General features: G+C 43.2%; 3 protein-coding genes across 8 annotated transcripts; 2 read left to right on the top strand and 1 right to left on the bottom strand.

The window, feature by feature from the left end:
- The first annotated feature begins 20,759 nt into the window (after positions 1–20,759).
- LOC142183307 (hexokinase-1) lies at positions 20,760–59,606 on the top strand. The gene is made up of 18 exons (XM_075258339.1): positions 20,760–20,995; positions 31,650–31,812; positions 39,409–39,557; positions 45,802–45,921; positions 46,304–46,399; positions 47,206–47,305; positions 47,382–47,565; positions 49,182–49,337; positions 49,688–49,921; positions 50,659–50,963; positions 51,569–51,717; positions 51,810–51,929; positions 53,760–53,855; positions 54,300–54,399; positions 55,366–55,549; positions 55,653–55,808; positions 56,678–56,911; positions 58,598–59,606. Exons 1-18 carry the CDS (start codon positions 20,933–20,935, stop codon positions 58,740–58,742), a joined length of 2,754 nt encoding a protein of 917 aa, XP_075114440.1. The 5' UTR covers positions 20,760–20,932; the 3' UTR covers positions 58,743–59,606.
- A 13,695-nt stretch (positions 59,607–73,301) lies between these two features.
- RUFY2 (RUN and FYVE domain containing 2) lies at positions 73,302–112,140 on the top strand. 3 transcript variants are annotated; one of them, XM_075258353.1, is made up of 13 exons: positions 73,302–73,377; positions 77,687–77,860; positions 81,998–82,115; positions 82,479–82,580; positions 87,358–87,481; positions 89,287–89,351; positions 91,411–91,476; positions 96,851–96,920; positions 102,464–102,562; positions 104,396–104,509; positions 108,183–108,358; positions 109,593–109,677; positions 112,017–112,140. In XM_075258353.1, exons 1-13 carry the CDS (start codon positions 73,302–73,304, stop codon positions 112,017–112,019), a joined length of 1,272 nt encoding a protein of 423 aa, XP_075114454.1. In that variant the 3' UTR covers positions 112,020–112,140. The 3 variants fall into 3 exon arrangements, with proteins under 3 accessions (XP_075114454.1, XP_075114453.1, XP_075114452.1); XM_075258352.1 differs by having other exon boundaries at positions 77,690–77,860; positions 108,183–108,347; positions 109,583–109,677; positions 112,017–112,135; XM_075258351.1 differs by having other exon boundaries at positions 108,183–108,347; positions 109,583–109,677; positions 112,017–112,135.
- Positions 112,141–114,914: 2,774 nt separating this feature from the next.
- HNRNPH3 (heterogeneous nuclear ribonucleoprotein H3) lies at positions 114,915–125,820 on the bottom strand. Of its 4 annotated transcripts, none has more exons than XM_075258005.1 (12): positions 125,709–125,820; positions 124,458–124,546; positions 123,253–123,408; positions 123,005–123,148; positions 122,376–122,514; positions 121,827–122,008; positions 120,263–120,349; positions 119,065–119,177; positions 118,565–118,700; positions 118,362–118,466; positions 118,190–118,284; positions 114,915–115,191 (listed from the first exon to the last, which is right to left on the bottom strand). In XM_075258005.1, exons 2-12 carry the CDS (start codon positions 124,534–124,536, stop codon positions 115,138–115,140), a joined length of 1,290 nt encoding a protein of 429 aa, XP_075114106.1. In that variant the 5' UTR covers positions 124,537–124,546; positions 125,709–125,820; the 3' UTR covers positions 114,915–115,137. The 4 variants fall into 4 exon arrangements, with proteins under 4 accessions (XP_075114106.1, XP_075114107.1, XP_075114105.1 ...); XM_075258006.1 differs by having other exon boundaries at positions 118,195–118,284; XM_075258004.1 differs by having other exon boundaries at positions 118,195–118,284; positions 124,458–124,537; positions 125,701–125,789.
- Between the last annotated feature and the right edge of the window lie 12,297 nt (positions 125,821–138,117).

Here is a 138,117-nt window from a genome sequence, read left to right as displayed (position 1 = left end):
ATCCAGATTCCGCTTGAAGATTTCCATTGATGGAGCACCCACCACCTCCCGTGGCAGCCTATTCCACTCTCTCACTACCCTCACTGTCAGAAAGTTTTTCCTAATGTCTAATCTGTAGGAAAAACTTTCTGACAGTGAGGGTACTACTTTTGAATGCCCTTTAGCTATACCCTTGGTCTCCATGTCACTTGTCTATATTAAAATAAATAAGGTCTCCAAGGGTAGGACTCAGCAGACCCTGGAGCAGAGTGGTCACTAATGAATGCAGCTTACCTGTCGCTTCTTGATCATCACTGAGTGTGGGGGCTGTAATATTTTGTATGGGTGCAAATTGGAGGCCATTATATTATATGTGGGGTCACTATATTACATGGAGAGGCAATTATATTACCTGTGGGGACACTGACGGGGGCATTACATGACTATTGATGTAAGGTCCCAACAAAGGAGAAACAGTTAACATGGTGGAACAGCAGGTGGAGCTACTAAATTCATATTTTGTATCCGTCTTCTCCCAAGAAACTAATGGAAATATCGACATTAATGGTGATGGAGATGAGGGGAAGGAGGACTCCAAGCTGACTATAAGCGAATGTCTGGTAAGAGAGCACTTAGCCAAGTTACAGGAAACCAAGTCCCCAGGACCAGATGATTTACACCCTAGAGTCCTGAAAGAGATAGCAGGGGAAATAACAGAACCCCTTGCTATAATCTTCGGTAAGTCATGGGAAACAGGAGTGGTCCCTTTAGATTGGAAAAGGGCAAATGTTGTCCCCATCTACAAAAAGGGGAAAAGGGACGATCCAGGAAATTACAGGCCGGCAAGTCTGACCTTGATAGCAGGAAAAATCTTTGAGCAAATTGTCAAGGAAAATTTACTTCGGTACCTGGATGGGAAGGCATTAATTAACCAGAGCCAGCACGGCTTTATGACCAATAAATCTTGTCAGACTAACCTGATTTCCTTCTACAACAAAATCACTGAATGGTTGGACCAAGGGAATGCCGTGGACATAGTATATCTTGACTTCAGTAAGGCATTTGATAAAGTATCACATAACCTTCTTATTGAAAAAATGATTAAGTATGGCTTTGACAAAAAATCAGTTAGGTGGATTCACAACTGGCTTAATGATCGGGCACAACGAGTAATACTAAATGGCTACACATCAAACTGGAAGAAAGTCAAAAGCGGGGTGCCGCAGGGCTCTGTTCTGGGCCCAGTACTTTTTAATATCTTTATAAATGATCTGGACGATGGAATTATTGGGGAACTCATAAAATTTGCAGATGATACGAAGATAGGAGGAATAGCCAACACTAGAGAGGAGAGAGAGTGTATTCAAAAGGACTTAGACACACTGGAACAATGGGCTGAGGTGAACAAAATGGTATTTAACAGGGACAAATGCAAAGTTCTACATCTGGGTAACAGAAATGTTAAAAACATATATAGTATGGGAGGAATAGAACTAAGTGATAGCATAGGGGAAAAGGACTTGGGCATAATAGTAGATCACAAATTCAACATGAGCCAACAGTGCGGTGCTGCTGCAAAAAAGGCTAATAAAATTCTGGGATGTATTAAGACAAGCATTGAATCTAGATCAAGAGAGGTCATTATTCCGCTGTACTCTTCCCTGGTCAGACCACACCTGGAATACTGTGTACAGTTCTGGGCGCCTCAATTCAAGAAAGACATCGATATATTGGAGCAAGTCCAGAGAAGAGCAACCAAAATGGTGGAAGGTCTGCAAACCATGTCCTATGAGGAGCGGCTAAAAGAACTGGGATTGTTTAGTTTGCAGAAGAGAAGGCTGAGGGGAGATTTAATAGCAGTCTACAAATATCTGAAAGGTAGTCACAGTGCAGAGGGATCTACCCTATTCTCATTAGCACAAGGAAGTACAAGAAGCAATGGGATGAAACTAAAGGGAAAGAGATACAGATTAGACATTAGGAAAAACTTTCTGACAGTGAGGGTAGTGAGAGAGTGGAATAGGCTGCCACGGGAGGTGGTGGGCGCTCCATCAATGGAAATCTTCAAGCGGAATCTGGATAAACATATAGCTGGGATGATTTAGGAAAACCTGCACTCGCAGGGGGTTGGACCCGATGGCCCTTGAGGTCCCTTCCAACTCTACCATAAGAATAAGTCTTATTCTATTAACATTTATAAGTGATTGCTACTTTGGATTGAGAAACTCTGCCCTAAAGTAGGACGATCTGGATCCTTTATTCGTATTGCCCATGTTTAATATTGTCCAACAACTTGATTGCATGAGATTTAATTGGACCAAACCATCAACCAACTTTGAAGGGCAAACCAAGGTTAGATCAAAAGTTCTGCATTTCATCTGCCTATATACTGTTTCCTTAAAGTGTTGTGTACAGTTCTTAGCTTATCATCACATGTACTTCTAAGTGTTGCCCCAGATGCACACAAGGGGCACACTGGGGATATACAATCAGAATCTTGGAAAGAACTTTTAGGGGATTTCGAGGATGACTGCATAAAGATGGGTGGGCATGATTTATTGCAGGATTCAAATAACACGGAGGGCATTATTGTCCCTTCAATGGTTTTTTACTGTAAATGCCCATAAGCCTGATAGATTGTTCTCACAGCGCTAAACCTACATGCATGTTAAGGGTGGGCCCTTATTCAAATGGGGCATTTTTTTGTAGCATTATTCATTTAAAGGATTGGAATAACAGGGAGGATGCTGCCTTCCCCTTAACGGTTGTTTACTGAAAGTATTCAGACGCAGGATAGCCTGCTTTTCTAGCGTGAAAAACGCACATATATGGTTTGGCCCCCGTCTAAATGGGGCATTTTGGATAGCGGTGTGCCAAGTATGCTGTGGTGCTGGCGTCCCTAGGGGTTTTAATACTTTATGCCCCAGTTCTGTGCCTTGTTATTTACAATGTCCCCTGATTTTTCACAGTACTAGATATATACTCACCGTTTATATTTTATACTTTTCTTTGAGACGGACTGTCTCCACTCCAAGGCCGTGCTTAAACTGTACCTGCCCATGGCACGCCCTCGAAATGAAAGTAGGTTACGTCATGACTTTGGACGGCCTCGGATGGGGCAATTTCCGTGAGGGGGCGGGGTTGTTAGTCCGCTTTGGCACTATATATGAGCGGCTTGCACTGAACGCAGTGTCGGCCCTTATGAAGTATCGGGACCCACCATCTGGGTCCCGAGAACTGCGGTTTTGACCACACACCGCTATATTGTTTAGGGTGTAGTGCAGCCTTAGCCTGGAATCATAGGTAGGGTTTTTTGAGTCTCCTGATGAGTTTAAATTAACGAAGCGCGTAGAGACAAGCTTTTAACAGTTTTACTTTGAATGTAGCAGTTATGTAGCAGTGATGAAACCCTGTCAGTATGCATTGATTTATGAGGCATAGACAAGCCCCTAACAAGCTGTAGTGGGAGGGCAACGGCTACATAGCATCCAATAGACTTAGTCAGTATGGGTATGTGGGTGTGTTATTTTATTTGTCCTACACTGGGTGCAGCATTAGAGACTCAGTATTGAAGTTAAATAGTTACCATCAGACTGGGAATACTTAATAAATGAGTCCAGTCCTCATCCATAGATAACATATGATGGCACTGGTGACATTATTACCCAGGTGAAACATTGTATCAGCGCTGGGAGTGAACAATAAATTACATATTATCGAAACATCTTATAGGTTCAAGAATGTCCATAATTATGCAGCCGTGAACTTTAGAGTGGCAAGTAGGGTCTCCAGACAGTGCCTGCTAGCAGGAGTGAACGGGCGAATTACACTCACATTTGTGCCCTTTATTGTACATATAGGGGCTGAACATTGTGTTTGTGCACTTAAATTTTAATTGGTAACCAATAAAGGTTAAGTTTTAATGTTACTAGTGGGGGGTGCCCCTTTATGTCGTTTATATATATATATATATATTAGGTAACCCTAGAGCCATAGTTTTCTTCTCTTTTCTTGTTTCGAGGCACTGAAAGAGCAATTATATTACCTGTGGGGACACTGAGGGGGCGTTACATGACTATTGATGTAAGCTCCCAACAAAGTCTTATTCTATTAACATTTATAAGTGATTGCTACTTTGGATTGAGAAACTCTGCCCTAAAGTAGGACGATCTGGATCCTTTATTCTTATTGCCCATGTTTAATATTGTCCAACAACTTGATTGCATGAGATTTAATTGGACCAAACCATCACCCAACTTTGTAGGGCAAACCAAGGTTAAATCAAAAGTTCTGCATTTCATCTGCCTATATACTGTTTCCTAAGAGTGTTGTGTACAGTTCTTCGCTTATTGTCATGTGTACTTCTAAGTGTTGCCCCAGAGATCTGCCTGAAAAGCTGAGGTTAGATGAATAGAACCACAAAACAGATTTCTCATTGAGCACCAGTATTATCACTGAGGAGGAAACTAATGTGCAGGACTTGGCAGTGCTGATCATGGATGTGACCCAGCTGGCACAGGTTAATACTAAACTCCATCATCCTTAATGTCATCCCATACATACAGCAGATATAACCATTCATACCACTATGTGCTTGGCCACCAGAATTGTTCAATGATTTAACCACAAAATAATACATAGAAACCCGTAGACTCAGGCGAGATCCTCAGCACTGGGCATGAATCTTGTTGTTATAAAATGTATTCACAGCGAGGCTGAAATTTGGATAATTTGCAAGGTCATTTATTTTATACAAAAAGCAAAATGCCATTCCGAGCAGAGGGCTGAACAGTGGAATTGTTAAAGAATAGACTCTGCTTATTCAATAAGGTCACTTCAAGGCAGCGCACAGGACCAAAACAAAAAGTTATTTCCAGTAGACTACTGTAGTGGCAAAGCTGGGAGTCCCTGACCTGTGTACGTGAGCAGCTCTGTACACGAAGTTGTATCACATGACAGAGGAGGTAAGTGTTTTATCATATACCATTACTAGTAATAAGTATAGAAGATGCCCAATAATCCTAATGCCTATACTTGTGTGCAGTGCAATATTCTGTTACATTTAACTGTCACATATTCAGCATCTACAATAGACCAATAATGAATAATACATTATTGGCATTTAATGGGAAGTGGTTACTTAGTTAGAGCACGGCAACCCCTTCATCCAGAGGATCGACAGCCGTAGCAGAAGGTGCCCCCTACTGATAACTTCAAATACGCCTTTGCTATTAAATTTTAGGAAAACCAAACCAAAAAGTACATGAGGGAGTCTGAAAAGTAAAATTACTATGTATTACTGGAAGGAGGTATTTTCTCTATCATATAATTGGTCTCTATTGATTCTAATTATTTATTAATTGCATATGTGGGAATGAAAATCCTCAAAGAATACATCAGATCATCACTATGCATCAATAGAGGTCTGGCTGTGCTATTATTATATCACTGGCTGCCATGCCTTCATTAAGTTACTATTAAACATGATTAGAATTATTATCCTCCACCCAAACAAATGAATTATTTATAGCATACAGCCAGATATACAAGTACTGGCGAAGGCACCATCGCTCACCGCAGACACAAACAAGCCTCATAAATCTATTGGATGTGGTATAAACAATATAAAATTATAATACTTATGGGTCTGAACAATTAGCACAATCTGTATAATCTTAGTATTTCACGTGACCATTGAAGTCTGTGTGCAGTCATTTGTGACAAAGCAAATGCTCTATAGAGGTGTAGGAGCCACTTATGGTATGTGCTCTATAGAGGTGTAGGAGCCTCTTACAGTACCTGCTCTATAGAGGTGTAGGAGCCTCTTACAGTACCTGCTCTATAGAGGTCTACGAGCCTCTTATGGTACGTGCTCTATAGAGGTGTAGGAGCCTCTTATGGTATGTGCTCTATAGAGGTGTAGGAGCCTCTTACGGTACCTGCTCTATAGAGGTGTACGAGCCTCATACGGTACGTGCTCTCTAGAGGTGTAGGAGTCTCTTATGTTATGTGCTCTATAGATGTGTAGGAGCCTCTTACGGTACCTGCTCTATAGAGGTGTAGGAGCCACTTATGGTATGTGCTCTATAGAGGTGTAGGAGCCTCTTATGGTACCTGCTCTATAGAGGTGTACGAGCCTCTTACGGTACATGCTCTGTAGAGGTGTAGGAGCCTCTTATGGTATGTGCTCTATAGAGGTGTAGGAGCCTCTTACGGTACCTGCTCTATAGAGGTGTAGGAGCCTCTTATGGTATGCGCTCTATAGAGGTGTAGGAGCCTCTTATGGTATGAGCTCTATAGAGGTGTAGGAGCCTCATATGGTATGCGCTCTATAGAGGTGTAGGAGCCTCATATGGTATGCACTCTATAGAGGTGTAGGAGCCTCTTATGGTATGTGCTCTACAGAGGTGTAGGAGCCTCTTACGGTACGTGCTCTATAGAGGTGTAGGAGGCTCTTACGGTACGTGCTCTGTAGAGGTGTAGGAGCCTCTTATGGTATGTGCTCTATAGAGGTGTAGGAGCCTCTTATGGTATGTGCTCTACAGAGGTGTAGGAGCCTCTTATGGTACGTGCTCTATAGAATGTAGGAGGCTCTTACGGTATGTGCTCTGTAGAGGTATAGGAGCCTCTTATGGTATATGCTCTATAGAGGTGTAGGAGCCTCTTACGGTTTCTTTACATGCCTACAATTTCATACAAAGACATGGGAGATGGGGATATCAAATGTGTTACGCCATGTGGTGGTGTAAAACAGATTTGCAATTATTTAACAGAACTTGTGACTAACATATGGCATTTTGGCACCAGCCTTGCCAGTTTTCCAAAAGCACTTGTGGCAAAGTTAGCTTGGTAGAAGCAGTGGTGTGGACCCAAACAGTCAAGGCAGGAACACAAAATGTGCAGCAAACTGGTTTATTTAGAAAAGAAACAGGAAAATAAATAAACCTGGACTTCAGGCACAAATGAGCAAAAACAAAATACAGCCTTAACTTCAGGCAAAAACAAAATAAAATCCTGCTCATATGAGCAACTAACTAAACAGTAGGTTAAAGGGGTTGGACACTTTCAGACTAATATTGACAAACAAATGTACAATAAAAAGATACAATTTTCCAATATACTTTCTGTATCAATTCCTCACGGTTTTCTAGATCTCTGCTTGCTGTCATTCATTCTGTTACTTCTAGAGAATAAAATTCTGACCATGGTCATGTGATTTACGGTCCATGGTCGTGTGATGAACACACAGGTGCCTCTTGTTACAGTCAGAGCACAGTATTCAGACAGCTGCCTGGTAATCAGCCGTGCACCTGTGTGCTCATCACATGACCATGGACCGTAAATCACATGACCATGGTCAGAGTTTTATCCTCTAGAAGTAACAAAATGAATGGCAGAAAGCAGAAATCTAGAAAACTGTGAGGTACTGATACAGAAAGTACGGTATATTGCAAAATTGTATATCTTTCTATTGTACATTTGTTTGTCAATATTCGTCTGAAAGTGGCCAACCCCTTTAACCTAACTATACGTGTGGCTTACTTCCAGCCACATGAACAAAACAGGAGCAATAAGATATCATAAGATGAGATAATCCTTTAATAGTGTTGTACAGCAGCATGGTAATACAGATACAGGATAATAAACATTAATATATTACAGAAGGAGACACATAAGCTGTGAAAAATACTAGGAATCCATAGCAGCTAGGAAGAAAAGAAATAAAGAAGGCTTCGGATCATTTAGCTCTCTGTGCGGAGTGATCTTCACTTTGTCTGATGTAGATTATGTAGCCTGACTGCGGATGGTAGGAAGGACCTCCGATAGTGACCGACTGCTTCACCCCAATACACTTCTGAAAACTTGCCATGGTTTTTTTTTCTTTTTCCAGTAAAAAACTCTATGTGAGCATACCCTAAGGCTAGGTTCACATGGAGGAATCTGCTGTTCATTGCTTTCAATGGCAGCAGAGATTGCAGCCGGACTTGGTTAATCAGCAGAAGAAAGACATGATGTATTGTTTTGTTGCGGCAATCCCATGGCAGAAAGCGTAGAGAAATTTCTCTTTATTTTCCGCCATGTGAACCTAGCCTAAATGTTATGTCAGCCTGGACCTGTGCGGTTAAAGAGGGTTCCATACAGTTCCTGTAACATTTTCCATTATTTAACCTCTGTCATCACATCATTATATAAGTTTTCTGTTATTGATTTAGACAAGTGTCACTAAATCAATATCCCAATCATGAATAATTTACCAACAATTATTAGTGTCATGTGACATTGGCAATAAGAAAGCATTGAGATGCACTTTGTCATGTGCAAGTCTTGTTACCAGTAGCATACCTAGGAATGGCGGGGCCCCATGGCAAACTTTTGACATGGTCTCCCCTCCCCTTCCCTGACCAACCGCCCTCTCCCCCTACATTCCTGCACACAGTATTATTCCCCATAGTGGCCCCCAGGGGTGAACCATTTGTTTCTGCCGCCTGAGGCAGACGTCAGAAAGCCGCTCCCCCCCCCCTCCGGAGGGGGCGGAGCCGAGCGGAATGGGGTGGGGCCGAATGGAAGGGGCGGGGCTGAGCTGAGGTTGCGGGGCCGAGCGGAGCGAGCATCTTAACAGGCAGAGAGCAGGCAGGGAGAGGACCTGCTCTCTGCCTGAGCGTGAGGGGCGGCCGCTGGAGCAGCGCTGCTCCAGTGGCCTCCCCAATCCACCGCTCGGTGACACTAAGCCAGTCCAGGACAGCTTATCCTGGACTGGCTTAGGTCAGCAAAAATACCGCCCTCCCCGGGGCCCTGGCATAGCCACGCCTGAAGCGGTCGGCCTCATGGGAGGTGCGACACTGGTGGCCCCTGGACACCGTATTATGACCCATAGTTGCCCCCTGCACAGTATAATACCTCATAGTGGACCACCCATGAACAATTATTACATTCCAGGGTCTTTTCAGACCCAGGGGACGATACAGACATAAAAAACAATGTTACTTAGCTCTCCCTGGCTCTGATGCACTCTCTGCTGATGTCGGCCATCTTCAATGATGGACCAGACATCACGTGAGCCCAGCTTGCGTTGAGACTCATAATGACGCCAGTCCCAGCCCACATGACGTCTGGGACATCACCAAGTAGGCTCGAAGCCTTCCGGAGCGTAGGTGAGGTAAATAACTGTGTTGTTTTTTTTTTTATGTTCCCTCACTTCTCCTAGCCCTCCGATCATTATACTTGTGGGTCTGAAAAGGGGGGTTGTGGGCCCACGGCCTCACTTACGAATCCTGGCGCCTGCTCAGGAGCCAGGATCGGTAAGTAGATAGGGCCTGTTACCTGCTGGACTTACTCCATCAGGTAAAGGCCTATAAAAAAAAAAATAAATAAATCCCGCAGCGGTAGTGGCTGCCGCTGGGTCCCCTAACGTTACGGGCCTTGTGGCAGCTGCTACCGCTGCTACCCTGGTAGTTAACGCCCCTGCTTGTTATAATATGTATTTTCAGTTGTCATCAAAGGAGATGTCCAGATTCAGATAGTCAATGTTATTGTTTGTGTAATAAAAAGGTTGTACAATTTTCCAATATATGTTCTGTATATTCTTCACACTTTTCTAGATCTCTGCTTGCTGTCATTCATTCTGCTTATTTCCAGTGAATAAAATCTGCCCATGGTCATGTGATGTACAGACGGGTGTATGGCTTGTTACAGTAACAGTCAGTTCTGCCTGTTCTGGACACCTGTGTGCATCACATGACCATGGACTGGTTTTATATGCACTGGCAGCAAGCAGAATGAATGACAGCAAGCAGAAAACTGAGAGGAATTGATACACAAAGTATATTAGAAAATTGTATAATTTTTTATTATTTAAACAACTACAATTATTTGCTGAAACTGAACTAGCCCTTTAATATCCTACAAAACTGTATGTAGGTGGCTTTGTATTATGTGCTTTCCCTGTCGGTGCAATATTTATGCCACTAGGGGGCGCTCAGTGTTCCTTAAAAGTACATTATATTTACATAAATGTCAGTCATTTTTAAATATAAGAAGGGATTTCTGAAATGTATGTGAGTAATACTGTAGATAGTTTTCCAATGTATTTATTTGCTATCAGTGGATGAGTACACCGTTATGTTCAGAGGCTGCAAACTGATACTTGCCTAGTCTTATTCTTAGGCCTTATTCACATGACTGAAAAATGACTGTTTTTGTAACAGCCATCACATGCCTGTATGGCATTGCATAGATTCTGTATGGCCCCTTAGCAGCTCTCATGTATGGGCTACATTTGATTGTGTGTATGAAGGTATACGGTCACTGAACACAAGGTATACCACACCACCCTTATACATAACAATAACGAAACCCTGCACAATCTATATCTGAAATGAATGAGAGTTGCAAGACCGCTTTTTGGAGCTGGATTATATCTGCAAAAAAACTCAGTGTGAACATACACTAACAAGTTTTAATTTTTGCATAATGAAGAAACTTTCAATAGTTCTATCAGACTACAATCTCACATTATGGACTCCATTGACTATAATGGGATCAGCCAGGTGTCTGTTCTTTTAAACTGAAACCGCCAGCCGAAAAAGTTGGATTTGCAGTATTTGACAATTTTCGACAGTCACTCTGATGCAGATGTGAACCTAGTCTTACTATCTTGTATACCTTACGGGCCTAGATGTTTTCAGTTAATAGGATGGGCTATTACCTTTTCTTTTTCTAGAATCTCGAAAGGAAGGAAGGAATGAAGCTATGGCCCAGTTGACATCTGCGTCTGGTAATCCGTTCGGAGAGTCTGCTTGGGGACCCACCAAACGGAATACCGAATGCATTAAAAAGCGGTGAGCAATGAAAGCACATGGACCCCATAGACTATAATAGGGTCAGTGTATTTTCTGTGTGGTGTCCGCACGAGTCATATGGAGAGAAAAGTACTGCAAGAAATACTTTCAACTCCGCATGACTCGCACAGAAAACACATGAACCCCATGGACTATGATGGGGTCCATGTGCTTTCATCGCTCACCGCTTGACAATGCGTTCAGTATTCCGTTCAGGGGGACCCTAAGCAGACTCTCCGACCGGAATACTGAACGCAAATGTGAACCGAGCTTAACTAAAGGAAAAAAAAAATAGCAACATTTGTTACCAGTCAACAGTATACAAAACTAAAATATGCTACATGGAGAAGTAATAATAGACATAAAGTTATAGTAGTAATAGAGACTCTTAACTCAGACTTGTAGAGATGAGCGAATGGCGTTCGATTGAATTGGTATTCAATCGAATATCAGGCTGCTCAAGATATTCGATTCCAATCGAATACATGCGGTAAACGCACTAAAAATTTGTATCCCAGATAAAGAAGGTGATGGTGTGTGTAGAATTTCCTCAACTACTCACAAAGAAAGAGAAAGCGGCTTGGCACAGTTTTCTTGAAGTGGTGCGAGATTTCCTTGGTAAGCATAAGGCAGAAAATTATGTAGAGCTGGTCCAAACTTGTGTGCAAGTACCACGAAATGGGCTGCAGGATGTCACTTAAAGTTCATATTCTTGATGCTCACCTCGACAAGTTTAAGGAGAATATGGGGGCATTCTATGAGGAGCAAGGAGAACGCTTTCATCAAGATATACTGGATTTTGAACATCGCTACCAAGGACAGTACAACGAAAACATGATGGGAGGTTACATTTGGGGACTTGTTCAAGAAAGTTACTTACAGTATAATCGTACATCTAGAAAGCAAACACACTTTTAAGTTTAATATCTCGAATCTTACAGTACTGTATAATGACATAATTTTTCTATGACATTTTGTTATTGTATATGAAGCTAGACAGCTGAATATAGTTGTTATTTTTACTAATATCTGACATTTGTATTGTTTTCGATGCCCTGGTCATAAAAACAAAGTTGATCAATAATAATTAGAGATGAGCAAACGGCGTTCGTTCGAATTGATATCAAATATCAGGCCGTTCGAGGTGTTCGATTCCAATCGAACACCAGGTGGCAAACTCACTAAAAATTCAATTCCCCTCCCACCTTCCCTGGTGCCTTTTTTGCACCGATAACTGCGCAGGGGAGGTGGGACAGGAACTATGACAATGGAGGCAGTGAAAAAAATAGAAAAAACCCATTGGCTGCCGAAAACATGTGACCTCCAATTTAGACGAATGGTGAATTTACCATTCGTTTAATTTGGAGCAGTGAACTATGTGACTGTGAGGCAGAGACAGATCTACAGGCAGGGTTAGCTAGGAATAACCTTTATTTAGGGGGGAATGTTACTCACCCAGCTCTGTGGGGCTCTATCTGGTCAGGATCCCTGTCTGCTTGCGATATGCGCGAGCTGACTTTTTCCCATAGGGATGCATTGACCAGTGTTGATTGGCCGAATGCCCTTACAGTGGCCAATCAACGCTGGTCAATGCATTCCTATGGCTTGGAACTACTAAAGGAATAGCTGAGCTGAGCGTGTTAGTACTATTAAGGAATAGCCAGCTGAGTGTGCAGTGTGGGAGATTATCCTATTCACTACACAGCATGTACCCCACACTGTGTAGTGATTAACCCCCTCCCCCCCACTCCCCGGTGTCCACTTACCTGCAGCTCTTTGCTCTTGGTCCACTTCGGTCCATGGTCCCGGTTTCACAGCGCCCTGCCCCCCTCTCCCCGACTATTATTATAGAGAAGGCGGGGCTTAGGAGAGTGTGGGCGGGTACTGGGCGGGGAGACTCCCTGCCCACACTCTCATAAGCCCCACCTTCTCTATAAAACTAGACGGGAGAGGGGCGTGGCTTATGAGAGTGTGGGCGGGGAGTCTCCACGCCAAGTACCCGCCCACACTCTCCTAAGCCCCACCTTCTCTATAATAATAGTCAAGGAGAGGGGGGCAGGCCGTTCTGAAACCGGGACCATGGATCGAAGTGGACCAAGAGCAAAGAGCTGCAGGTAAGCAGACACTGGTGGGGTGGGGGGGAAGGGGTTAATCACTACACAGCGTGGGGTACATGCTGTGTAGTGATTAGGATAGTCGTTACAATCCCAGCTCTGCTTAATCAACAAACAGTAGTGTCCGATACTACAAACTCAGCTCAGCTATACCGATAAACTGAGCGTGTAGTGTCCGATGTAGGTGAGCTGAGTGTGTAGGAGATGTAGATGTAGGAGAGCTGGCAGATATGCAGCAGACTAACACACTTAGCTCTGCTAACATCGGCCAGCTCTGCTACATCTCTGGTGTAGCAGCTCTGCACTACACCCAACCAACCCTCCATCTACTCCTCCTGTCACACACATCTCGTGTGTAGCAGAGCTCAGCACACACTCAGCTCTATTACATGTCTACAACAGAGTGTAGAGATGTAGCAGATCTGACTGTGTGCTGAGCTATGTTACACCAGAGATGTGTGTGACAGGAGGAATAGCCAAGCTGAGCGCACGGCTGGCTCTGCTTCATTTCGCCATAGGTATGCATTGACCAGCGTTGATTGGCCAGTCTTACAGCATTCGGCCAATCAACGCTGGTTGTGTCGGAGGAGGCGGAGGTCTAAAATCGGACCAGAATGGAAACTGCTGTGGACGACTCTTAGACTCCGCCTCCTCAGGCAGAACCAGCGTTGATTGGCCAATCAACGCTGGTCAATGCATTCCTATGGGAAAAAGTCTGCTCCGGCATATCGCAAGCTGACAGGGGATCCCGACATAATAACGGTACTTGATGCCCCCAGGCATGCTTCCCCTGCTGTCCCAGTTGCTTTCCAGGGTGTTGGCATCATTTCCTGGGGTGTCATAGTGGACTTGGTGAGTCTCCTGAGTCGAATGGTAGGATCCCCTGTAGCAAAGCATTTTCTCCCATAGACTATAATGGGGTTCGATATTCGTTCGAATAGTTGAATATTGAGATGCTATTCGTAACGAATATCGAATCTCGAACATTTTACTGTTCGCTCATCTCTAATAATAATTATTTTCTGTAATGCCATCCTATGCACTGTTAGGAAATAACATTTGATAAACAAGGACAAAAAATCTGTTACATAGTGTTATGGTATGGTATTATGTGGTATTATCTATAGAGGTGTTATCTTGTATTATCTCATGTCTTGTTCATGATGCAAATAAGGTGACTGCTGCAAAGAAAACCTTGGCAGAATTGTCTATTATTAAGCTTAATTGTCAGAGTGAAAATTGTAGAATATAGTACATTTTTAAATATAGATATTGGCATGGAAAATTAAAAATTATAAAAAATTCATAAAGTATCTTCAACGTAAAACTTTGTTTAAAACAAATTAGCAATTTTGGTGACGCGTTCGCTATGAGCGCCTTTATCTGCAAAGTTGTCTCTGACATAATACAGAGGCAAGGCATAAAATAGTATTGGCAGGGATTGACCTCTAGAAATAATACAGATAGGTGTACAGCATTGTGCACAGCCTATGCCCCTATATAATAAATGCTGTTGAATATTTAACAAACTACCCAATTAATTTACCCAATTAATTATATGCAGACACAATGGGTGGCCCTGATGACTATTTTTGAGATTGGTCACAGAAGTAGGATCTACTTCTGTAAGATATTTATTTTTGGTGGAGGATGCCGGCATACAGCGGTTGATTGGGGCAATGACACGTCCACTCCTTGCTGGAGAAATTTTTTTTTAATGTCCTCGGTGAAGGCTGCTGCCGCTATACAGACCCAGACAATGGAGGAGATCCTGAAGCATCTTGTACAGTCTAATGTGCAGCAACAACAAACAAATCGTTTGCTGATGGAGCAAATTGCGCTCCTTAAAGAGACTGGTGTCACTAGCCCGCAAAGACCTGTGGAGCACAGAGATGAGAAGTGGGCTGTGCAAACAGCTTTGCAAAAGATGACCCCAGATGATGACATGGAGGCCTTCCTGACTGTGTTTGAGAGAGTGGATGAATGGGAGAAACTGCCAGCTGCTGACTGGGCAGACCCTATTTCACCGGAAGGCCTATTATGACCTCTGCCAGCAAAATGTCCAGGACTATGACAAATTAAAGGTGGAAATTCTTGCTCGGCTGGGGGTAACCACTGCTGTCTGTGCACAGCGGGTACATATCTGGAGCTACCAGATGGACAAGCTTGCCAGATCCCAGATGTATGACCTGATTCACCTGGTGAAAAAGTGGCTGGAACCAGACACCTGTACTCCTGCAAAGATGGTGGAGAAGGAGGTCCTAGACCGGTTTACCAGAGCTCTTCCTCCTGCGTTGCAGCGCTGGGTTGGACGTGGAGAATCCAAAGATGCCAACCAGCTCGTCAGCCTTCTGGAGAGGTACCTGGCTACTGAGGCTGAACTCCGTGATGACCTTACAGCGCAACCATCCCCCAGGAACACCCGGCGGAGGGCACCTTCCAGTAAGACTGTTCCGTTATTTGAGAGTGGTGGGAAAAGAGCTTGAGATATGTTTTCTAGGCTGTCCACCAGCCCAAGAAGGGACTCTGTGCTGGAGAAACCAGGGCTGGTTCAGTGTTGGAGATGCCATGAGCGGGGACATATTGCTGCCCAGTGCCCATTCACCTCTGAGCCAATGGACTGTGACGCTGGTAGGCGTCAGTCATTATTTGCCAGACCTGTCTGTGCTGAGGCACTGAGACTAGAAACTGGGCCTCAGGTCTGCCAAGTTGTGGTGAATGGCCATTCTGCCCAGGTGTTGTTGGTTGTTGTTGGTAGCCTTGTCACTCTGGTGCATGCCAGCTTGATAGCTGGGGACTTTATCCCGGACAAACATATGAGTGTTTGTTGCATCCATAGGGATATCAAGAACTACCCCATGTCCAAGGTCACAATAGAGACTATAGTAGGATCTGTTTATTATGAAGTGGGTCATGTAAAAAGACTTATGCATAATGTGATTTTGGGATGTGAGTTCCCTTTGTTCTGGGATTTGTGGGGGAAAAGGTACAACCACACAGCCAAATGTGGAAACCCCGTCTATGCCCAAATGCATGAGGAGGGTGATACCTTTCCGTTACAGGTCCTAGCTGGAGAGGAAGATGATGCCTCTTCCCCAGCTCCTGAGCCTAACATACCTGAATTAGAGGTCTCACGGTATAATTTTGGTACTGCACAGTTGAGAGATCCCACTCTTGCTAACGCTCATAATAATGTGACCGTTGTTAACAATGTGCCTCAGGAACCTGATGCTGACCACCAATTCCCACATTTTGCTATGAATAATGACCTCTTGTATCGGGTTGCAAAAAGTAATGGGGAAATTGTGGAGCAGCTTCTTGTACCAAAGCCATACCGCCGTATGGTACATAATATGGCCCATAATCATGTGCTTGGTGGACACCTAGGGGCGGAGAAAACACAGGAGAGGATTCTCCAAAGATTTTATTGGCCAGGCGTGTACAGGGAAGTGAAGGACTACTGTGCGTCCTGTCCTACGTGTCAGGTACATGTCCCAGCCCCACATTTCTGTAGTCCCTTGGTTCCCCTGCCCATCAATGAAGTGCCTTTTGAAAGGATTGGTATGGACTTGGTCGGTCCAATAGTCAAGTCAGCTAGAGGTCACCAATATATTCTGGTTGTCTTAGATTACGCTACTCGCTATCCTGAGGTGGTTCCCTTGTGTAATACGACATCAAAGAGTATTGCCTGTGAGTTATTCTATATGTTTTCAAGGACAGGCATACTTAAAGAGATATTGACTGACCAAGGCACGCCCTTCATGTCAAAGGTGATGAAAGAGCTATGCAAGCTGTTTAAAATTACCCACATACGGACCTCTGTGTATCACCCCCAGACAGATGGGTTAGTGGAGCGCTTTAATAAGACTCTCAAGCATATGCTTAAAAAGGTGGTAGAAAAAGATGGTCGTGACTGGGATTGCCTGTTGCTATACCTGATGTTCTCTATTAGAGAGGTTCCACAAGTGTCTACAGGGTTTCCCCTTTTGAATTAGTCTATGGTAGACACCCCAGGGGCTTACTTGATATAGCCAAAGAAACCTGGGAAACGGAGGCTTCCCCATACCGTAGTGTCATAGAGCATGTGGCCCAAATGCAGGACCAAATTTCAACAGTCATGCCAATTGTAAAAGAACATCTGCAAAGAGCACAAGAGGCCCAAAGCAGAATTTACAATTGTTCTGCCAGAGTCCGAAAGTTTAACCCAGGGGACAGAGTCCTTATTTTGGTGCCTACTGTGGAGAGCAAGTTCTTAGCGAAATGGCAAGACCCATATAAGGTTCACCAACCAGGAAAAAGGAAGCCTTCTCAAATCTACCATGTGAACTTGATTAAGCCCTGGAACCAGAGGGAATCCTTGGTAGCCTCAAATACAGAGGTGGGTGATTTGTTGCCACCAATCCCTCCAGTCCGTGTGAATGAGACCCTCTCAGTGCTCCAGCAACAGGAGGCAAGAGAGTTCCTGCAGAAGAATAGACACACGTTCTCTGGCCTACCAGGGTGTAAACACCTAATAGAGCTCCCAGAACCTGAGAGGAAAGTAAACCTCAAACCCTACAGAATACTGGAGGCATGTAGGGAGGTAGTGTCAGCTGAGGTTAAACACATGCTTGAGTTGGGAGTGATTGAGGAATCCAAAAGTGAGTGGTCTAACCCAATTGTATTGATACGAAAGCCCAATGGTATTTGGAGGATCTGCAATGACTTTAGAAAATTAAATGAGATTTCAAAGGGGTAATAAAGCCCCAAATCAATAAGGAGGAGGCAATACAAAACTAGCCAAGACCACTGACCAAGAAGCAAGTCAGGGTATTTCTTAGCATTGCGGGCTACTATCGGAGGTTTGTGCCAAACTTTGCCTCTATTGCAGATCCTCTCACTGACCTGTTGAAAGGTGGGAAGCCAGTGATGAACCACTGGACACCAGAGGTAGAGGAGGCATTCCAGATGTTAAAGCAAGCTCTATGCCAGCAGCCAGTGCTGATAGCCCCTGACTGTAGGAAGGAGTTCTTGGTGCAGACATATGCCTCAAATGCAGGTCTAGGAGCAGTGCTGTCCCAGGTGGTAAATAGTGAGGAGCATCCAGTGATGTACCTGAGCAGGAAGCTGTCCCCTGCAGAGAAAAACTATTCCATTGTGGAAAGGGAATGCTTGGCCATTAAGTGGGCACTGGATGCTCTGAGGTATACCTCCTGGGCAGAAAATTTAAGTTAATAACTGACCATGCTCCTCTTACATGGATGAAAATGAATAAGGACAGAAATGCTAGTGTTACCAGATGGTTCCTATACTTGCAAAGTTTTTCTTTCAGTGTCGAGCATAGACCCGGGAAATTATTGGGAAATACTGATGCCCTGTCACGGGTCCATTGTATGATGGCCACAAATGCCCAGCCCTCCGGTCTGGAGAAGAGGGGGGGGGGGGATATGTAAGCCAATGGCTGGTCAGGCAATGGAGGGGGTGTACATCTCACCCAGACTACTCAGGTGGGTGAGATGAGAAAACTCCAGGAATATTTGTTCTCAGCAGATAACTTTCATCTGCTGAGCATTTTGGTAAATGCTCAGTATTGGGCTGGATTTTTAGGAATGGCAGGTAGGTTGGTAGTGGGACCTGTCATTCCACCCCCCTCCAGTCCACGCTTCTATCTTCGGCTGGATCCTCCCCTTCTCTGTTGTCTTCCTCCTGCGTCACCTCCGACGTCTGCGCAGTTGGCTCTGCCAGTGAGACACTAGTAGAGCCGATTGCGCATGCCGGCTGGCGGCCATTTTTGGGAGGCCGCTCTTGCTCTTGTAGTTCAATGCAGGAGCGGCCTCCCAAAAATAGCCGCTGGCCGGCACTCGGCTCTGCTGGTGTCTCACTGGCAGAGCCAACTGCGCAGGCGTCAGAGGTGATGCAGGAGGAAGACGACAGAAAAGGGGAGGATCCAGCCAAAGATAGAGGCGTCGCAGGATCATGTTCTTGAGCTGCAGTGAGGACACCCCCATCGCATTTTCAACGCTGGGGCCCGCCCCCATCGCTGTGAGAGAACTAATTTGCATACTGGTAAAAACCGGTATTTCTAAGGAACGGCGTGGAGGAGATCATATCTAAAGGTAAGAGACGAATAGCCTTTCTAAAGGCTATTTCGACGTCTTATCCACAAATAAAGAGGTTTTAATGGTAGAATCCCTTTAAGAAGCCAGCTCCAGCAGCAGACTTTGGCTGGAGAGCCAAACAGAGAGGTCATATTTTTGGAGCTGTGTCCTGAATGATTCTACTGGCTTTTGATTTCTGTTATTCTAGGTGAGGTAACCTATTCTATGTTTAGTTAGAGCCTAGCCGGGCAGGTATTTATTTTTGTATTGTTTCCTTTTGCTGTTGCACTATATTTCTGAGTGAAAATAAAACTCTACCTTTGTTCTGGACTAAAGAAACTGGACTTGTGTGTCTATGCCACCCAGCGCTGCACCTCCCATGAGGCGACCTGAAGCGACTGCTTCAGGCGGCGCTATGCCAGGGCCCCGGGGAGGGCGGCATTTTTGCTTACCTAAGCCAGTCCAGGACAAGCTGTCCTGGACTGGCTTAGCGTCACCGAGCGGTGGATTGGGGAGGCCGCTGGAGCAGCGCTGCTCCAGCGGCCTCTCCTCATGCTCAGGCAGAGAGCAGGTCCTCTCCCTGCCTGCTCTCTGCTTGCTAACGCTGCTCCGCCATGCCCCCTTCGCTCTGCCCCGCCCCCTCCTCCGGGGGAGGGGTGGGCGGCTTTCTGGCGGCGACAAACGTAGGTTCACCCCTGATGCCACCCCACCTAGCAACCCCAGACCCTGACTATATATATATATATATATATATATATATATATATATATATATATATATTATAATATTCTATTATGTATGTGTGTGTATGGGTGGTCATTTTCACTTATTTTTATATCTTCACCATCAGTGGTTGTTCTACCTTGTAGCACATGTGGCATGACGCAGGATTTCTCCAGTTACAATGTCTGTTCTCCTGGTATCTAGTGTACTTACAACTGCTCCTGGGGCTATTGAAGGAAAATGTTGGTAGCCCAGCAAATACATGGGGGAAGGGTTGCTGTGTCATCACAGTCTGCAAAAACGTCACCATGACTAAGTAATACATGAGGAATGTCGTCCTCTTGCCTTAAGCAATTAATCCCCCCTGTGATCTGTATACTGAATGCAGAACACACTATCCTGAACTAGGTCTGTATTAATACCAAAGCCTTTCAATGTCATCAGGGTCACATGTCCTACTAGCAAAGTACTTATCTAGACCATTATATATATGGCTTTATATGGGCTGAATCTAGTAGCCAATGCCTTTGGTCCATGCACAGGAAGTGATGGGGAGTAGGCGGTTGGCACTGCAGCCGCAGTACGTGATGAACGTGCTATATAATTAGATATTTAGTAGATGGAGTAGACCTCCCCTTCTTACAAGAAGTTACATCCTCTTCACCCTTTCCTACTATACAGGAGCCTGTTACTCCCTCCCTTTGCAAAGTAGACTGTTGTCTGTACACCCTTCCCCCTACCCATTATTATGTGCACACCCTTAAACACCATCACACTAACACCTTGTACACACCCAAGAAATTAAACCGCTAAAGAACATTCTATGCATATGTCTGCCCTGAATAATAATATCTACTTATACAATCGGCAGCATTTTTGGATTTTTTTAACTCCATCATTTCCAGAGCAGCAGAGACTGCTTACACACCCCCAGCCCTACAGTCAGCCCCTACTGAGGATCAAGCTGCAGCAAGTCCACATGTTACAGCCAATCCGAGGGCAGGAAGTGGGTTGGATCTAACATGTCACTGTAGGAGAGGAAAGAAAAAAACCATCTACATCTCTGAGCTTGTAAGGCAGCGAGAAGGAGAGAGAGCTCTGCTGCTATCTGGGAATTTCTATACAGCACACTGAGAATACTCATTTGGGACATTTCGCAGGAAAACAGGGGCCCAAGACTCGACTGAAGCCAGTCTGCAGGATGATAGCTGCCCAGCTCCTGGCCTATTACTTCACAGAGCTCAAAGATGATCAGGTCAAAAAGGTGAGACCTAACCCACTATACCCCTATGTGACACCTAGCATGTGGACGCCGCTTAGCAGAGCACACAATCCATGCATATTTATTCATTCATTACATATTTTGCCTGTAAAGTTCAATAGGATGGATACAGGTACAGGAAGAAGGCTGTAGGCTGCAATGTCCTTGAAAGCAGGATGTGGAAGACATGTCATGTCTGTTATTCTCAGATTAGGCCTTTCTGCACATCCTGAGCATGGTGGCAATGGCCTGATCCATTACATTACAAATGACTTGTAGTAATGTTACCTGCAACAACAATGTGTGTAACTGTGCAACAGCGAACGTGACACCTGATACACAATCATATTAGAAATGCATGATCCAACCTTCAACATAATGATGTCTGATCCTGGTTTGTTTTGTCTTCCTCTAATATGCATATATGTGCAAGGATTATGACTATACACACACACACACACTATATATATATATATATATATATATATATATATATATATATATACTGTATATATTATATCTGTCTATCTTATCCTGGTCAAAATAAGAGGGGATATTTGGGAGACATTTCACGATATCCAGTTTTCCATCTATCTAATCCAACCATCTCATTGTTTAGGTCTATCTTGTACATATTTATCTATATTGTGTCTGTCTTGTATCTATATTGTATCCATCTATCATATACTTATGATACGCTTCTCATTATGCTCTTCATAGATTGAAATAGAAGCAACATGTGCAGTAGCCCAGTACAATACTTGTCATTACTTAATATTAATAATTCACATGATGGCTGTATACAGCCGGCTGGAGGTAACATGTCAGTATAATAGCAGCTGGTGATTTCCTTAGTTAACTGTGTTGCTGCTAATCCTCAGCCTGACTATATACAGAAGGCTGGATTTATCTACGAGGATACACCTTAGGGTTGATGTCTTCATTACAAGACAGGTCACCTCTCCTCATTCAGCATCACTCACTAGCATTAAACTAAGCCATACCACTGCATTGTCACCAGCACCCAGGAATTGACATGGTTCATGTGACCTCTTCTGCCCTGTACACGTCCAATATCCTGAGGGAAGGTCAAACCACTTGGATTGTTTACCAGGAGCCTGCCATAACTGGAATTCTTTTTAGGCTATTGGTTTCTGTTCCCATTTTGCATATCTTCTAGTTCTAGTGTGGGAGACATGTCACAGTGTGCTAGGCAGTGACTGGTGTGAAATACTGTATGTCAGGTTACTGGATGTATATGGCAAAGGATATTATAGACCTCTCATTACTAGGCCAATTATGGTGCCACGTAGAAGTCCTTTTACAAGGAACCTTTAATGGATTTGTATGGACGTGCATTACAGGGATAGGCGTGGAATGTAAAGTGGCTGAGCGCATTGGCATCATATCTGTTCTCCTTGTGACCTTGTATATGTCAGGGTATCTGCTCACTAAAGGGTTATGTCCTCTGAAAAAGAAACACCGGAATAAGAAATCCACTATGGTGGATGAGATGACATCTATGGCACAAAAATAAACATTGGAAAAGATTCAATGACACAAGGTGGCGGCGGCGGCATAGAAATGACATTAAATATGGCAGTATTAGTTATAATCCGTATAGGTTTTAGATCATAATTGCTGTGTATAATAATAGCTATATGAACCATACAAGTCTTTGAGTTTTCCCCTTCAAACTATGAATAATTTATTCCGCCATAACTTTTTGGAAGTATTGTTTAGTAACTGATAATGATGCCTTACAGATTCCCCAGGGGTTATTGCCTTGCTTTCCTAGAAGCCTTGACAGATGTAAAAACAAAACATCTAGCAGAGATCCATCCATTAAGTACCATTTATAGTTCTGATGTGTTCTTATGTGGCCTATTTCTCCTAAGGAAACAGGACACAAAGGTCATTGTAACCTTGGCACCTCCACTGGTTATTCCCGTGGGCCTCAGTGGGAATCTACATTGAGGGTAGAAGATGTATCACTGCATAACTAAGCAAACTGAGGGTCAGTGTTCACAGCCATCGCATGTATGCATGTTGTATAGATATGGTGCAAATAATCTGCTATGGGCCTATACATCTACATACATGTCCCTCGTTTTATGGACGGAGCGTCTATTGGTTTAACATAATGGCCAAACCATATTGTTGTCAAATCTCTCACTACTGCTGATCATTAGAGAAGGACATACATGCAAAGATATCTTATTGGATAATGTTGCTTTTCTGGTGGTATTGTTACCAGTTATTGTTATGCTTATGACTATTACAGAACACGACCGCTCACTAGAAGGCTTCCTGAATTGTGCTGTAACCATGGCAACACCCAGAAGGTGTGACAGGAAGAAGTGCTATGCTGTGCACTCATGGGAGCCTGCATATAATGTATTGTCTAGCAGCTGACTGCTTGGTGACACTGCTGTGCCGATTGTATTATTTTTTATCACGGACTCATCAAATTATAGGGATTTATTTAAAGGGGGTTTCTTCTTTTATGCAAATAAACGGATGTTCCCATATATACCAAGTCTGATCGATGGAGGCCTAGAGATATAATTCTTACTGTTGTCCAGAAGGAAGGAGCTATTGTACTGTACAGCCTGTAGAAAATCTTGTTAACACTGAAATGAACATATACGGATGTAGCAAATGTTAACTTGACTTATAACACGTTAACAACACTGCGGCACAGAGTACGTAATTTAAATTTTGCATCATAGATGTCCTTGTCCAGTTGGTGATTGGATAGTGAAAGTTATTAGAATCCTTAATAATTAATAAAATCTGTAATTGTGCATTAAGTTGAGTCTGATCAATAAGAACATGTCACCACCTCCATCAGATCCAGCCTCCACCCTTTGATAGGTGCTGCTCCACTGATTTTGAAATAGTCAAAATGAGTAATCAGTGCAGTTAATTTTGGTGTCTCATAGGACAATGAGGCTCTGTACTGTCAACTGGGCTGTCCCAGGCAGGAGCAGAAAAGAGGGTGTGATTCTGAATGTTGACACTGTCTGCCTCTGACTGTATAGTATCAGAGTACAGAATCATATCCTCCTGTTTGCTCCTGCCTGAGACCGCCCATTTGACAGTACAGAGCTTAACTGTTATCAGGCACCAAAGCTAACAGCACTGATTGCTCAGGAACGGCTAATGAAAAAATTCCAGCTGTGCCAGAATCAGTGGAACAAAGCCTATTAAAGACTGCAATGAGTTGGAGTTGGTGGAGGTGGTGAAATGTTCTCTTTAAAAATATTACTTGTCTTCCTTTGTGTTTCCATAAAGAATCCATGGGGGTTAGGATACAGTGTTCCCTATATGCACACATATGTCGCCATCTCTGTCTTTTCAGCCATTAAAAGCATAAAGAATGGTCACGTCACAAGCCTCAGAACTCCTTTCAAATTTACGGCGGATTCAGAGAATCGCCACCATGACTATAATTGTATACACTAACATACTATGTTGACGCAGTACAGGTTTATGTCCTAGATTCCCATTCAGCTCGTGGTTACAGGCCTGGGAAGCTTCATCCTAATCGCTGGGAATGCTGCTGAAGTTTGGCACTCCTCTGGTTATTTACCTCTTGCCCGGAGTTAACGCCTCCTGATCCATAGCAATAATCAGATTCCTGATTCTCATTACATCCTGCACTTTACTAATCATATATCTATAAATCTTTATCTATCTATCTATCTATCTATCTATCTATCTATCTATCTATCTATCTATCTATCTCAACATCGTTCAGTCCATGTTTTATAGTTCACCTTTCAGTTACCAGTAATAGCCACTTTCTGGACCACACCTATGTATACAGTGCAGTCCACCTGTTCATACACTCCCATACTGTTGTTATATTGCTGACCGATGACATCATCAGAGCATCAGGATTACTGAATAGCAGGGAGATAATCTTATCTGGAAAGACTTCCAGCTTTTCAGAGCTTCCTCAAATATTATATATTCACACACACATATACTGTATATGGCAGTTGTAACCTTTGCATCCCTATAGCTCTATTGCTGTTAGAGCCCTTAAATCTAAAGTAGTATTGAGTATGTAAAAGAGAACCTTTGGCTAGCCATACACATAAGATAGCTGACAAGTTAATGCTGGATCATCTTTTTTTCCCCCTGACGAAGCCACGGTAGTGGCGAAACGCGCGTCGGGGCGCGTTCATTACATGAAGGTCCACCCATAGGTAATTTACCACTTGGTATCATGTTATTTCACAGAATATTTGCACTTTAAAAAACTATATGTTATATATGCACTTTAGAAACCATGGATGTTTCACATATCCTTATATATATGTAATGTAAGTGTCATTTATTCATCATCAACCATTAGTATTCCATCTTGGGCCTTCATTGTTCTGTTTGGTTGTATCACCCCATTCATTATTTCTGTCTTATATATGTTTTAAAATGTATTTAAATAAAGCTTTATATATTTTTTGCTAAACATTTTCTGTGGCAGTGCGCTTTTTTAGCATAGTGTTCTATTTATATTGCTTTGCCAATTTTTTGCCCTATATTTAGTTGTGTAAGTTAATGCTGGTACGGTCTCTCCAGACTTATTCAAGCACATACACGTTCATATGAGTCCCTATGTTCTATGTGAGGAGAGGGAAGGAAGTAATTGCCAAAGACTTGCTGTGGTTTATCTTCTCAAGAAAAAAAAAAGGATTATTAGGCTGCTTGTATTCCAACATCCCAGTCCTCATTTCCACCAACATCCACTCTTTGGGGGGGGGGGGGGGGACACGAGGTTCCCATTAGATGTTGACACCCCTATTATGTATAGCCGGCTTTAGAAATAGACTTCCGACTGTTGATATTATTCACATTTATTAACACTTCTGGTCAGTAATCCCACAGTGTGCTTAGACTGTATTGAACTGTAGCACATCTATAGTATAGACTATAGATGTATTATGGCTGGGACCCGGTTTATACAGATATGTAACATAAACTATTAAAGTTTACAGATCTTCCATTATTCTTGTCCAGAAGAAACATTATCATGAGCGTCACAGTAAAGATTACATAGCACATAAATATATGCAAAGAATGGCTGCCAGCTTTACAGCATTCTTTCTTACAATGACTGGAATTTCTACCTGGCGACTTAAAAATCTCCAGGGTTTCATATTACTGGCTAACCCAAGTGTGTTTCTGAATTTCTTCAGCCAATATGTCTGCGTGGAAATGTCTGAATCAGTAACATCTAGGCAATATACCAGCACAGTAATAACATAATATCCAGGGTAAAGGTTTTGTTGTAACAGCTTTGAGAAATGTACAAATAGCTTGAATTTATTTTTATAGATTGATTCAATTTTGCAGCGATAATGTTATTACACAATGAAAAAGACAAGCAGTGTAAATAGCTTAATAAAATTCAGAGCGCTGGTTATATAGGTTGTGAGATTCTGAACTTGTGTGCAATCCAGTGTCTGTGTCCCTGTTTTCTGCACTGCTACAAGCTTCTACCTGAGCGATTCCCCACAAGGTCTAAGATCCAGAATGTGCATGATGGCCCAGTGGTTAGTATTATGGCCTTGTAGCACTGGGGTACAGGTCTTAATCCATTTATGCTGAAGTGTATATATTTTTGAGTTCCAATAATGGAACTTTAGGCATAAACAGGTTAATGCGGTATCCAGGTTTATTCATTGATGGTCTATTCTTAGTATAGGTCATCAATTACAGATCGGTGGGGCTAAGACAGCAGCACTGCTCCTTTAAACTGCTGACCTTTGGGAGTCCTGAGTCTCAGAACTGAGGATAGGTCATCAATTAATACTCAGTCCAGTCATATTAATGTGACCACCGCCTACTTTTGACGTCAACGTTGACTAACCAATTACAGAAGGCACGTGTCATCAGCCATCTGGGTGCACTCATCATTGTGGAAGGCACAATGGATCAACACAAGTATGCATCTATCCTTGCGGAACATGTTCACCCCTACATGCAAATAGTTTTTCCTCAGGATGATGGCATCTACCAGCAGGACAATGCGACTTGTCATAAAGCTCGCAGTATACATGCGTGGTTTGAGGAGCACCAGGATGAATTTATCGTACTCCCTTGGAGCTCGTACTCCAGCAAATTCCCCAGACTTGAACCCAATCGAGAATCTGTGGGACCACCTCGAACGGGTTGTTCGCGCTATGGATGCTCAACTGTGTAACCTAGCACAGCTGGCCACGGCACTGGAATCGGCATGGCTCAACATCCCAGTGAACATCATCACAACATCCCCTCTCTTCCTGCACGTCTCGCAGCGGTCGCTCTGCCAAAGGTGGTTATTCTGGATTTTGACCGGTGGTCACATTAATGTGACTGGACTGTGTAAGTCCTGGAAAAGACCTTTAGGTTGAAGCCTCATATGGTGTAAATGCTGTTACAGTACCTGCGAAGTGAATGAGCTTCTAGCAAATCCCATCCACACATTGCAGAAAAACTGCGTTTTTTCCTGCAGCGCTTTTTGGTTGCGGTCTGTTACGTGGGACCTTATCCTTAAGGCCAAGGCCCTACATTATGGAAGAGCAGCTTTTTTGTTGCAGATTTTGTTCAGTTTTGTTTTTTTATATGTAGATTATGAACCCCATAAAGGGATCATAATGTACTTTTCTTTTCCCTATCAGTATGTCTTTGTAGAATGGGAGAGATTTTGTTCAGTTTTGTGAGTCAGAGTCAAGAGTGGCAAGAAATGGAATTGGAAGATCCGCTGTGGAAAAGCCGTGTTTTTAAAAATACCCGTGTTTTTGAAAAAACCAGCATGTCAGTTATACCAGCAGAAATGGTGGCGTTTTCCCTAAAGGTTTATAATAAGGGAAGAAAATCCACAGAGAAAAACTCAGCAAAAACGCAATGAAAAACACTGCAGATAAAAATATGATGCGTAATGCAGAGTTTTTTTTAGCTGCATTTCACTACGTGGGGCCTTAGCCTTACAGTACCAGCAAAGTGAATTAGATTTTGGTTAATCTCATCTATAGATTGTGGAAAACAAAAGCTGCGGAAAAGCTGTTTTTTGAAAAATACATCATGTTAATTTTAGCTGTTGAACCTTAAAGGGATTCTACCATTAAAACCTTTATTTTTGTGGATAAGATGTCGGAATAGCCTTTAGAAAGGCTATTCGTCTCTTACCTTTAGACATGGTCTTCACTGCGCCGTTCCTTAGAAATACCGTTTTTTACCGGTATGCAAATGAGTTCTCTCGCAGCGATGGGGGCGGGCCCCAGCGCTCAAACAGCGATAGGGGCGTCCCCACTGCTGCCAGAGAAGTGTCTCCAGCTATGCCTCCTTCTTTGTCCGCAGCGTCATCTTCAATGTCTACAAGCGCAGGCTCGGAACTTTTAGGCCTCGGGCCTTGAGCAGAGCAGACTGCACAGGCCATGGGAAAATGGCCGCTTGCACAGTATTGTTAGTGTAACATTCTCCTGTGACCTGTGCCCCTGCGCAGTCTGCTCTACTCAAGGCCCAAGGCCTAGAAGTTACGAGCCTGCGCCGGAAGAAGACATTGAAGATGACGCTGCGGACGAAGAAGGAGGCGTTGCTGGAGACACTTCTCTGGCAGCGGTGGGGACGCCCCCATCGCTGTTTGAGCGCTGTGGCCCGCCCCCATCGCTGCGAGAGAACTCATTTGCATACCGGTAAAAAACAGTATTTCTAAGGAACGGTGCAGCGGAGACCACATCTAAAGGTAAGAGACGAATAGCCTTTCTAAAGGCTATTCCTACGTCTTATCCACAGAAAAAAAAAAAAAAGGTTTTAATGGTAGAATCCCTTTAAGCATTTTCTCTATAGATTTAATAGGAGGAATGAAAAAAGCAGAGAAAAATCCAGCAAAAATTTATGAAAACATTGTGGAAAAAATTGCATTGCTTCTTTGCTGTGTTTTAGTTTGTGGGGCCTTAGCCTAAAAGAAGAGCAGGGTGGGTGTTCTCTAGGTACTCTGGATTTTTCCCACATTTCTCAAAGACGTACTGATTGAGAATTTAGTTTACTGGGGACAGTCAGGGATGAAGTTCAATGTAAGTACAATATGTACATAGACATATGTAGACTAGAGATGAGCAAGTATATTCGATCGAATACTTTCCCTCCATAGACATTGGTGTTAAAAAAAAAAAAAAAAAGCGCCAGGGGAGGTTGGAGGGGAAACGAATAATTGCCGCCTTTCCGCATGGTATTCAACTGAGTATACCAATAACTATGCAAATGGTGGTTTTTGATAAAATACTACTATTCGATCGAATAGTAGTATTTGATCGAATACTATTCGCTCATCTCTAATGTAGACATCACTGCTTGGCTTGTCATGGTCGGAATAATCTGCATTCAGGGACATAGTATAAATATGGAATATTGAGAATCCATTTAAACTTTTATGATATGGTGAGTATTGAACTGTATTGAAAGCTTCTGAAAATATGAGCATATATATATATATATATATATATATATATACGGTATATATTATCCTCCAACATGGATGCATTACATATCCTTATACATACAAATCATTACAAGATCAGTCATTCAATAACCTGTTTTGGCTATGCATTTCTATACTGAATTCAGGATGCATGTATTTTTTTTTTCAAGCAATGGTACCTGGGAAAAAATATGCCACTTATATTTTTACCTTTTGGAAGGGAGATGTTTCCTAACAACTAAACCAGAGACATGGCAGGCCTTGAGATGGCGGAGCTTATGGTTTGACAAGCTTGGCTTTCCTCCAGAAGAAATAAAACTAATTTTGTATACTGAATTCTGGCAGCTAATGCTCTCTAGTAATTATTTGAGAAAGTAAAAGTTTCTAGTAAGACAGCCATGTAGTGAGAGGAAAAAAAAAGCTTTCAAATGGCTATGGAGTGCAGAAGTAGCAGTTACATCCAAGTTCTGGTGCCCAAGTGCCCTTATATCACATAAGATGACACTAATATTATGAATGGTATAGGCCATATTACAATGAAAGGTCAAACCTTTATTTTAAAGCTGATAACACAGGATCCACCATTGACAACAGGGGATGAACAAATCGCACCTCCCTTCACAGTACGGTAGAAATTTTGTAAGGGGGTCCTCCTCTGCTAGCCCTTCCTGGTGATTTAATAGGAACACTAATTTGCACAGTGACACCGGGTGCTCAGAACCAGGTTGCCTCTACGTCACTAAACCTTGCCCTGTTTCTTATATTTCCTAGTGCAATGGTAACCACTTCCCGATGCAGCATTGCTAACTGCCAGACTTTGATGATGATGATGATGATGGGTGGGTGAGTGGCAGAGGGGAAGGGGACAATTTTAACCATGTAACTGCCCCATTGTGTACATCACATGTCATAGAGCGTGCAGAGAACCTTTTCTCACAGAGGCCAATGAATCATCTCCACCACGCATTTTGTTTGACTATGTCGCTGCTGTAAAGCAAATCTATGAAATGCTATTTAAAGAGCAGCTACTCAGGCAGAATAGCCGCCCCCAGAATCCTGAACAGAAACTATAATACACAAATCTACAATCAGAAAATATTGTTCACACGACCGAGCCATTTTGGACAGATGGTTTAAAAATAATATTTAAAAAAATGCAAAAAACCATGTCCCTTCAATAACCTTAATCAATATAAAATTCATGAGCCAGTGGTGGTTCCCATTCGCCATCTTCCTCTATGGTCAGTTGTGAATGAAAATTTTGATATCATGTGTGACTTCAGCGTAGTTTCTTAAAAGGTGAATCTTTATACAATCGAGCTGACAGACTCCACATAAACCAGTTCTAATATTACATGTTGGTTCTCGCTTATCAGACTCGTCCAGTCTTGCATGTTACTTCTGTAAAAATTCCTTTATCTATGAAATATCTTAGCTGTAAATAAGTCGGGGCCCTGGTTGGGGAACACACAGTTTGCCAATAACCCTCAATGTCTTACAATCATATTGTTTCTACTTTGTTTTTGATTTATAGTTTGAGTCTCCTTAAAGCGTTATTCACTTGGGAGAGGAGAGTAAGATGCTGCCAGATATCTTTTCTTACAGAGGAACGGGCATAATAAAAATTAAACATGCCTGATCCTTTTTTTTCACCCATCATCATCTTTTGGGGGAGAGTCAGAAGAACCCCATACACATAATACAGTCAGCCAGTCCTACTGAAATTGACAGATTTGGACTACTTGTAAGGAGACAATTCCATGCCGGGCCCACCCCTCAGGCCCTGCCCCTGATGTATCCGTTTTGTCCAAAGTGTTCATTTATTATCAGCCCTATAAGCTGTGTCACACTTACCAAACACTTGTATGTGTCTGTGGATCAAATAAAAAGAAAATTCCATTCTTGGGAATATAAAGTTAAAGAAGTCATAAGTTAAACAGGTCTTGACACTGAGGGCAAGTTAAGATGTAGCTTTGCAATGACTTTATGCCCCATCAAAAAGAAATTTATTGCATGGTCTGCAGGGTCAGGACCCTCTTAGTGTTGTGGCAGTATGATAATGTTAATGTCCTCTATATACACAATATATACAGTTGTCATGTTCTTCCAAACACCATGTTACCAATACTGACATGTGCCAGCTGATTCTGAACCTTACTGACGAAGATAATATGTTCTTCTTTACAGATTGATAAGTACCTGTACGCAATGCGACTTTCAGATGAAACATTATTGGACATTATGTCCCGCTTCAAAAAAGAGATGGAAAATGGTCTCTCGAGGGACACAAACCCAACAGCAATTGTGAAAATGCTTCCAACATTTGTGAGATCGATTCCTGATGGATCAGGTAGGTTTCTTGATATTATGTTTTCCTAGGGCTGCACTAAATGCTGCTCAGGTTTTGTCCAGATTATATGACTAAGCAGATTTATGAGAGATTATTTTTCTTTTTTTGAACAGTTAGGTATTGTCACATTGAGATTATTCATAAAGAAAAACCTTTCCTCTTTATATTCGGATAAGGTTATAGTTATGCAATAGGAAATTCCAGGAACAAAAATACCATTGGTACAAACTGTGCAGCTGAATGGGGGCCCACAAGGTCAAGGGGCCTGATCAGAACAGCAGCAGATTATGGGGAAATGCCCAAGTTGAAGAACCTCAAAGCTAATCATTACTGGTGGATTGTAAGAGAGACATAAGGGGCTGCCCTATGCTGAGATTTTGGAAAACAAGGGGCCCCTGACAAATTGAACGATTATATAATTTTATTATGTGAATATCAGCAAGAAATTGTCTGCTAAATGGTGTATTGTATGTGTAGTTAAGTCAGAGCTGTACACTAGGGCTTGTTACACCTTTTCTACCTAATCCTTACCAATCTATGGCGATTATGGGGTCAACGAAAAAAAACAACATGCATTGTACAAAATGCTCCCAACAGCGCCAAATAACAGAATGTAACACAACATACCTCTCTATCAGTGCCAAATAAAGCACCACAGTGCATGACACAATAGCTCCTGAATAGCACAATACAACACATTTTCCCTGTAGATGCCCCACATACCACCCCCTTGGTAGTAGCATTTGACTCTTGACCAGCCCCTTCTCATAATGGCAACTGTGCTTTCTCCAGAACCTCATCCTACCAGAATGGGAATTTAATGATGAAGTAGGAGGGAGGGAGAGTGTCAGGAGAGTTTTCTAGGCTGTTACCTCCGCTGAAGTCTCCAGGTTCCCCGGCTGCAGGACCTGAGCATTCATGGCCATGTGACCATGTTGTCGCTGTAGTTGCTTCCCCTTCTACCCTCAGAGACCATGTTTTACCATGTACTTTAACAAGCCATACACTTGTGTGGGTATCACATAGCTAGGACAGATTTATCTGCAAAGCAAACAAATGGTTTCCATGAAATTTCTGCAGAAAGATCTGCAGAAAGTAGATTAGACAATTGCATACAGAGGTGTAAATTAATACTACTGGATCTCAATGCAAAACTTGTAAATGAGGTCATTGCCTACCGTATACCCTTTATAATACTGGTGCCTTCTTGTAAGGTAGAGGGTCCTTTGGGCCACATCAAGGCTATTTGCAATTTGCAGATCCCAGATGTGCCTTTAAACATTTATGACATATCCACAGGCACATCCACCTCTGGGGGGTAGATAGTGGTCAAGACAGCAAGTTGAAAAGGGAGTATAGAAGTATCTTTCCATGTACACAGCTCTGTGTACATTCACTTTTATGGAAGTCACAGCTCAGCTGTTTTCTCTGGCAAGGTGTCCTTAGAGATGGGACCCATAACTATTAGAAATGTCAACATATCCTATGAATCTGCTGTAAATGTCTAAAATGGAAGTACCCTTTTGAGTTTTTCCTCTATAGTCTAGGTGACGACTGAATGCTTTTGTAATATAATGTGTGTAAGAAGATGCAGCTTTGTATGTAGCAGCTGTATTCTGGACTGTATCTCTGCTTCCCGTTACTTGCCATGTATTGGAATTGCAGCATTCTCTGACCTTATCTGGGTAGGAATGACCCACTTTCTCCTTTACGCCTAAGTAGCTAGAGCAAGGCCTCTAAAACAGTAGCTAATCTCCTTTTCAAGGTGCATTGGCCTAGTGCTATTACTGTATATGTTGCCTGACTACAGCTTTTTAGACTCTTACAGTACATTGGAGGTAATTCATGTCTCCAAATCTATTGGTGGTAGAAAAATAATATAATGTTTTTAAAGTTGCTCATAAATATTTGGAGGACCAGCTATATGCCTGGTTTTTAGGATTTACCTTACAGACTGAGATAGCCCCCTATCGTTTCACATTACCTTGTGGTGAGCACAAATGTGAACTTTCCTATCTGTTAAATACATGCAGAGTTCTTACAGAATTACAGTCAGGGTAATGTCCCAGTCTTGGGCAATGTTCCAGTCCTCCCTCCTCCACCTTTCCTAGTACCAATGTAATGTCATGAGTTATTCCAAGAGTGGTTGCAACGTATTCTGGTCTTTTCTACAGTTGTTATAAAACACTGCTTCCAATAGAGCGGTGCCGCAGATCCGCACACCACAACCAAACAGTTGTCTACAGTTTTCTTGTGGTCGCATTTTTCCCAGTTTAAGCATATGCGTAAAAGATACAAAACTCTGCAATAAATCCACATTGTAAAACCTGCAAGGAATAATTCCACAACATGTAAATGGTGATCCTTATAAACAGGGGTGTAACTACCAGGGTAGCAGCTGCCACAGGACCCGGGATATTAGGGGGTTCGGCGACAGCCACTACCGCTGCGTTTTTGTTTTGTTTTTTTTTTTATAGGCAATTACCTGCTGGAGTAACTCCAGCAGGTAACGGGCCCTATTTACTTACTGATCCTGTCTCCTGCTCTCGGCCGCAGGCTTCGAACTGCAGGCTTCAGACCCCCCCCCCCCCCCCCCCCCAAGTATAATGATCGGAGGGCTACAAGAGGTAAGGGAACATGAACACTGTTACTTACCTCTCCTGGCTCCGGAAAGCTTTGGGCCTACTAGGGTGACGTGACGTGGGCCAGAGCTTGTGTCCTTATGCGTCGCGACGCAAGCCCCGACTCAAGTGACATCTGGTCCATCACTGAAGATGGCCGACATCAGCAGGGTGAGATCCAGGGAGAGGTAAGCAACAGTGTTTTTTTATGTTTGTATCCCTTCTGGGTCTCCGTTTATTATATTCTGGGGTCTGAAAAGACCCTGAAGTATAATAATTGTTCATAGGCGCCCACAATCCAGGTCCTTCTTGCGGTGTGCTGCTCAAGTGGTAAAGTGCTGGAATATTTCCTTAGGGGAGACAACAATGAGGTGTGGTATGAATTTTGTCTGGGATCACAAGGAGGTATTTCCAGCAGCGTATTCTATGTTTGTAGCTCTGACATCTCACATTAGAGAGGGGAATGGCATGCTTATAGACTACAAGGTTCCCTTGGCTACAAGCTTGTGGTAGGGAAACAAAACACTTGGACATTGGGAACAGATTACCCTGACTCTTCACAGACTATGAAAGGTGACACTTTAAGAACCTAGGAAGAATGGAGGAGATTGCCGTAATAAGCAGTTATATTACTGCACATGGAAATTGCCTGAACCCGTTTGCTATGTATAACCTTTTCTTGCCAGCTAAATTTGGTTATGACGCCCATCATGCCTGATCCATGTTTTCTTTAATGGTGGACGCTAGAGACAGTCGATCTGCACCTATAGATGTTATATTATCAAATTTAATGTGTCTGGTGAACTTTAGAGCGGAGAGTAGGATAAGACCTCATCAATTTTAGCCGGGACCAATGTATATTATAGAATTATCGGGGGCGTTTTGGAAAAAGTGGATTACCTTAGTGAAGCCTGAAAGACAAGTCCTTGTGAGGTTTTTGCTCATACATCATAGCATTACAGTAGAACATTACAGATTCCAGTATCTGACACTGTAGTAGCTCTTATAAACTATGTGGCTTGCCAGGACTATGATATGACTATCACTACTGGGCCTTCAGTATTAGCTCTGTAACGTCTGACACCTGGGAGAGCCCTGGCAATGTTGGTTAAAGTGCTTGCAGCAATTGGGTGAGCTCTATCACTTCTTCTCAGGAAAGTGACATCTATTCTATTGGTCACATGGCCATGCTGCAGCTAAGTTCCAGTTCAAATGAATGGGGCTGAGCTGCAATACCAAGCACATCCACTATATAATGTATGGCACTGTTCTGTGTAAGGAGTGAAGAGGCTACAGTGATCAATATAATTCCCGAAGGCTTCAGCGGTGAATGTCTTCTTTCCCTGTGCTTTGGCTAAGAGGGTTTGCTGTCAGACTGCCGGCAGAGAAATAACTGGCAGCAGATGCCTCATTCATTTAGGTCTGTTCATCTTGTATGGGAGATCCAGAAAACCTTTCATGCAATAGGTTTGTATGTTTGTGTGTCAGCTAGCTGTCAGATGTTGGGGAACAACCACTAGTGTTACATGGCAAATCTTAGAGAAGTGACCATGTATGACATGTCACTTCACCTTCAACACAGGCCCATGCACCCCAATTTTTGAGACTATTGTAAATTCAATGACAGAACTCCCAATGATCAGCTCATACCTATACCAATAGCTTTGTGAATAGTAGGACAACAGCCATTCCAGTTCTTCTATTGCTTTACTATCCCATGACAAGGAGCTATCCTTATCTATTGCAAATAGACAGACAATACTCCTGGGGCCATCATGTAGTGAGGCAGAGCTACGATTTAACCCATGGAGCCATTTTAACCTTTTTGGATGGTTTGCTAATGGAAGCGGTTTGATGATATTTACCCTGTGACATTTCAAAGGCGGCATTTCTGGCCAGTGTTGTCTGTGTCTCCGGTTTCTTCTATTCCTATAATTAGCCTGGAGGCAATGACAGCTGAGCAACAGGCGGGTTATAAATACAGGGCGCTATCAAAATGAGAAGGACAGAGTGGTTGAGATTGAAGGTTTGTCTGTGACACCTGAGTATCTGCTCTCCTTTGTTATAGGTTACCTATCTTTCCACATTAACTACATATAATACACATGTTTTACCAGCTTTTATACCTATTGGTGTGCAAATAGTGATAAGAATGATATAGCTTTTATAAATTACATTTTTTCAGGGGTCATACTCTCATACCATGTTTATAGCCAGAAGTGTAACTTTAATCCCCTATGCCAGTGATGGCAAACTTTTTTGAGACCGAGTGCCCAAACTGCAACCCAAAACCCAATAAATTATTGCGGAGTGCCAACATGGCAATTTAACCTTAAAACTCTGTGGATCCACAATTGCGGAGAATCATGGACCCACAAATTACAGTCGTGTGAATGGGGCTTTACAGAGATTGTACTGAAAGGTAAAGGTCTCTGTATTTGGTACTTTTGAACAATTAATGTTCACTACTTACACCGCACAGGATCTGTTTTATAGTGACTGTGCAATGTTATTACAGCCTGTCTGCTATAAAACAGATACTGTGCGATATAAATAGTGAAGGGATCCCACATAGTACAATCTGCCCCGCAGTGGCCCCCACACACAGTACAATCTGCCCCTCAGTGGCCCCCACACACAGTACAATCTGCCCCGCAATGGCCCACAACACTGTACAATCTACCCCACAATGGCTCACACACACAGTACAATCTGCCCCGCATTGGCCCCCCACACTGGAGTACACTTTTATACTCCACAGTAGCCCCCTCCCCACACAGCACGAAATGGTTCACAGTAACCCCCTCCCACATAACATCAAATGATCCACAGGAGCCTCATCCCACACAACATCAAATGGTCCACAGGAGCCTCCTCCCACACAACATGAAATGGTCCACAGTAGCCCCCTCCACACAACATGAAATGGTCCACAGTAGCCCCCTCCACACAACATGAAATGGTACACAGTAGCCCCCTCCCACACAGCATCAAATGGTCCACAGTAGCCCCCTTTCCCAGACAGTACACAAACATAAATATATTTACCTGAAGAGCTGCCGGGCGTCCTCTCTTCTGTCATCACACCCGCGCCGGTGCAGAGGTAACACTCTACACATTTGCATTTGCACAACAAGCTGAAGGCAGCGATCGCTCACTAATAGGGAATCCTGTACCGGAGTCCCCGTTAGTGAGCAATCAGGGAGATCGCACGCGTGCCGGCATAGAGGGCTCTGCGTGCCCTCTCTGGCATGCGTGCCATAGGTTCGCCATCACTGCCCTATGCTATATCTGTAACAGGGCCCTCTGTTTTCATGGGCCATTTATAGTACTGGTGTCTTCCTTTCGGCCCCTAGATCTAGGCTTTCTGGATGCGACCACCTATAGCTGTAACTCCGTTTTGGCCATTAAGTTAAAGTATACATTTTCCTATCTGCATCACTTATAGTGTAATTCTCCTGCTGTTGAGTGTCCTACACAATCTGAATGGCTGCTGTGTCTTTTAACAAGCATTGTTTCCACTGTAGGCTAAATTTACACTTGTGCAGGGCTCTCTGTTGTTCAGGTCCACTGGGGTACATGAACAATGAAGGGCCCGTCCACTAAAACAGCAGTTATCCATGGACCCCATAGACCATACTGAAACCAGCAGAGAGAAAAGTCCTCCATGCAGGACTTTTCTCTCCACTGTATGTTGGCAGAATCTGTGGAGGTACGGAGAGTCCGGCACAGAAGTGAACCTAGCCTTAACCTATGATCCTGGGCATATCTGTTTTTATTTGGTAGTGCACATCATTGTCCGTCAGCATAGGTTCTCTTACTGAGAGTTAGCTTGTATACATCAGCCTTAGAGGTGAACAAGTCATATCTTTAAACTTGCTATACCTCAACCGTGTAGTAATTTATAGGAGCTAGAATATATTTCTGCACAGTGATACAACACGTTTTAATGGTATGATATACCATAATAGCTTCAACTACCAATCTATAGTATTTCTTTACTTGCTTGCAGAGGTATAACTTGAAGCTTCAGGGCCTCAATGTGCAATCTGGAATGGGGCCCCCACTTACCATGGGCGAACTAGAATACTGGGGTCGTCTTATATTGTAGAGAGGACTTTGGACACCCCCAAAACTCCAGGGCTAGTAGTGATTGCGATCTCTGCCTATAGAAATTCCAAAAATTATGAAAATTCCAACATCCAATGACAAACATTCTTGAGGTAAAAATTAATTTTATAAAAGATATGGGATTAAAAGTTAACACAAGGTCACAATAGTCCAACACTTTTCAGGGCAAGCTGCCCCCTACTCATGCTAAGAATAAGGGGCAGCTTTCCCTGAAACGCATAAGCCTTTTGTAAGCTAAGCCTTCCCATGTGGAGCAGGGCCCTTACTCTTTGATAGGTTCATTTCCTTGTGCTGCGGAATAGATAGGTGCTATATAAATAAAATTATAATTATATAGAAAGACAGGCCAGTATCCCAGAAATGCTTCCGCCACAATATCCTTTATGCCTTTGCGTGCTTTAGAAATTTAGACTCCAGTTATGGTGTCTGTCATCAAATTCAATAGGAATTACGATATAAGCCAGCTGTCGGTAATGGGAAGGGTAGGTGAATAGTTATTTATAGGCGCATCATAATGTGCAGAATTCTCAGTTACTTACTAGTATATCCATATTATTACCTGACGTTTTCTACAGTTTGCATTACTTAATTATATTCTAGGCAACGCGAGATAAATTTCGCCACATTAACCACGCGCTAACCATTTTATGTACATTGTGAATTATCCAATGTTTAGTTCAAGTGCAGCCGTAGATCCAGTCAAGCCTGACAAAGGGACATCTGTTCTAGTGTTTACTCTGTACTACACATGCAATAAAATGTCTGTAATTCTAGTGAGCTTGCCTCCTGTCACCCGTTGCCATGATCAGATAAAGATATACACAATTCTTGTCTTGTCATACAGAAAAAGGAGACCTCATTGCACTGGATCTTGGTGGATCACATTTCCGTATTCTCCGTGTGAAGGTTTCACATGAAAAGAAACAGACAGTTCAGATGGAAAGTGAGATATATGACACACCTGAGGACATTATTCATGGCACTGGAACACGGGTAAGAATTATCAGAAGTTAAAAAAAATAAATAAAAGATGCAATCCAACAAGTCAGTTCCGAGCATGTATGTGTTTTCATTGAGAAGGGTGGAGTAATTCGCTACCAGACACCTCTGCAAAGAAAAGAGTTACGTACATTGATCGGCATGTTGGATTTCATTCCTGATGTCTGGAAGGTATACATAAGATAGTTGACAGATCCTGACAAAATGAGCAAATATGGCCAACTTTCCTCAAAAGTTTCTTACTTCACGTTCGTTTTTCAGCAGACAGAAGTCCGCTGTAGGCCACCACAAACTCTAGTTTTTGTGCCAAAATCAACCATTTTAATCAATTTTTAGTTTCATGAGCAGATAAAAAAGGGAATACATCTTAAGGCTGAGGCCCCACGTTGCGGAAATGCAGCTTTTTTTGTTGCAGATGTTGCCGCGTTTTTTTGAGCCAAAGCCAGTAGTGGATTGACCAATACATATAAGTACTTCTACATATTACCCATTACTTTTGTAGCCATTCTCAGATTGGGCTAAAAAAAACACAGTAAGGCCTGGTTCACATCTGCATTCGGTAATCTGTTCGGGGAGTCCGCATGGGGACCTCTCAAACAGACTACCGAACGTATTGACAAGCAGTGTGCAGTGAAGCACACGGACCCCATGAAGTACTTTTTTGTCTGCATGTTCCGTGCGGACACCACGCGGAAAGCACATGGACCCCATTATAGTCTATGGCAGTGATGGCGAACCTTTTTGAGACCGAGTGCCCAAAACCCAATAAATTATCGCGGAGTGCCAACACGGCAATTTAACCTTAATACTCTGTGGATCCACAATTGCGGACAATTATGGACCCACAATTTACAGTCGTGTAAATGGGGCTTTACAGAGATTGTACTGAAAGGTAAAGGTCTCTGCATTTTTTACTTTTGAACAATTAATGTTCACTATTTACATCGCACAGAATCTGTTTTATCGTGACCACGCAATGTTACAGCCTGAACTAATATAACGTCTGCTATAAAACAGTTACTGTGTGATATAAATAGTGAAGGGACCCCACCCAGTACAATCTGCCCAGCAGTGCCCCCCCCCCCACACACACACACAGTACAATCTGCCCAGCAGTGGCCAACCACACACAGTACAATCTGCCCCACAGTCCCTCCCCCCCCACACACACACAGTACCTTCTACCCTGCAATGGCCCACACACACAGTACAAGCTACCCCGCAGTGTCCCCCACACAGGTTTACACCTGTATACTCCACAGTAGACCCCCTCCCCACACACCATGAAATGGTCCACAGTAGCCCCCTCCAACACAACATGAAATGGTCCACAGTAGCCCCCTCCCACATAGCATCAAATAGTCCACAGTAGCCCCCTCCCACACAACATGAAATGGTCCACAGTAGCCCCCTCCCACACAGCATCAAATGGTCCACAGTAGCCCCCTTTCACACAGCATTAAATAGTCCACAGTACCCCATCCCACACAGCATTTAATGGTCCACAGTAGCCCCCTCCCACACTGCATCAAATGTTCCACAGTAGCCCCCTCCCACATAGCATCAAATGGTCCACAGTAGCCCCCTCCCACACAGCATCAAATGGTCCCCAGTAGCCCCCTCCAACACATCCTCAAATGTTCCACAGTAGCCCCCTCCCCAGGCAGTACACAAAGATAAATATACTTACCTGAAGAGCTGCCGGGCTTCCTCTCTTCTGTTCACTGCTCGCGCTGATAACTTACATCATCACATCCGTGCCGGTGCAGAGGTCAGAGACTGTAGTTAGTGCGGACCGCGCGGCCTACACTGACAGCTTTCAGCTGGATGTGCATTTGCACAACCAGCTGAAGGCAGCGATCGCTCACTGGTCTATGGGGTCCGTGTGCTTTCATAAACTCACCACTTGCTAATGCGTTCGGTAGTCCGTTCAGGGGTCCCCCGGATTACCGAACGCAGATGTGAACCAGGCCTCAATCTGCAACCAAAAGAGCTGCGTGTGGCCTCAGCCTAAAGCTATTCACAGTTCCCCTGTGCTAGAGCTGGAGATGTTATTCTGTTAGCCAGCATGTTCCTTTAGACCCAAGGGGCATAAGGTAAGCCAATAACAGCAATCTATTAATAAATTTCTCCTGCCATTTAGTTATGGGGCACTCAAACTAATGCTTCATAATTAATATATTTTATATTTTGCAATACTTGAGTCTGGCTACATAAGTTGTCATTCTCTGTTCACACTGCATTTGAATCTTCTGTTGAAGTATATGGCAGAAATATATATACCTCTAAGAGAAGGCTTTGGCATATGCTACCCATAAGACCCCCATGTGAAAAAATATCTAGTACACACCACACTTTTATTTACTTTATATTACTGCATTAAGTGCCATAGTTAACTATACTTTTCTATACTGTTAAACAAAAGACATGCTGACACATAGGCCCTATGTATAGGTTTGGTAAAAGAGCTGCATATGGCAAGTATAGTGCTATTATGTACATGCCCTTATATCTCTTCTGTGTGATCAGTAACTCACTTCTCTTCTATAGTCATTAGGTGAGTCTTTGGGCAGTTGTTAGACTTATCCATAACCTTTTACAATTTATTATACAAACAGTCCATTTGAGGGATATATACTGAAACCACTTAGGTGTGTTTGCTTACTACTCACTTTATTAGCTTGTCTGGGGAAGGAGGATGTCACATGGAAGCGGTAATGGATGTAACTGGAGGATAAATGAGCCATCCTGTTGGTATTCCAGATTAACGTTGGTTTAGTAAACTTCCACTACTCTACTATTCCTTCCACCCAGTGGTGTAACTACCGGGGTAGCAGCTGCCACAGGGCCCGGGACATTAGGGGCCCGGTGACAGCCGCTACCCCTGCATTTTTTTTTTCTTTTCTTAATAGGCCATTACCAGCTGGAGTTGCTCTATCCGTTAACGGGCCCTATTTACTTACCGATCCTGGCAGTGGCCGGGATCAGTAAGATACGCTGCAGGCTCCACAAACACTATTATTATACTCTTTTTAGACCCCCGAGTATAATAATCAGAGATCCAGGGGAGGTAAAGTAACATAAAAAAACATGTTACTTACTTTTCCATGACATCCGGTTCGGGTCTACTTCTGGACGCTCCCGGATGTCACATAACCCGTGATGCAGGTCCCGGGTCATGTGACATCCCGGATGTCAAAGAAGATGGCCGACACCACCGAAAACCGCAGCGGAGCGGGAGATAGGTAAGTAACAGTGTTTTTATGTTTGTATCTCCCCCTTGGGTCTCCGTTTATTATACTCTGGGGTCTGAAAAGACCCCAGAGTATAATAATTGTTCATGGGTGTCCACAGTGCGGCATAATACTGTGTGCAGGGGCCACAATGGGACATAATACTGTGTGCAGGGGCCACTATGGCTATGTGTGCAGGGGCCACTGTGGGGCATAATACTGTGTGAAGGGATGGGGCCACACGGTGGCTCAGTGGTTAGCACTGCAGCCTTGCAGCGCTGGAGTCCTGGTGTTCAAATCCCGCCAAGGGCATAAAACCATCTGCAAGGAGTTTGTATGTTCTCCCCGTGTTTGCATGGATTTCCATCCATATTCCAAAAAAGACATAATGATAGGGAAAAATGTACATTGTGAGCTCTATGTGGGGCTCACAATCTACATTTAAAAAAAAAAAAAAAAATACTGTGTGAAGGGGTCACTATGGGGCATAATAGTGTGTGCAGGGGCCACTATGGTTTATAATACTGTGTGTAGGGGCCACTATGGGGCATAAGAGTGTGTACAGAGGCCACTATGGGGCATAATACTGTGTGCAGGGGTCACTATGGGGCATAATACTGTGTGCAAGGGTCACTACGGGGCATAATAGTGTGTGCAGGGGCCACTATGGGGCATAATAGTGTGTACAGGGGCCACTATGGGGCATAATACGGTATGCAGAGGCTACTAAGGGGAATAATAGAGAGCACAGGAATGTGTGTGTGTGGGGGGGGGTGTCGGTCGGGGTCTTCGGCGGGCATCGGTTGGGGGGGGGGGGTTACGCCACTGATTCCACCCATTGTCTTGCCACAATTAGTTTTCTTGGTAGTATTTGCATTACAAGCATTAGCTTGTTCAGATGTAACTTGGCAATGAGAATGCTTGAATACGCTTGGGAGTGGCTTAAGGGTGACAGCTGCGAGTATGGCAACCACATACAGACAAAACCCAGCTCAACCATGGTGGCCAATGGATACACCATGTAACGGATAATATATTGTATTATCTGCAATATTGTGCAGCTGTTGGCCCATGAGTGGACAGGATTTTTGCTACATTCAGTTCCTGCACCCAGGGCCTCCATGGTTGCCATCATACTGGGTACTAATATACTTTAGTGTTATTAACTCCATCATTCAGATTGGCTATCCATCTATTAGAAGACTATAGAGAACCTTTTCTGACAGCCTGCAACTAGGGTTGCTGGATATCAACTTTCACTAGCTGCTGACTGAATACTAGTTCGGTCAATAGATATTTCTTCCAATCTGCCAATACACATGCATGTTCGGTTTAGAAGTATGTCCATGAGTGGGGATAGAGAAGTTAGCTAGGCACCTATGGTAGTGGCCTAAATCTCTATAAGACAAAAGGTTGAAGGTGTTGAAATTTGGCATGCAATACGCATTAAATGCTTGGCCGCACCTCGCCTGGTTACTTGAACCCTTTTAGTGGCTAGGCCCCATGGAAACTGCTCTACATACTACATTATGGCCTGCAGTTTTTTTACTATTCTTCAGACTACAGGCTGGCACCATTCTGTGGACAGTAGACCAGATGCTGCAAATGGTTTTGCTGGTAACATAAGAAAATTAAACATTGTGTTTAATTTCCGAAATACTGGCCATATCTACATGCAAGCACCATCCCTACATATAAGCCTCTTTAGGTTTACAAGACACATTATAGATCTTTATCATTTCATGGTTTTCATACCTGGTGACAGATGTTGTGACACGCTTGGTGTCAAGGGGCCTGAGATCTAAAGAACAATGAATATGTGGGTGGAGGGGTTATTTAGGAATATTTAAGAAACAATAGTAACCAGCTGAACATCACAATGAACCTTTGTGATAAATCCTTCCCTATTGTAGCCGGCATCTGCTACATTCATCCTGGAGAATAGCATGGCCATACATGGGAAATTTGGCCCAATCCATTGAGCCTTTCAATAGTTTTGTCTCTACTTCTAACATTGAGAAATTTCCCAACGTGCAAATGGCTTTACCATGAAATTATCTGTGTAGGGAGCAATATTTTTACCTGCATTGACCAATGTGAATATCACAATTGTAGAATTTATCAATAAAAACAATACGTGCTGTTTACGCATTCTGACCAATCATTATAGCTAAGACTTATTGCCTTTCCAGGTGACTTAACTGGAGCATCTTCCATGTTGTGGTCTTATTTAGCCCATCAACTTGGCAGTCATTCTTCCTATCCCATACATTCCCTACATTCAAAGAGCTCGTCCCATGAGCAACACTTATCCACATGATAGGTGACAATTGTCTCATCAATAATCCCACTAATTATGACAAAGGTCCCATGCCCACTGTCTCAATGGGTCGGCAGAACACATGAACCACCCCACCTCTTCCCTTAAAATAGAGGCGATGGGAACCTCATTGTCACAAGACACTAAGTGATCCAACATGTCCTACATAACTGTCCACCTTGGGACAGTCCCTACAGAGGTTTAGTAGGATAAGATTTACATTTTTCCCTAGAAGCAGAACCATCTCTGTCCATGATTTTTCTGTAGAATTTCACCTCATCCGCAGTTAAATTAATAGGATAAACTGCAATACCAGACACATATGTCCATGTAGAGATGCAGTGTCATTTCTGGAAGAAGGTGGGCTGGAGCAGGGAGAAACTTTTTCTAATACTGCAAAATCATGGATCAATATGTTCATAAGATAACACACAGGAAAACCAAACGTACTCCCCTCTTCTCGTTGAGTATACATGCGCTCACAAATGGAAGGAATACTTGTTGGTAAACAATCTGCCGTAGTTATGATGTAAATGTTACATGAATGGCGTATTATTGCCACCGACATGCCAAGATACAGTTTACTGGTTAGGGAGATTATTATATGTTGTTTTGAGATGGAATATTAATTTACTTTATTATTGCTACAGTAATGTAATATAATATATTTTCCTTATTCCATTAGCTTTTTGACCATGTTGCTGAATGTCTTGGAGATTTCATGGAGAAGAAGCAGATCAAAGACAAGAAGCTACCAGTTGGATTCACCTTTTCCTTCCCATGCAGCCAGTCAAAACTAGATGAGGTAACATAACCTAAATACCCTGCTAGAAAGCAAGACGGGTCAGAGGCAACGCCACATACATTTAGAGTCAACATCATGGCATACAGGACTTCTTCAAGTTGTAATTGCCCTACAATGAAGCATTGAAAAATGTATCCGTCAGTGCCTTGGACCGTTCTTACATATTGATATGGCTTCGCAGGTCTTACAGTTTCTTGCTATATTACCTGAAGGGCAATTTGTAGAGGACAGAAACTAAAATATTTTTGTTTTTCTAAATTAATGCATTTTTTTTATTTCTATTTGGTCTGGTCTTCAATGAAAATAATGGCGGGTATAGAGTAAAAGAAGTCCTACAATATATTTTTACAACATTTTACTTATTTCAGTATTGTTTCCATAGGGTATTTTGCTGACATGGACCAAGAGATTCAAGGCTAGTGGTGTTGAGGGGATGGATGTGGTGAAACTGCTGAACAAGGCCATCAAGAAACGAGGGGTAAGACCATGTTTCTGAGCAAAAGTTGTAAGTATTCTACACAAAAAGCAAATAACCTTATGTATACTGTAACAAATATATCATTGGTGGCATATCTACATTTCCTTGCATTAGATTTCTGGAGTGATTGGATATATAAGTCACAGATGACTAACGTTTAATACATTAGGTAACATATCTGCATTTGTAGATGGTACTAACAAATAAATGGTCCGGGAATAAAAGATACATGAATGATTTTGTTTTATAGGTCTGTGTAGTTATTAATGTGACCATCCCATTAATAATAAAAATTTCCAGCCTCTCCTACTATTTCATGCATATTGCATTTTGGTAGCATCAGTGGGTCATGAACCTACTATACTACCAAACTGGTTTGATTTTGGGGTACCTCTAAGCAGCCTCTTTGGTGTTCACCCTTTAACCACTGTGCAGGAATGTGGAGTTCTCATTGTAAAAATTTGGTAGGTTAGGACAAGGAGGGATTGGCTGGGGACACAGTTACTTGTGCGTGCTGACCCTTTAAGAGACAGAACACTTAAGTAGGCACTCTGTGGGCAGCACTGACTCCAGAGGGTGAAATGGAGGACTCCAGATGGGAGCAGGGAAGGGCAAGGTGCCAGGACAGTGGGATCAGACGTCAGCAGGACAGGACGCTGGTAGCAGCGAACTGCTGGCATTACAGGTTGTGCTAAGGCTAGGGATTGGAATAAAAGATTCAGAAAGATTAAAATGGAGGTGACTAGAAGAGAATTGGAGGTTTATGAGTAATAAGTGATTTTCTTATGTGCATACTTGTTCCCTAGGACTATGAAGCTGACATTATGGCTGTTGTAAATGATACTGTTGGGACTATGATGACCTGTGGGTTTGACGATCAACGCTGTGAAGTCGGCATAATCATTGGTAATTGGCATTTGTGTATAACCATTCTAGCCATGCATAACACAACAATTGGCAATAATGTGACTTATCTTCTAAGGTACCGGAACTAATGCTTGCTACATGGAGGAGCTGAGACACATTGATTTAGTAGAAGGAGATGAGGGGAGAATGTGCATTAATACTGAATGGGGTGCTTTTGGAGATGATGGATCTTTGGAAGACATTCGGACGGAATTTGATAGAGAGATTGACAGAGGTTCCCTGAATCCAGGAAAACAGCTGTAAGTAATGTCACATATTAAGAATAGTTTGCACTAGCTAAAAATTCACTTTTAATTTTTCTGTATGTAGAATAAACTACATTCATTTTGACGGTCTACTATAACCATTGTCACAACTACTAGCCAGTTAACTCAGTGTTGGACTATCTCTGAACAATGATAATGGGACATGGATCATCGCACATGATTTATCCAAGTGCCCTTAAAATAGGTAATCAGAATGGCATGGGTCCAACCATGAGCACCTCCGCAGATCAACTGTTTCCTAGAGAGCGCAGCCTCTGACATGGTGTTACGGTTCTGTCTATATGTATAAAAATAATAATTTTTAACGTCAACAGAACCGCTAGACTGCAAGACACTGCAGTGAGGGCCACAAGCCCCTAAGGGCAGGCGTGTGCCAGAACAAAAAACCAGTATGTCGGTACAGCACTAGTGTGAACAGGGAGCAACACACGTTCACCAGTTAACTTCACTGGGTGAAAGTGTTTGTGCAGCTCCTAATGTGAATGGACTGCAACAAGGCTTTCTCCAGTTGACTTCACTGGGCAAATGGGTTTGTGCAGCTTCAATGTGAACAGGCTGCAATGAGGATTTACGCCAGTTGACTTCACTGGGTAAGTGTGTTTGTGCAGCTTCAATGTGAACAGGCTGCAATGAGGATTTACACCAGTTGACTTCACTGGGTGAATGTGTTTGTGCAGCTTCAATGTGAACAGGCTGCAACAACCGTACACCAGTAAACTTACTGGAGAACTGCACCTGAGTGTAGGCTGCAGCATAGGCTGCCAAGGGTTAAACGTCACCCCTGGTCAGCAACACAAATGGCTCCACAACAGCTTTGGAGCTACAATATTTTGGACAGTGCAATAGGCTTTACAGATTCCCACTGGCAGAGCCAACGAATCCTAACTAGAACCCCTGAGCTGACAACCTGCCTTTCACAGGAACCTAGCCCTGACCTGTCTCAAAATTTTAGTCAAAGTGTGAGCACCCGGCGGGCGTCAGCTCACACCATATAAAGGCAAGTCCCCGCCCACAGGGGCGGTGGCCACAACTTCACCGGACATGCTCAGTATGGGCCGAATGGGACTTAGCCTCTGAGCGCCTCCAAAAGGTCTGAGCATGCTCAGTAGGGGGAGAATGGGACTTAGCCTCTGAACGTCTCCAAAAAGTCTGAGCATGCTCAGTAGGGGGAGAATGGGACTTAGCCTCTACACACCTCACAGTCCGACACTGAGGGCGAGAGCTGGATTGACCTGCAGGTGGCGCTGTGCGCCGGAATGAAAACCTGTGGGACCCCATCCTAACACATGGTTTACAACATTTAAGTACTCAGAACTGCTGCTACTAACAGTGCAGTGAGTGAGCAGCACTTACAGATTGTCAGGAGCTGCATGGTCTGGTACAGGTGACCTGTAGAGGTTCTGACTGTTGGACCCCTTCCAATCAAAAAGTTTTTTTTTTAAATTATATAATATGGACATGTGTGTTAAATGTATCAAGTGATTGTCAGTGGTGAAGTTTTATGGAGGAGCACTGAATGCCACATTGCCATCTCTAGGAGTCACATTTTTTGGAGTGTCAGTTTGATCAACGTTATTTCATCTGTACAGGTTTGAAAAGATGGTCAGTGGAATGTACATGGGAGAACTTGTTAGACTTATCTTGGTGAAGATGGCCAAAGAAGGGTTACTTTTTGAAGGAAGAATCACCCCAGAGCTGTTAACCAGAGGAAAATTTGAAACCAAACATGTATCTGCCATAGAAAAGTAAGTTTACAAAATATTGCGCTCACACCCTTGTAAATTACACTGCAATGCCCAAAAATAGAAATATCCTCTGTTCAAGTTAAGATATTCGTAAGTGGAGCAAAATGGTAGAAACAAGAGTTGAAAACTGAATGCTCCTAGGACACACCTAAGTATTTTGGTATACAAAAAGTAGGTTTACATGTAAAGTTATGACACCCACCCTAGATCTGAACAGGACTGTTCAGAACGATTACAAAGGTTTTTATACAAAGTTCATGACCGATGCACCAAATCTCAAAAGTGTTATCTCTAGAAAGAGGAATATAAGGAAGGAAATTTCTCAAAAAATGACATTTATTTCTTTTCAGGAACAAAGAAGGTTTAAGCAAAGCCAAAGACATACTGACTAGGTTGGGGGTGGAACCCTCCCATGAAGATTGTATAGCTGTCCAACATGTCTGCACAATTGTTTCCTTCCGGTCTGCTAACCTGATAGCTGCTACACTGGGTGGGATCCTAACTCGTCTTCGAGACAACAAAGGTGTTCCCAGACTGCGTACCACAGTAGGGATTGATGGATCTCTGTACAAGATGCATCCACAGTAAGTATACTTAAAAGGTGTTGACCAGACTTTAGATATTGATGTCCCACCTTTAGGATAGGTCATAGATATCAGATCTGTGGGTGTCCGACTCTGAGCAAACCAAAGAGTCAACTAATACACACTATGTAGTGGCTGTACTGCAACTTTATGCTCACAAAAGTGAAAAAAGCGCAAAACCTTGAAATACAAATGTTAAGCTTACAGACTGTACAGACTCTTATTTTTTGACCCTTTACTGAATATTGATACCATATTTGATATGTGCCAAGCCTGTGAAACAGACCAGGTTACTGAATCCTTAAATATTACATATAAGGTTCTATCGGTCACTGAACTTAGCTCTTCAGAACCCGGGGGTGTATTTCTAAGGCATCAGTTTACTTCCTGTTAAATGTAACAGGCGACGTTTTATGGAGAATTTACAGTATCTCTAATCATGTCTTAGGTCATTAGATTTTCTTTTGTTAATACAGTGGAGAAGGCAGCATTTAATAGACTGGCCTTTTCCTCATCCTCTTCCACCATTACACCCAAATTATTTCTCAGAGGACCAACATTTTTGAGGTTAAGTTCCTTATTGTATTATATAGCTGAAAATGATTATTTTTTCTTTTAACATTGGCAAATTACTCAATATAAAATAGTAAAATCCATACAAAAGAGTGAAACTCACTACTAACAAATAATGGAATTATTTGAAATAATTACTGAAATGTTCTGCATGTTTTGTGCAGATATGCCAGGCGCTTACATAAAACAGTAAGACGATTGGTCCCAGACTCAGATGTGCGGTTTCTGTTGTCCGAGAGTGGCAGCGGTAAGGGAGCAGCTATGGTGACTGCAGTGGCCTACCGTTTGGCTGAACAGAGAAGACAGATGGATGAGACACTTGAGGAGTTCACCCTCACTCATGAGCAGTTGTTAGAGGTGAAGAGAAGGATGCGAATTGAGATGGAGAATGGACTGAAGAAGAAGACTCATGAGATTGCGAAAGTTAAAATGTTGCCAACATTTGTCCGCAGCACACCAGATGGCACGGGTAATGTTCACTATCTAAATAGAACGTACTTAGGGGGAAGCATGATACCAGTTTTAAAGACCTACTGGCAGAATATGCATGCATCTTTATCCTTGATGTGAAGTAGTCGTCTGGTCCTAAACATCAAATTCCATATTTATAATCACAGAAAACCCATCTAAAATAGTGCTAATAATGGATGCTGTTTTCTGTAGTACTTGCGTGACAATTTTATGCATATGTTGCATGTCTAGCATAGGTCTATCCCATATTGCTGGTATCTAAAACTGTATTTTATACACATTAATCACCAATATTCTTATGCTTTCATTATTGTAACTAGATTCTAGAACATCTGTATACATGCAGAGATTTATAACTATGTCAAAAACAAAATTAGACCCCTCTCCCATTACTAGAGCCACAAGCTGCACATCAGAGTACCATAGACATTACGGGGGAACAATAAAAACCCTTAGATTTCATCTTTTCTTTACATATTAAAGATCTTCTGCTCCCCACCACTACAAAGTAAAACATGACTTGACTATTTACTTGCATTATGAGGATTTATAATGCATAGTTATACAACACAGTGTTATATCTTATTTCTTTAACTTTTCTAGAAAATGGTGATTTTCTGGCTCTGGACCTTGGAGGAACAAACTTTAGAGTTTTACTTGTCAAAATCCGCAGTGGCAAAAGAAGAACAGTGGAAATGCATAATAAAATATATGCCATTCCTACAGATGTCATGCAAGGGACTGGGGATGAAGTAAGTCATATATGCATTAGTCTTAAAAGTTGAAATCACAGATGATCCCATGTTTGGTTTTTCTGATGAATCTCATTATTCTTTTGTTTCAGCTATTTGATCACATTGTTCACTGCATCTCTGATTTCTTGGATTACATGGGAATTAAAGGGGCGCGACTTCCTCTGGGTTTCACCTTCTCTTTTCCCTGCAAGCAAACCAGTTTGGATGCTGTAAGTCACATGGGTAATAATAGGGATTGCGGACTTTAAAAGGCCAAGGAATATATGTACTGCATGTGGTTAGTACTATTCTGTATATGAGTGTCCACTCAGTACAAGGGTCACATGAAAATGTTGTGTCCTATATGTTCTGAAACACAGACAGTGACACTTACCTGCCACTTGGAGAGTTAGGGGGGCGTTCATACTAGCGTTGGTGTCCGACAGCTAGTGTCCGATGCTAATGTCCGCACAAAATCTTGAGCGGACATTAGCATCGGATACTAGCTGTGTCCGTACATTTTGCATTGATTTAATGGGACATCATGTGCGTTCTTTTACAGTCCGTGTCTGTCCTTAAGTATCCGTTCACAAAGATGTCTGATTTTTCAAGCGGACAACAAAACCCTACATGTAGGTTTTTGCTGTCCGCTTGAAAAATCGGACATGCTCCTACCCAATGTACACCAAATACAGATAGATGGCCACTGTGTAGGAACAGTTGGGGGCCCCTATGTTTCCGATATTTCAGCACCACTTCTGTGTAATTTGACATTGGAAAAATATGCAAATCTGTCTTCCATGATGTAATTAGGAAGATTGTGCCTCAGTCATGCAGCCCAATAGAGGGCGCTCCCTTTAACATCATGCCCGACCTTCCCAGAGGCCTTTGCTGCAATGCAATGATGTGGGATTTTACCAAGTACAGTCTCTCAGCCGAGGACAGCTGTTTCAATCTGATTGGATCTCTTCAGCCCGGCACAGAGAAGACTGACTTAGCAGAGGTGAGAGGCTTCTAGACAGGGTTAAGGGGATATTGTCACTCCTTAGGGAGAGACCACCATTTAGGTGTGTGGAGTCTTATTAAGCCATTTTGCGCTCCACTGTGCAAAGGAACATGGCAAGAATATGCAAATCTGTCTTCCATGATGTAATTAGGAAGACAGTGCCTCAGTCATGCAGTCCAATAGAGGGTGCTGGAAGACAGATTTGCATATTCTTTGCATATTCTTCCCATGTTCCTTTGCACAGTGGAGCAGAAAATGGCCTAATAAGAGTCCACATACCTAAATGGTGGTCTCTCCCTAAGGAGTGACAATATCCCCTTAACCCTGTCTAGAAGCCTCTCACATCACAATATCCCCTTAACCTTGTGTAATTTGAGTAATCTATCAGTAGTAGTGTTGAGCGAATAGTAGATACAAATACCTCGCTCCCATAGAAATGTGTGTTAACGGCCGGCAAATCTTCACAGCGCTTAACCCCTTGGTGTTCGTCCACTTCCACGCATTCCTATGAGAGCAAGGTATTCAACGAATAGTTTTGAATACTATTCGCTAATTTCTAATCAGTAATTATTACCTATAAAGACATTAGCTTAGGCACTTACCCACAATCTAATAGGCAGACAGCTAAGGTTATAGGCCCCCCCTGACTTACTGTGCCCCTCTGCAGCTTCATGATATAATAATTGGAATGCAAGATCTAATTCACAATTACATGGACAACTCTTCTAGGATTATATCCACACGTTATAACTCTTCAGTACTCAGACATTGACTTGTGCTATACAATACTGCTTGTGTAACCAGAGTTCAGCCTCCACAATAAGGAAAAGGATTCAGGGTTCAGAATTTGGTCCAAAATGATCTAGGGGGTTATTTTTTTCTGTTGACTATAGATCTTCTTGGTGAATAAAGTCTGAGTCCTCTACCTTTACCCTACTGTGGGTGATAGCCTCTTGCTACTGCAGCTAACATGTTTGGCCTTGACTCTACCACACATCTGCCATGGTCACAGGTATGCTGGTGGCTATATATAAGAATTCTTTTGTATATACAGGGTATCCTGCTAACATGGACCAAAGGTTTTAAAGCAACTGACTGCGAGGGTGAAGATGTGGTTAACCTGCTAAGGGAAGGAATCAAGAGGAGAGAGGTTTGTAGGACACAGAAACCCTCCAATATGTCTTGTTTTACACTGTCTAGTATATAATTTATAGTGGCATTATTCAGTATATAAAATATAATCTCAGTTCTTACAGGGTTTTACCATGAAGGCAGTATAATTGGTGGGATTAAGTATCCATAATCCTAGGATACTATTAGCAGTTTTGTATCAGCTATAAAATTTGCTGACATATATAAGGGATTGACTTGATAAATCTCACTCTAATTTATTGCACAAATTGTGACTATATTATAATGAGTATATAGCCTAAGTTCAGGTGGCGGTATTTTTACCTGTATGGTATTACCAGGGAGTTAGACCATCAGATGCACTGCTTAGTGCTAGTCGGATGATAAGTGCAAGCTTTGACTTCCAGACATTACAGAAGAGGACTTAGATGGATTAGTAATATGTCATTGTCTTCTAAAACAGGAATTTGACCTTGATGTAGTTGCCATAGTCAATGACACTGTTGGGACAATGATGACTTGTGCATATGAAGATCCAAACTGTGAAATTGGGCTTATTGTGGGTAAGTATACATCAGCCATCTTGTTGAGCTTTAAAATATATATATATATATATATATATATATATATATATATATATATATATGAGACTGCCAGGTAGAAACTTTTTCCCAAACCAACAATAGAGTCTTCTACAGGAATTTAACCAGAGATGAAATTTAGCTTATGGTCCCAAATAGATAACGCATGCAGAGAAATTCAGCTTGTGTTTATGCAAATTAGTCAGAAATGTACCTAGGGCAATCACAAGCTTGAAAGGGTGGACTGTGCAATTGCTACAGTAAGCTGCAACTTCAGCAGGGGTGTAACTTAAAGGGGAGCAGAGGGTCACACCCTGGCTCAGGAGCCATAAGGCTAGTTCATACTATACTATACCTCTTCATCTTTCCACACCCGACTTCTCGCATGGATTGCCAAGTGGAGCATTGGAATGACACGGCTTTCCATTGCTGATAGATGGATGGGCATAATCAGTGGTTTTGAGCCATGAGCCGTGGATTCTGTGGCAGGATGGTTATTTTCCCTGCAATCTCTGCTTACCATGGAATACAGTGGGAGACGGAATCAGTGTAGAATATGCCGCTGATTTGGTGGTAGAATCAGCCTCAAAATCAGTAGCAGATTCTGCTATGGGCATGGTACAGATTTTGTGTTTGAGTACAAGAGCTTCATATTATGCCACTGAACTCCAGCCATAATAGATCATCATCAGGCTCTACCTGTTTCACAGCTGTATATAGGAAGAGACCTGTCAGCCAAATGGAGTAGGGATGGGGAGGCGCATATGTTTTCTTTGATAGTCTGCAGTTTTTCAGAATAAAGAAAATCTCTTTGTAATGAACCTGATGGACCCTGAAAGAGAGGACAGGTTCCCTTTAAGATACTTGTTGCATTTTGACTATTGGCCATGACCATGATATATCCTACATAACCCAACTATACACTGAACATCTCTTCTTATGTGTCAGGTACCGGCAGTAATGCATGTTACATGGAAGAGACAAAGAACATAGAAATGGTAGATGGAGAAGAAGGGAGAATGTGTGTCAACATGGAATGGGGAGCATTCGGTGACAATGGATGTCTGGATGATATCCGAACAAAATATGACAAAGCTGTTGATGAACTGTCCCTAAATTCAGGAAAGCAAAGGTATATAGTTCAGATATCAGACAAGCCAAACCATTAACATATATACAGTTTATCTGGATCTCATATTTTGTTTTCTTTTTTGACGTTATTATCTTGTTTCTAGATATGAGAAAATGATTAGTGGAATGTACTTAGGAGAAATTGTAAGAAATATTCTCATTGACTTCACAAAGCGAGGATTTCTGTTTCGTGGGCAGATTTCTGAGGCATTGAAAACTACAAGCATCTTTGAAACCAAATTCCTTTCACAGATTGAGAGGTAGGTAATGGGTACATTAGAGCATATTCACATGTTCGTTCTGTCTGGGAGCCATGGTCTCTGTGCAAGCCATATTTTCCAGACTAACCAATGGCCTTGTGAATGGTACTCAAGATATTATAGTCAGGTACAATGCAGGAATCTCCAGATCGCTTCTGCACTGAACTAACAGAACTTACTGCATAGTAATCTGCATTGATGCAGTGAGTTACATTCACAAGGTCATGGTGAGCCTGAGACATATAGCTTGTACATGAACCAGACAGAACAGAGTTGTGTGAATAAACCCTTAAAAAAAATGTGCTATGCTGATCACATTATACACTAGTATATGTTCTGAGTTTTCACGGGGATTAGTCTGGGGCTACATAGTGATGCACGATATGCAACATGTCACTGTGACGCGTCATGTTCAGTGTAGCATTGGTTCATGACACAATGCTACACTGAACCTAATGATGATCAGTGGTGTTGGGATGTGACCTGCAGCCTTATGTGCTAGTGGATTTTTGCTCTCAAGTTGTGTGTGACTTGATCATAGACCATAATGTGCAACTTGTGACAGCTTTATAAAAATAAAAAAGTTGTGCAACATCAAGCCGTACATGTCTTTGGCCATGTGACTTGTCTGAGACTTTGTGACACATAAAAGTTTGGTTTTAACCCCAACATTAGAAATCTGCATGAAAACAACAAAGCTCCAACTGCAAGAAAATATATTAAGGAATGTATTCTGATTAATTTCCTATCTATTTAGAGTAACAGACAAATTAATGTTGTGAGTGGAAATTCACATAACTAAACACATAATACTCTCACTTCTTAGATAAGAAATATGGAGATGCTAAGTCATATTTCTTTTCCTACAGTGACAGGCTAGCCTTGCTGCAAGTGCGATCAATCCTTCAGCAGCTGGGTCTGAACAGTACTTGTGATGACAGTATAATCGTCAAAGAAGTGTGTGGCGTTGTATCAAGAAGAGCAGCACAGCTGTGCGGGGCCGGAATGGCAGCTGTGGTGGATAAGATACGGGAAAACAGAGGCCTAGACCATTTGGAGGTCACAGTTGGTGTTGATGGAACTCTGTATAAATTACATCCACAGTGAGTATTTTTGACAAAGTATTGTAGATTTTATTTCATGTATTCATGTTAACGTGTTTGGATTAAACCTTCCATAGTTTTGAACAATTACACGACTGAAAGAAGGAAGGGAAAATAAGACCTTGGGTTCATGTAGGGCAAAGATGGGCGTACACTTTAGATAGCCGTCCTCTGTATTCTCATTCAGCCAACAGATATTCCCTAGGACGTGTCAGTGTCTGAAAAGTGACAATTAAAAAAGTCTGAAAAGGAATGAGTCAGTTATTTTTAGTTTAATAATAAAAAGAGAAGGGGAACAGTAGAACAGATCAGCCTGACAAGTCTATTCAGGCCTGTAGCTGTTAGGGGTGCAGAGGTAGCAGTCACATCTGGACCCTGCTGCATGGGGGACTACCCAGTCCATGTTTCAAAATAGGCCGAGGGAAATAACCATACTTCTATACTTCTTTAAGACAAAGGTTTGTCATGTTGAAATTTAACCCAACCCATCAGGGAACACCACTATGTACATTGAATGGATCACTGGTTCTGCCAATATCAGAAAGTTTAGCAGTCATTTATCTATGTCCATGGCCATTTTAAGAAGCATTACAGTAAGATTTCTACCCCCCGCCCATTTGACAATGAGCCTTTGTGTAATGTTATGATGTTATTCAATAACTTCACAATAGAGATGAGCAAGTAGTACTCGATCGAGTAGGTATTCGATCGAATACTACGGTATTCTAAATACTTGTACTTGATCTAGTACCACTCGCTATTTGAAGGTCAGATTCGATACAGAACCAGCGTTCATTGGCAGAATGCTATATAGTATATAGCATTCGGCCAATCAACACTGGTTCTTCTCTTACCCTTAGAAGTCTTCTCCGCGCCACATCCCAGCGTCATCTTCCAGCTTTGAATTCACTCTGCTTAGGCATCGGCCCTAGGCAAAGCCGACTGCGCATGCCCACGCTACAAGAAAATGGCCGCTTGCATGCGCAGTCAGCTCTGCCTAGGCCCGATGCCTAAGCAGAGTGAATTCAAAGCCGGAAGACGACGTGGGGACGCTGGCGGGGAGAAGAATCCAGCCCGACCCTCACTCGTGGACTTGGTAAGTACAATTTGATCGAATGTTGTCTACCCTGAAACGAGCATTTTTCCCCCATAGACTATAATAGGATTCTATATTTGATTCGAGTAGTCGAATATTGAGGACTACTCGAATTGAATATTCGAATATCGAATAGTAAACTGTTCGCTCATCTCTACTTCACAATAATCCTTTTAGCAAGTTATGTGCTCCCCTCCAAAGCACACATCTCTGCTGATGCATGCAATGTTTGCCGTATGAACAGGAGGTCAAACTCACAATGCAAATCTAGTCAGCCTCTTTCGAACTCTAGACTTGCACTAAGAATTTCACATACTACTGTTTCTATAGGAAATACCGGCCCAGATTTACCAATACATTGACAGTGTAAACTTAGGCAGCCTAAAAATTACCAGATGTTTTCCCTGTGGCTAATGCTGGGTGGTAAATATAACTTCATAATAAAGACAAGGTATAATATAAAAAGCTTTGATATTTATATGACTTATGTACACCACCTTTGGGCACAATAGGAAAGACATTCATTTATTTATTTTTTTAGCACTTGTAACTTAAGTAAATGATAAAACATTTTTTCCCTTTACTTGCAGCTTCTCCAGAATAATGCACCAGACTGTAGCTGATCTTGCTCCAAAATGTAACGTGTCCTTCCTCCTCTCAGAAGATGGCAGTGGGAAGGGGGCAGCACTGATCACCGCTGTTGGATGTAGACTCCGAGAATCTGAACAAAATTAAAGATGGGATCCTTATTGCTTGTGTTTCCTGCCTTTCCAGCACTTTCATTTCAAGCAGTAACTGTAATAAGGCTGGAACCTTCCAGCTCTACTGTCCATAGGAATCTAGTCATGGGGAGATAGGAGGCCACCATAGGAAGAATATTATCTCTAGCATTGGCTGTTACCGGACTCCTGTCTGCATCCCCCCCAACTAACATAACCTATGTTTAGGCCATGTATGTCTGTTTATAATTTATTCTGTTATTTTATACTTTATTTATCCGTTTGTTATGATATCCATACACTTGCCCAATTCCTTTCCATTATCTTTACAGTTCCTAAAACTGGATCCCACCAACCATACATGAAAGCAACTTTGGGTTACTTTGTTCCATTCTCTACTACATATTACCACTGGTGGCAATATACACATAGATGTAGTGCTGGGCACAAAGGGCAGTGTCAGTTTCAGAAGTCTAAGAGTTAATAGAATATACCCAACAGCACAGGACATACTGGGTTCACCTGGTGCCAGTGACATTTCTCATTGCTTGTATGAATAGTGTTGTGTTACTAGTATGTATCAATTCCACATGTATGTTTTGTTCAAATTGTCAGGCAACATTCAACCTGTACTTGCTCATGGGTGGCACTTTTGTAGCTGCTATACTGAACGGCCCCCAAGAACCGAGAGGTTGTACACTTTTCTATGAATATTTTGTTGCAATGTGATTGGATGTGTTAAAGGTGTGAATTTCTGTTTTTACTGTCTGTGTTATGAAAAATAAAATGCCTGACAGATTATGTTTAGGTCAGAGAATCACATATGCCACCTTAGATCGCTAATGTTATTTATCCACCTAATAAAAGTTTTCCAATGTGAGTCTTGTGGTCAAGAGTGTTGACTGTACTTGTGCATGGTAACACAATGCGCATGTCCGAACGGCCATTTTGTTTAGTTCTCTGGAGAACTGAGCATACGGCTTAGTACTCTGTACTGCTTAGTATGCTCAGTTCTCCAAACTGACCGTTCAGACATGCACAGTACCGCATATCCGACCGGCCATTTTTGTGTAGATCTCTGGAGAACTGAGATTTGAACTCAAACAGCGCGGCACAATATCCGGGGAGGAGGAGGACAGATGGAGCAGAAACAGTGGAGGGGCAGTATTAAAGGGATGACGCAGGGGATGCTCGTAGGCCCTGGGGAACGCATAAAGAATAGCATAAATAAATAAATAAAGCGTGTTAAAAAGAAACGGTGGGGACTACATAAAAAGTAAGGGTAGTAGTAGAATAGCCTTATTAGAGGCTATTCAGACTTGTGTTTAGCTCAAAACCACTTTTCCCAATGATAGACTCCCTTTAATGCTGGAACTGATCCAAAAAGAAAACAAACACTGTGTGCTCCACGGTTAAATGGCGGTATTTTATACTACTTGGAGTGGTGCTAAGCATTATACGTGGCCATGTTAGTGTAAGCTTATGTACAGAACCTTCTTGTTTAGCTGTCGCTTCCAGAGAGAGGGTAGAATTTTGCAGATGATTTTTGCATACACGACATGTTTCAGCTCTTGCTGTCCCTACTGTGTGAGCTGATTGTACTTGGACAAATAAAATGAGTGACGTGGGAAGCGCTACCTGTACCTATTTTATGTTTCTACATACATTGATTCTCCTCCACAATTCCTATATTACCTCATGGTTGTTCTTTGTGATATATCACTTTGGATTTCATATTTGTGGCTTAACAAAAACAGCACTTATTGAAGCAGATCTGCAAGAGAAACAGGTGGTCTGTTGAGAACGGGACATGTTGAAAGATATTCATACATGTAAAAGCAAAGTCAGCTGAATCTGTTGAGTTTTGTAGGACTGTGTGTCCTATTGTGTATATGGGGGTCTCCTGTGGCAGACAATGCTTTGTTCTCATAGGAGAAAATCTTCTACGAAGAAGTGTCTTAACAGCAGCTTATTCCACTCTCACCATTAAGAACACATGCACACTCATATGAGCCCAGAATGCATGTTGGGATAGGGTTTGGGAGGAATCACTATTGTCCAGCTAAGCCAGTTATTGATCTTATGAAAATAAGCGGAATTGCAAAGCAAAAACCATTACTAACAAGTCAAACGCTACCTAAAATATCTACAATTGGCAAATTTCAAATAGAGAAGTCTACAGATGGCTGTTCTAATGGAAAAATATGTTTGTTTTTTTCATATCCCCAGAACTTTAAAGTCAGCTCGCTCTACACGTCTTGTTACTATGGCAACAAGCTCGGATTCCCATCTACACACCTACACATTTGCTTTATATTGGGTAGCAATATGTAATACATTCTAAATATCTCGTCTCTGGGTTTTCTCAGAAAAATTCTATTTATAGACGAAAATTAGCCGTTTTTTATGGATTAGGGTTTAAAAAAAAACAAAAACAGCGAACAGTATCTGAATCAGTAATCTCATTTTTGTACTGTTAATTTAGCTAATCTATAGAAATTAACAAATCACCAGTGTTTATTAAATTAGCAATATATAAAATATGGTTTTATGACTGATCATGGGGCGAAAGCAGAGTAGGAAAGGCGTAGACGTAGTTATTAGCAGGATCAGCCTGTCTCACCAATTCCATAGAGTGACCTTGTTTGTATGTTGGCAGAATTATTGAGCACCATATGGGCTCACTTGAATATCTTTATGCCTAATTCACCAAATAAAGTAGATAAACCCTAAGCTATACTAGTACAGCATAGCTCGCCCAGACTCTAGGACTTCAATAAAACTTAGTATAATTGCCAATTAAACTATGGTTACATGGTATAGGAACATATACTGTACAATACAAAGTGTTCCGCTGAAATAACTCTATATGGGGGGAATTATTGATGATTGTTAATCTTAGTTATGTCGCAGGCCCTTCAAGGATTTTTGCAAATGTCTCCTATAGAACACCTATCACTCATTCAATGGAAAATAAGTCGTACAATAAGTTTATAGAAACTGTGAAGAGCCACAGGTATACAATAATACTATCAATCTGTGATAAGAACGTGGCAGGAGTAGTGTTGGTGAAGGCAAGGAGTCTGACAGTGACATGGCGCTGCAGAAAAGAGACTCTGTAGCCACAGAGTGAGAAAGTTGCGTTACCACAAAGTATATAACGTTTTCAGGTTTGGTGGCTATACTCTCTCCAAGAAGGCACAAGTTTGGTGGTTTCCACACTTGATGGTGAACTGATTAGGGGATGATAGGAGATTACCACTGAAGGATCATACATCAATAGTACTCAGTCAGTTCTCCTAGTCACTTGCAGGAAGGCCCTACCTGCTGGCAGTCTCTTTGGTCCCATTGCAGCACACAATATCAACTGGCAATACCTCCCTGGTTAATTGTAGTACATAGGAACCATCTCTACTACATTCTCTCACTGGTCTCTGCGTAACCGTATCTTAGGTGGAGCCCAGAAGTCTTATTGAATCCATAACTAGACCTACTGATGTCATGGTGCACAGGCAGTGTATACACTGACCTTACTGGGCTCCCTCTGCTATAAACCCTGCATTACGGCCTCTAGTACTACGGTGTCCAGGGTGACATCACTGCTGCCATGTTGTTACTATCAATAGAGGCAAACACGTCTTCAACACTTAAGAAGCGCTACCAAACAACCATATAAAATCTGAAACTATACAGTACATCTAACAAATATACAAGTATAAGGGCCAGGTTCTTCTTCCGAAAAGCACATTTATAGCTTCAGAACATTAACCTTAAAGGTTGACCAGATAATAATCTATATATATAAAACTCAAATTCTGTAGTAGTCTGCTCCATACAAATCCACAGTTCTTGCCCGATTAGGCTGAAATTTGGCACGCTCCCTCTCCACCCACAGGAGCAGAATACTGCGCACGTTATATCTCGCTAGCGTCCCCCGTCATGACATTGGGGCCCCTAAATTAAGTGAAAGTGAATGCGCTGAGGGGAAAACAACAGTTGTGACTGACAGGGATGCGACGGCACCAAAGAGTGGTGCTAAAGGGGCCGAACCACCACACACAACACACAATCATTTCACAAACACCATATAAACATCACACAGACCGCACACATACACCAACCCACAAGCACAACAACACATCAAATACCACAACACAAACACCACCCCACAAATACCACACACGCACGGACCACACACGCACGCAAAGACACTCAGATGGATGCACACTACACACACGGACGAACAGAGCACATACATACTCACACACAACTACCGCACACATGGACACTTGCTCTGTGCACGCAGAAACACATGGATCACACGTGCATATACACACATATACATGGACCACACACATTCATGCACACATGCATACTACAAATGGATCACACGTGTGCACACACCCACAAAGACACACACACGCATACATATACATGGACCACACACGTGCATGCACACACGCATACATAAACATGGATCACATGCATGCACACGTGTGCACGCACATACATATACACACACACACACGTGCATGCACACACGCATACATACACATGGATCACACACATGTACACGCTTGCATGTACTGATAATACCTGTCTGGTATCCTTAGTGGCTGCTTGCACACTGCAGTATTTTTCACGGGCCTCCAGGCCATGGATTTGGCAGTTCCATAGACTTCTTTGTGCACAAAGCTGTGAATTTTGCAGGCTCCATAGAAGTCTACAGAGCTGTAGAATCCACGGCCTGTAGACTGTAGTGTTACTGTAGTGTGCAATCAGCCATACTGAGCAGCAATATTGGTCAGGTGAAAACTGCCTAATAGCAAGATTGTCAGTATTGCTTATTATACAGGAAGCTTTCATCACTGAAGCACTACAATAGATAGTTGAGTAATTGTAAACCAATTTTACTCTTTTGTCCGTGAACGACTTATAGATTACACTGGAGGGAGGGGGGAGGGTTGCATTATGTTGTTAATTGGGTGTAAATATTTTAGATGTTTGTGTAAGGTGCATAAATTTAAATTTTTGATAAAAAATAGTTTAAAATATAGTTGTACTACATAATATGTATTGAATATGTAAAATCAATAAAAATGTTGAAATGAAAAATAAAGTTGTTAAAATTAGTAAAATGGCAAAATAAGTAAAAATTTTAAGCATGCCTCCCAAAAGTCCCAGATTCTGCGGGATATTCCCGGATTTGGGGTCCTGTCCCGCAGTCCTGGTCAACGGGAGGTACGGTATGTCCCGGTTTTAACTCAACTGTGTCCGGAGTTGAATACATAGGCGAGTAAAACAGGAGCTGTCACAACTCAGCTTTAACGCTGCGATCTGGCTCCTGGATGTGTGGGCGCAATGTGATGACGTCACTCACATCACGCCTACAACTCTGTAAGTGGGACTGCGGAGAGAGCTGCGGGTAGTGAGGGAAAGGTGAGTATCAGTGTTGTTTTGTGTTAAACATTGAGGGGGAACATAATGAAGGGGGCCCATGAAACTAGGGGCAAAGGAAGGAGTGGGAAAAACGACATGAAACTGGGGCAGAGATGGAGGGCGGGACATGAAACTGGGGGCAGAGATGGAGGGGGGGACATGAAACTGGGGCAGAGATGGAGGGAGCATAAAACTAGGGCAGAGATGGAAGGGGGACAGGAAACTGGGGCAGAGATGGAGGGGGGGACATGAAACTGGAGCAGAGATGGAGGGGGAATGAAACTGTGGGAAGAGATGAAAGGGGGGCTTGAAACTGTGGTCAGAGATGGGGGACATGAAACTGGGGGCAGAGATGGGGGACATGAAACTGGGGACAGAGATGGAGTGGGACATGAAACTGGGACAGATGGAGTGGGGGACATGAAAGTGGGGGCAGATGGAGGGGAGGTCATGAAACTAGGGGGGCAGATGGAGGGGAGGTCATGAAACTGGGTGATTGAGATAGAGGGGGCATATAATTTACGGGTAACTGTTGGAGGATTATACTGTGTGGGGGCACACGAAAAATGAATGGGAGAATGGGCGGAGTCAAAAAGTGGAAGGGGCTAAATTTGCCACGTCGCGCAAAGTGCGCCACACATTTTGTCCCTCTTATTGTACTTCAAAAGTTGGAAGGTATGTTTAAGTGGAAAAAAAAGATTTACTGTAGCACTCTGAAAATGTCAATTACAGTGTGACACTGAAAATTTGACTTTAGCTAGCATAACCAACAATTTAACATATTTTCCGCGAGCAAAGCCGCGTGTACTCTACTAGTTCAGACATAAGTCCAACTTCTTCCTACAAAAAGAAAAACGCAACTCTGGCACCTCATATACAGTTCAAAAGTTATACATACTGTATACGGTCATACATGTATACATGTATACAGTACAAAGTGAGCTGTTACTAGGGATATCTCAGTTTTTTGTTTTTTTTTTGTTAATACTGCAGTCTTGGCAGCATATGAAAGCTAGGAATCTAGGTTGTATAAAACCAGAGATACAGCCATTTGAAGTGACCATAACCTTTGGCAAGGCTACAGGTGTATGGACAGAGACTCTATGGTAATGTTTAGAGCATTGCTAGCAGGAACGTTATAGCCTGCTTTCTATTAAAGGAAGTTATATAGGTTAAGTATATTGCAAAAATATTCACAATCCCAGACACAATAGCAAAAAAACAGAAGAAGAATTGGAGTTACAACTTAACTGTAGCTCTTAGTGGGCGGTACAGGAAAAGTCTCATTTACATATTGGTCCCTGGAGCACTATATAGATCTATATTGTTATGTCTGTGGAAGTAGAACAAATAACAGGAGACAAAAGCTAGGTCCCTGTATCATATAGAATCCATTGCAAATACAACCCCATTAATACTGTATAACTGCTAATGGTAAGCCCAGACCAAAATATCATTCTGCAAGATCAATAAGACAGCTGTCAGAAGATAAACTATTTATCATAACACCCACAAGCTATGAATTAGTCTTATATTCAGTACATTGGACAGCAGCCCAAAGACTTGCTCCGTTAGTGCAGCCAGGCTTCATTACAACCACACAACTCTCCGTCTACTGCGTAAGTGTGCTATTCTCCAAGATGAGCTAAACTGCTGCGAAGTTTAGGGAAAGATAATCTGAGCATGCGCACATGACACAGCTGCTGGGCGGACGCCCATTCAGCAGAGGAAGGTGGCGGACGTCTTGTATGTACTGCTTGAGGTGAGCGGCATCTTCATATAGCTCAGGGGTGTATAGGGTGCAGCAGAACCGGGCATATAGCAGCATGGAAGTGCTTTTACTTGTCATTATGGCTAATCCCTCGGCGCTCCTATATTTTATATGGGAGATTGATAGATAAAAATAATCCCAATCTACAATATTATGTTATACAAATGCACCCCAAAATAGGAGGACCAGTAATATAGAAGGGTATTTTATGGGAAACCTCAGATAATGCACTGACTGTGTATATAGTATAGTGCATAATAATCTATATATATAGAATATACTGTATAATAAGCAATATGTGTAATAGACTGTATATAATAAGAACTATGTATGTAATATACTGAATAGTAAACTATAGAGAATACACTGTATAATATGTAATATACTGCGCATAATAAATTATATAGAGAGTATAGACTGTATAATATGTATGTAATATACTGCATAATAAATTATATATAGAAAATACACTGTATAATATGTAATATACTGTGCATAATACATTTTATATAGAGAATAGACTGTATAATATGTAATATACTGCATAATAAATTATGTATAGAAAATAGATAGTACAAGCAATACGTATCATATACTGCACAATAAATTATAGAGAATACACTGTATAATATGTAATATACTGCGCATAATAAATTATATATAGAAAATAGACAGTATAATAAGCAATACGTGCAATATACTGCACAATAAATTAGAAAATACACTGTATAATATGTATGTACTATACTGCATAATAAACTAGAGAATAGACTGTATAATAAATATGTAATATACTGCATAATAAACTATAGAGAATTGACTGTAATAATCAATGTGTATGATATAGTGCATAAACTAGAGAATAGACTGTATAATAAATATGTAATATACTGTATAATAAACTATATATAGAGAATAGACTGCATATACAGTATATACGGCATAATTAAGTTTATAATATACTGCATGATAAACATTAATATATAGATAGATAGATAGATAGATAGATAGATAGATAGAATAGACTGTGTTTATATGTGCCATTTAAATAAAATTTAATTTTTACTGTTATTAATATCGCTTTTATAATAATATTTTTCTCAAAATACAGCATGGTGGCAGGCAAATATTTTCATTGCATACCCATCTGGAACATTTATGGAATATCCAAAGTATAGGCTTTCACTATGGTGCTATAGGTGGAACATATATGTAATCCCCATCTCATGAGCACAGAGTAGAGAGGTGGCCAGACATGCTCAGTCAGGTCCATTCACTTCCTCAGAAGTTTGGAAAGTAGCCAAGCATACCCATACACTTTATATGTGACTTATTGTATTATTGAATGAATGGGAGGGAAAAGAAAATGCTAGCAGTGTTTTGCCGCAGTTTTTTGAGTGTTTTTTTTTTTTTTTTTGCAAAGAGCAGTTTATTTATTTATATAGCACCATTAATTCCATGGTGCTGTACATTTGAGGGTTTACATATGGTACACGAAATATACAGACAAATATAATACTAACAATGACCAGCTGGCACAGAGGGATAGAGGGCCCTGCCCTCAAAGGAAGATGATGATGGATCTATGATGGAAGAGGGATAGAGACAGAAGTTGAGGGGAGAGGCTGTTCAGATAGTGATGTGGTGACAGTAGTGTTATTGGAGGTTGTAGGCCTTCCTGAATAGGTGAGTCTTCAGGGCCTTCAGTAGAAAATATTACACAAATAGCACATTGGTTTGGAGTAACAGGATTGCTTATTCGTGTCTTCTTCACAACCTTGGAGGAGAACTGTCTGTAGGTTCTTGACCTCTGAATGTAAATAATGTTTCAGAACAAGTATGTGTGTTCTTTGATGTGGTGAAAATTCTTGGCTTCAGAACAAATCTGTAAGGATAAGTTCACATGACAGAATTTCTGTGCAGGAATCCGCTGCAAAAATTCCAACTCCCATTCATTTCAGTGAGAAACAAGTGCGGATATTAGAAGCATCCTGCGCGATCTTTTCTGCCTTCCAGGTGCTTCTTTTTGTGCTAGTTGAAAAAATGGCATTACTTCCCATTGAAATGAATGGCTTCTGTTTATAACACTTACGTCTGCTTATACAGTCCTATGAAAAAGTTTGGGCACCCCTATTAATCTTAATCATTTTTAGTTCTAAATATTTTGGTGTTTGCAGCAGCCATTTCAGTTTGATATATCTAATAACTGATGGACACAGTAATATTTCAGGATTGAAATGAGGTTTATTGTACTAACAAAAAATGCGCAATATGCATTAAACCAAAATAAACCAAAGTATGGGCACCTCAACAGAAAAGTGACATTAATATTTAGTAGATCCTCCTTTTGCAAAGATAACAGCCTCTAGTCGCTTCCTGTAGCTTTTAATCAGTTCCTGGATCCTGGATAAAGGTATTTTGGACAAACAATTCAAGTTCAGTTAAGTTAGATGGTCGCCGAGCATGGACAGCCCGCTTCAAATCATCCCACAGATGTTCAATGATATTCAGGTCTGGGGACTGGGATGGCCATTCCAGAACTTTGTACTTGTTCCTCTGCATGAATGCCTGAGGATTTGGAGCGGTGTTTTGGATCATTGTCTTGCTGAAATATCCATCCCCGGCGTAACTTCAACTTCGTCACTGATTCTTGAACATTATTCTCAAGAATCTGCTGATACTGAGTGGAATCCATGCGACTCTCAACTTTAACAAGATTCCCGGTGCCGGCATTGGCCACACAGCCCCAAAGCATGATGGAACCTCCACCAAATTTTACAGTGGGTAGCAAGTGTTTTTCTTGGAATGCTGTTTCTTTTTGGACGCCATGCATAACGCCTTTTTTTACAACCAAACAACTCAATCTTTGTTTCCAAAATGAAGTTGGCTTCTCCAAATGTGCTTTTGCATACCTCAGGCAACTCTATTTGTGGCGTACGTGCAGAAACGGATTCTTTCTCATCACTCTCCCTGACAGCTTCTCCTTGTGCAAAGTGCGCTGTATTGTTACCGATGCACAGTGACACCATCTGCAGCAAGATGATGCTGCAGCTCTTTGGAGGTGGTCTGTGGATTGTCCTTGACTGTTCTCACCATTCTTCTTCTCTGCCTTTATGATATTTTTCTTGGCCTGCCACTTCTGGGCTTAACAAGAACTGTCCCTGTGGTCTACCATTTCCTTACTATGTTCCTCACAGTGGAAACTGACAGGTTAAATCTCTGAGACAACTTTTTGTATCCTTCCCCTGAACAACTATGTTGAACAATCTTTGTTTTCAGATCATTTGAGAGCGGGCTGTCCATGTTCGGCGACCATCAAACTTACCTGAACTTGAATTGTTCTGTAGAAAGAAATGGTCCAAAATACCTTCATCCAGGATCCAGGAACTGATTAAAAGCTACAGGAAGCGACTAGAGGCTGTTATCTCTGCAAAAAGAGGATCTACTAAATATTAATGTCACTTTTCTGTTGAGGTGCCCATACTTTTGCACCGGTCAAATTTTGGTTTAATGCATATTGCGCATTTTCTGTTAGTACAATAAACCTCATTTCAATCCTGAAATATTACTGTGTCCATCAGTTATTAGATATATCAAACTGAAATGGCTGCTGCAAACACCAAAATATTTAGAACTAAAAATGATTAAGATTAATAGGGGTGCCCAAACTTTTTCATAGCACTGTATGTAGCTTAGGGGTTCACCAGCCCCTTGAGGCACCAGGGCCCATGTGTGTCTGCTACCCCTGCACTCCTTTTAGCCACATCCCTGCTTCAGTCATGCATTTCCCTATTTCATCTGTCTTCTCTTGTACTGTCTGAAGGTTAGGAAGGAATGTTGATCCTATAGAAAAGAGTAACACATGACTGCACGATCAGACTACACGCAGTCTGTAACCATGGAGATTCACAGGAGCTGTAGACACAAAATGGTCAAATATTTGCAACCAAACTGTTAGCAAAGTCTTGTGACCTGCTTCCTGTAACAGTGAGAGATTTCAGTAATGGATTCTCAACAGGAATATCAAATTCCCTAAAGCTTCTCCCTGGGCTCAAGAGAAAAAAAAGGATCTTTATACGGTGAATGTGCAGAGCAAGTACTGCCTGGCCCATTCACAGAATATAAATCATACATTGTGCCTTTTGTCTGCTGACTACTGATATAGAAGAATATAGGAATTGCTCATCAAGTCATCCTCAGTCACCCCATGTGCAGTGGATATGGAATAATGGCGAGAGTGAAAAAGTGTGACTGCAAAGAACAGGGTCCCATGTGCATCTGTTTGCACTCGGGACCTTGTGTTGCACACTCACTGACAATCGATTCAGCTATATGGGACTGCCAAAGAGAAGTTGAATGCAGTACTTAGCCATTTCCATTAGTGCCAGGTCCTGCAGTCAGCTTCTCTTTGGCAGGGCTCTCCTGATCGGTGTGGGTCCCAGCAGTTAGACCCCTGCCAAGCTACCAGTTATCACTTCTCTAGTGAATAGGTCATTTGGGAATTTATTACCAGAATAGCTCTAAGCATGAACATAGTATTATAAATGCCGAGTAAAATATTATAGCTAAAGTTCAAAAGGGTATTCTAGGTTCTGAAATAACAGGTTTGTGGCAATTCTACTTAAAAAGACAGATGTGTGTCACAGAGTTTGATATGCTAGGCAACTGGCACGTCATTTACTTTTCCTTTGGTGTCTGCATAAGGGAATATCTGATCCGACGGAGGGTGATGATGGACTAGGGGGGAAAGGTGGTTCCAGCCTCTTTATGAACCCCAGGTCACGTGATCAGAAACAGCGCTCCTATTCCCAATTGCTCCTTCCCCAGTCTGATGGGTAATTAAATTTCCTGTGCTATGGGGTCTGGATTTCATTTGTCAGCCAACCTCCCTAGCACAGTTAAGTAATTACCTGAGAGTCCAGGGAAGGAGCAACTGGGGGTCAGAGAGTGGCTTCTGATCACATGACCTGGGGACATCAAGTGGAACCCCCTGATTTGTCATAATTATCATCGCTGCATTAGGTAAGTCATTAACACTGGATCTGGGACTACTAAATTGAAATATTTCACAAAAGAAGTGCCCCCCAAAACAAGATTGTATAAAACATAACTTTTATTAATTTAGCTTAAAATATAAAGGGCTGGAAAGGACGGCCCCTGGGAATTAAAAAGAGTAGTGTGGTATATCAACCTACACTAAAAGATTAGGCTCAAAAAGTGACCCCTATATATGGCAGGAATAGTGGTAGCCAAATATATTGTAGTGAGGGAATCTCTGCTTTTAGGTTCACACACAGCCCAGGTGTTTTTATAGACCAGTGGTTCTCAACCTTTCTAATGCCGTGACCCCGCAATACAGTTCCTCATGTTGCGGTGACCCCAAACCAAAAAATAATTTTGGTGGCTACTTCATAACTGTAAGGGCTAGTTCACACAGGGGGCGGTATAGTGGATCTATAGCGGATTTAGGCACTGAGAGTGACGCGGGGAGCCGCGTCACTCTCGGGTCAAAACACGCTTGCCACGATTGTCGCGGCTTCCCCCCGGAGTCGGCTCAAATTAATGGGACGACTCGGGAGGTTGCTACCGCCAGGCGGACACCACAGGTCATCGAGCTGTGGAATCCACCTGAAGAAAGGGCAGCCCACTTTTTTTTCCGTGAGCGTCAGCCTGGCGGTCTAAATAGACCTCCATTGTGAGAGGGTGGATTATGACGTGGATTTTGCACCATAATCTGCACCATAATCTGCCCCCTCTGTGCCTGTGTGAACGGGCCTTAATTTTGCTACAACCCATACCCAACCTCCTACAGTCACCCGTAAATTATATGCCCCCCCCTCCATCTCTCCCCCAGTTACATATAACCTCTTCATCTGCCCCCAGTTTCTTGTCCCCTCCATCTCTGTCCCCAGATTCATGTCCCCCATCTCTGTCCCCAGATTCATGTCCCCCATCTCTGTCCCCAGATTCATGTCCCCCCCATCTCTGTCCCCAGATTCATGTCCCCCATCTCTGTCCCCAGATTCATGTCCCCTCCATCTCTGTCCCCAGATTCATGTCCCCCATCTCTGTCCCCAGGTGCGACCCACAGGTTGGGAACCGCTGTTATAGACTGAGAGTCATATACTAAATCACACAGTATCCCCCACTATACATGTAAGCTCAATGGCAAACTCCGTGGCAGACTAGATAAATCATAACTGTGTGTGTATGTATGTACTAGACTGGATTCAAATTAAATTTCCTGTGCTATGGGGTCTGGATTTCATTTGTCAGTCAACCTCCCTAGCATAGGCAAGGAAAATGTTTGTTCTCGTACCGTGTTAGCCAGTGGTTATGAAATATAAAAAAAAAAACAAACAAACAAACTTGCAAGTCTTCAGTAGGTGATACCTTTAATGATGACAGAATATGACGTTTCGAAGCTTACTCTGGGCTTCTTCAGATATATCTAAAAACACTGACCCTATTTAAGACTCTAGATAATGGAATGAATACATCACATGGGTTCATGTCATTCTATACAAATCACTGAACTAAGACAGCCATAAAGATAAAGAACCTGGGAACTGTGAATTGATTATTTGTTTTTATATGTATATAGTAATAAGCCTCTTCCCCCCTCCCTCCTGTAATCCTATCCCTATGTGTCCAGTTGTGCATAAATATGCAGCCTGCAGAAAGTGTTTTTAGATATATCTGAAGAAGAAGCCCAGAGTAAGCTTCGAAACGTCATATTCTGTCATCATTGTGAGTTAGCCATTAAAAAAGGTACCTACTGAAGACTTGCAAGTTTTTTTTTTTTTTATATAGCACAGGTAAGTAATTACCTGAGAGTTCAGGTAAGGAGCAACTGGGGGTCAGAGAACGGCTTCTAATCACATGATCTGGGGGACATGAAGTGGAACCCCCTGATCTATCATAATTATCATCGCTGCATTAAGTAAGTCAATTTAAATAAACTCCTTGGACAATCCCTTTAACAACTGAAAAAACACGGGGTAACTGGAGTGCTTCAGATTTTTTTGTTTCAGAAGTCATCATATGGATCAATGGTGGCGCAAACCGCAAGCTCGTGTCAGGATTAGAAGATCAGCCTCAAATTTCTGGCATAGTTTTTCTTTAAAATTGGAAACTGACTTTTTAGGATTAAAATTTTTTTTATAAAAATCATCCATCTGTAAATGCAGTGAAACAGAGCTCTGGTAATTACTGTAGCAGTAACCTTTCCTGTAGCTGGGTGTCCATCACATGAACAATGTAGATTTATATCCCCTGATATAAGCAATGGAAGTTATCCTGGAAGACAGGATGCTTACAGCAACTGTGTATTGTGTTCACACAGGTCTCTGCAACAGAAACACCATGACCCAGTTCGGAGCACCAAGGAACCCTGTAAACTGGGTCTCCCACATCACAGCAGCTGTGGTATCCCAGCCAGGTTGGTCATATTCAGTTCAATTACGCTGAGATGTTCTGTTACAGTATATGGGATTCTCTCTATGCTGCACCACGCAGAGACCCTTCCATAATGTGCCAGAATTGAGGCATTTAATTTGGCAGCAACTTTGTGGTTGATATAGTGGGGGATTTATTAAGATTGGCATTCTATACATCAGTCTTTAATGAAGTCTCTGACTAGTGCCAACTATGGCTGAATTAATAAGAAGCTTCAGCTGCTTACTAAATCAGGCACAGTCCTGGGCGCAGAATGGAAATCTACACCAGTCAGGGGTTGGCATAGAATTCCTATATGTAATTTGTTGTGCCAAGGAGTCTCTGCCCCTTTCTATCCACTTCTGTCCCCCCAAGAAAAAGAAAAGAAATAAAGGCTAAGGCAACAGTAAAAAGGCCAAATATTCAGAAAGTGAATATAGTGAACGCAGTAATAGGGAGCACAGTTGGTGCCTCTCTGGCCAAAGATCTGACTATTCCTATATACGCCAGTTTTCTGTCATAGAAGTAAATTAAATTTCTCCCATTGTGTGCACCTGCATTTTTGAAGGGGTTGTCTCATAAAGACTGCATAGTAATACATTTGGACATTATAGTGGTGGTGCATCTATTGGATTATCTAAGGTATGGTGGTGCTCAGTATAATGTACCCTACAGTGTACTGTGGCTGGTGTGATATCAAGTTTCCTAGTGACAGAATCTCTTTAAGGGCTAGTTCACACGTGAGTATAAGGGGAGGTTTTTGACAGCGGATTTCGCGTCCAAAACCTCCCCTTATAATGGTGGTCTATGGAAACCGCCGGGCTTCTGTTCTCCGCTAGCGGCGAGCTGCTGCTAGCGGAGAAAAGAAAGGACATGTCCTTTCTTCAGGCGGAAGCCGCGCAGGCTCAGCCGCGCGGCTTCCGCCCCCGGCAGCTCCCTCCTATGTCGGCTCATTCATTTGAGCCGACAGCAGAGGGTTAAGCCGCGACAGCGATGGTCGCGGTGGGCGGGTTTTGACAAGAGAGAGACGCGGCTCGCCGCGTCTCTCTCTGTGTCAAAACCCGCGCGGGCAGTTCACGTGTGAACTAGCCCTAAGGAGTGAATGTCAAGCTCTGGTAAGCAGGAATGTGGCATTTCCTCTTTTGGTTAACTTGCCACTCCCTGTTGATATCACAACAAACCATGGATGTGTCTACTTAAACAAACCAGAGAAAGTCACTGCTTACAACTTAGAGGGAACATTTCAGATATACTTGTGTATAGCGTTTAGTGATCCTTTCATTTGCTCACACTAGTAAATCATACTACATACAGCCAGTCTGAAAAATTGTGATCCATAGGAGTATCCACCACAACCTGGACAAATAGATGACACATTCCTGTTCTCTGAGCTGGATTGCAGATTCTAATTCTAATCTTATATAATAGTCATTATATTTTCTCAGACAACCACAACCACATTACAGATCAGGAAGTAGAGATCATGTTGACCATTAACTACTTTTGGTATATGGGGATAATGTCCATCCTTATGGAGAGACCACCTATTAGGTGTGTGGAGATTTATACAGCCATAGTTGCTCCACTGCAAGGGATTATTGGAGGAATAAGCAAATCTGTCTCCCAAGATGTAAATAGGATATGAAGTCAGGGACCATCAACAAGGACTGCGCTTTACCCGTAGGATTTTTGAAGAACTGTAATTTTATTGAGATTCACACACGAGATGTTTCGGGTCACATGACCTTTTTTCAAGTGTATAAGAACTGTTAAAACATAAGTATACCAAAACACTGTTATATAAAAAAAAATATCATGGGTCAAGAATATAAAGAACTAGCTTTTACCCGCGACTTCGTCTGCGGTGATTTGAGAATTGGGCAGACACAGACGTGTGAAACTTTAAAAGTGCTTTAAAAAGTTTGGTGGGCTAGCAAATGTGATGTGATGTGTTATATTGTGTATGTAGTGATACAGACAATGTGATGTGTTATATTGTGTATGTAGTGATACAGACAATGTGATGTGTTGTATTGTGTATGTAGTGATACAGACAATGTGATGTGTTATATAGTGGAAAGCTATATGTAAATGTGAGTGAGTAGAGTGAGGGCTACTCCTGAGGTGACAGTAAGGAGTGTGCAGGCAGGTTGATGCAGGAAATGTGTGAGTGTGTAGTAGTGATACAGACAATGTGATGTGTTGTAGTGATACAGACAATGTGATGTGTTATATTGTGTATGTAGTGATACAGACAATGTGATGTGTTATATTGTGTATGTAGTGATACAGACAATGTGATCTGTTATATAGTGGAAAGCTATATGTAAATGTGAGTAGAGTGAGGGCTACTCCTGAGGTGACAGTAAGGAGTGTGCAGGCAGGTTGAGGCAGGAAATGCCAGGCAGGGTGTGTGAGTCTATAGCTGGGGCTAGGAGTCCTGCTTTTGTGAGTCTCCTGCTAGGAAGCCATGTTGTTTAGTGGCACGAAAAGTAGCCTGTGACTCAATCCCAAGGGAAAACTATGTTTGTGGAAAATTGCACGCAAATCCATCCAGGCGTTTTAGCGTGATTGAGGAACAAACATCCAAACTCACAAACATCCAAACACACAAACTTTCACACTTATAATATTAGTAGGATTCTTTCAATCTGTACTCCCAGCTTTGGTTTGTTTGTTATTTCCTATGATAGATCTCCATCTAGTATCCCGGTAGCGGCTGCACGTGCATTACAATGCCCGTCCGCCACTCCATCAGTGCAGGAAGCACTGAAACCACTCCCACCAATGAATTAAATGTGCTTACCTTGGAGTGGCTGACATTTCTCCATCCGGAAGAAGGAGGTAAGCTAATGGTCTCCGGACTTACTTACTATTACTCTGTAACTCACATAATTGTAAATGTAAAAAGAGGAGTCATTACCCAGGACACTTTGAGAAGAGGGCTAATATTTACTCTAGACCTCTACTAACTATAATCTACCACTTACCAGATACATTGTTGCTTACATAGAAGGCTTAGTTTAGAGAATATATACAACTATCTATATACAACCATCAGGATACTAGATGGAGAGCTATCTCAGGAAATAACAAACAAACCAAAGCTGGGAGTACAGATTGAAAGAATTCTTTATATTCTTGACCCATGATATTTTTTTATATAACCGTGTTTTGGTATATTTTATTAATCTTATGTTTTAACAGTTCTTATACACTTGAAAAAGGGTCATGTGACCCGAAACGCGTCGTGTGTGAATCTCAATAAAATTACAGTTCTTCAAAAATCCTACGGGTAAAGCGCAGTCCTTGTTGATGGTCCCTGACTTCATATCCTCACACCTTGGTGATTGGACGTTGCAGCTCACACTACCCCCAGGGAGGAACCCCCTAGTAAACGGTTCCAAAACCTATATGATGGTTGTGATCCTTCACAACCCGGCCAGGTGAGAATAACCATTAAACTGGATTTTATTCTCACTTCACTCACTTACTACACTATATACAGCGCGGTGCTGTCTCTCTTTTTTCTTTTACAAGATGTAAATAGGAAGACAGTGCCTCTGTTATGCTGCCCTCTATAGGACCACCTAATAGGTGGTCTCTCCATGCGGATGGACATTATGCCCATAGCCGGGTCTCTCAGCCTCTCACTTATACCAAGTCAGTTCTCTCTAAACTGTGATGACGAGGTCCAACCAGACCGAAACGGCCGTCAGTAGCTGAGAAACTGTCTTGGTATAAAACCCACATTATGCAGTAAAGGCTTCTGGGAAAGTCGGGCATGATGTTCAGGGTGCTTCCTATAGAGGACAGCATAACAGAGGCACTGTCTCCCTATTTACATCTTGGGAGACATATTTGCATATTCCTCCCATAATCCCTTGCAGTGGAGCAACTGTGGCTGTATAAGTCTCCACACACCTAATAGGTGGTCTCTCCAAAAGGATGGACATTATCCCCATAATCTGGTCTCTCAGCCTCTCACCTCTACCAAGTCAGTTCTCTCTACACTGCGCTGACGAGGTCCAACCAGACCGAAACGACCGTCCATAGCTGAGAAACTGTCCTGGTATAAAACCCACATTATGCAGTAAAGGCTTCTGGGAAAGTCGGGCATGATGTTCAGGGTGCTTCCTATAGAGGGCAGCATAACAGAGGCACTGTCTCCTATTTACATCTTGGGAGACAGATTTGCACATTCCTCCCATAATCTACTTTGGTATTGATTTTTAGCTGTGTTTCGGATGTCTGCATAATTCATACTTGGTAATATGATGGCTCTTAAATACTATCATTATCCTGTGTACTAGCAGCACGAGATCCAGCCGTTGTGGAGCGGACAAATTTGCTGAATATGGCTAAGCTCAGTATAAAAGGACTCATTGAATCAGCTCTGAGTTACGGCCGTACCCTGGATTCAGATTACCCTCCTCTTCAGCAGTTCTTTGTTGTCATGGAACATTGCCTCAAGCATGGCCTTAAAGGTACAGTACATCAGGAGAACCAGTATAATGTATTGACCTGTCACAAGTGCAGGGTTAGCTCATATGCAGACAAGTATGTTGCTATTTACTAATAAAGAGTACAAGTCACACAAGGTCAGATAAATGTGCATGTCACAGAAATTAGAAGTGGATCCATTGTCAGCAGAACCTGGCAGTGGTGCAGCATTAAATGTTCACTAACTTTTCATGAATACTCAGGTACCCTTTAAGCTTTGAGGCTGTGGCATTAACAGATTTCTTTCTTATCATCTACTAGTAGAATGCTTCGCTCGTGGAAAATATGTTGAATTGTTGGTTATGCTAGAGTAAAATTTTCAGTAATTTTCAGTAATTTACACTGTAATTGACATTTTCAGAGCACTACAGTAAATCTTTTTTCCACTTTACATTTTTATTATTTTGGCATTTTACTAATTTGTCGTAACATTGATGTGAACAACAACTTTTTTTTTTCATTTCAACATTTTTATTGATTTTACATATTCAATACATTATGTAGTATAAACTATTACAACTATTCTTTGAACCATTTTTTATCAAAAATTAAAATTTATGCACCTTACACAAACATATAAAACATTTACAACCAATTAACAACTTAGTACAGTGACGGCGAACCTTTTAGAGACCGAGTGCCCAAGCTGCAACCCAAAACCCACTAAATTATCGTGAAGTACCAACACAGCAATTTATCCTTAATACTATTGCGGACAGTCACAGACCCACAAATTACAGTTGTGTGAATGGGGCTTTACAGAGCTTTTAATAATACAAACAACTTTGTAGTGAAATGTAAACGTCTCTGCATTTAGTACTTTGAACAATTGATGTTTACTATTTACATCACACAGGATCTGTTTTATAGTGACCGTGCAATGTTATTACATCTTGTACTAATATCACGCCTGCTATAAAACAGATACTGTGTGATATAAATAGTGAGGGGACCCCAGACAGTATTATATGCTCTGCATTGGCCCCCCACAGTATTATATGCTCCACAGTAGGCCCCCCACAGTATTATTTGCTCCATAGTAGCCCCCCACAGGATTATATGCTCCACAGTGGCACCCACTGTGGTACTGTGGTATTATATGCTTATCAATACGCCCCCCAGTATATGTTCCTCAGTACCCCACACACAGTATTATATGCTACTCATTACGCTCTACCAGTATTATATGCTCCTCCTTACCCCCACACACACAGTATTGTATGCTCCTCCTTACCCCCACACACACAGTATAATATGCTCCTCAGTATGCTCTTCACTGTGACTGACTGACACACACACTCTTATACTTACCCATGAAGAGCTGCTGGCGTCCACCTCCTTTTGACTGTGGGTGCTGATGACTCACGTCATAAGCGCCTGCGTCGGGGCAAAGGCCAAACTCTGCACTCAGTGTAGGCCGCAGTTCCGCGATCTGCAGCCTACACTGACAGCTTTCAGCTGTATGTGCATTTACACATACAACTGAAGGCAGCGATTGCTCATCAATGGGGAATCCTGTACCGGATTCCCTGTTAGTGAGCGATCCGGGCGACCGCACGCATGCCAGCATATAGGGCTCTGTGTGCCCTCTCTGGCACGCGAACCATAGGCAGTTTTCGCCTGACCAATATTGCTGCTCAGTATGGCTGTTTGCACACTACAGTAACACTACAGCCAGGCTGTGGATTCTACAGCTCCATAGACTGCTATGGAGCCTGCAAATTTTACAGCTTTGCACACAAATAAGTCTATGGAACCTCCAAATCCATGGCCCGGAGGTCCGTGAAAAATACTGTAGTGTGCAAGCAGCTACTAAGGATAACAGACATGTTTTGTCAGTGCATGTGTGTATATGTGTGTGTGCGCATGCGCGCGCATGTTATCCATGTGTATGTATGCTTGTGTGCATGCATGTGTGTGATACGTGTATTTGTATGCGTGTGTGTGCACGCATGTGATCCATGTGTATGTATGCGGGTGTGCATGCACGTGTGTGGTCCATGTATGTGTATGCTTGTATGTGCGCATGTGATCCATGTGTTTGTGCGTGTGCAGTGCAAGTGTCCATGCGTGCGGTAGTTGTGTGTGAGTACACGTGTTATGTTTGTTCATGTGCATAGTGTGCATCCATCTGAGTGTGTGTTGTCCTTGCGTGCGTGTGTGTGTACATGCGTGTGATCCATGTGTATGTATGCGTGTGTGCATGCACGTTTGTGGTCCATGTATATGTATGCATGTTTGTGTGTGCACGCATGTGATCCATGTGTCCATTAGTTGTGAGTACACATGTTCTACGTTTGTCCGTGTGCATAGTGTGCATCCATCTGAGTGTGTTGACCCTGCCCCCCATTAGCCAAAAGAACTGCAATACACACAGTCACTGCACATGTACATTCCAACACTGATAACAAAGCTAAGATACACACATCAGAGGATTAGATACGCGCGTCTGCACACATTTCACAAGCCGAAGGATTAGATACGCGTGTCTGCGCACAGTTCCACATGCCAGAGGATTAGATACGCGCATCTGCACACAGTTCCACATGCCAGAGGATTAGATACGCGCATCTGCACACAGTTACACATGCCAGAGGATTAGATACACGCGTCTACACAAAATACCACACACTGGAGGATTAGATACACAGGTCAGCACACAGTATCACATGGCAGAGGATTAGATACACGCGTCTGCACACATTTCTACACCAGAGGATTAGATATGCGCGTCTGCACAAAGTACCACACGCTGGAGGATTAGATACACAGGTCAGCACACAGTATCACATACCAGAGGATTAGATAGACGCGTCTGCCCACAGTTCCACATGCCAAAGGATTAGATACGCGTGCCTGCACACAGTTCTACACACCAGAGTATTAGATACACACGTCTGCACAAAGAACCACACGCCAGAGGATTAGATACACAAGTCAGAAAATAGTATCACACACCAGAGGATTAGATACGTGCATCTTCACACAGTACCACAAGCTAGCCGGAGGATTAGATATGCGCATCTGCACACAATACCAGACGCCGGAGGATTGGATACGTGCCACTGCACACAATACCATACGCCAGAGGATTAGATATGCGCCACTGCACACAACCACATGCTGGAGAATTAGATACGCACGTCTGCACACAGTACCACACGCTGACCAGAGGATTAGATATGTACGTCTGCACACAACACCACACGCTGGAGAATTAGATACGCACGTCTTTACACAATACCACATGTCAGAGCATTAGATACGCACCACTACACACAATACCACATGCAGGAGGATTAGATACGCACATCTGCACACAGTTCCACATGCCACAGGATTAGATATGCGCTACTGCACACAATACCACACACTGGAGGATTGGATATGCGCCAATGGACACAGTTACACACGTCGCAGGATTAGATACGCGTGTCTTCACACAATACCACACACCGGAGGATTAGATACATGCCACTGCACACAATATCACGCGGGGGAAGATTAGATAAGTTCCTCTGCACACAGTACCACACGGCAGAGGATTAGATACGTGCATTTACACACAGTACTACATGGAAGAGGATTAGATATGCGCATCTGCACCCAGTTCCACACACCGGAGGATTAGATACGCGCCTCTTCACACAATACCACACAGGGAGGATTAGATATGTGTCTCTGCACACAGTACCACAAGCCGTAGGATTAGATACATGCCTCAGCACACAGTACCATATGCTGGAGGATTAGATAGACGGCTCTGCACAGGGTACCAGACATTAGAGTTTTACTCCAGGTTTCCATAGCAACCCAGCCATTTTTCTTCACTGCTTTATGTCAGCTTTAAAGAAGCAGGGCACTGTGGATGACACTGTTACACAAGGTCACATACACACAGCTTTACTACAGGTATTCATAACAACTGATCACAGGTTTTTCACTGATTTCCAAAATGAGATACACATAATCACATGATGCTTATGGACATACAAACAAACAACGTACAAAATACACCAGTGCAAAATTGGACAATTCTTATGGGGCCACTACACAAACAAAAATGCTATAAGGGTTGACTGTACATTACTATATATAATTTAATATGTTCTTTTTGGCAGTGAGAAAATCCTTCCTTAGCTTTAATAGAACAATATGGGGTCCTTTGGAGATGGTTGAGAAAATATGTCCTGAAGCAGAAGAAGTCGCAGCCAGTGTGAGGGATTTACCAGGACTCAGGTGCGCTTTTTGGCAGCCCATTACTACTACAACGCTTGCCATACACGTCAGATGAAAGGTTAGCTGAACTGGCCGATTTTGGTTGGACTGCACAACAATCCGATGTGGATGAGGGTGTTCTGACTCAGATGTTATGTTAAAGAAGTGTCAGGCTTATTGGATTTTAAGATATCTGGTCCTTTTGTTCATATGGCAGATAAAACACCACTTTTTCTCATTGAGAACACAAGGAATTAGGATGAAAAGTTCTCAGTCGCTTGCTCAGCCATCTGAAGTGGATGGCCATTTTTTTTTTTTTTGTTATAAGTACAGTATTTGCCAGTATGAACAAATTTAGAGGTCTATGTACTATTTCTATTTTAGAACCCCCCTTGGTCGAGCTAGAGCCTGGTTGCGGCTGTCCATGATGCAGAAGAAACTAGCAGACTACCTGCGTTGCCTGATCATGCGCAGAGATATTTTAAGGTTAGTAATTCCAGCAGCTTATTTAGGAGTACTATTTATCCTTAAAGAGCAATATACAAGTGAACAGGAATAGAGTTGCAGAAGCACACGTGTCTGGAACACCCCTTTAGGCTAAGGGGGTATTCACACGGAGTGAAGTGGCGCTGATTCTGCCACGATAACTCGCGGCAGAATCGGCGCTGATAAAAAGACTCCCATTGAGATCAATGGGTTCTGTCTTCCGCGCGGAACACATTTAAATCAATAGGCGGTCTTTTAACCCATTGATTTCAATGTGTTTCGCACGGAAGATGGAACTCATTGAACTCAATGGGAGTCTTTTTATCAGTGTTGATTCTGCCGCAAGTTATCGTGGCAGAATCAGCGCCACTTTACTTCATGTGAATGCCCCCTAAGTCTGCACGTGTCAACAGCTGGTATTTGCCACAGGTTTCAGACATGATTCTTAAGGTGAAAATCACAGGGGAAGACACAGCAATAACTGAGATACTACATGTTTGAACCTGGTTTGTTTCCGCAGTGTGGTCTTCTCAGCTGGTTAGCGATTTTGCAACATCTAACCTGCTGCAAGTATTCAATGTAGTGCCTTAGCGTTAAGGAGAGTGCCAGTAAAAGACATAAGGAGGATAACAGACCAGGCAATGATTTTCTAGTAGAAAAAGTATACAAAATTACCGTACCTTTTTTTTTTCTCTCTCTTTAAATGCAAAAGAAAGCTGTACCTCTAGGGTCACCTGTTTTAAGGTAGCAATCCTGTAAGTTAATGTCTGACCCTTTAAAATAGGCCTTGGGACATGAGCAAGATGTAAGCCAGACCCATATCTGCAGATAGCCAGTAATGCAGTCACAGTTTAGGTGTAAGAGCAAGGAAGAATTTTGTAAGAAGATCTGACTAGAACTACGGGATGTAACAATAACCAAATGTTGAAACTCACATTACATGAAGTATCTTTGCAGCAATATAGCTGCTTTATGCTTTGTAGATTTGTAGGCTATAGGATTGAAATATGAATGTAACAGAGCTGAATTTGTATTTAAAGGGATTGTCCAGGAATTGGACAAATTACAAAGCAAGCCAGGGATGGTGAAATATTACAAAACAAAAGAAAAAAAAAATCAAAATCACTCGTCCTCAGCGGTCCCGTTATGTCTGCTGCCGCTGTCCATTCAGATGTGTGCTGTGCTTTCACTGCTGGAAGTCCTTCACTGCATGTGACTGCTGAGAGCACTCATTGGCTATAGGAAAGGACCGATTTTTGAGTATTTGAGTGACATCACTGGATCCATTCTAGTCACTGCTGAGGCCGGCACAGGGTTTCCACCGCCAAAGGCACTGCATGCGCCCAAATGAAAGTGATGACGGATACAGGAATGACAAGGACAAACTAGTAGAGATGAGCGAACAGTGTTCTATCGAACACATGTTCGATCGGATATCAGGGTGTTCGCCATGTTCGAATCGAATCGAACACCGCGTGGTAAAGTGCGCCAAAATTCAATTCCCCTCCCACCTTCCCTGGCGCCTTTTTTGCACCAATAACAGCGCAGGGGAGGTGGGACAGGAACTACGACACCGGGGGCATTGAAAAAAATTGGAAAAAGTCATTGGCTGCCGAAATCAGGTGACCTCCATTTTAGACGAATAGTGGATTTCAAATCCGGGTCATATGAGAATGTGAACTTTGTGACTATGAGACAGGGATAGCTGTACAGGCAGGGATAGCTAGGGATAACCTTTATTTAGGGGGGAATGTTATTAAAAATAACTTTTTGGGGCTCTATCGGGTGTGTAATTGTGATTTTTGTGAGATAAACTTTTTCCCATAGGGATGCATTGGCCAGCGCTGATTGGCCGAATTCCGTACTCTGGCCAATCAGTGCTGGCCAATGCATTCTATTAGCGTGATGAAGCAGTGCTGAATGTGTGTGTTTAGCTCAACTACACCGGTGGAGTAGTTGAGCTAAGCACACAGATTCAGCTCTGCTTCAATCAGCGCTGGCCAATGCATTCTATTAGCTTGATGAAGCAGAGTGTGCACAAGGGTTCAAGCGCACCCTCGGCTCTGCTACATCAGAGCCGAGGGTGCGCTTGAACCCTTGTGCACCCTCGGCTCTGCTACATCAGAGCCGAGGGTGCGCTTGAACCCTTGTGCACACTCTGCTTCATCAAGCTAATAGAATGCATTGGCCAGCGCTGATTGAAGCAGAGCTGAATCTGTGTGCTTAGCTCAACTACTCTACCGGTGTAGTTGAGCTAAACACACACATTCAGCACTGCTTCATCACGCCAATACAATGCATTAGCCAGTGCTGATTGGCCAGAGTACGGAATTCGGCCAATCAGCGCTGGCTCTGCTGGAGGAGGCGGAGTCTAAGATCGCTCCACACCAGTCTCCATTCAGGTCCGACCTTAGACTCCGCCTCCTCCGGCAGAGCCAGCGCTGATTGGCCGAAGGCTGGCCAATGCATTCCTATGCGAATGCAGAGACTTAGCAGTGCTGAGCCAGTTCTGCTCAACTACACATCTGATGCACACTCGGCACTGCTACATCAGATGTAGCAATCTGATGTAGCAGAGCCGAGGGTGCACTAGAACCCCTGTGCAAACTCAGTTCACGCTAATAGAATGCATTGGCCAGCGCTGATTGGCCAGAGTACGGAACTCGACCAATCAGCGCTGGCTCTGCTGGAGGAGGCGGAGTCTAAGATCGCTCCACACCAGTCTCCATTCAGGTCCGACCTTAGACTCCGCCTCCTCCAGCAGAGCCAGCGCTGATTGGCCGAATTCCGTACTCTGGCCAATCAGCACTGGCTAATGCATTGTATTGGCGTGATGAAGCAGTGCTGAATGTGTGTGTTTAGCTCAACTACACCAGTGGAGTAGTTGAGCTAAGCACACAGATTCAGCTCTGCTTCAATCAGCGCTGGCCAATGCATTCTATTAGCTTGATGAAGCAGAGTGTGCACAAGGGTTCAAGCGCACCCTCGGCTCTGATGTAGCAGAGCCGAGGGTGCACAAGGGTTCAAGCGCACCCTCGGCTCTGCTACATCAGAGCCGAGGGTGCGCTTGAACCCTTGTGCAGCCTCGGCTCTGCTACATCAGAGCCGAGGGTGCGCTTGAACCCTTGTGCACCCTCGGCTCTGCTACATCAGAGCCGAGGGTGTGCTTGAACCCTTGTGCAGCCTCGGCTCTGCTACATCAGAGCCGAGGGTGCGCTTGAACCCTTGTGCAGCCTCGGCTCTGCTACATCAGAGCCGAGGGTGCGCTTGAACCCTTGTGCACCCTCGGCTCTGCTACATCAGAGCCGAGGGTGCGCTTGAACCCTTGTGCACACTCTGCTTCATCAAGCTAATAGAATGCATTGGCCAGCGCTGATTGAAGCAGAGCTGAATCTGTGTGCTTAGCTCAACTACTCCACCGGTGTAGTTGAGCTAAACACACACATTCAGCACTGCTTCATCTCGCCAATAGAATGCATTGGCCAGCACTGATTGGCCAGAGTACGGAATTCGGCCAATCAGTGCTGGCTCTGCTGGAGGAGGCGGAGTCTAAGGTCGGACCTGAATGGAGACTGGTGTGGAGCGATCTTAGACTCCACCTCCTCCAGCAGAGCCAGCGCTGATTGGTCGAGTTCCGTACTCTGGCCAATCAGCGCTGGCCAATGCATTCTATTAGCGTGAACTGAGTTTGCACAGGGGTTCTAGTGCACCCTCGGCTCTGCTACATCAGATTGCTACATCTGATGTAGCAGTGCCGAGTGTGCATCAGATGTGTAGTTGAGCAGAACTGGCTCAGCACTGCTAAGTCTCTGCATTCGCATAGGAATGCATTGGCCAGCCTTCGGCCAATCAGCGCTGGCTCTGCCGGAGGAGGCGGAGTCTAAGGTCGGACCTGAATGGAGACTGGTGTGGAGCGATCTTAGACTCCGCCTCCTCCAGCAGAGCCAGCGCTGATTGGTCGAGTTCCGTACTCTGGCCAATCAGCACTGGCCAATGCATTTCTATGGGGAAAAGTTAGCTTGCGAAAATCGCAAACTGACAGGGATTTCCATGAAATAAAGTGACTTTTATGCCCCCAGACATGCTTCCCCTGCTGTCCCAGTGTCATTCCAGGGTGTTGGTATCATTTCCTGGGGTGTCATAGTGGACTTGGTGACCCTCCAGACACGAATTTGGGTTTCCCCCTTAACGAGTATATGTTCCCCATAGACTATAATGGGGTTCGAAACCCATTCGAACACTCGAACAGTGAGCGGCTGTTCGAATCGAATTTCGAACCTCGAACATTTTAGTGTTCGCTCATCTCTACAAACTAGGGGGTTTTTTTTGTTTTTTTTTAATATATATATATACATATATATATATATATATATACATATATACATATATATATATATATATATATATATATATACATATATATATATATATATACATATATACATATATATACATATATACATATATATATATACATATATACATATATATACATATATATATATATATACATATATACATATATATACATATATATATATATATATATATATATGATTCACCTTACCCTGCCTCCTCTAAGCCTTTTGTACAGTTTAGTAGTGACGAGCCATCAAGACCAGAATAATTGTGCTCCCTCCGTCTCACATCTCTATGACATATCCAATTGATATTTGGTCATCTATTTAGGCGAACCTTTAAGATTCACTTTGAAAATTGCAGGTACAAAAATATACCAGTCTGGACTTATGGTATATAACTATTATTATTTTTTTAGTGAGTTTTATGACAATCATGCAGTAATGATGGAAGAGGAAGGAACAGTTATTGTTGGGCTTCTGGTGGGATTGAATGTAATTGATGCCAATCTCTGTGTCAAAGGAGAAGACCTGGACTCACAAGTATGTTGTATACCTCACTTATACCTCATTTTTATTAATTGTACTAAAATTATTATTCTCATTGTGAGGGGTAGAGATTAGCATTTTAGGTGGATTAGAGGACAATTTATAGTACACCCTAGTAATAATGTATGTAGCGCTTATTCATGAATGGTCATAGAGGGAAGTTTTCTTTAATAGAGTTGTCTCAGAAGGGGAACCTCTGTGTATATGCTGTATTAAGATATAAGACTGTCAAAAGGCGGGTCATTCCTATGTTGGCTAGAAGAACCATGAAAAACAGATACTCTCGCTGTGGCAGACTAAGACAGCCACACAGACAGTCATTCATTTCAGTGCAGTCACAGCATTGTATCTAGTAAATAGTCTTTGCAGAGGGAAAGGGAAAGGGGAAATGGAGTGTAAATTTTGCTAACGGTTTGTAGAGTGAATTGGTTTGTATGAATCAATGTTCACAGCCTCTTCGGTGGACGCATGGTCAGCACAGGTCCAAGAGATTTATGTATATGCCAAACAGGTCCTTTCAACCCTATACTCCCAACAAGTGCAAGTCTTTTGGCATTTGCCTGGCAGGTATATACCTGTATTCTTTTTTTATTGTATTGGAAAACCTTCGCCTGTACAGTCAGCCTCTACAGCAGGGGTAGGGAACCTTTGGCTCTCCAGCTGCTGTGAAACTACAACTCCCAGCATGCTCCATTCACTTCCATGGGAGTTCCCAGAACAGCAGAGCCAGTATGCATGCTGGGAGTTGTAGTTTTGCAACAGCTGGAGAGCCGTACGTTCCCTACCCCTGCTCTACAGCAACCATATTGTAAGTTTTTTTTTGCATATCAGCATATGGATGAAGGGTAGGCAACCTTCAGCACTCCAGCTGTTGTAAAGATACAACTCCCAGCATGCATACTTTCCCTCCTGTTCTTGGAACTCCCATGGAAGTGAATAGAGCATGTTGGGAGTTGTAATTTCACAGCAACTGGAGAGCCGAATGAGCCATATATGACAATATATGGTTTATGCTGAGGATTTATGATTGGCACATACATCTAAAGATTTTCTTTAGCGCTATAGCACTTTTAGCCAGGGGGTATTACGGGCAAAAATCATTGATTACCTATCTTACCAGATATAGGTACCAGATCTGTGGGGTCTGACACCCATTACCCCTACCGATTAGCTGAACTCAACAGTTGACACACAGAGAATGAAAACAAGAACAGCGCTGTTCTCTGTGTAGTGGCACAACTGAGTCACTGCAGTTTATCTTCTGTCTGGTATGGCCACTATACAGGGAAGACAGCTGTCTGCTTACTCCTCTGTATATAATCTGATCAATGGTGTTGCTGGATCCCCACTAAACTTTAGGATAGGTCATCAATATGTTTAGCCCGGAAAACCCTTTTAATGTTATGTTAATAGGTATTGTCAAAGTACAACATTTATGACAACATATTTAAAAGCGTATTCATTTTAAGGGAGTAACCTGGGATTTTTATATTGATGGTCTATCTTTAGGAGAAGTCATCAATATCAGACTGATGGGGATCCGCAAACCCACTAATCAGCTGACTGAAGGGGCAATGACACTCATCCAAGCAAATATCTTTGAAATACCCTTTAATCCTTAATGATGCATCCTCAAATGTCCTCAAATCATACCCCTGGGACCATCACCTATGGAGGGAACATGGTGATGTGTGGTCTCATAGGGCTTGTGTGTCTCTTTTAGTGAGGCTAGCCAAAACCCACAACAGTTGACCTGGGTGCAATTCCCCCAACATATTTTATGTCTATATATTTTGTAGGTTGGAGTGATCGACTTCTCCATATATCTAAAATCAGAAGAAGATGATCATAACAAAGAGGGAAGGTAATATTGTTGTTAGGCTTATGTGACATTTTTCCTGTCATTTTTCCCTTAAGAAAAAAAACGTTGCTCCAAAAGATAGAAAAGCTGTATTGCTTTTAGGCTCTTTTGTTCTATTATGAAGTCTATACAAAAATACAAGAAAAAGAAAACTCTGTACATAAAGCATTTTAAAGGAGTTTTTCACTGTAAAAAAAGGAATCAACAATATTACTATATCCTATGATTTTCAATTTTACTACCTAACCCAATAATAGAATTGTGTAGGGGTTTTCTCTGCAGCAGTCACCTTATTTAGATTATTTAGACTCTCTATATATAATCTCACTGACTCATCATAGCATCGACCACTGACAATAGATGAGGTCACAGTTTATCCGCACCTGCACAGAGCATGTCTAGAAAATCCTATAGTCTTTAGGACATCAAGTCTAGTCTATTCTGCCTATGGCCTTAAGTCTGCTGTAAAGCATATCACTTAATGCTGTTAACAATGCAGAGGAGAAGTTCAGGTGAAAATGGCAGCCCCCTCATTGAAGTACAGAAAATAGAATTAAAGGGGTAATCCCATCTGGATCATACTCTGACTTGTAGATTAAGCTAATTGAAGTGTTTAAAAAGGTTTTCTGGAAGGTAGAAAAAAAAAAAAAAAAAGCCCAGGCGCTCCAGTGTTCGCCAAGCCCGGACCAGTTCTGCTACTCAGGGCTCGTTCACATCTGCGTTCATGGGTCCTTATTGCAGGTTTCCGTTTCCTGCATAAAACAGATGCAGGAGACGGAAGCCTGCAGGAGACTTTCTCACCCATTCATTTGAATGGGTGAGAAAGCTGTCCGGCCGTGCGCGGCAGTGAGCGTTTTGCGCTCTCCGCCGCGAAACCGGGTTTTATAATCCGGACACAGAGTCGGACATGCAGTACTCTGTGTCCGGATAAAAAAATCCGGTTTCGCGGCGGAGAGCCTAAAACGCTCACCGCCGCGCACGGCCGGACCCGATCTATGGTTTCCGTCTTCTGCCATGCAGAAGACGGAAACCATAGTACGGAGACCCCAGACGCAGGTGTGAACCCAGTGTCAGCTGTCTTCTTTACATGAAATTCCTTGTGGCTTTGTCATCCATCATGACGTTTGGCCATCTATATGCTCTTTTTTCCCTCTCTTTGCATACTACTTTCAGTTTTTGAGCCCTGATAAAGGTCACACCGAGGAAATGGCGCTTTATTTGGCGCTGAATTTTCCACGCTGAAAAAAAGCCTCCCATTGATTTCAATGGATGCCGCTAGTTTTTTGTTTTTTTTCCCATAGTGGAATTTTCCGCTAGTGGAAAAAAAAAAAAGCTAGCAGAACCTATTGAAATCAATGCGAGGCTTTTTTTTTTTCAGTGGGGAAAATTCAGCATGGAAAACTCCGCTAGCAGAACCCATTGAAGTCAATGGGAGGCTTTTTTTCAGTGGGGAAAATTTTCCCCTCCCCTAAAGTGAATGAACTGTTAAAAAAACCGCTAGATGTTTTCGGTCGCGGTTTTTTGCAAAAAAAATGTAAGGCGTTTTTCGCCTCCCATTCACTTCTATTGCTTTCCTCAGGCAGAATCTGCCTGAAGAGAGGTCATGTCGCTTTTTTTTCTGCTAGCAGTCTCCATAGACCACCATTGTATGGAGGCAGATTTTGAACGAAATCTGCTGTCAAAATTTGCCTCATTGCCCCCGTGTGAACATTCTCAGTTCATTCCAGCATGGAGCTGGTGCCTGTTGTAAATTATTTCTGGATTTACATATGCAGATAATAGAAGTGTTGCTCAGGAAACACTATAGCACCAATTTCCTCTATGTAACTGGACCCTGACCCTTCTAGTTGCAAAAAAGTCGCAAATAACAATGGTGGAGCGCTGTTTCTGTTTATCACAGGAATCATACATCCAAAACTGCAGGCATGTGAATACGACCCAGATGCATTATTTATCCATTGTATGTATGATCTGTGCCATTTTACATTTTGCAAACTTTGTGTTTGTATTGTTAATATTTATATCAATGACATGTACAGTAACGGATCTCTCTCATTGTAAGGAACGTGCACATTTCTGCAATCCTGGACCAGAAGAACTACGTGGAAGAACTTAACAGACAACTGAAGTAAGTGACAGCAAATATCCACTTCTATGGACTTGAGCAGGTATAGTGGATTATTTACATCCTAACCATATGAATCATTTAGTAATTTTATCCATTGGGGACGATGTATTAAGTCTTGTGTGTCCTATGCCAGTGTCAATAAGAGTTTGCTTATTGCAGAAAATGAGGACTCAGGAGACACAAATGTTTTCACTGACCCTCAGCTTGCTACTTTTACTTCACAGATTGCAAGTCACAGAAAAAAAAATCCCTTGCAAAGATCAGCCTGTTTTCTTCAATAAGACTGAGCTAATCTCAGAATAGTTAGGCCCCATGCACACCAGGCAATCTGGACCATGGCTTCAATATCACAGACTATTGGGATGAAATTAAATGATACCTCTTTACCCCTTCAGACACCTCCTAACAATAGAAAAAACACACAGAGGCCGTGGTGTGGTTTAAACTGGGATTGGCCACAGCTTGTTTAATTATAAATTAACAAATTATTAACAACATTTACAAAAATGGAAACCTCATCATGCCCCGCCTTCTTCTTCAAGACTCCTCCAGAGGTTGCCCACTGGTGAACAGCAGACTTGTGGGCAAACTCCTCCCTTCCGCCACGCTGTGACAACTGCAAGAAAAGAAACCGGAAACAGCCAGAAAGAAAGAACAAAAAACCAAGCATCCTAAGACAACCGCAAGGGTAGGGTGGGAGGGGGTTCCTCTCACCTAACGCTGTGGGCAGAAGGTGTAGCTCTGCCCACGTACCCCGCATAAATAATTTCTGCTCATGCTAGCACCGCCCACAGACTCCGCCTCCCCTCCCCCTCGCGCCCAAAAGGCGCGAAAAAGACGCGGGAAAGCGACAAGGGAGGGGGGATGGGGAGGTGAGGTGAACCATTATAAACAAAAGAGACCAAGAAAGGTGTCTGTTCACACATTTATTGTAGCAGGAGCAGCAAGATACCCCCCATAGTCTCTGCCCTTTTCGCTACCTGCTTTAAGGGCTACCATACTGTATATAGTGCAGACATTAGTGCCAGAAACTTTCAGTGTCACAGAGGAGTATGATGTAGAGTCCTGATCTCCTAACAAGGTTTGGACTTGAAAATCTGGCTGATGTATGGAGCAGGTTTTCCAGTCCAGATCACTCTGTATGCATGGGACCATAAAGAGGTTGTGTAGGATTAGAAAAACCTGGCTGCTTTCTTTAAAAAATAGCGCCATACCTGTCCATGGGTTGTATCTGGTATTGTAGCTAATCTTTATTGGTGTGAAGGAAGCTTACCTGCAATACCACATACAACCTGTGGACAGGTGTGGCACGTTTTTCAGATCCTGGAAACTCCTTTAAGGCTGAGTGTCCACAGTTAGGTTTTATGTTGTGTGCTTTTTGTAAGTTTCAACCAGAATCAGACAGAATAAAAAGGGTATAGCAGCAACTCTATACTCCCCACCTTTATGGACCATACCTGGTTTTCCTGGTAAAACATGGAAACACAACCTAAACAAACTGCAGTCTTTACTTCTACCTGTTAGGGAGCCTTCACACAGAGTAAACGCACGTGTATTTTTGCAACATACACGTGTAAAAATAACACTCCCATTGACTTCAATGACATTTTACAGGCGTATTTTTACACGTGTAACAAATATCATTGAAGTCAATGGGAGTCTTATTTTCACACGTGTATTTTTACACATCTAGGGTGAGTTCACACTGAGTATACGCCAGCTTATTCTGAACGTAAAACATGTTCAGAATCAGCGGCGTATAAAGCAGTTCCCATTCATTTCTATGGGAGCCCGCATATGAGCGCTCCCCATAGAAATGATTGGGCTGCTTTTTTCACTACGAGCACTCCCATTGAAGTGAATGGAAAGTGCTTGCGTGTACGGCTCAGCATGAGCAGAGCTAGCCGTACACGCGAGCACTTTCCATTTACTTCAATGGGAGTGCTCGTAGTGAAAAAAGCAGCCCATTCATTTCTATGGGGAGCGCTCGTATGCCGGCTCCCATAGAAATGAATGGGAACTGCTTTATATGCCGCTGATTCTGAACGTGTTTTACGTTCAGAATAAGCTGGCGTATACTCAGTGTGAACTCACCCGTATTTTGCAAAAATGCACGCGCGTTTACTCCGTGTGAAGGCTCCCTTTTACTTGCCTTTTACTTACACTGTGTAGCATAGCAGAGAGATCTGGCCCCCCAATCTCCTTAGACCATGCCAACAGAACAGCCTGATGATGGAGCCCACTGAGCCAGGTGCATTTCCTAAGATTCAGGCTAGATTTAACCCTTGCCAGTTAATGCTGATACATAGGGATTAGAGATGAGTGAACAGTGAAATATTTGATATTCAATTCGAATAGCCCCTCAATATTCGACTATTCAAATGACTATCGAATCCCATTATAGTCTATGGGGAAAAAATTTTAGTTTCAGGGGAAACCACTATTCGAATAAGGAGGGTCACCAAGTCCACTATGACACCTCAGCAAATGATGACAACACCTCTGGAATGCAACTGGGACAGCAGGGGAAGCATGTAGGGGGGGCATTTAACACGCCCAAGTCACAGTTTTACCCCACTATCACAGCCTATCAACTCAGGGTGTTCAGGGTACTTGCTATAGAGGGCAGCATAACAGAGGCACTGTCTCCCTGTTTACGTCTTGGAAGACAGATTTGCATATTCTTCCCATGTTCCCTTGCAGTGGAGCAACTATGGCTGTATAAGTCTCCACACACCTGAGAAGGTGGTCTCTCCCTAAGGATAGACGTTATCCCCATAATCTAGCCTATCAACTAGACACTTTCCACACTCAAAAAAACCTCTATGAAAGTGGAAAAATACCTGGAAACCTTCTTTCCTCCCCAATTGTATGGACAGAAACCCAAATTTTAAGCTAAAGAAACGAGAAATGAGCATGTGCTCATCACAATCCCTGACTTGATAGCTGCGTGAAGCAGGGTACCACACTGAACAGGACCGAGCACCAGGAACAGGTGTTACAATGGCTAGCGGATAATGCTTACAGCTCCTTATCCACCAGCCAGTCAGCCACTACCTCACGTACTCTTCCTTGCCAAGAGTCTGGTCCTCCTTCCTCCCAACATGCCCAATCTTCCCAGCACAGTCATCCCACGTTTCCCCCCTCCCAGGAGATGTTTTCAGGTCCTTTAACTGTCCCTCACTCTGTCCAACCACTTCACCAATCCCAGGAGCTACCAGGCGACTTTTTGTGTCCTGATGCCCAAACATTGGAGCATCCGCCATCTCCGGCTGATTTAGTTGTTGTGGACCAGCAACCCGTCCTCAGTGATGCCAGTGCTGGCGCTGCAGTCCAGACCACCAGCCAGGTCACCTCCACATTTGCCTCTGACACTTTGGGGAGTTCACCCTCATCTGTCCCTTTTCCTGCCTCTGCTCCTTTTGCCTGCACCATCATGTGCCTCTTCCCAGGTGTTTCATTGCAGGCAGAAGAACAGCGCAACTCACCCACATGCCCAAGCCTTCAATGAGCTAATCTCAAAACTGCTGGCCCTGGAGATGTTGGCATTTATGCTACTGGAGACTCAGGCCTTCCATGACCTGATGGCAGCTGCGGCACTTCACTATGCTGCCCCTAGCAGTCACTACTTCTCTTGGTGTGCCGAACCCGACTTGCGACAGCACGTGTCCCATAACATCAGTCGGGCCCTGAGTTCCGCGCTGGACAAGCGCATGCAGACAGGGACGCTATATCTCACTCACGGCATGCTGTGTGAATGTAGTCAAGGCTGGGACCCTCTCACAAACCCTCCTCCTCCGGGTTTTTCTGTCCGCTTGAGAAGTCGGACATCTTCACTTGCGGACAGGGAAGGCCGGGCACGGAGTGCAAAAGAACGCACCCGATGCCCATTGAAATAAATGACAGGTGTCACGGACACAGCTAGTGTCCGCTCCTAATGTCCGTACCAGATTTTGAGCGGACACTAGAAGCGGACACTACCTGTCGGACACCGACGGTAGCGTGAACGCCCCCTTAGACTATTAATTGGTTATTTGTTTTCATGTGTTTATCAGATGTAGTTTTGATGTTAATGGATTAAAAAGACAAAAGGAGGAATCCATTATATTTCCTCTCCTACACACACAAACCGATTGAGGAGAATCCTTGATTCCCTCTACACTAGATTCCTGGCATTGAGGGATGATATTGAGGCTCACGTTTGAAGCAAGGCCCTTTTGTGTGCCACAAGCCCTGATCTGTGACTTGATTGTGCGAATGTGTGCAGGCCAAGATGGGGGTGCCTTGAGCCCACTGATTTATTATAACTTACGCCAGTTTTCTGCCATGAGTTATAATGGAAACCTAAACCAGTTTTGTACCTGGCATAGATCTCCATTTGGGAACCAGGACATCTAACAAATTTATCAAGACACCCTAGTTTCTTCACAAATATCCTATTCCCTGTGCCAGAATGGAAATATATTCATTTGGGAATATGGTTTAGATTTCCATTCTAACTCATGGCAGAAAACTAGCATCAGTTATAATAAATTAGTTGGCTCAAGGCACCCCCATCTTGGCCTGCCCAATTTTGGCACAACCTGCTCTGCCCACATTCATGGTGTTTTGAAACCTGTTTGCATTTTGAGTTTATTGAGCAACGTGTGAATGGGATTTGTTGTGGATGCAGCTGTAAATCGCCAGTGGTTAGGTGCCCACAAATTTGCTTCAGCTAAGGCCTTGTTCACATCTGCATTGGTATTCCGTCTGGGGAAGTCCGCATGAGGTCCCCCCCCCCCCCCCGAACGGAATACCGAACGCAACGGCAAGTGGTGTGCCAGTGAAAACCCAATTGGCACAAATATTGGGTGGATTTCAAATGAAAGCAGCTCAATGTTCGCTTATTTTTATATGTAAAAAAACCCCCTTTTCCTATTTATCACATAAAAAAACAAAACAATTGTTTGTGAGTTGCAAGGTGGGGGATATATGAGACTGGAAATATCCATGTTTCTAAAACATAAAATAGACTTGGTTCACAATTGCACTGGACTTTCTGTTGTTCGAGTCCGCCAGGGGACAACAGAAAGCCCATCCGCTAAAACAGCAGTTACCTGCAGACCCCATATAACTATAAAGGGATCAGTGACGTAACTAGGAATGGCGGGGCCACAAGGCGAACATTTGATACCATTACTAGTCATGGACCCTGAGACTTGCCGTCATTCCTTTAGTTGCCAAGTTGGACATTGCACATACTAGTGTATTTCCGTGTGCCAACCAATTTTTTAACTTCACCTAATAATGTATCAATGAAGTACTGACAGCACGCCAATTCAGTGAACACTGAGCACCCTCTATATATTAACATGCTGATGTCTTTTGCTTACAGTGGCACTGTGAGCAGTCTTCACACAAGAATTGACACACTGGAGAAGTCTAATGCAAAACTTATTGAAGAGGTAATCAAATGAATATTGAAACTGAAGTGCACACTGGGCAGTACGCATATTCTGTATCCATCTCTTGTTAGATACTTCTTGGTGCTTCTAGGGCAGTCATAACTTTATATTATGGAGCAAACAGAGTTTAACAGGGACAAATGCAAAGTTCTACATCTGGGTAACAGAAATGTAAAAAATATATATAGTATGGGAGGAATAGAACTAAGTGATAGCATAGGGGAAAAGGACTTGGGCATAATAGTAGATCACAAATTCAACATGAGCCAACAGTGCAGTGCTGCTGCAAAAAAGGCTAATAAAATTCTGGGATGTATTAAGACAAGCATTGAATCTAGATCAAGAGAGGTCATTATTCCGCTGTACTCTTCCCTGGTCAGACCACACCTGGAATACTGTGTACAGTTCTGGGCGCCTCAATTCAAGAAAGACATCGATATATTGGAGCAAGTCCAGAGAAGAGCAACCAAAATGGTGGAAGGTCTGCAAACCATGTCCTATGAGGAGCGGCTAAAAGAACTGGGACTGTTTAGTTTGCAGAAGAGAAGGCTGAGGGGAGATTTAATAGCAGTCTACAAATATCTGAAAGGTAGTCACAGTGCAGAGGAATCTACCCTATTCTCATTAGCACAAGGAAGTACAAGAAGCAATGGGATGAAACTAAAGGGAAAGAGATACAGATTAGACATTAGGAAAAACTTTCTGACAGTGAGGGTAGTGAGAGAGTGGAATAGGCTGCCACGGGAGGTGGTGGGCGCTCCATCAATGGAAATCTTCAAGTGGAATCTGGATAAACATATAGCTGGGATGATTTAGGAAAACCTGCACTCGCAGGGGGTTGGACCCGACGGCCCTTGAGGTCCCTTCCAACTCTACCAAAAAAAGTAAAGAGTGCCTAAGGAGCCATAGCATGGAACCATAGGGACACTGTGTGTCTCTGTACAGAACTCTGAGCTTTATTTAACACCTGTAGTAACTAAGATTTCAGGCCTGGGACACACGGAGCGTACTTGCATTGGGCTAGCTACGGCAGAATTGATTCCCAGTGACTAACTTACAGTTCCATTTTAAACTGGTGATCCAATCATGATGTGAAGGGCTCCTTAGTCTTAGTATACTTACCTGACCAATTGTGCCAAATCATTAGCTCATAGACACAGAAATGTTGAGAATGAGTCTTTTGTGATTATCATGATGGGGTCAAGAAAAGAAATTCTGTGGCCCCAACACCCCACAGAGAGCTTTATCAAATGAATTACACTTTAATGTTCAGCTCTCACTGTGGATTTATTTTTTTCCAGTATGATAAATATGACTGTATGGGCAAAAGCATACATACACTGCAACAAATTATAGTGTGGTTCAGCCACAGCCATTGCAAATAGGTGCATAAAATGAAGCAGACAGTGAAGGAATTCTCCACAGACAAGCATTGGCTCTATGGGTGGTACTGAAGAGCTCAGTGGGGGTGATTTGGGGAGACCAGTGTATTGGACGCTGGTCTTCATATCTGTGGTGCCAGGGATAACGTGTTTTATGCCAACTATTAGTTGGAATAGATTTCAGGCATCATTTACTTCCCCCTGTCCTGGTGCATTTTAAGAAAGTGACAAGGGTGGCCAAAAAAAGTCACAATTGTTTTATGTGAGAAATGGACAAATTTTGGTTTGACAGATACCCATAGACTTTTACATAGTGCCTAATATAAAATTTTATGTTTGTTTTGTTTTAAAACTGTTTTTATTAAGAAGTACAGAGCACTAGATTGCTTGACCATTCAGCAAACAAAAAATATAAGGTACAATGCACAACTTTCGTTTTGTTTTACAATGCAAATAAACATATCTTAACATAACAATGAAAGCTTATGGGATGGGGCGGGGAGGGGAAGGGTAGAGGGGGTGGGAGGGAGAGAGACAAAACCAGGGGGGGGGGGGGACAAACCAATACAAAGGTATGGGCAGGGAAACATCTAGGCAGGATAAATGAAGAGCGGTAAGCACATCAAGGTTGTAAGAGAAGAAAGGAAGATGTATCTCTCAATGGCTGTGTTAAAGGCGGTAACGAAAGTTGTTTCAATGTGAAGTGCCGAGGCTTGGGTGCTGATTCGAAAGCAAATAGCGTACCAAGATCGTGTCTCTTGCTGCTAACCAGGGAGACCAGGTCTTGAGGTATGCTGGTCTTAACATAGTGTTCCAGTGAGCTAGCTCCTCCAGTCTACATAATTCTGAGGCTTTTAGGACCCAGTGAGTGAATGATGGGGGTGAAGTGTCTTTCCAGTACAGGGGTATGAGGAGCTTCGCAGAAGCCAATAGGTGCGTCGCCAGATCCCCCCTTTTAGGAAGGAAGGTGTCATGGGGCAACCAGAGAAGGACATGTTCAGGAGCTCGGGGGAGGGTGGTTGAACAGATCTTATCTATTGCATCTAACACCGCGGTCCAATATGGTTGTATAAGGGGGCAGTGCCACCATATGTGTGCAAGATCCCCGATTCCAGATGAGCATCTCCAACATGTGTCAGGAACAGTAGAGTCAATGGAGTGGAGCCAGGAAGGGGTCTTGTACCAGCGCGTGGCCAGTTTGTACGAGTTTTCCTGTATCCGGACACATCTGGAGAAACCATGGGCGTTGGCTAGTAATTTGTTTTTGTCCTCCTGCGTCAGCTGGATGTGTAAGTCAGATTCCCAATGAGTCAAGAATCCTGGGCTAGAATCAGCAGTGAGGGAGAGTAGGAATCGGTATAGGCGAGAACATGCACCTCTGACCTGTAGGAAGTCAGTAGAGAACGCCTCCAGCCACGAAGTGCTCTCCGCCGACTGCCACTTCGATAGATAGGATTCACAGGTGGTAGAGAAGTCTATACGTTGCAAAAAATTAGTTAAGACAAGGCCTGTTTTCTGCAGAAGCCAAGATGTCGTTGGTGAAGTATCCGGCTCAAAGAAGGAGAATAGGGTGAAGTGACGGAGCCTATTCCAAAACGACGCCGAGATTTCCCGCCGTGGGTCGATTAAGTAAGGGAGAAGGTCCAGCGGGAGGGTAGGCCTTGGGTGAGATAGCAGGGGGGTTGATTTATTCAGATAGGACCAGGCAGATGTTACACTATATAGGAGAGAGCTGGTTGTGGGCAGAGGTGGCCTAATGCCCCATAGTGCTAGCCTGTCAGCTAAAGAGCAAAGATGGCTTTCTAGTCGGATCGCTAAGTTATCACTATCGGCCTTGGGGGAAGTCAGGAGGAGCCAACGCTCCAGTTGATGGGCATAGTAATACGTCTGGACATCAGGTAGCCCGATCCCCCCCTTGTTTGGAGGTTGAATGAGTTGTGAGTGCTTGATTCTTGGACGCTTTTGGTTCCAAAGGAAGGAAGAAAAGAGGCGTCTAACTTTATCAAGATAGGACCTGGGGAGTTTGATAGGGATCGTGCGTAGCAGATACAGTAGTTTGGGAAGGACATACGTTTTCAACAAGTTCTTCCGGCCTAACCATGAGATACAGGGGATGTTAAGGTTGTTGAGCTGATCAGTGATCTGCTGGAGAAGGGGGAGGTAGTTTAAAGAGAAAAGGTTAGCCGGGTCGCTGGGAATCCTAACCCCCAGAAACTGGATATCAGACTGGGTCCATTGAAAGGGGGAATCAAGCCGCAACTGGTTAAATAGGGAGAAGTCTAGCGTAATATTCAATACTTCTGACTTGCCAAAATTAATTTTAAAGTTCGATACCCTGCCAAATTCGGCAAAGAGCGAAGTCAACCGTGGTAACGCAGTAAGTGGATTCGACACCAGGACCATTAGGTCGTCGGCAAATAATGCTGTCTTGTGCTCAAACCCACCCACCGGGATTCCCGCAATCAGTGTGTCCCGCCTAATAGCCTGGATCAAAGTTTCCATAACCAAAATAAAAAGGGAGGGCGACAGGGGGCAACCCTGCCTAGTGCCATTGCTTATCCGAAACGGGCGAGAGAGGGTGCCATTAACCCTAATTTTAGCACTAGGTTGTCTATATAGGGAGAGAATAGCATTCACAAAGGCATCTGGCATCCCAAATCTATGAAGGGTAGCTACTAGAAAAGCCCAGTTTATCCTGTCGAACGCCTTTTCCGCGTCCGTGCTCAACAGGATAAGTGGGATCCTTTTGAGTCTGGCGTGTTCGATGAGTCTAATCACTCGCCACGTGTTGTCCCGGCCCTGCCTACTCCTGACGAAGCCAGCCTGTTCCTCGCCAATCAACCGGGGAAGTAAAGGGGATAGCCGCACAGCAAGAGCTTTGGCCCACCATTTCACATCAGCGTTGAGGAGCGAGATAGGTCTGTAGCTACCGCATTGTTTGGGGTCTTTCCCCTCTTTCGGGAGGATGGTGATGAAAGCCTCCAAGGACTGGGGGGGAAGGTGCTGGCCCCGTAGCAGGGAGTTGCAAAGGGAGGTGAAATGGGGAAGGAGAGTGTCTTTGAATGTTTTGTAGTAAGAAATCGGCAGGCCATCCGGGCCCGGGCTCTTACCGACTGGTATTGAGGAGAGTACTTTAGATAGTTCTTCCGGAGTGAATGGGCTGGCCAGAGACAGTCTGTCTGCTTCATCCAACCTCGGCAGGGGTAGAGAGTCAAGAAAGGCATTAATTAGGGTAAGGTTTCCGTTGGGGAGAGTGCTAGGGGCGGGAGAGAGAGAATCGTCAATATTATAAAGCTTATGATAAAAGTCATGGAAAGCTTCAGCGATCCGATCTGTGTCACCGACTACTTCTCCCTTAGCATTAGCTATTTCAGAGATAAATGACTTATCCTTCCGTTTATGGACAAGAGCAGACATGACCTTATTCCCCCTGTCCCCATGCATATAATGTTTACATTTAGAGGATTGTAAGAGCTTGAGGGATTTGGCGTTCAGAAGGTCTTTCACTCTATCCCTCGCTAGTGTGAGCTCCTGGAAGGTAGTCTGTGCCTGCGTGAGCTTGTGGGCTCCTTCTAGTTTTGCTATTTGTGTCAATAGGTCGTCGAGGGCTTTCTGTCTAGACTTTTTCAAATGGGTGCCGAGGGAGATCAGCTCTCCTCTCACCACCGCCTTGTGAGCCTGCCACAGGATGGGGTCTGAAATGTCCTCTGACGCATTCAAGGAAAAGTATTCCTTTAGGCGTAGTTCGATTTTGCAAGTGTTATTCTGATCAGTAAGTAATGTATCATTTAAGCACCAGCTCCAGTCCCCTTTCGGGATTTGGTGTAAGCTGAGTGTCAAAAAGATTGGGGCATGGTCAGAGAGCAGGATGATATAAAATTTTATGAAAGCGATAATGGTACATTCTTCATATTAAGACCCATGGTTTTGAACCGGAGTGAACTAGGTGTGATGTCAATATGCCTTTGGTCATGGTGTTATAAGGACCGTGGATTGGTGGTTTGATTAGATGATTGGATGGTTAGTGGTCTGGACTGGGACTGTTTTCCTTGCTTGCTATGATAGTCTTATAGACATTGTTGTATCATGAATGGGAATGATCCCCACTCTGTGGTCAGTGAGTTTTCCAGCATCTAAATGATCTTCTGTTTTGTCTTTCAGTTGGCTATAGCTCAGAATAATATCATCAAACTTCAGGAGGAAAATCATCAGTTAAGGAATGAGAATGCCATGATTTTCATGAGAGCCCAACATCTCGAGGTAAAGTTATTTCTCTAAGACAAGCTATATTAACAAGAGATTTGCACTTTAACCCTGTCCAAATATTCCCCCATAAGTTGTATGGCACATGTTTTACACTGCAGGGACCTGTTGGTATCGTCAGTGAACTCTGAATACAGACAATTAGTCTCTCAGATGCTGTGATCAAATGTAACCATTGCAGCTGTTAGATTACAATCATTTTTCACTACCACACACCACCTACGGAGCTATTGGGCTGTCGTGACAGCAAGGAACCTTCTAAATGCCACAGCCTTGCCAGTGCCAGCTTTGTACTTAAAGGGGACACCTATCTACAGGACAGGAAATAAGTGTCTGATTGCGGTGGGCCTAACCTGGGACTGCCTTACACTTATATGGGGCTTTTGGGTGTATTACAGTCCAGCAGCCCTATAGAAGTGAATGGCGTGCGAGTCATACAAATGCACTGGCACTCCGTTCAAAAGGAGGCCTTAGGGTTCATTCACACGGAGGAAAATGGTGAGGAATTTGGTGTGGAATTTCAGCACTAACAAAAAAAAGCCTCCCATTGACTTCAATGGGTTCCTTTTTCTGCTAGTAGAAAAAGAAACTCATTGAAGTCAATGGGAGGCTTTTTTTCAGCGCTGAAATTCATCACCGAATTCAGCTCCATTTTCCTCCGTGTGAATGGACCCTTAGGGCTAGTTCACACGGGGGCAATGAAGCGGATTTTGACCACGGATTTTGCCTCAAAATCTGCCTCCATACAATGGTGGTCAATGGAGACCGGTAGCGTTCGTTTTTCCACTACCGTTTTTTTTGCCACTAGCAGAAAAAAAGAAGTGACATGAACTTTCTTCAGGCGGATTCCGCCTGAGGAAAGCAATAGAAGTGAATGGGAGGCGTAAACCGCGTTGCGTTTTTTTGCAAAAAAAAGCGACCAAAAAATGCGATGCATTTTTTTACGGTCCATTCACTTTAGGAGAGGGGAAAACCGCCTGGCATTTTCTGAAGCGGTTTCTACCAGAAAACGCTCCAAAAAACGCGTCAAGGTCCAAAAACCGCTTCCTATATAGGAAGCGTTTTTTTTTTCTGGACCAAATTAAGCCACACGTAATTTACGTGTGAACTAGCCCTAAGACTGGTCTTACCTGACTGTATTGAATGTATGGTCTGCAAGTTGCTGATCAGCAACACTAGTTGCTGATCGGCAACATAGACTCCGCAGACGTACGTGTCCTGCCGCACTCGCCCATAGAGTTCTATGGGCGAGTCCGTGCAGTGCCGCAATTCACGCCCATTATGGACATGTTCTATAAATTGCAGACCACGGTTGCGGCCCGGCCACACCATGGATAAAATGTCCGGAGGTGTAAAAGGCCGCATTGAATATAATGTGTCCGCAAATGGTCCGCAATTGAAAACCCTCAATTGCGGACCATTTGCGGACTTACATGACGGCCATGTAAGACCAGCCCTAGAGGGACTTCATCCTCCTGATCACTGGGGAATCTGTAGTTCAGACCCCCAGCAATCGGACACTGTGGATAGATGATAAGTGTACATAGTGGAACAATCCCTTTTAACCCTACACCAGACATTACATAATAGAAACCTACCAATTTTACCATAGACAGCAATACTAAAAGCCCTCTTCTGACGATGTGAAATGAAAAATAAAAAAAGTTTTGGAAAGGAGGGGGGTAAAAAACGAAACCTCTGCAGTAGGTTTGTGACTGCAAGCAATGCCACTTCATGCCAAAAGGCTGCCATATTTTCCCATATCTGAACCATAATAACCCATGTACTAATATATCATCATATAATTATATTAAATTACTTTGCATACAGGCGGCCAAAGCAGAAATTGAAGCTGAGCAGATGTATAGACATCAAGCAAGACATGGAATGAGTGAAATCTTTACTGACATATGTACTCATCATGAAGAATCCCAGCTGGCTCAGGTACACCATGGAGGAAATGTTAACACATACTTGGGGGTTTCCTACAATAAGACAAGTCTTTAGGTTTGTGAACAGGGGGGCTGACCACTGGGATCCCACCCAACCAGTGCCTAGAACATGTCCCTTGTTCTGAACGGAGTGGTGGTTAGGTAATGCGTGCTCTGCTCCGTCCATATCAATGGGAATGCCATAAATAGCTGATATTGTACTTCAGCTATCTCTGGCAAACACATTGAAATTAACAGAGTCATCCACCGTTCTCTTTATCAGATTCCCTTTTTAAAAAAGCTGAAGAAGTAGTATTATGTCATTTGTATGTTCCAATTCCCTGCACAGGGTCAGACTGGGGTGTCCAGGGCCCACCAGTGGAATTGTTTCTAGGGGCCCACCATCAGGACCCCTGCAGGCCAGCGATACTGAGACAGGGCGACTAAAGGTAATAATATGTCGAGAGCCATGCTGCTCACCTGCCATACGATGTGCAACAATGCACTACCTAAACCTACTGCTACACACTGTATGGAAAGTGATCAGCATGGCTCCTACAAATGTTACCATTACCTGTAGCCACGCTGTCCTGGAAAAACTGATCTGCAGAGGTCCTGTCTGTTGTATAATCACAGATGTAATATTTATTATTATTGATTGAATACTGACCAATGCTTCTGCATTGGGGAAATGAGCACTGATAGTCAAGGCTCGGGGCCCACCAGGGGATTCCCCTGTGGGCCAGTCCGACCCTGTCCCTGCAGATCTTTATGCAACTGCTGCTCCATTTACAGCCGTCATTTACGGCCGTCATTGTAATGACGGCCGTAAATTTACGGACGTCTTTTCCTATTGAACTCTATGTAAACGTTTTATGACGGCCGTAAAAGACACACAAATTACACACAAATGACGCCTGGCGTTACTCTGTGTGAATGCAGCCTTACACTGTGAAACAGCGTGATACAATGATAGGTGATTCCTCAGGCAAGCCCGACAGGAGTGGAGGGGTAGGGAGTAAGCGCGCACACCAAAGTATAATCTTGAACAGTTTATTAAACACGACGCGTTTCGGGCACCTGCCCTTTCTCAAGTGTGATACAAACTATAAAAAGAACAGTCCAATATGGTAGCAACATATTAAAATCAATCAATATATACAAATTTCCATTGTTAGCCAATATGATCATCCAAAATCATATAAATACTGACACATGTACTAAAGGTTTCAATATTACCAACAAATAGTTTAAAAGATGTTTGGCTCATCACAATAATATTTACTCATAAACCAAATGATCCTGAGTAAAGCAGAATACAGAATACAGCGCTGTAGCAAAAGGTACTGACTAATCCAAATAGTATTTACTATTAAAGCAAAAAGGGCCGAGGTACAATAAAAAACAGTGCTGTAATAAAGCTTCTTATAGTTCTTACCTGTGTAGTGGTGAATACCAGTATGCTGCTTCGCTTCTGCGTGTCCACCTGGCATCTACAATGCACAGGTGCACACTATACGCTTACTTGTAAACTTAATGCTAGGAACATTATATGAGCGTATGTCTGATAGCAAACTGCTTTCTGAGAATTAAAGTTATCTTACTAGTTTTGAATTAATTAGATTAGGTTATCAATAAATAAATAAGTTAAAGGTATAATACCAAATGGTAACCATTGAGGATTAAATTTACATAAATACATAAAATTTGCATGCATTAATAAAATTTGCATAAAAATTATAATTAAATATCAATTAAAAACATAATCCAATAGAAATGCACATCAATTTGATATAAAAAAGGATAAATACATAAACTTGCAGAAACTCCAAAATCTTCCAGTTAATATTTTGTTATATCCTCTAAGGTTTCGTTAAGTCCCATAGGGGTTAAGGTGTTAATTTTGTATATCCAGTATATCTCCTTTTTGCTCAGACTCTCAAAACGATTCGGTTGGTTCTCAGTCAGGTATATGATCGATCGGAGTTACTGAGAAATCTTTAAAATTACACATGTGGTGTTGTGCCCCATGACGTGACACACTATGTTTTGCAAAGCCATTATTCACATTAGAGCGATGCTTGTTGATGCGTTTGTGTAACGTCATTATAGTGCGACCGATATACTGTAGCCCACAAGTACATTCTAACAGATAGATGACATAACTAGAAGAGCAATTCATATGATGTTTAATTTGAAATCGCTCACCCGTAACACTGCTAGTGAAAGAAGTGGTACGATTTTTAATTGATTTGCAACACTTGCACTTTTGGTGACCGCATTTATAGCTCCCTACAATAGGTTTAATTAAACTTTGTCCAGTATTTTCTTTGATTGGCCGTAGCCTGCTAGAGGCTAATATATTTTTAAGAGTTTGGGCCCTTCTAAAGGTAAGCTTAGGTTTGGGTGGCACAATTTTACTTAACACTGGGTCGTTCTGGACGACCGGCCAATGTTTTGTAAGGATGTTTCTGATTGTCTTATGAGATGAACTAAACGCTGTTATGAAGTTGAACTGGTAAGAGTCATTATTTTCCTTTTGACTAGGTTTCAGACATTCACTCTGAGTCAGTCGGCCTGCTCTAATGCGTGCAGATTTAACTAGACCTTTGGGGTAGTGTTTCATATGAAATCTCTCGGCCAGTAACTTACTTTGCCTATTATATTCCTGGTTTTCAGTACAGTTCTTCCTAATTCGTCTGAATTGGCCGTATGGAACGTTAATTTTCCATTGGGTATAGTGGAGACTTCTGTAGTCCAAAAAACTGTTGCAATCTACGTTTTTAAAATGGGTACTTGTGATGACCCGATCACCCTTGGATGTCAATGCTAGATCCAAAAAATCAATCTGACCTTTAGCAGAACTCCCAGTCAGCTCTATTCCCATGAAATTGTTATTCAAATATTCTTTGAAAGTATTGAAGGTTAAATCATCACCATCCCAGATAAATATAAGATCGTCGATATAACGCTTAAAGTATATAATTTGGCTCTATAATTAGAGCTGACTGGGAGTTCTGCTAAAGGTCAGATTGATTTTTTGGATCTATAAGAAGCTTTATTACAGCACTGTTTTTTATTGTACCTCGGCCCTTTTTGCTTTAATAGTAAATACTATTTGGATTAGTCAGTACCTTTTGCTACAGCGCTGTATTCTGCTTTACTCAGGATCATTTGGTAAATATTATTGTGATGAGCCAAACATCTTTTAAACTATTTGTTGGTAATATTGAAACCTTTAGTGCATATGTCAGTATCTATATGATTTTGGATGATCATATTGGCTAACAATGGAAATTTGTATATATTGATTGTTTTTAATATGTTGCTACCATATTGGACATCATGTTTAATAAACTGTTCAAGATTATACTTTGGTGTGCGCGCTTACTCCCTACCCCTCCACTCCTGTCGGGCTTGCCTGAGGAATCACCTATCATTCTAATGTTTGGTGCAGTCCCAGAGGTTAAACCCCGCCAACCAGACACTTATCATCTATACTGTAGATGGGTGATAAACTTCGGTCTTGAGAAAACCCTTTAAAAACCTTTAAATAATACAAAGAAACCTCGTAAGGTGACCTCTGCTGGTCATTCATGGTAATGCAGTAGATACACTCATTTCGGGCAGCATTTCTGTCATGTCACGAGAGAGTCATGTAATGCCTTTGCTTTTCACCATTACAGGAGTCTGACAGTGATCTTGTACCAGTAAGGGTGCAACGTGAAATTGAATTTGCAGTAAACTTTTTGGAGAAAGACATCCATGACAAGCAAGATACTCTCATTAGTCTGAAAGAACAACTAAAAGAAGTAAAAGCAATAAATTATGAGATGCATCAAAAAAAGCAGGTATGTAGTCTGTAGAAATATCTGAAAGGACTGAGAACTGTTTCCATTGCATGATAACCTTTCCCAGTCATACACTGCTGGCACATGGAGCTCTACTAACTGTACTGTGTAGACATGCGCCTACGGGTCCACCACCAGACCTGGACAGATTTTCATCCACTGGAAGTAAACAGTAAAAGTTGCAATTCAATGACTACAAGCAAGATCTGGAGAACACAATATGTATAACATTGCACAACTTTATTTGCTGAAAATTATAGCGTTTCAATATAAGATTGGTGGGGATCCAGCACCTAGACCCCCCATGTCCAGTGAATGGGAGGTGAGCTTCAGGCCATTAATTCTGATGTCATGTGAAATATGAGATTCTCCACTTAAATATGAAACCAAGGATATTATTTCCAGAAATATCACCAGAACACAGGACACAGCATTGGGAGCAACTGCAGCAGCATATAAATATACCAATCCTGACTTCTTTTTTTTTTTTTACTGGTGATTCCGCTGGAAATTTTACAAGTAGAACTGTGATGACATGGTGTCATAGGACAGCTGAGAATGTCATCTTCCATACGACACCAAAAGCACTGTGGTTTTATAGAGCCTGAGATATACCTGATAGAATTGACCTCCACAGCATTACTCAAGATCCTGTAAACCTAGTGAAAGCTGTTTATAGTTCTTAATAGAGAAATAAAAGTGCAGGAGCCAAAATTGGTTTAATAATGTATATCACAGCAGTTATTAATGACACAAATACTGACAGAAAAGCTGTTCCAAAGTTTAGTTACGCTTTAAAGAGGTTGCCCAGGATATATATATATATATATTTTTTTTATTAGGCCGGGGAAAGTGAAACCCCCCCCAAAAAAACCCAAATCCCCCGATGTCCCGCTGCTTTGCTGTCTTTTTGCCAAAGTCTGTGATGCCCCAGGTCCCTTTCCTTAGTTCATCGATTGTTCTCAGTGTCCTAAAGAAAGGACATGGGAAATCACAGGCCAATCCGCAGCCTCAGCGGTCACGTGCGGTGGGGACTTCTGCTGAAACAAAACACTGGAGCACCAGGGAAGGGTGTTTTTTTTTTCCGTTTGTTTATATCTTTATAACTTTTTTTTTTTATCCTGGCCAACCCCTTTAAGGTAAATGCACTGGGTTTATAGTGTGACACACACTACATAGATTTCCAGCAAACATCATTGTGAAAAAAAAATTAACTTTATTGTCCCTTTGCACAGAATTCAGAAGAAGATGGCAAAGAAAAGGATGTGAAAGAGAGGCCAGATGGGAAGTCCAGTCAGGTGGCAGCTGCAATGAAACCACAAGATTCCAGGTAAAAATATGACAGAACAGTCCATCAGCTGACACTGAAATGAAAAATCCTAAAAATGCAGACTAGTTCCTGCCTGTGCAGTTTTTATAGATTGGGGGCCTCCCTCACTTTCATTTTTCCTTAACTAGCCTCACATAAAGCCCCCCAGTCATTAATAATAATAAAATTACTCTGCTAATCCTGTTCCCCTAGACCTCTTCAGGTGAGTAATGAAGCACAAGCTGATATCTCTGACACCACCAGTGTATTCAGCTCTGTGTCCAAAGAGTTAAAGGGATTCTATCACTAGAATCTCTTTTGAAACTAAATACACGTAGGAATAGTAATTCTCTTCGTTCCAAAGCACCAACTGCACATGTCCGTCAGCCATGGCCAAAGGAGATGCGCAGTCGGTGCTTTTTGTAGAAGAGGAGCACACGAGAAGGCGGCAGAGGCAGAGATGAAGACAGAGGCCGTCGCTAGAGAGTTTTCAAGAAGCACTGGGGATGCCCCCAGTGCTGCGAGAAAACTCAATTTACTTGAGGAAAAAGAAGCTATTTCTAAGGAACGGCAGCGAAGATCAGAATAATAAAGTAAGAGAAGAATAGCCTTTCTCGCAGCAGCGTCTATTGCGCTGTACTGTGAGAGCGGGGAGGAACGCCTCCTGATAGGAAACCATAGACCGGGTCCGGCCGTAAGCGGCGGTGAGCGTTTTAGGCTCTCTGCCGCGAAACCGGATTTTTTTTTAGTAGTGCATGTCCGACTCTGTGTCCGGATTATAAAACCCGGTTTTGCGGCGGAGAGCGCAAAACGCTCACCGCCGCTCACGGCCAGACAGCTTTCTCACCCATTCAAATGAATGGGTGAGAAAGTCTCCTGCAGGCTTCCGTCTCCTGCATCTGTTTTATGCAGGAAACGGAAACCTGCAATAAGGAAAGATGAACGCAGATGTGAACGAGCCCTTACCCAAAGTCAACTATTAGGGCGGAATCTGCCTGTATGAACCTTTAGGACAGCGGTTCTCAATCTGTGGGTCGCGGCCCCGGCGGGTGTTGAACGACCAAAACACAGGGGTCGCCTAAAGCATACCTCCCAACCATCCAGGTTGGCGGGAGGTATGTTCCAGTTTCAACTCATCGGCGCCCGGAGGACGTTGATGAGTTGAACACAGGCGATTAAAGCAGGAGCTGTCACATCTCAGCTCCTTCTTTAACGCTGCGCTCCGTCCTCTGCATGTGTAGTTGAGAGGTGATGACATCACATCGCGCCCACAACTATGTGAGTGAGGCCGCAGAGAGAGAGGTGGGGGAGCGTTGGAAGGCGAGTATAAGTGTTTTTTTTTGTTTTAAACATTAAGGTCGAACATAATGAAGGGGTCCATGAAACTGGGGCAGATGAAGGGGGGGGGGGGTGACGGCATGACACTGCAGATGAAGGGGGGGTGAGAACGGCATGACACTGGGGGCAGAGATGGAGGGACATGAAAGTGGGCAAATGAAGGGGGGGGACGGCATGACACTGGGGGCAGAGATGGGGGACATGAAACTGGGGGCAGAGATGGAGGGGGGGACATGAAACTGGGGGCAGATGAAGGTGTTATATGAAACTGGGGGAGAGATGGTGGGGGGACATATAATGTACAGGTGACTGTAGGAGGATTATACTGTGTAAGGGCACATGGAAAAATGAGTGAAAATGGGCAGAGTCAACATAAAAGTGGGTGGAGTTAGATTCGCCATGGGGTGCTGCGCTGCCGCACGTTTTGTCTCTCTTTCTGATCTTCAAAAGTTGGGAGGTATGCCTAAAGCCATTGGAAAATACATATTGCCGCTGGCTACCGTCTGCAGCAGTGCTATTCAGCTAGAACGCACGCTATTCATATGGACCTGCGTTCCAAACTGAATGGGGTCACCACAACATGAGGGATTGTATTGCGCGGTCACTGCAGTAGAAAGGTTGAGAACCTTCTGCTTTAGGGATTGTCCAGCAAAAATAAATTATATTTTAAATAGAGGGGGAGAAATCATACTCCCTTTTTCCTGGTACCTCGCAGTACAGTCCAGTGCTGCCGGTCTATTGTCTTCCGGCAGAAGTCCCCACTATACAGGCAGAGTACTAGGGACAGATAAGTATGTTATACAGATAAAAAAATATATCTACCTCCCCTTTTTTATAAATTTTTTGCCCAGACAACCTCCTTATATAGCTAAGTTTTGTGCACTTTTAATGTATGTAATATAGAGCGCAACGACAACTATGCTATCCTACATCTGCACTTCAGTAATTGCCATGTTCTGTTCTTTCTCTTTTTTTTTTTTTAACTATTATTTGTCACACACTATAACTTTACTCCCAAATAGTGATAAAGACATTTTAGCTAAGCCTAGAAACCTTGAACTCTCGTACATGAAGGACTCAGGATTAGACTCCGCCCCACAATATAAGCTTATTAAAGATATATCATTCTAGCACAGCACATAGTGGCGCAGTGATGTATTCCATTTACTGACCTATAAAGTAAAGTATAAGTAGAATTTGTTTTACCTATATACATTTGTAATACATTAATATCCTTGTTACATATGAATGTTAGAGATTTATGTACGCACCCAGGAATTATGTACTAATTCACATAAAAATAGTAAAGAGTATTTTCATACTGCTTTGAGTTCCATTTTTTCTTTTCTTGCATATATTTTGCCCAAGTTTAGCTTTTTTTTCAGTTGTTATAAAGGAAGAAGATGAGTACTACGGATGTAAAGTCAACGACAGTAAGTTGTGATACTTTGTGCAGTTGTAAGTATATGATTTGTTTCTTTTTACTAAAACTCTGTTCAATGGGTTTCTCTCTCATTATGGAAACACTCAGCAATGGCAAATATGGCCACCAACTACAAGACACCTCTCGCACCAGGGCCCTCAGTCAAAATTGGACAGGTTGAAAACAAACCAGATTCTTACCCCTTTACAAAAGTAGTCACGCGGTCCAGGAAATCTTAATAGTAGTTTTTTTTTTTTTTAACAACACAAGTACTTTATTATACTTTCCTTCTATATTGGAACATAAACCTTGAAGAGTCAAATTGAATAGTCACTACAATGGACAAATAAAGGAAAATTCTCTTCTGTTTTGAAGTGTTGCTTTTCTTCATTGCTTTCTATATGGAATGTAGCTATAGACTGCCAGTCCACCTTGGCATAAAGCAGGGGTCCTCAAACTGCGGCCCGAGGGCCACATCCGGCCCGCCAAGCACTTCTGTCTGGCCCCTCTGACAACGCCGGCAGGCGTGCATTTATAATGAAGCTCCTGGGGAGCTCGGGCCAGGCCATGGAGCACACTTCACTTTACCTATTGGAGGGCACCGCTCCCGTTGTCTGTGCAACCTGCTCTGCCTCCGGCCCACTGTTTAAAAAATTTGAGGACCCCTGGCATAAAGAATGCATTTACTAAGGAAGATAGAGTTCCTTGGTATTGTATGGCAGAATGAATTCCATTTTATTTTAATATTACATAAGTGTGCAATCTTTGTCACTTTACCAAAAAAAAAAAAAAAAAAAAGGGACTGGTGAAGATAGTCTGCCAGAATTCTGGTGAGCCTCATAGGAGGAGCATACTTTGCCAGCTGAAGGGCTGAACATTGGCATTAATTATTAGTAATGCACCAATAATTCTACACATATACTATTTCAATGCATACCAAATTGAGTGGAGCATGCTGAGTTGTAGTTTTACAGCAGCTAGAGGGCCAAAGGTTAATGCCAGCAATTAAAACACTGATTTGCATAAGTCTATATTGTTGAGTCCTGTGAGGAATTCTCTATTATTTGAGTAACAGTAGTGATGATGAAAACAAGTATTCTCTTTCCCCACTGAAACTTGTTATACGGAGTAGGTGCATTATTGTCAAACAGGACGATCCAGGTGTCAGGACTGAATCTCGTCCTGCAGAGACTTAGTTGTATGGCTGTCTCTCCATCCAGATGATGCTTTACTGGCAACTCTGCTGCAGGAACAGCTTATTCCCATCATAGATAGTTATAGCATATCTACAGGATGTGGTCTACGTGTCGAAGAAGGAAACATTCTTTGGGTTGACACATTAAGGACAGTATACTTTAATAGTAATTGTGAAAGACAACCAGGAACAAAAAAAATAAATTCTGACTGTAGCCCAAGACTGCCAGCACTCACACCACACTAATGTATGCCTTGGTATTGCAGATTCATTCAGATAAACTGAACAAAACAGCTAGTGTAAGTAAATGGACTGAAGTGAATGCTTGAGAGGCTGCAGAGCCTGATCTGCCAGGTATTACAGTCAAACTCCAGTGATCAAAAGGCCTAGCAATATTCTGATCTCCAGAAACACCTTTAAAACAGGCTGTAGTGACCCACTATATGTGTATAGGCTCTATCATAAAGGGGTTGTGTTGGGAAATTAAAGGGGTATTCCCATGTTCATAGTTATTTTTAAATTTGTAGATAATTAAAAGTTAGATTTGCAAAAATGTTTAAGTAACTAAACATTTTGCAGAGTTATAAAGATATTCTCTAAATATCTTGTGGTCTTGATTGGTTGCCAATGGATACGACCATGAATGCAGGACCTTTCTAAGGTCAGAAACTCAACTATGATTTTCTTATTGTGGCCGAGATATCTTCTCATACATACTGATAACACAGGTACAATAAGAAAATCATGGCTGAGTTCCTGACAAGTCCCACAGAAAGTTTCTGCATTTGTGGTTGTATTCATTGGCAACCGATCAAGGCAACAGACTGTCATTACTAAGATGGTTAGAGGAAATCTTTAAAACACTGCAGAATTTTTAATTATCTACAAATATAGATATGATTATGTTCATAGGAATCCCCTTTAAGTATTCTAGAGTATACACAAAATTATTTGGTTGTAGACGGACTATTTATATGCAGCTGTATAACAATCCTGACAGTTTTCAACCAGAAATATAATACTCTAGAAATATAAGTAGCAAGTTTGCACATTTTATGGGATCTGAGATATAACCGTTTAAAAGTAACCCTCCCCCCTACCCACATGTTACTGTGTGTAGTGTACGGATCTGTGTAACATTTGGTGAAAGGATGCAGGATGGCACTGAAAAGAGCCAAAGTATATTACAAAAGTTTATGACATACTGCCAGGGACACGACACCACACACACACACACCTGTCTGAAAGTTTAGTTATGCTGTAACAGTTTGATCCCCACCTTAAGCATAAACTGACAACCCATGATTATAAAAAAAATTTATTCAAAGTCAACGTTTGCATTCAAACAAATGAAATCCTACAGTAACAATGTCCACTGTACTCAGCTCACTAAAAATTTTAAGATCAATGTCCTTGTACAAATTCTGTACAAGAAAAACACAAAGAAAACGTAACTAACAAATTGCTTCTTCCACAAATTCATAGCAACAAAGCATTTAATATAATCCACGCCATCCCGCTGTATTCATGCTCTCATGCTGTCCAAAGTAGCCCCCACTGTTTCCTGAATTTCCCCTTCCTGTGAAAACACAACAGAAGTCCAAATTAAAGCCAAATTCACATCTGCACTGGTTTCAGTTCTTCTTGTTCGGCGGAGGACTACTGCAAAGACAGACACAAACGGAGCCCACTGACTATATCGGAGCATCATTTTAATGGAAACCGCTAGACAGTCAGGCCTGAAGAGCTTTGACGATTTCTGCCTGTTCTGCACCAGAGGAATACCCAGATCAGATGTGAACCCAGGACAAGTTATAAATACCAAAACACTAATAACAGATCTGTTTCAGCACCAAATGCGATTACTAGTGCTGAATATTTCTTATCAGATTCTATACAGATAGTCTACACTAAAGACCTAATAAAACAGCATTTTGGTGACAGATGCCATAACTGCTGTTGCAGCACCAAAGTTACAACCATGTCTTAAACAGAAAGTGAGGCCACAGGGATTACATGGATTTATACACTGCTCAAAATAATAAAGAGAACACTTAAATAACACATCCTAGATCTGAATGAATGAAATACTCTCATTGAATACTTTGTTCTGTACAAAGTTGAATGTGATGACAAGTCACACAAAAATCGGAAATCAAATTTATTAATCAATGGAGGCCTGGATTTGGAGTCATCCCCCAAAATTAAAGTGGAAAAACACACTGCAGGCCGATCTATCTTTGATATAATGTCCTTAAAACATGTCAGAATGAGGCTCAGTAGTGTGTGGCCTCCACATGTCTGTATGACCTCCCTACAACACCTGAGTATGCTCCTGATGAGGTTGCGGATGGTTTCCCGAGGGATCTCCTCCCAGACCTGGAATAAAGCATCTGCCAACTCCTGGACAGTCTGTGGTGCAACGTGACACGCTACCAGGAGACACGCCAGTACACCAGGAGACGTGGAGAGGGGCGTAGGAGGGCAACAACCCAGCATCAGGACCGCTACCTCTGCCTTTGTGCAAGGAGGAACACTGCCAGAGCTCTGCAAAATGACCTTCAGCAGGCCACAAATGTGCATGTCGGGAAGGACCAGGGATTGAAGGGGATCACCCCGCTCAACTGATTGTCAAATGGATAAACTTTATTTCTGTATAAGGCACACACTACGCGTTTCGGGCACAGCGCCCTTTTTCAAGTGTATAAGCTTGCTTGCGTCGAACTGGATGCGACGCAAGCAAGCTTATACATTTGAAAAAGGGTGCTGTGCCCGAAACGCGTAGTGTGTGCCTTATACAGAAATAAAGTTTATCCATTAGACAATCAGTTGAGCGCGGTGATCCCTTCAATCCCTGGTCCTTCCCGATATCGTTCGACACCAAAGGTGGTACGGATCCTGCTGTCTCATCACCTGGGGTGGAACCCCCCATCCTCTAAGTGGTTCTAAGTTATATTTAATGGTTGTGCACACAACCTTCTAAAGGTGAGAAGCTCTTTCACTTTACCTCTCATCTTTTCATACGGTACCTCACCATATGCAGCTCGGTGCTGTTCTTTGTCTTTACCTACAAATGTGCATGCGTCTGCACAAAGGGTTAGAAATAGACTCCATGAGGATGGTATGAGGGCCCAGATGGGAGTCGTGCTCACAGCCCAACACCATGCAGGACGCTTGGCATTTGCCACAGAACACCAGGATTGGCAACTTCGCCACTGGCGCCCTGTGCTCTTCACAGATGAAAGCAGGTTCACACTGAGCACATGTGAAAGACGTGACAGAGTCTGGAGACACCATGGACAGCGATTTGCTCCCTGCAACATCTTTCAGCATGACCGATTTAGCAGTGGGTAAGTAATGGTGTGGGGTGGCATTTCTTTGGAGGGCTGCACATCCCTTCATGTGCACGCCAGAGGTAGCCTGACTGCCATTAGGTACCGTAATGAGATCCTCAGACCCCTTGTGAGACCATATGCTGGTGCGGTTGGCCCTGGGTTCCTCCTAATGCTGGACAATGCCAGACCTCATGTGGCTGGAGTGTGTCAGCAGTTCCTACAAGATGAAGGCATTGAAGCTATGGACTGGCCCGCCCACTCCCCAGACCTGAATCCGATTGAGCACATCTGGGACATCATGTCTCGCTCCATCCACCAACGTCACTATCCAGAAGTTGGCAGATGCTTTAGTCCAGGTCTGGGAGGAGATTCCTCAGGAGACCATCTGCAACCTCATCAGGAGCAAGCCCAGGTGTTGCAGGGAGTTCATACAGGCACGTGGAGGCCACACACACTACTGAGCCTCATCTTGACATATTTTAATTTTAAGGACAGTGCATTAAAGTGGATCGGCCTGCAGTGTCTTTTTCCACTTTAATTTTGGGGTTGACTTCAAATCCAGGCCTCCATTGGTTAATCAATTTGATTTGCATTGATTATTTTTGTGTGATTTTATTGTCATCACATTCAACTTTGTACAGAATAAAGTATTGAATGAGAAGATTTCATTCAGATCTAGGATGTGTTATTTGAGAGTTTCCTTAAATTTTTTTGAGCAGTGTACTTGCCACATTATCTGACAACTCTGTCAATTACAGTCTAGTCAGGTGAGAAGCAGACTGAGGCAGGTACCATCTGTCAATGGGCTAAATTGTCCCCACAATTATACTGTTAATTGTAGCAGAGAGCTAAGAGCCTAAGGGTAAGTTCACATGTAGGAATTTGGCACTGAAATTGCCAAGCAGAAAATTTCTGCTTCAGGAGTTTGAAGTAGATTCTGCTTAACGAAAAAAAACCCTAAAACAAGCGGATGCTGATTTTGAAGTTCAGTCCCACTGTATTTTTGTATTTTCCATGCTGACATGGGGGGGGGGGGAATTTCAGGCACAATCTACGTCAAAATCCACCTATAATTCAGTATAAAACTCCTACATATGAACTCACCCTAAGACTTTAATGCTCCCAGGATCTGTTGGATCTAAACAGCTTTACAAAGTTATTACTTTAGAGACTGAGATTATGTAGTACATTAACAAGCTTAAAATGTAGAGTCACAAAGCCATTAGCAATGGCAGTTCATACATTACCATATCCACCAAGACCATCAGGATTTGCGTAACATCCGCTGTAGTTCCCTGTCATGCCCATTCTCCCTACAGCGCCATATCCCGCTCCATCTAAAGGTATGACAAAAAATTACAGGTACGACAGAAACTACCAAAAATACTAGACAGTTGCTTAGTACATAACTTACCTAGTGCATCTCTGCCATAGCATCCCATTCCTGTACCCATTCCTGCACCCATTCCAGCTCCACCACCAGCAGTTGAATTCAAGAATAATTCAATATACCGATGTTCTGTATGAAGAGAAAATATAACTGAGTCCTTACAGCAGAACTACCCCAGCACTGATGTAGGCAACTCGAGAAAAACAAAGACTAAAATAGTTACATACGCATATTGTTTTTGTCTTTAGACATGGCTGCTACAGCATCTTCATGGGTAGCAAATTCGACATCAGCTTCTCCAGTGGCCCTTCCATCTGCTCCAATGTCAATATGAACTCTGATTGGTGTAAGGGGGGAAAAGAACTACAAAGAAAAAAAAGTTTAGGCGTTACTTATAAGACTTCACATGGTCACTGAAACACCTGAAAAACCTGATCTATAGATTTGATTGGGGATTTAAGTGGTTTGAGATTCAGATAAAACAAGACAAGAAACTCCCTGGTGAAAAATGCTTCATCTATCAAAATATCCTGCATGGTAAACTCTGCAACAGGAAAACAGTCTATGCAATTTTTTCTCCTCTAATCTCAGAAACCCACCTAGGCCTGTGGTTTTACATAAAGATACCCGTACACACACCATTACAATATACATGTTAAGTCTTTGTTCTGTTAGTTTTATACAAAGGCAAAGCCATACAAGATCTATGAGCAACTAAACTACTTACGTTGGCAATATCGCTTTCAGTGGCACGGAAAGGTAAGCCACGCATATGAACAAAGTGTCCACTGTGAAAACCAGAACCTGCATCAGCAGCTCCAGGATAACCTTGAGGAATACCTAACCAGGAAGAAAATTGTACACTTAATTACACATCTGAAATAAACCCCTCAATTCTTAAAAATAGAAATTTGAGCCAAAAGACTTTAAGGGGGTCCTCCCATCTGGGCAAGCTATATTCCATCATCCACAGGACAGAGCATAACTTAGACTGTCAGACCTCTATTAGACCCCCACCAATAAGAAAATGTGTGTGTGTGTGTGTGTGTGTGGGGGGGGGGTTGTGCCCAGGTCCTGAATACACAGGCAATCTGGCAGAGTCGGAGACAGATGATCATCAAGTTACCGCCATAACTTGCCCAGCCAGGAAAACAAATTTAAGCTGCAATCTTCTACCTAATACAAAATATCATACCCAGAAATCGTTTTTTTAAGGCCCTTTTATAAAGAGCCATTGCTTACACAGGAAAAGAGCCAATTGATAACATGACATCAGCATGTGCAAGCAACATGGGAGGGACGGGAGCAATTGCTAATGCAATCGTTCACTCTCCCATAGATTCATTTACACAGGAGGATGCGCGGCTGATGAAAAAGCATCTCTATGCTGCATTAATGTACTGATCAGCCGACAATCACTGGCTCATTGCTCCAAACAAGAAGTCTACAAAGGACCTTGAGCTTCAGAAGTCAGTCATAGGACCTCACTTTCCATCTTGAAGACCACATGCTACAGGGTCTGTGATCTCCAGGATGTGGGGAAATAAATCTTTAATGAATTCTGACACATCAAAAACCAAACTGCATTTCAAAGAGCATGTTGAAATTGGATCATACATTGGAAATCTCTTACTACATTTCTATCATGACATCACAGAATTCCTTGCTTCAGCACCATACACCAATTGTAAAAATTGGGGTACTGCTGAACAATTTTATATTTTGTCTGCCTTGTATTTGAAAACAGAGTATACTATTATATTTCTAATACACATGGAAGAGCCCATAGACATCTCTGGCTTAAGTGTGACATCACCCTAGCTGTACTGTAACCTAAATACCAAAAGATCCCAGTCCCACAAACCCCACCTACAGGCTAATTATTCATGTATATTATGTCAAAACATACACACACACATACATACCTCTGCCTTCTCTGAGCCGATCATCAAAACCATCTGCCCCATAACCATAGTTGTTGTATCCACTGTATTCATCAAATCCACCGTAACCTAGAAGAGAAAACTAGGTGAATCTAAAAAGATTTTGAACTGAAAACAAAAGTGAGCATTTTCTTTTTTTCAATTTCCTTGTGCTAAAGTGAAATGAATGTTTTCCAGTACCTTGATATAGGTATAACAACCAAAGCAAACATGAGACAAATACAAAAACACATATAAAAAGTATGCAAAATATTTATTGATACCCAAATATTTAAAAAAATAAAAAAAAAAAAAATCACAAGGAGACATACAACAATAATGCACTAGAAATAGTGAGCAGAGAAATCAACCCACTCAGCAAAATGCAATGCAGCTCCTAGTCATAGGTAAATGCTAGAGTCTCAGAGAAAGTATGTGCATATATAACACTCCACCCAGGGAACATAGCAGCTAGCCAGCTAGACAACTAGCCAGTCATATGAGGTTACTATATATCAAAAATTACCTACCCATAGACATAGTAAAGTAGTGAGCAATGGAGTCCACTGCACAGCGCTGAACGTCTGATGCATGTTTCGCCTTGATATAGGTAACCAGTCCATAGGATGTCACCAGTATCAGATCATTAGAGGTCCAACATAAAGGACCTCCAAGGATGATCTGTTTGAAGAGGCTGTGGCCTCTATTGAAAACCAAGCACAGTGCCTTACAGTATATAGTTAGCTATGCTCAACACTACAGTTCAGCCCATTCACTCGAATGAGACTTGGCTGCGAACAGGTCATGCCACAGATGGACAAGACATTACAGTCTATAAAGAGGAAACAACTCACACCTAAGAGTTACAATCTCTTCAAACAGCTTATCGGCAGGGAGCCAGATGTCAGACATAAAAATACTCAGAAAACCCCCTTTAAGACAGGGGGCAAACTGTATAAATCAGGGGTGATCACACTTTTTCAGTGTGTGAGCTACTTTATTAGCTGCCCAAGGCAAAAGATCTACTAGGGCGGGGCCAGCCTGTGGGTGGGGCCAGGCAAGTGGGCAGGGACATGCGGATCGTGACAGCAGGAGACAGCGGCGTTCTGTGGCTGCCCAGGGATCCCCGCTGTCTGCTTCTACACAACGCAGGCTGAGAGTTATCTCTGGACACTGCCTGCCTGTGTCCGGAGACGACTCTCAGCCTGCACTGTGAAGAAGCAGACATCCCTGCATCCTGTGATCGACCCATACGTCCTTTGCGATCTACCAGTAGATCGCGATCGACGTATTGGGCACCCCTGGTATAAATGTTAAACTGTTGTAGTTTTGGAAATCTCAGCATCTTAATCATGCTTACAGAAACCCTGGCGGTTTCCCTATAGGTATAATTGAAGCAGAGGAAACCTCTGAACTTTTGTACTGTTCACATATGCACTGCGGCTGCGATTTTTCCCGCATTCCACTATTTGGGACCTTAACCTAGGAGTGGGAGAACTGCACTTCACAAATACAGAGATATAGATACACATTTTTTCCCCCCCTTAAATTAAAATATAGTACTTACCACCTCCATAACCTCCACTACCACGCATGCGGTCGTACATGTTACCACGGCCAGCTCCATAATAAGCACCACGACCTCCCATTGGCCTGTCATATGGGCCAGGACGCTGTCCCATCATCCTTCTGGGTGGATCGTATGATGATCTAATTTCGCTTCTGCTGCTCTTAAATATTTCAATGTATCTACACCAGAGTTGTTTAAGAGAAATAAAGTAAGTAAAGACTCAACACATAATCCTACCTTTAAAAAAAAAAAAAAAATTCTATATAGGGGCTCCACCGAATGTATAAGTAGTATAAAGGCATCTGTACAACCAAGTTTTAAGAGCTCAGCACATGGAAAGCCGATTCTCAAAGAAAGCATTTGAAGAGAAAATTAGTAGATACCACTTTGCATTGTTTTATTGACTGCAAATAGATGTATTTACGTTTATTATGAAAAAATAAAAATAAGAACCCCCTCCCACCACCATAGAGCCCAAAAATAATAAAGAGAACAAAAAAACAAAACAAAACAGAAATGTAGCCATCCCGTTCTGTCCATCCCCACCTGTGCCCTATTCTTTCCTTGTGTTTCCCCAGAGCATTTTCTGCTATCTCCTTTGAAGCAAACTGCACGAAGGCCTCCCCTGTGCTTCTCCCCTGGTAGTCCATCGTCAATGTTATCCCATTTGGCAGGATTCTCAACCCTTTAACCCAAGGACAAATAACCCCATCAAGGGGAACAGTGTTAAAGGCTGCAACAAACCCAACTTAACAATACTAACAACTTTAATCAACCCCATAGCCTAAAATCAGCTCAAATATATATTCTTTGCTCCCGCCACCCCGCAATGTTAGAACATCTACAAGATATTTGGGGCTCATTCACAACACAATTCATGGTCAATGCTCTGTTCATAATCTAATTAAAAACTAAAGTGAAGGAAAACTTCCCAAAAGAAAGTTTTCCTACTGATAGGATGAAACCAAAATATGGAAGAGGACATGGACATGTATGAGATTGGTGTAAATGAGCCACGGAAACGGTTTACCATATTTATTACTTAGGCGTCTACTTAGCATGTAACGGTATAACGGAGTCTGACTGACCAAGAGCTGTGTTCATTCAGGTCCTAATTTACATTCAGTTCCAGGTCTAACTAGTGCAAAAACAACATATTATGAAACTAGAGGTACCTGAAAAGAACTGCACAATTTCCTCCTTGCTGCAGCCAAATGGAAGACCTCGAAGTCTGACTGTCCCATCTGTGTCGGAGTCGCCGTCATTGGAATTGTTGTGTTTCAGAACCCATTCCATTTCTGTGTTGTTTGACTTGAAAACTGGAATGACAAGAAGTGGGTTAAGCTGTTCCGCAAAAAGTCCGATTCCATATTGTGATAGAAGGGTTTACTCTGCAGAGCGGTAAGCTGGGTGAAGTCCTTACCTTCAATGTACCTATGGCCCATGTATTTGCGGTCTTTCTCCAATGCTTTTTTGAGATCGTCTTCTGTTTCCAGTACAATGAAGGCTTCACCACTAGGACGGCCTTCCTTGGACATTGTGAAGTGAATTCCACCAACTCCATCCGCAATACCACAGTCTACAAAATAGTTCCATTGTTATTCTAAGATAAGAACAAACCTATACTAAAAGGTTTTAAATGGGGAGTATTCATATGTGCAAGTGTCTTTATTCACACAAATGCTGAGCCAAGGCTACAGTAGTGTTTCAAGTATGTGACTGGCTGAGTGGTTACATATACCTTATACATACGCCCATTCTCAGGTTTGTCTAATGCAGCGGGGTGCCAGAAGACTCGTTCCTCTGCCGCACCATAACTCGATCGCTAGAAAGAGTCATTATACAGACTTCTGGCACCACGTCGTGCTCTACAGGCCAAGAAGGGGGCAACCTGTATTATTTTATATACAGAAGAAAGCTCATCCTCCTTTCCCTGGTAGGAGAATATATATATATATATATATATATATATATATATATATATATATATATATATATATATATATATATATATATATATATATATATATATTTTTTTAGAGGATTTACTGTTTTGAAAAATACATCTAGAGTAAGGGCTCGTTCACACGGGGCGGACTTTGGCGCTGAATCCACCCCCGCCGCCTCTATGTAGACCGCTAGCTTAATTTTTACCGTGAGCGCCATGTTGCCACTCACGGAAAAAAGAAGCGATCTGCCCTTTCTTCAGGTGGACTCCACGGCAGATTCAGCCCCGGCGTCCGCCTCATGGCAGCACCCTCCAGACTAGGCCCAGAGCGGGAAACCGCGACTGTTGTGACAGTCGCATTATGGCCTTATTCTGTCACGGCTTCCAGCGTCAGAATCAGGACCAAAATCCGCCAATCCGCACCCCATGTAAACTAGCCCAAACAGTATATTTGTGGGCTGTGTACACTGTATACATCACCTATAAACTTTTTTTCTTTTGGTGCTATATATTAAAATATCTATCTTAGGGGTAGTTTACAATGTTTATATCGTGGCAAAGATTTCCAGGATATCCTTTTCAGCAGGGCGTGTATAGTGACATACATTCAAGTTTATAGCTTAGTGCTAAACATAAGAATTGACAAAAAAAAAAAAACCCACCCACATTGTATACATTACCTGAGAAAAACTCTAAAACCTCCTCCCGTGTGCAGGACCATGGCAGCCCTCGGACTCTGACGATGCATTCATCTGACATGGTTATAATTCTAAGGAGAAAGAAACAGCATTACACACAATACATTTACAACTCACACAAGCATAAAAGGTCTATCGAGTCCACTCCTGACTAGTTCTGGCTACTGGGTGTCGTGATAAGACTACATGTTCTGTTGCTAAGTAACTGCCCAAACACGTTCAGGTAGTACCTAGAAAGCCGTAAATCTGACATCTGATCCCCTATTACAATGTGACACTTCAGTCGTATCCAGCACTTTGCCTTGTGTCATATACCATGATCACGTGTAATATGGTTGTTCAATAAGGCAAACGCATCCCCTACCAATAAGATACGTGTCTTTTGAGCCTCCACCAATCACGAGTGGGAGTCCGAAGTTCCCGCATATCAGTGGAGCAATGGTCACCTTGCACAGCGCCATCCAACCCCACAGGACTGTGACACAGAAGCAAGTACAGTGCTCGGCTGTTTGACAGTCCCATAGACATTGCATCTAATGGGAAAGAATGTACAAGAACAGGTCTCAGGACAAAACCCAGACAATACAGAAAGCTTCCTCACACTTCCTCCTGCAACTAGAAATCTGACTAAAGGATCTTTCCTGCATGAAAACAAGTCAGTGTGAACACGCACCAACTCTCCGATAACCAGACCAGCCTTGTTGGAAGCCAATGATCAGGTCACTGTACGGAATTAGTAACTGAGGCTACAGATGACGTCTTCACATACAATAACTGACAGCAATTTACGTCGGCCGACCAGTATTGGCAGCGTCCTCTGACAACGTGTGTAGTAATAGGAATACGCCCCCGTGCGGAAATGACTGCCTCACGGGTAAGAAGCATGGGGCGGCTCGCCTGGCCATGTCACCGGAAGCAGAGCGATGGCGCACTCAGGGGACCACAGCCATGCCGCCGCCTCCTCCGCTCCACAGCTCGGCGCTGCACTCACCATCACACGCACGTTACTACTGCACCACAAGAAAGCACAAAATGGCGTCCGCGGCCTACCCGGCACTGCGCGCCTCACACAAGCCCCGACACGGAGTGTAACCAGGAACCCAGAAGTATGCAGGACACAGGCCGGAAGCCTACGTAATCCAAATTTCTAATACTGGCTACGCAATTAACCGCCAAACAAACGAGACTACCTCACTGCCCTGACTAGCTGCCTAATGTCCCGGAGTCGCTAACCTGGCGGGTGGGCGGACTGCGTGCACACTGCTGGAGAGACTGGCCGAGCGCCGGGCGTTCCTTTCATATACACAACACCACTCGTGGGGCGAAACGCGCTGCGTGGTGGCGTCACAACCGTCACCAGCCAAGAGCGGGAAAAGGGCACGACAGGAAGTGTCGCAACATCACAAGTCTGCCTTTGTAACCACATAAACCAAGGCTCATCTTCCTGTCTCCTTTACCTGGAGCCATTTTGGAGTAGTCTATTGTAATTGTTTACATGCTTATATATTAACCCCTTAGAGACACAGCCCAAAAGTGACTTAAGGACCAGGCCTCTTTTTTCAAATCTGACATGTGTCACTTTAAATGGCGATAACTTTGAGACGCTTTAACTTACACAAGTGATTCTGAGATTGTTTTTTTCGTAACACATTGTACTTCATGTCAGTAGTAAATTTTCGTTGATATGTTTTGTCTTTAATTATGAAAAAATAGGAAATTTGGTGAAAATTTTGAAAAAAATGCAGTTTTCAAACTTTGAAATTGCAAGCCTTTCAAGTAGAAAGTCATACTACCCGAATTTTTTCATAAATATAATTAACCATGTCTCTGATTTATGTAGCAATCAAATTTTAAGCACCCTTTCATTTTTTTTAGATATTATAAGGCTTACAAGTCAAGCAGTAATTTTCCAAATTGTCAAGAAAATTTCCAAAACACATTTTTCAAGGGACCAGTTCAGTTCTGAAGGGAACTTGAAAGGCCTCTCTAATAAAACCCCCCAAAAGTCACCCCATTCTAAAAACTGCACTCCTGAAAGAATCTAAAACAGCAGTTAGAAAGTTTCTTAACCCTTTCAGCATTTCACAACAATTAAAACAAAATGGAGGTCAAATTTACATTTTTCAATTTCTGTCACTAATATATTCATTTAGCCCTAGAATTTACACATTTACTAAGGTTTAAAGGAGAAACTGCATCCCACATTTTGTTACGCAATTTCTCCCGAACACGACAATACCCCATATGTGCTGGTACCCTAATGTACGGGCACACGGTCGCTCTCAGAACAGATGGAGCACTAATTGGATTTTGTAGGCCAGATTTTGCTAGAATATTTTTCAGGCGCCATGCCCCGATTGCAAAGCCCCCAAGGTGCCAAAACAGTGGAAAACCCCAAAATGTCACCCCATTTTGGAAACTAGACCCCTCAAGGAATTTATCAAGGGGTATAGTGAGCACTTGGACCCTACAGGTGTTTCACAGATTTTTTTACCATTGAGATGTGAAAATGAAAAATTACTTTTTTTATAATAAAATGTCACTGTAGCCCCAAATTTTTCATCTTCACAAAGGGTTAAAGGAGAAACTGCACCCCACATTTTGTTACACAATTTCTCCTGAACACGACAATACCCCGTATGTGCTGGTACCCTAATGTACGGGCACACGGTCGCTCTCAGAACGGATGGAGCGCTAATTGGATTTTGTAGGCCAGATTTTACTAGAATACTTTTCAGGCACCATGTCCCTTTTGCAGAGCCCCCAATGTGCCAAAACAGTGGAAACCCCCAAAATGTCACCCCATTTTGGAAACTATACCCCTCAAGGAATTTACCAAGGGGTTTAGTGAGCCCTTTGACCCTACAGGAGTGTAACAGAATTGGCCCAACAAAAGGAAAAGTGACATTTTTTGCTATAAAATGTAGCTTTAACCCCAAATTATGCATTTCCACAAGGGGTTAAAAAAGAAAATGCACCCCACAAATTGTCAAGCACTTTGCCCCAACTACAGAAGTGCTAGAACAGTGGAAACCCCCCCCCCCCCCCCCAAAACGACCCCATTTTGAAAACTAGACCCCTCAAGGAATTTATCAAGGGGTTTAGTGAGCACTTGGACCCTACAGGTGTTTCACAGATTTTTTTACCATTGAGATGTGAAAATGAAAAATTACTTTTTTTCCAATAAATTGTCCATTTAGCGCCATATTTTTAATTTTTGCAAGTAGTTAGAGAATTAAGAGCCCCCCACAGTTTGTTACACAATTTCCCCTGAACACGGCAATACCCCATATGGGATCATAATCTGCTGTATGGGTACATGTTGGGGCTCAGAATGGAAAGAGCGCTATTTGGATTTTGGAGGGCATATATTGCTGGAATAGTTTTCTGGTGCCATGTCGCATTTGCTGAGCCCCCAAAGTACCAATACAATAGAAACCCCTCAAAAGTGACCCCATTTTAGAAACTACACCCGTCAAGGAATGTATCAAGTGGTATTATGATTTTGAGACTAAAAATGCTTCCCAAAAATTGAAATTTTTAAAGAAATGTGCCATTTTGGTATCCAATGCATTGCACCCACTTTGTGTTGTCAGAGACCTGCACTCCTAAAACTATTAAGTGGGCCTTCCCGAGGGGCAAAAAAATTATATATGTGGGTATAAACTGCTGCTTGGGCGCACAGCAGGGCTCAGAAGGGAAGGAGCACTGCGCTTTTGAGGTACAGATTTAGAGGGACTTCCTGGGCGCCATGTTGTTTTTGCAGAGCCCTGGAGGTGCCAGTAAACTGGAATTCCCCAAGAAGTGACCCCATTTTGTAGGGGAAATTTTAGAGTCTCTGCAAAAGTGCCATGGCATCCAAAAACCAAACCGTCTAAGTCTGTGCTCCAAAAACCAAATAACCTTCTTCCCTTCTGTGTCTGGCTGGGCCCTAATATCAGTTTATACCCACATATGACATTACGTACGTTATCCGGGGTACACCAGTGTCATATATGTGCCCTAATATCAGTTTATACTCACATATGACATTACCCCGGTTACACCAGTGTCATACCTGTGGCATAAACTGCAGTTTGGGCACACAGCAGGGCGCAGAAGGGAAGGAGCGCGATGCGGCTTTTGGAGTACAGATTCAGATGTTTGGTATCTAGACGCCATGTCATTAGAGATGAGCGAACAGTGTTCTATCGAACTCATGTTCGATCGGATATTAGGCTGTTCGGCATGTTCGAATCGAATCGAACACCGCGTGGTAAAGTGCGCCATTACTCGATTCCCCTCCCACCTTCCCTGGCGCCTTTTTTGCTCCAATAACAGCGCAGGGTAGGTGGGACAGGAACTACGACACCGGTGACGTTGAGAAAAGTAGGCAAAACCCATTGGCTGCCGAAAACATGTGACCTCTAATTTAAAAGAACAGCGCCGCCCAGGTTCGCGTCATTCTGAGCTTGCAATTCACCGAGGACGGAGGTTTCCGTCCAGCTAGCTAGGGCTTAGATTCTGGGTAGGCAGGGACAGGCTAGGATAGGAAGGAGAAGACAACCACAACAGCTCTTGTAAGAGCTAAATTCCAGGGAGAAGCTTGTCAGTGTAACGTGGCACTGACGGGCTCAATCGCCGCAACCCAGCTTTCCCAGGATCCTGAATGGAATACACTGTCAGTGTATTCCCGTATACCCGATATATACCCCGATACCCGTTCCAACGGTGTGCCCCCCCACCTTCACCCCAGAAATACCCTGCAAGTCCCCTAGCAATAGAATTGGGGCTATATACACCCACAATTTTTACTACTGGTATACAGTGCCATTGTCTGACTGGGAATTCAAAGAATATATTGGGAATACAAATACCCTCATTTCTTGCTACTGCCATATAGTGCCAGTGTCTGACTGGGAATTCAAAGAATATATTGGGGTTACGTGCACCCACAATTTTTACTACTGGTATACAGTGCCATTGTCTGACTGGGAATTCAAAGAATATATTGGGGTTATAAATACCCTCATTTCTTGCTACTGCCATATAGTGCCAGTGTCTGACTGGGAATTCAAAGAATATATTGGGGTTACGTGCACCCACAATTTTTACTACTGGTATACAGTGCCATTGTCTGACTGGGAATTCAAAGAATATATTGGGAATACAAATACCCTCATTTCTTGCTACTGCCATATAGTGCCAGTTTCTGACTGGTAATTCAAAGAATATATTGGGGTTACGTGCACCCACAATTTTTACTACTGGTATACAGTGCCATTGTCTGACTGGGAATTCAAAGAATATATTGGGAATACAAATACCCTCATTTCTTGCTACTGCCATATAGTGCCAGTGTCTGACTGGGAATTCAAAGAATATATTGGGGTTACGTGCACCCACAATTTTTACTACTGGTATACAGTGCCATTGTCTGACTGGGAATTCAAAGAATATATTGGGAATACAAATACCCTCATTTCTTGCTACTGCCATATAGTGCCAGTGTCTGACTGGGAATTCAAAGAATATATTGGGGTTACGTGCACCCACAATTTTTACTACTGGTATACAGTGCCATTGTCTGACTGGGAATTCAAAGAATATATTGGGAATACAAATACCCTCATTTCTTGCTACTGCCATATAGTGCCAGTGTCTGACTGGGAATTCAAAGAATATATTGGGGTTACGTGCACCCACAATTTTTACTACTGGTATACAGTGCCATTGTCTGACTGGGAATTCAAAGAATATATTGGGAATACAAATACCCTCATTTCTTGCTACTGCCATATAGTGCCAGTGTCTGACTGGTAATTCAAAGAATATATTGGGGTTACGTGCACCCACAATTTTTACTACTGGTATACAGTGCCATTGTCTGACTGGGAATTCAAAGAATATATTGGGAATACAAATACCCTCATTTCTTGCTACTGCCATATAGTGCCAGTGTCTGACTGGGAATTCAAAGAATATATTGGGGTTACGTGCACCCACAATTTTTACTACTGGTATACAGTGCCATTGTCTGACTGGGAATTCAAAGAATATATTGGGAATACAAATACCCTCATTTCTTGCTACTGCCATATAGTGCCAGTTTCTGACTGGTAATTCAAAGAATATATTGTGGTTACGTGCACCCACAATTTTTACTACTGGTATACAGTGCCATTGTCTGACTGGGAATTCAAAGAATATATTGGGGTTATAAATACCCTCATTTCTTGCTACTGCCATATAGTGCCAGTGTCTGACTGGTAATTCAAAGAATATATTGGGGTTACGTGCACCCACAATTTTTACTACTGGTATACAGTGCCATTGTCTGACTGGGAATTCAAAGAATATATTGGGAATACAAATACCCTCATTTCTTGCTACTGCCATATAGTGCCAGTGTCTGACTGGGAATTCAAAGAATATATTGGGGTTACGTGCACCCACAATTTTTACTACTGGTATACAGTGCCATTGTCTGACTGGGAATTCAAAGAATATATTGGGAATACAAATACCCTCATTTCTTGCTACTGCCATATAGTGCCAGTTTCTGACTGGTAATTCAAAGAATATATTGGGGTTACGTGCACCCACAATTTTTACTACTGGTATACAGTGCCATTGTCTGACTGGGAATTCAAAGAATATATTGGGGTTATAAATACCCTCATTTCTTGCTACTGCCATATAGTGCCAGTTTCTGACTGGTAATTCAAAGAATATATTGGGGTTACGTGCACCCACAATTTTTACTACTGGTATACAGTGCCATTGTCTGACTGGGAATTCAAAGAATATATTGGGGTTATAAATACCCTCATTTCTTGCTACTGCCATATAGTGCCAGTTTCTGACTGGTAATTCAAAGAATATATTGGGGTTACGTGCACCCACAATTTTTACTACTGGTATACAGTGCCATTGTCTGACTGGGAATTCAAAGAATATATTGGGAATACAAATACCCTCATTTCTTGCTACTGCCATATAGTGCCAGTTTCTGACTGGTAATTCAAAGAATATATTGTGGTTACGTGCACCCACAATTTTTACTACTGGTATACAGTGCCATTGTCTGACTGGGAATTCAAAGAATATATTGGGAATACAAATACCCTCATTTCTTGCTACTGCCATATAGTGCCAGTTTCTGACTGGTAATTCAAAGAATATATTGGGGTTACGTGCACCCACAATTTTTACTACTGGTATACAGTGCCATTGTCTGACTGGGAATTCAAAGAATATATTGGGAATACAAATACCCTCATTTCTTGCTACTGCCATATAGTGCCAGTGTCTGACTGGGAATTCAAAGAATATATTGGGAATACAAATACCCTCATTTCTTGCTACTGCCATATAGTGCCAGTTTCTGACTGGTAATTCAAAGAATATATTGGGGTTACGTGCACCCACAATTTTTACTACTGGTATACAGTGCCAATTTCTAACTAGGAATTCAAAATGCGCAAGGCTCCCGGAAAGGGACGTGGACGAGGCCGTGGGCGAGGTCGGGGGAATGGTTCTGGGGAGCAAGGTAGCAGTGAAGCCACAGGGCGTCCCGTGCCTACTCCTGTGGGGCAGCAAGCATTGCGCCACTCCACAGTGCCAGGGTTGCTTGCCACATTAACTAAACTGCAGGGTACAAACCTTAGTAGGCCCGAGAACCAGGAACAGGTCTTGCAATGGCTGTCAGAGAACGCTTACAGCACATTGTCCAGCAGCCAGTCAGACTCTGCCTCCTCTCCTCCTATTACCCAACAGTCTTGTCTTCCTTCCTCCCAAAATTCCGAAGCTTTACAGAACAATAACCCAAACTGTCCCTGCTCCCCAGAGCTGTTCTCCGCTCCTTTCATTGTCCCTCAACCTGCCTCTCCACGTCACGATTCCACGAACCTAACAGAGGAGCATCTGTGTCCAGATGCTCAAACACTAGAGTCTCCTCCATCTCCGTTCGATTTGGTGGTGGATGACCAGCAACCCACCCTCATCGACGATGATGTGACGCAGTTGCCGTCAGGGCATCCAGTTGACCGGCGCATTGTGCGGGAGGAGGAGATGAGACAGGAGTTGGAAGAGGAAGTGGTGGATGATGAGGACACTGACCCGACCTGGACAGGGGGGATGTCAAGCGGGGAAAGTAGTGTGGATGTTGAGGCAGGTGCAGCACCAAAAAGGGTAGCTAGAGGCAGAGGCAGAGGTCAGCAGCTTAGGCGAAGCCAGGCCACACCCGGAATCTCCCAAGATGTTCCAGTTCGTACCCAGCCCCGAAAAACTCCCACCTCGAGGGCACGTTTCTCGAAGGTGTGGAGTTTTTTCAAGGAATGCGCCGAGGACAGATATAGTGTTGTCTGCACAATTTGCCTCTCGAAATTGATTAGGGGCTCTGAGAAGAGCAACCTGTCCACCACTTCAATGCGCCGTCATTTGGAATCCAAGCACTGGAATCAGTGGCAGGCAGCAACGGCAGGACAAAGGCCGCCTGCCGTTCACGCCACTGCCACTGCCTCTGCCACTGCCTCTGCCACTGCCACTGCTGACTGTGCTGGCGATGCACTCCAGAGGACGAGCCAGGACACCACTTCATCTGCCTCCGCCACTTTGTTGACTTCTACCTCATCCTCCCCTGGTCCTGTCTTATCTCCTTCTCCTGCACCATCAAAGGCACCATCAGGCGTTTCTTTACAACAACCCACCATCTCTCAGACATTGGAGCGGCGGCAGAAATACACTGCTAACCACCCACACGCGCAAGCCTTGAACGCCAACATTGCTAAACTGCTGGCCCAGGAGATGTTGGCGTTCCGGCTTGTTGAAACTCCCGCCTTCCTGGACCTGATGGCAACTGCGGCACCTCGCTATGCCGTCCCTAGCCGTCACTACTTCTCCCGGTGTGCCGTCCCCGCCTTGCACCAGCACGTGTCACTCAACATCAGGCGGGCCCTTAGTTCCGCGCTTTGCACAAAGGTCCACTTGACCACCGACGCGTGGACAAGTGCATGCGGACAGGGACGCTACATTTCACTGACGGCACACTGGGTGAATGTAGTTGAGGCTGGGACTGCTTCCCAAACTGGCCCGGTGTACCTCGTCTCCCCGCCTAACATTCCTGGCAGGGACACGAGAAGAACACCCCCCTCCTCCTCCTCCTCCTCTACCGCCTCCTCCTCCGCCACCGCCTCCTCCTCCGCCACCGCCTCCTCCTCTGCTGTTAGATTGACCCCAGCTACGAGTTGGAAACGTTGCAGCACTGGCGTTGGTAGACGTCAGCAGGCTGTGCTGAAGCTGATCAGCTTGGGGGACAGACAGCACACTGCCTCCGAGGTGAGGGATGCCCTCCTCGATGAGACGGCAATATGGTTTGAGCCGCTGCACCTGGGCCCAGGCATGGTCATTTGTGATAACGGCCGGAACCTGGTAGCAGCTCTGGAGCTTGCCGGACTCCAACATGTTCCATGCCTGGCCCACGTCTTCAACCTAGTGGTGCAACGTTTCCTAAAGAGCTACCCCAATGTTCCAGAGCTACTGGTGAAAGTGCAGCGCATGTGCGCCCACTTTCGCAAGTCGACAGTAGCCGCTGCTAGCTTAAAATCTCTCCAGCAACGCCTGCATGTGCCACAACACCGGCTTTTGTGCGACGTCCCCACACGCTGGAACTCAACGTTTCAGATGTTGAATAGAGTGGTTGAGCAGCAGAGACCTTTGATGGAATACCAGCTACAAAACCCTAGGGTGCCACAAAGTCAGCTGCCTCAGTTTCACATCCATGAGTGGCCATGGATGAGAGACCTTTGTGACATCCTACGGGTCTTTGAGGAGTCCACAAGGAGGGTGAGCTCTGAGGATGCGATGGTGAGCCTTACAATCCCGCTCTTGTGTGTTCTGAGAGAATCCCTGATTGACATCAGGGATAACTCAGATCACACAGAGGAGTTAGGGATAGCATCCGATCCGTCACAGCTGGAGAGTAGGTCCACACATCTGTCCGCTTCACTGCGTTTAATGGAGGAGGAGGAGGAGGAGGAGGAGGAGGAGGAGGAAGAAGAGTTGTCCGATGATGTGATGGTGATACAGGAGGCTTCCGGGCAACTTCGAATCGTCCCATTGTTGCAGCGCGGATGGGTAGACATGGAGGATGAGGAGGAAATGGAGATTGAACTTTCCGGTGGGGCCAGAGGAGTCATGCCAACTAACACTGTGGCAGACATGGCTGAGTTCATGTTGGGGTGCTTTACAACCGACAAGCGTATTGTCAAAATCATGGAGGACAACCAGTACTGGATCTTTGCTATCCTTGACCCCCGGTATAAAAACAACATCTCGTCTTTTATTCCGGTAGAGGGGAGGGCCAATCGCATCAATGCTTGCCACAGGCAATTGGTGCAGAATATGATGGAGATGTTTCCAGCATGTGACGTTGGCGGCAGGGAGGGCAGTTCCTCCAGTAGGCAACCAAGTTCTCACCGGTCCACACAAACGAGGGGCACACTGTCTAAGGTCTGGGACACCTTGATGGCACCCCCTCGCCAAAGTGCCGCCACGGAGGGTCCTAGTGTCACCAGGCATGAGAAGTATAGGCGCATGTTGCGGGAATACCTTTCCGACCACAGCCCTGTCCTCTCCGACCCCTCTGCGCCCTACACGTATTGGGTGTCGAAGTTGGACTTGTGGCTTGAACTTGCCCTATATGCCTTGGAGGTGCTGTCCTGTCCTGCCGCCAGCGTCCTATCTGAGAGGGTGTTCAGTGCAGCCGGTGGCATCATCACTGACAAGCGCACCCGTCTGTCAGCTGAGAGTGCCGACCGGCTCACTTTGATAAAAATGAACCACCACTGGGTAGAGCCGTCATTTTTGTGCCCACCTGTGTAAAGCACCCCAACATGAAACTCCATGTCTGTACTCAACCTCTCCAATTCCTCCGCATCCTCATACTCATCCACCATAAGCGTTGCACAATTCTGCTAATACTAGGCTCCCTCCACCCTGATTTCCCCCAACTCTGCTGGTTAGAGGCTCCCTCCACCCTGATTTCCACCAACTCTGCTGGTTAGAGGCTCCCTCCACCATGAATTGGTCCAAACTGGGCTGTTTAGCGGCTCCCTCCACCATGAATTGGTCCAAACTGGGGTTTTTAGAGGCTCCCTCCACCATGAATTGGTCCAAACTGGGGTTTTTAGAGGCTCCCTCCACCATGAATTGGTCCAAACTGGGGGTTTTTAGAGGCTCCCTCCACCATGAATTTGCCCAAACTGGGCTGGTTAGAGGCTCCCTCCACCATGAATTGGTCCAAACTGGGTTTTTTAGAGGCTCCCTCCACCATGAATTGGTCCAAACTTGGCTGTTTAGAGGCTCCCTCCACCATTAATTGGTCCAAACTGGGCTGGTTAGAGGCTCTCTCCACCATGAATTGGTCCAAACTGGGTTTTTTAGAGGCTCCCTCCACCATGAATTTGCCCAAACTGGGCTGGTTAGAGGCTCCCTCCACCATGAATTGGTCCAAACTGGGGTTTTTAGAGGCTCCCTCCACCATGAATTGGTCCAAACTTGGCTGTTTAGAGGCTCCCTCCACCATTAATTGGTCCAAACTGGGCTGGTTAGAGGCTCCCTCCACCATGAATTGGTCCAAACTGGGTTTTTTAGAGGCTCCCTCCACCATGAATTTGCCCAAACTGGGCTGTTTAGAGGCTCCCTCCACCATGAATTGGTCCAAACTGGGCTGTTTAGAGGCTCCCTCCACCATGAATTGGTCCAAACTGGGCTGTTTAGAGGCTCCCTCCACCATTAATTGGTCCAAACTGGGCTGGTTAGAGGCTCCCTCCACCATGAATTTCCCAAAACTTGGCTGTTTAGAGGCTCCCTCCACCATGAATTGGTCCAAACTGGGTTTTTTAGAGGCTCCCTCCACCATGAATTGGTCCAAACTGGGCTGTTTAGAGGCTCCCTCCACCATGAATTTGCCCAAACTGGGCTGTTTAGCGGCTCCCTCCACCATTAATTGGTCCAAACTGGGCTGGTTAGAGGCTCCCTCCACCATGAATTTGCCCAAACTGGGCTGTTTAGAGGCTCCCTCCACCATGAATTTGCCCAAACTGGGCTGGTTAGAGGCTCCCTCCACCATGAATTGGTCCAAACTGGGTTTTTTAGAGGCTCCCTCCACCATGAATTTGCCCAAACTTGGCTGTTTAGAGGCTCCCTCCACCATGAATTGGTCCAAACTGGGCTGGTTAGAGGCTCCCTCCACCATGAATTGGTCCAAACTGGGGTTTTTAGAGGCTCCCTCCACCATGAATTGGTCCAAACTTGGCTGTTTAGAGGCTCCCTCCACCATGAATTGGTCCAAACTGGGGTGGTTAGAGGCTCCCTCCACCATTAATTGGTCCAAACTGGGCTGGTTAGAGGCTCCCTCCACCATTAATTGGTCCAAACTGGGCTGGTTAGAGGCTCCCTCCACCATTAATTGGTCCAAACTGGGCTGGTTAGAGGCTCCCTCCACCATGAATTGGTCCAAACTGGGGTTTTTAGAGGCTCCCTCCACCATGAATTGGTCCAAACTTGGCTGTTTAGAGGCTCCCTCCACCATTAATTGGTCCAAACTGGGCTGGTTAGAGGCTCCCTCCACCATGAATTGGTCCAAACTGGGTTTTTTAGAGGCTCCCTCCACCATGAATTGGTCCAAACTGGGGTTTTTAGAGGCTCCCTATACCATGAATTGGTCCAAACTGGGCTGTTTAACGGCTCCCTCCACCATTAATTGGTCCAAACTGGGCTGGTTAGAGGCTCCCTCCACCATGAATTTGCCCAAACTGGGCTGTTTAGAGGCTCCCTCCACCATGAATTTGCCCAAACTGGGCTGGTTAGAGGCTCCCTCCACCATGAATTGGTCCAAACTGGGGTTTTTAGAGGCTCCCTCCACCATGAATTGGTCCAAACTTGGCTGTTTAGAGGCTCCCTCCACCATTAATTGGTCCAAACTGGGCTGGTTAGAGGCTCCCTCCACCATGAATTGGTCCAAACTGGGTTTTTTAGAGGCTCCCTCCACCATGAATTTGCCCAAACTGGGCTGTTTAGAGGCTCCCTCCACCATGAATTGGTCCAAACTGGGTTTTTTAGAGGCTCCCTCCACCATGAATTGGTCCAAACTGGGCTGTTTAGAGGCTCCCTCCACCATGAATTTGCCCAAACTGGGCTGTTTAGCGGCTCCCTCCACCATTAATTGGTCCAAACTGGGCTGGTTAGAGGCTCCCTCCACCATGAATTTGCCCAAACTGGGCTGTTTAGAGGCTCCCTCCACCATGAATTTGCCCAAACTGGGCTGGTTAGAGGCTCCCTCCACCATGAATTGGTCCAAACTGGGGTTTTTAGAGGCTCCCTCCACCATGAATTGGTCCAAACTTGGCTGTTTAGAGGCTCCCTCCACCATGAATTGGTCCAAACTGGGGTGGTTAGAGGCTCCCTCCACCATTAATTGGTCCAAACTGGGCTGGTTAGAGGCTCCCTCCACCATTAATTGGTCCAAACTGGGCTGGTTAGAGGCTCCCTCCACCATTAATTGGTCCAAACTGGGCTGGTTAGAGGCTCCCTCCACCATGAATTGGTCCAAACTGGGGCTTTTAGAGGCTCCCTCCACCATGAATTGGTCCAAACTTGG

Source organism: Leptodactylus fuscus, chromosome 10 (genome assembly GCF_031893055.1).
Source record: "Leptodactylus fuscus isolate aLepFus1 chromosome 10, aLepFus1.hap2, whole genome shotgun sequence".
In the NCBI taxonomy this organism is placed as follows: domain Eukaryota; kingdom Metazoa; phylum Chordata; class Amphibia; order Anura; family Leptodactylidae; genus Leptodactylus; species Leptodactylus fuscus.
The sequence above is the reverse complement of the archived record's forward strand: the minus strand, read 5'-3'. Positions and strand labels throughout refer to the sequence as shown.

Coding starts and splice junctions, on each gene's coding strand:
- LOC142183307 (XM_075258339.1), top strand. CDS start 20,933: ATGATAGCTGCCCAGCTCCTGGCCTATTACTTCACAGAGCTCAAAGAT. Junction 39,558..45,801: donor TTCATGGCACTGGAACACGG/GTAAGAATTATC, acceptor TTATTCCATTAG/CTTTTTGACCATGTTGCTGA. Junction 51,718..51,809: donor TGCAAGGGACTGGGGATGAA/GTAAGTCATATA, acceptor CTTTTGTTTCAG/CTATTTGATCACATTGTTCA.
- RUFY2 (XM_075258351.1), top strand. CDS start 73,302: ATGACCCAGTTCGGAGCACCAAGGAACCCTGTAAACTGGGTCTCCCAC. Junction 102,563..104,395: donor TGAGAGCCCAACATCTCGAG/GTAAAGTTATTT, acceptor CTTTGCATACAG/GCGGCCAAAGCAGAAATTGA. Junction 104,510..108,182: donor AAGAATCCCAGCTGGCTCAG/GTACACCATGGA, acceptor TCACCATTACAG/GAGTCTGACAGTGATCTTGT.
- HNRNPH3 (XM_075258006.1), bottom strand. CDS start 124,536: ATGTCAGATGAATGCATCGTCAGAGTCCGAGGGCTGCCATGGTCCTGC. Junction 119,178..120,262: donor TCGGCTCAGAGAAGGCAGAG/GTATGTATGTGT, acceptor CTTCCTGGTTAG/GTATTCCTCAAGGTTATCCT. Junction 118,701..119,064: donor CTGAAAGCGATATTGCCAAC/GTAAGTAGTTTA, acceptor TTTTCTTTGTAG/TTCTTTTCCCCCCTTACACC.